Genomic DNA, 144179 nt, shown 5'->3' on the forward strand with positions numbered 1-144179 from the left:
GAATGTCATACAATTGGAATCGTATAATATATAGTACAGTATATAGTCTTTTAAGCTTGGCTTCTGGCAGCTAGTAATATGCATATAAGGTTTCTCTATGGCTTCTCATGGCTTCATAGGTCATTCATTTTGGCACTGAATAATATCCCATTGTCTAGATGTAGCGCAGTTTATTTATTCATTCACCTGCTGAAGGATATTTTCACTGTTTCCAAGTTTTGACAATCCTGAACAAAGCTGCTATAAACACCTGTGTGCAGGTTTTTTGTAGACATAAATCTTCAACTCATTTGAGTAAATACCAAAGCGTGTGGGTTGCATAAGAATATGTTTAGGTTTGTAAGAAAAATAACTCTCCCAAAATGGCTATACCATTTTACATTCTGACCAACAGTGAGTGAGTTCCTGTCGTACCACATCCTTACCAGCATTTGGTGACATCAGTTTTTTTAATTTTGGCCATTTGAATAGGTATGTAATGGCATATTGTTGTTTTAATTTGCAATTCCCTAGTGACATATGGTGTTGAGCATCTTTTCACATGATTATTTGCCATCTGTATATCTTCTTTGCTGAGATCTCTGTTCTGATCTTTTGCTCATTTTTTAATCAGGTTGTTCAATGTGAAGAGCTCTTTGTATGTTTTAGATAACAGTTCTTTATCAGATATGTCTTTTGCAGATATTTCCTCCCAGTCTGTGACTTGTCTTTTCATGTTTTTGACAATGTCTTTGGCAGTGCAGAAGTTTTTAATTTTGATGGAGGCCAGCTTATCAATGATTTCTTTCATGAGTCATGCCTTTGTGTTGTCTTTAAGAAGTTAGTGTGAAAACTGTGGTCTTCTAGATTTTCTCCTATGTTGTCCTCTAGGAATTTTATATTTTTCCATTTTACATTTAGGTCTATGATCCATTTTTAGTTAATGTTTGTGAAGGGTATAAAATCTGTGTTTAGATCCACTTTTGTGCATTTGGGTGTCCAGTTGTTCTGGCACCATTTGTTGAAAAGATAGTCTTCTCTCCATTGTTTTGTCTTTGCTTCTTTGTCAAAGATCAGTTGACTATATTAGTGTGGATTTTTTCTGGACTCTTTATTTTGTTATCTTTATCTCTTTATCTAATCTTTCATCAATATCACATTATCTTGATTACTGTAGCTTTGTAGTAAGTCTTGAAGTTGGATACTGTACATATTTTTTGATAGTGAACAGTGGCCATGTTTTAGAATAATATAGCTAACTTTTTAAAATGACCATGGCACCATTCTATTTTTTCCTATATTGAGAATAATTATAAAACATTATCAGAAGTTTCTCTAGAGATTTTGAGAGGCTTTATTGGCATTCCTATTATATAAACTGATAAAATAAAAATCATCGCAGTTACCAATTTGTGAAAAATCAGAATAATTTTCTAAAAATAAAATCCTAGACCTGATGTAATTTGTCTTTTCTTCTATTTATTCTAAATCTCCACTTTTAAAAAACATTTAAACATTTAAATTTGCATGGGCCCATAATAGAAAGACACAATATTTCCTATCGTTTTATTTATGATAGTCAGTCACTTTTTACAAATCTGATTATTCCAGTACCAATAACCTTTGAGTACATCTTTTTCTTGTTGACTTGAAATGCCAATTTTACCATGTGCTGAATGCCTATGTTTTGTTTTGTTTTGTTTACAACCAACACATCCTTTATTTACTTGATTGAAAGTCTAATGGTACATATGAAGCTTAATAAAGTTGCCCTCCACTTTATTCTGACTCCAGAGTTGTATTCTGATGCTTGAGACTGCTTAACTGCTGCTCTTGTCAGTGGTTGGTTTTCTTTCAGGATCAAGGTGGGTACTTTTGTACAAAATCTTATTTTTTTTTCAAAATCTTATTTTTAATTCCATCTTTGGCAATTCTTTCCTGGATTCTTAGCTTTGCATAATTATACCTACAGTGGAACCAGCATCCTAAAGTCACCAAGATAAATCCTCCTACTCCAACGTCACATGATCTTCTATTCCTACTAATTAGCAAAACATGTCCAAGGCCAGCCACAACCGATCCTAGCGAACCATACAATATCAAATCTCGTGCACAGGGAATGTTTTCAACATCTAAAATTCCTAGTAGCTTAAAGGGCTTTCCCTTGGTGGGCTCCCCGGGCTCTGGCGTGCTGGCCATGGCTTCAGGTGGGTGTGCCTACCTGAATGTCTATGTTTAGCACGGAATTTACCACCTGTTTTTGGGCATAAGGCACATTGTTTTAAATATATAGATTTATATTATTTTATAATATCATGTACATACCACCTCTCTAAATCTTTCTTAGGTGTATCTTCAGTTTTAGACCTTCAGATCCAGCCTTTGGGGAAAGGTATAGAGAGGACTGGTGGGGTGAATAGCCATAGGAAAAGTTTCATTTATTTCCACTGCTATAGATAAAGCCTGATACCTGTATTTCTACTTTCTGAATTCAGGCATAGTAATATCTTGGCTTTCATGTGACTTCTAATGTCAGAAATATAATTGGCCATACTTATTTCTAAGTTTGTTCTATGTACAGTGCCAGGAATGAAACTTGGGACCTCTCAAAACTATACTGACTCTGTTATTTCCTTCCCAATGATACCATGCTACTTCCTCATTTCTAGATCAAGAATGAGAAAATGTCAACTCCTGGAAGTCAATATTTTTTATTGGGATTGAGTTGAAGATGCTAGATAGGAGGCTTGAATCAAACTTCTAAAGCCCACTTCAGTTCATTTCAAATCATCACTAATATATCTATCAGTAATTCCTTGAAAATTTCATCAGACAAATGTCTTGTTCCTGTTTCTCAACATTACCACGTGATTTTCTTTAATCATGTATTTCCTTAGTCATTTATATGGGAACCTGAGCAAGAAGAATACCTGATGCCACTTATATACAGAAAAACAAACAAAAAGATATCAGATAGTGTTTCCCTTAATTACATTTTATTTAATCTACAAATTTATGTATAACTAGATTTATCTTATAATCCTTTTCAACTATTACTATAGAAGATTGCTCTTTTGTTCCATGGAACATCAATACCTTCATATGTCTTAATTATACTATGGATTTTGTCCCTACTGTATTTTCTGGAACATTTCATTGTCAGTTATCCTTTCTCACTCTCAATTATGAGGTGATTCCCATTGTCTTTTAAATACTTTCAAATCCCTTCTGATTTTTTTAAAGATTTTATTTATTCATTTGAGAGAAATAGAGGGACAGAGATAGGTGACAGAGATAATAAGAGAGAGAGCAGGAATGGGGAGGACAGAGAGAAGCATGCTCCCCATTGAGAAGGGAACCTGACTCAGGGCTTGATCCCAGGACCCGGGATCATGACCTGAGCAAAAGACAGATGCTTAGCTGACTGAGCCACACAGGTACCCCCTCAAATCTCTCCTGTTAAAAAAATATATATATATTTGTGTGTGTGTGTATATATATATATATATATATATATATATATATATATATATACCAATATTTCCAGACCTTTCATTTACCTTTGGCTATTTCTTTCTCTTTTCTGTTTTTGAAAAGAGAGTTCTTGAAAAGTTTCTCCTTAGTGCTATCCTTCCTTACTTCTCAATTTCCTCTAATCTGGCTTATAATCACTTTACTTTACCTCAACTAAGATAATCAGTATGCTTCTCTCTCTCAATATGAAGAATATTTCTCAGTCTACTTATTATTAGACTTCTCAGCAGGGTTGAAATCTTGGTACACTCTCTTGCATGCTCTTCTCTTGGCTTCACTCACACACTACTCTCTGATATTACTCCTATCTCTCCACCTGCTCCATTTTCCTATATTTTATAGGTTCCTCTCCATACATGGCCATGAATTTGGGAGTTCTTAATGGCTTGACCCTGAGTCCTTTCTCTGTGCTATAATCTTTCAGTATTCTTTGTATATAACCGGCACATTTTCATCTTTAACCCATTCTTCTCCTCTGAGCAGTGGACTTGTGGAGACTTCCCTGCTCTGGAAGGTAATTGTAATCTGAAAACCTCTTGTGAGTAATTCTTATTTAAATAAACAAAAATAAATAATTCCCATCGAAATTGATAATATAAAATTATTTCAATAATTAGGTAAGTATACATATGATATTCAATGTTTGTGTAATAAAAACATTAATGCAAAATATAGTAATGAATGATTTTTCCAAAAGGCAAATCAGAAATCATCTCTCACCCTCTTTTTAATGAACTTCAATGGTCTCTCATTACTTTTAGCACAAAGACTAAAAATCTTAAACTTGCGACTTACCTCTACATCATCGCTTTTCACAATGCCTCCCTTCCCCTCTGCCACTCCAGGCCCATTGGTCTTCTTTCAGTGACTAGAACATGCTACAGGTCTTTGCATACAGGTCTCTGAGCCTGCACTATATGTCCCTCCATCTTCCTCTTTCTTTTTTTTTTCTTCCTCCTCATTGTAGCCTAAACTAGGGTCTGTCCATTCTCCAGGTTTCCAACTTCAATCATCACTTTCTTAATAAAGCCTCTCATTGCATTCCCATTTGTCTCTGTGTACCTCTCTTTGAGAGTTCTTAAGATATCATAAGGCCTAGAATTTTGTTTGTTGGCAATTTTATCGTTAGACCCTAGTACAATGCCTGGTATGTTAAAGACACTTGGTATTATTCACTTGTGGAATGAATGACAGAAAGGAGGAATAAGTAGAATCTCCCATTTTGCTTTTTTAAATCATGAAACATTTTGGATTATGACTGTAGTTTTGGGGTTAATTCTATGAATGTTGATTTGTTGTTATTTTGTATTATTTCTAAATCATTTATATTTATATTTCCTTTAATTTTATACTTATTTAAAATGCTCTTATAATTTTTTGAATGATTGAGAGTTTATTCTTCAGCTTTATTTAGTTCTAATTTTATTATATTTTCCTGAAACATATTTTTTACTTGTAAACAAATACTAGATATTACTCAAATTAATGTTATTTTCCTTATGCTGCATTAAATTTATTGGAATTGTATAAATATATTTCTGCTTGCTCATGCTTTTAAAAGAGAATATCTATGAAAAATTTGTATTTCCTGACAGCAAGATGTGGGGATTGCCTGACTCTGTTCTTGTTTTCTGATCATGAAGATAATCTGCCTTTTAATTTTATCCTGCTATAATAATATATCCCACTGAACTTTCAGTGTTTTTGCAGACCACTAGACTGAGGGCTAATTTCACCAGCTCTGTTTCACAGTTCTGTAACTATAAGGATGAAAATTTATTTTTATGTGAGTTCATGTAAAATGCTTATTTTGGGGGAGAAACCGTACAAGATAAAGATAATAATAATTATTATTAAGTAATAAGTATTACTTAATAATGTTTTTGATATGCCAGGCTTGATATGCTTTAAACATATGAACTCATTTAATTCTCAAAACAACACTACAAAATAGTTATCATTCTATCATCCTTATTTTTTAAATGTGAAAACCAAAGCACAGGGAGAGAGGTTAAATAAGTTGCTTAAGAACACACAGCGATAATAAGACAATTTGGTTCCAACGAAAGCCCATGCTTTTAACCACTAAGCTGTATTCCTGCTCGAGAACAAAGACTACTTTACATACTTTAGTTCAACTAATAGATCCAGAAAGTCCATATAAGGTAGATAGCATTAACTCCATTTGAAAAAGGGGAAACTGAAGTTCAGAGAGGGGCAATAACCTTCCAAAGGCCCCAGACATTTCAAATGTCCAAGTTCAAAATTGCACTGACATCTACTAATTATCCTTCTGCATAAAGCTGACTCTAAACCTGTAACTTTCATCCTATTACATACAGGCAATGAAAAGTGTAAATCTAAGAATACAATGTTCTCAACAATTTGTACTTATCAACTACTCATCTTAATTCCCAACTTCTTTATGTGTCCTGTTGTTCAGTGTTCTTGTAGAGAGAGGCATGAGAACAAACAAAAGACAAATGTTGATTGCACTGTGCTAGGATTGGTACCTATCTTATGGGAGGCATTCAGTAGATATTGGTTGAATGAATATTCCATAATATTTTTTTTTAGTGATCTTCTTTTTTTGTAAGAGATTTGGTAAACATCTCTCATAGCAGTTGAAAATCAGACACTATTTTCTTTCTTTTCTTTTTCTTTTCTTTTCTTTTTTCTTTTCTTTCTTTTCTTTTCTTTTTTTTCTTTTCTTTTCTTCCTTTCCTTTCCTTTCCTTTCCTTTCCTTTTCTTTTTTTTTTTTTTTGCTTTTGGTTTTTTGATTTTTGCTTTCTCAATGTTTTCATTGGTAAACAAATGGTGAATGTAAATGGATTATCTTGTGATTGCATGTTCATAGCACCAAAGATAGTTTTGGGCAGATGATATGCATTTAATCAATATTTGTTGAAATGATAAATGTTAAGAGAAGGCACATCAGAGACATCAATATCTACCTTCATAGGAAGCAAAGTTTATTTTGATAATAAAGATGATTTGATATTGATATATACAAAAAGCTATATCTTTTTAAAACGTGATTTAGACAAAAGATTTTGGTCTCTCTCAAATAGGTATACTCTTCAGCAAAACTATTAAAAATGCTTTAGTTAACCTCATGACTAGCAATTACCTTATACTTTAAAGCACATTTATAGATATTAACTCTAGGAATCTAAATGTGTACAATATTAATGAATAGTATTGGTAAGTTGTAAGTTATTTACATTAATGAGCTCTTATAGATTTACAAGAAATAATTTTTCCAAGTTTAGGAATCATATAATTAAAATATGCTTTTCATTTTTTGAATATCCATAGCTCAGTCCATTCTTAAGACATTCTGTTCTGAAGAGGACATTTAATGTCACATTGCCAAATACTTCCCTGATTACAAGAGAAAACACTTTTCCTATAGATCAAAAAGCCAAACAAAAATACTCAGGAAGCAAAGTAAAATCTTCTAAATGGTAAGTATGCTATATTTTAACAATTTATAAATTATCTGTCATACAGAATCTCTGAGACAATCTTTTTCTGTCTTCAAAGCAATGCATTTGTATCCTTATTCTAGATATTGGTTATGTTTAGAGTCCCAGGGAATAAGTAACATATTATGGTAGAGGGCAGTCTGTAGGCTTCTAGAAAGAAGTGCTAATCTGGTCAAGAATAGCCAGTATATTTTCATTTTTAGAAGGTCTGCTTTTCATTTGCCTTTAATGCTAAGATAGAAGAGTTACCTTAATGAGGTGAAGTTGACAGCATTTCTTTTAATTAACCTATCTTTTAACACTAAGAAATCTAAAAAATAATGCCATGCTTTAGTCAGTTACTGTGTATTTAGGCTTTTTCAAACAAATTATATAATCAAGTAAGTTTGAACTAAGAATATTCCTAAGCAGATAGTTTATAGGTATGGGTTAAACACTGAGTATATAGTAATGACTAATAGTGGTTTAGACTTTAATTTGGGGAATTTTTTTTTGTAACATAAGATGGGCTTGAATAATTTGATGTTACTGTATTCCAGACAAAGATTGCTTTTCATTTCAGTATCCACACCACAAAATGGCATTGTATTTCAGGAACTGATCAAGATTATATTAGTTGCAAGGGAATTCGATTCTAAACAAAAAAGTAGTTATTAAAATAATAAAATATAGAGTTTAATATCTCATAAATTGTTAGACCACTTATTGGAATAGTAGATCAAATTTGTCTAGATGTCATCAGAGTTTATTCTTGCCACAGCCTGGACCTCTGCCATCCATAATAGTAGCCAGTGGTCACATGAGACTATTGAGCACTTGAAATGTGGCTATTTCAAATTGGTATGTACTGTAAGTCTAAAATGCATACCAGATTTTGAAGACTTAGTTTGACAAAAAAGGATATAAAATATCTGATTAATAATATATTTTTTTAATTTAATACATGTTGAAATGATAGTATTTCAGATATACTGGGTTAAGTTAAATATACTATTATGATTATTATAAGCTGTTTATATTTACATTTTAATATGATCATAGGCTCATATTATATTTCTTTTGGACAGAGCTGGTCTAGAACATCTATGTTTTAGAATAGTGATTTCATCACTATATTACAAAACAATGTCTACAATAATGTTCTATTTTCATTTCAATTTCACACATTATACTTTCACTTCGATTATATATTTTGTTATGACAGGGAACAATAGCCCATTAAATATTCATTATTAATTATTAATATATAGTAAAATTATTTAAAATGCAAATATATGAAGACTATTTAATGTCATTTAAAACTACTGCCCTGACTTGTGTGCTATAAGTGTCATCATTTTTAATTCTATATCTATTTTTGATACCATGAAAAGTTGTTATTGTCATTTCTTAAGTTATATCTATTTAGATTTACCCATATATTTATCTGTTTCATTGCCCCTTGTTCCTTCTTGCATTTTTATGCTTCTCTTTGGGATCATTATTCTTCTTTCTAATGAAATTATTTTTATCTGTGTTCATGAAGGTTTTCTGTTGATGAGTTCTCTCCCTTTTTGTTTGGAATCATTTTTATTTCATCTTCAGTTTTGAAAGATATTTTTCCTGGATAAAGAATTAAGGGTTCCTACATATATTCTTTTAGCACTTTAAAAATGTCACTGCACCGTATAATGCCTTCCATGGTTTCTAAGGAAATGTTTTCCTTTGAAAATGATGTTCCTTTTATTTATCTGGCTGCATTTTCCAAAGTTTCTCTATGCATTTTAAGAAATTATTTTTAATGTCCATAGGTTTCCTGCCCCTACTCGAATCATCCTTGGTGTTTGCTAAATTTCTGAATTGTGTAGGTTGATGCCTTTTTGTCAGTTGTGTAAAATCATCATCTCTTAAAATATGGCCTTTATAACATTCTCCTTTTTATTTTGATAATGTAATTACAGATACTAAATCTCTTTACTGTGTCTCAAATAACTTGTATATTGTTTTATATTACAGATCCTATTTTCTTGCTACACTTCAGTCTATTTTCTAACACTCTGTCTTCTAGTTCACTAATCTTCTCTTCAGTGGTGCAGTCTGCAATTTAACACACCTATTGCATTCTTAATGTTAATTATTATATTTTAAATTCTATAATTTTATTTTAATTATTGTTTATGAATTCCAATTATATGGTAAGATCCTCTATCTTCTCAACAATTTTGTTACACTTTTTACTCTTCATTTATTTTAAAGACCACAAATTCTGATTCACCTTTGGATATGCTTTTATTGTCTCTTTAGTCTCTTAGTTTCTGTCTTTTGATTCTGTCTCCTGGCATGGATAATAAGCTTCATCAAATGTCGGTCATAACTTATGAAAAATTATAGAGGTAATTTGATGCTTTATTTCATATTGCCTTTCTCCAGACAGGACAAACTTTCACTATATCTCAGGCATCTTATAATGGGGCAAACCAACCTTTCCTAGTGTGGGATTTTGCTTGTTCAGGATTGAACAAGGTTTCAATATTTTTTTGTTTTGTTTTGGTTTTGGTTTCAGTGTTTTTGTGAGAGTTGATTTAATGCCCATCATGTATGTTCCTAGGGTGTAACCTTTCTGTGATCTTAACAGGAAGTCAATGATAATCACTAGAGCTCCTACTCCAGGTTTTTTACTTCCATGCTTTGAGGCTACCAAACACTCTGTGTAGCTGCCTAGATCTTTAGCTACCACTTTGACTCTACGTCTTAGTCCTTTGGCCCTGCCCTACATCAAATAAAATCTAACAAATGTCTTGAGGGGAAAAATGATACAATGCAAACTCATCAATGTTCTTCCCTTCCTTTGTTGATTTTGTCCCTTCAAGTCATATTATCCTGGACTTGAGCTCTAAAGTTTGTTTCTATAGACCCCGAGAAAGCCAAAATCTTAATTTAGATTCTTATCCAGTTTGTGATTGTCTTCTGTACTACTTTAAAATTAAAAGAGTCCTCTAAGGGAACGTGAGGCTCACCTCAATGCTATTCCCTCCTTGACTTTCTCACTAGGTTCCTGAGCCTTATAAGACCTGGTTTGAGCAGGGAGCCCAAAGTGAGGCTCAATCTCAGGACCCTAGAATCAGAACCTGAGCCAAAGGCAGACACTCAACTGACTGAGCCACCCAGGCAACCCCTCCATTCTCTTAAATAAACATAAAAGGAAATAAATTCTTTAATTTTTCTCAGACATTTGGTCTGAAATGAGTTACTTTGCCACATCTGAAATTCTACCTTTATTATAGTTTGCCTTATTTTCCTTTTACCTCTAAAATAATTTCTGAAATCCTATATCTTTGGTGAACATTTATAACTAAAAAGAATATCTCCTGGACATGATATAGCCTGACATGTAACTATTTACTCAACATCCTACTAAAAAATATATATATTCTTTTGTAAGGAAATGTATTTTCTTATTAAACTAACTTGCAAATCTATTTCTTTGAAGATTATTATTGTCATATTATAAACTAAAAGAATGTGTTAAGGTTATATATTTAGTTACTTAATTATTTTTACCTGATGTCACACAAAAATAAGTCCTTCAAAAATGTTTTAGTATCTCAGATATGCCCACCCACACCCCAAACCCTTTGTGAAATTGACCTTCAGAAGATGAAACCAGGCTAGCAACTTGTTCAACACTACCATTATGGATGAACAAAAAGATTGTTTCCATCTTCTCTGTTTATGTACTCTCCTAGCATGACCACCAGAGAACTTCACAAAATGGCATTAGATGTCCATTCACAAAAAGGCATTTAGATTTCGTCACAGAAAACCTCACAAAATAGCATTAGATTTCCATTCAGAATTATTCTACATTTCAGTCAGCATAGTGTCATTTGGAGGCTTCCTCCTTTAATTAACTTTCAGGAAAAACAAATTTATTTCACAATTAGAGAGAAATGTAATGCTCGGCTGAGCTGCTACTCTAACTCTAAAGAAAAATGAGTAAGTTAACATGTTCAAAGGGCTGCTATCAGCTCCACTCATGTTTGGATGAAGGGAGAACAAGCTAGATAACAGAAGGGTGTTAGATGATTGAAAGTGGGAAAGAATTGCCATCTGAATAACAAATAACAGAGGTGATGTCACCAGAACAAATTTTTGGACTTCACAGGTTTACCCTGGGTCAATCAAGCCACATTTTGTTCAAATGTTCCTGGTCATAATGGAAATGAACATAAAATATTTTTGTTATGTGTAGTCTCACATACATAAAGCTTAGTGAAAGAACTGATATTTCTTCTGAGATGAAATCTAGTATAGCCTCTTCCGTGTTACAAGTACATTTTATAAATAATTTAATTATAAAAAAGCTGAAGTTCCAGAATATTAACCAATGGAAAAATTAGTATATTAAATTATATTTTGAAAGTTTGAACAGCTTATTTGGTTGCTATTTCTTTTCTGTTCTCTCAATTGGATTAAATATATTAATATTATGATGTACTTTCCAAACAACTGCAGGTATTATATAAATTTAATATACACTTTTAACTACCTTGTGTCTCTAGCAGAGTCATTATCCTAAAAGCTAGGATTATCACATAATATGAACTACTTGATATCAGTGATACTTAGTAAATCCAGTTAGAAAAAAAAAAAGAGCATTCTGTGAAATTTTTGTATCTTTTCTTTTATTTGAGGTAATGAACTGGAGGAGCAATCTGAAAGAATATTTTGGCTTAGGTTGAGAAGTACAATAGAGACAGCACTTACTGAAACAGCTTTTCTTTCCCTGCAGATATATTGTAAAGGTATTATCTATTAATATAAAGATAAGCTGACAGTTCTCTGACAAAGAAGTAATTCCATTTTGATGATGCCCTCCACCAGCTACTCAAAGGAATATAATTGTTCTTCTAACCTTGAGAGATAGAAAAATCTGTTCTTGTAAGACATTTAATTCTCTATTTTTTTCTCAAAAATTTCCTATTAAAAGAGCAGTATATATATTCATTGCATTCTTTCTAAACATGTATTACTAGTGCTTCCGTATAAAATACAATGCTGAATAAAGACATCTGAAAACCTTTTCTTTTTCACTTTTGTATTTCATTCTCTAACCAGATAATACAATTGCTTTCCAAATACTAGGTTTGCTGAAAATAGGTACATGATGTTATTATATGTATGTGTTATCCACTTGACTTATTTTCTTACTCTTCATTTCTCTGAAATTATAAAAGTGGAGAATAAAAATCATACAAAATATTATTTACTTTGTGTATGTTTTATTTTGTGTGAAGTTTATGTACAGTTAAGAGATCAGGGAAAAAGTTATTTAATTATAGCAACACATAGGGCCCTCTGGGTGGCTCAGTTGGTTGCATCTGACTCTTGATTTCAGCTCAGGTCACGATCTCAGGGTTGTGAGATCGAGCCCCCATGAGAGTCTGTTTGAAATTCTCTCTCTTCCTCTCCTTCCCCCTCCCCCTGCTGGTGATTGCTCTCTCTCTCTCTCTCAAAATAAATAGACAAATCTTTTTTAAAAATTGTAGCAAACATTTAATTTTACTTAATAGCCTATATAATTGGGGAAGGTGGAAAAACTTAAATATTAAATCTCAAGACTTTGGGGTTAATGGTATGCTTCTAAAATGGTCTTGAAAAACAAATCAGTCAGAGATAAGAATTTGGGTCAATGATTCTTAATTTGGAAGGGTCCCATAAGGTCCTTTGAAATTTTGATAAAAGCTATGGAAATATCTTTGATAAAAAACCCCTAAATTTTAACATGTAATTTCAAAGGATTCAGGTACCCCTGAAATCTTTTCAGTGTATTCTTGTTTAAGAAAACTTCATCTAAAATGTCTTCATTCACCAATCAAAAATAAAAAATAAATAAATAAAAATAAAATGTCTTCATTAATGTAGCTAAAATCAATCATTCAAGATTAGAATAATAAAACTCAGAACAAATGGTCAACAAGTACTTGCTCTTCCATTGCAATGGATAAATTGAATTGAGAAAACAGCACAGAATTGAGAGCTGATGGAAACTCTGAGTTCATGTCCTAGCTCTGTAACCTTAACTAAAGTTCTTCATCTTTGTTCTATGGCTGCTTTTAAAAGCAAGATGTACTAGGTCAGTAGTTTTCAAACATAGCTGCTGCTTCACCGTCTCTAAATGAATTGATAAAATACCACAGCTTCCCAATATCTAACAACTCCACAGCTACTGTGGTCTGTACTCTGGGACGAAGCCCTGGAACCTGTATTATCTTCTAGGTGTCGATGTGGTGATAAATTCTACCTACATAATTCCCAATGTCTTTGTCATCTCTATAGTATTTTATTCAGCAGTTGCCTTTTCATATGCCATGTGAACCATGGAAAATATAGTTTTGGTCACAGAAAATTCAGAAAACCAAGAACATTTGAAGTATATCCTATATGTTGCAACAAGCTTGCATGCATTCTTTTCAGGTAATATCTTATAGAATGATTTCTATCATCTTCCTCTTGATTGTATTCCTCTATAATATATCACATAATATGAAAATCTGTTCATGAAAGAAAAATAGATGAAAATTCAGAATGTGGGAGAGTTCACTGATCACAACTCTTTTTTAAAAAATAAAATGTAGGGATACCTGGGTGGCGCAGCGGTTTAGTGCCTGCCTTTGGCCCAGGGCGCGATCCTGGAAACCCGGGATTGAATCCCACGTCGGGCTCCTGGTGCATGGAGCCTGCTTCTCCCTCTGCCTATATCTCTGCCTCTCTCTCTTTCTCTCTGTAACTATCATAAATAAATAAAAATTAAAAAAAAATAAAATAAAATGTATTTATTCACGAGAGACAGAGAGAAAGAGAGACAGAGACAGAGACGCAGGCAGAAGGAGAAGCAGGCTCCATACAGGGAGCCCAATATGGGACTCGATCCCAGGACCCCACCCTGAACCAAAGGCAAATGCTAAACCACTGACCCACCCAGGTGTCCCCATCAATCACAACTCTTAAGATAACATATTAAATATTCATTAGAACAATTCTTATGTCTATATTCCTAAAATTGTACAAAGCTTTATAGACCAGAACTAGTTGGAAGAACACAACTAGTTGGAAAAGATATCCACCACCACCAACTGATCCTTTCCAATAATTGTACCCAGTAAGTCTCTTATTTGCTTTTGTTAGTTTTCGTCTCTTTCAATTGAACCATCACTATCACTTAATATTAGTTTTCCTTGAGGAAACTTATCTCTTATTTGATCATTATAGAGCTCTTTTTGTGGAGCCAATTTTTTGTTCAGGGATATTTTTTACTCATCTGTTCTCTAGTGTTACTGACCAATTTAACCTTTGCTTAACATGTTAATGTTCAAGATATTCAGTGCTATTACAAAAGGAATTTCATGGGCAGGAATCCACCATGTGGGCACTCTCAAGATGTATGCTGTTACTGTTACATGGTCAGGGTTTCCCTATGTTGTCTACAGTTATCATTAACTATGGTAACATAGATAAATCCCTACTCTAACCCACACTGCGATATGCTGCCTTGAGTTCCCCATGTGAGAAGCAGCTAAATTGCAAACAGGATCTATGATTTGAATGATCATCCTTGTGACTACTAACTCTATGTCTGATTTTAAAGATATTACTTTTTTTCTTGCTGTCTGGCATATTAATTAATACTATATAGTATATTTTTTTCAATCGGAAGTTATTCAAAGACTAACACTATACCTCATTTTTAGCAGCTCTGCAAAATTATTATCTATCTCTTTATCTCCAAGTTTGCTGACAATGTACTTTATGTGCCCTATTTTCCATTATTTTAAATCAGGACTTACCAGTGATTATCCCCAAATTTGGAGGAAATGCATGAAGCAGTTTTTATGGGATTTAATACTAAACCCTCAGAAATTAAAAATGTATCTCTACCGAGAAATTATACATCATATTTAATGGAGACTATTTATTCAGAAATTATATATATATACTATCTACAAACTATATATGCTATAAAATATAAAACTATAATTTATAAAACTATTTATAGTTTACTTTTGTAGTACATATATAGAGTTTAAAAGCCAAGTCTTACCTAATAAACTCAAGATAACAAACCTTCTATTTGTAATCTTGCACTCATAACTACTGAACATAAATTTGTTTGTGTAGGATCCCTAATATTATTTATACCTAGAATTCTAATAAATGCCGAGCACTAAGAAAATATTGGAGTCTTGCCTGCAGAATTATCTCATGCATGTGTGTGTGTGATTGTGTATGTATAAAGCTTACAGTAAGCTACTTCTCCAAAATTTTTTACCTAACTCTTGAAAAGGTGAGGAATGTTTTCTCTATGCTCCTTTGAAAGTAAGTACTTAGCATAGAAGAAAGGATATAGGATTTTGAGAAGCAGTTTGAGCCAATGGTATTCAGTCAGAGAGAAAACAGAGCGATGTTAATGAACACAATAAAGATAATTTTCGGAACAATAAGAAAGCCATGCAGTGGAAGATAACATCAATCCATGAGTTACCACTTAATTTTTCACAGAACAGCTTCTATATGAGGCAATAGATGATTAAAAAACAAGTTGACATCAAGAAAGAAAATTCAGGACCCATGTCTTGGTCGGGACCCCTTCAGCACAATGAAATAAGTGTTTCATTATACATTTATGTCTAAAATCATATTTTGCTACATTAAGTAACAAATATTATATATTAATGACTAAGATGTCAAGAAAGTTTCATTAAGCATCTACTTAACATGACAGTGAAGTGCATAGCAGACCTAAGAAATGCGTCCTTTAAAAATAATTAAAACTTTTCATTGATAGTATTTAAAAGATTTAGCTCACCTGTCTAGATAATTCAGATATCCAGAATTATATATACTCTGAGGATTATGATTTTATCTTCATGTGAGGTAGATCTTATTGATGAACTGTCTTCAGTTTGCTTTAGTGCCGATCCATATAATTTTCTCTACAGTCAAATAATAAAAGATCTGAAGTGGGTTTTAATATCATTCTTAGTAGATAACATCATAGAGAAGGCATAAATTCATTACTGAAGCTTGTCTTCTCATGGTTACATATGTCTTAAATCTCACTGCAAAACTGATTTATAAAAAGGAAGACACTATTCTAAAAATACAAATTGTCTCATTTTGAATTTCATCTTGTAAATTGCTTCAAAAGTGAAGCAAAAGTGGGGATCCATGTAATCTATAGGATTATGTGGAACATTACACTTAAACCCATCTTCTTAGAAAGTGTTTCATACTTGCATAAATTCTTATTATTTTTGTAAATATTAGATAAGCAGGGACACCTGGCTGGCTTGGTTGGTGGAACATGCAACTCTTGATCTCGGGTTGTGAGTTCAGGACCCACACTGGGTATAGAGATTACTTAAAAACAAAATCTTTAAAAAATAATTTTAGAAAGTGAGACAAGTAAGTTTTTAGGTAAAAATGATAATGTATTGCAAGCTGTTTGCTAAGGGATCACAGAGCAAATTTTTAGGTAAGGAAAATTTACTTTCCCAGATACTGTGTATAAAGCTACTTCAATTAAAGTTATGAAATAATGCTTAAGGATATTTTTCCATGCATGTCAAATAAGTGTAAACTGCTGATCCTAAAACAAAAAGTTTCACTACCAATTGAAAATTTTGTGCAATAGATCATTGTTTTATTCAGCTATAAAAATGCTTTACATTGCCTTTAATAATTGATAAAGCCTTATTCTATTAGACATTTTCAATGCAGTTAGTGATATAAATTTATAGAATTACAAGACTCAGGGACTTTTCATAACTTCCAGCTCACAGAGTATAAACACAATTCTGCAATGAAGAAATGTGTACATAATGGGAGAACTCTATTAACATTTTTCTTAACTGCAGAGAGTAGACTTAAATGTTTTTAATTCTTGCTGTTTTTGTTAATACAATATAAACTTTTCAGAAACAAAGTCTTCAACTTATTTATCTTCATATTACCCAAAAGGCACAGCAAAATATTTTGCATCTAATAGTCAATTTACTAATTAGTCAATAAAACATGTTGATTTATTAAGATAAATTATGTGCATGCCAGATTGATGATAAAATAAGAGATGCAGCAAACAAGGTAAGGTGTTTTTTCTTCTCTTTTTGTTCAGGCTAAATATTATTGCAATGTAGTAAAAAATATTAGACCACTGTACCTATTTTACTAGAACTTGTTGTAACTTACTTGTACAGATGAAAAGGATATTCCATATGTATATGATTGAATTATGTTCTTCAAAAAGATGTTGAAGTTTTGACTCCCAGTATCTGTGAATGTGACTTTATTTGGAAATAGAACATTTGCAGAAAATCAAGTTAAAACGGGATTATTTGAGTGGGTCCTAATTCAATATGATTCTATTTCTGTAAAAGAGAGAAAATTCCTGTCCCTATGGATGCACACAGAGAGAACTCCATGTGTAGGTTAACTCTTTATCTCAAAATTCAAGCCTCCAGGACTTAGTCAATATTCTGTTGTTTAAGCCAATTGGTTTTGTGGTACTTTGTTCCTGCAGCCCTAGCAAAGTAACACAATATGCATGAGTCATAAACAAAAAATTTAGATGTATTTATTTAGGCAATATAAGAATGGGTTTAATGTTTAACCTTTTTGTTATTAGTTAAAATGTGCTTTAGGGGGCAATAATAATTGTGATGCAAAGTCAACAAAAATTTATATGCAATATCAAATTTTAATTTGGTGAAATTTTTAGAAGTCTGTATATATAGACCAGTATTAGAAGTGAAAACTAAAAAAGAATAAAAACAAAACAAATCAAAAACATAGATGAACAAATACTGTAAAGTGATCATAGACTTTCTTTTCCTGTTCTAATTTCCATTCTTTCTACCTTTTTTCAGTTTTATGAATATTCCTTATTTTGCCAATTAACAATAAAGTGTAGAAAATTATGTTTTCTTATGGATGGGAAGAGGGAAGAGAAACATCTTTTTTAACTTCCAGTAATAGTCATTTAAAAAAATAGAAAGGCATACTATTCAGAATATACACCCACATACTCCCTTTAACCACTACATTTATATTAGCTTGAATGTTGATTCTCTACTTCTTACTATTGAAGCTCTTCCTTTTTTTTTTATTTTTTAAATTTTTTATTTTATTTCTTAAGCTCTTCCATTTTTTATAATTTCCCCTCAATTCTCTATTATCTCTGAAAATCTGTATCTAATTCAACAATCTGGATGCATTTTCCTTACAATATGTTTTGTTAATCGGTACATTTTTACAATCTGGATGCATTTTTCTTTACAGGTATGTTTGATAGACTTTGTATACTGGTAGAAGTTGGATCTCTGGGGAAGTAGTCTCTGGTAGGCAGAGGATTTAACATGTAGACTGTTTTTTTAAGGATCCTGAAATCAGCACTTATGGAAGAGAGGTGGGGTAGCAAGCTTGAGCAGAGGAAGAAGTTGGGGTACCATCAAGGCTCATCAGAGGCCCTAGTCAACTCAATGTGGGGCTCTGTAGACAAAGTGGGACTTCCAGAGCTGTGCTAAGTCAGGCTAAAATGGCTGAACTTTATATTCCTGCATAAATCTGTCATTGGTTGGGGGTCCCACTGCAGGAGAGACTGTGACCATGTGCAAGGCAGCTCTCTGTAGCTGAATCGATCCCTGGAAGGGGTGGACAGTTCAAAGCTGTCTGGCAGCAGCACTCCCCAGCAGCTGAGGCAGTAAGTCCTTCACCAGAAAGAACCTGAGTATCACATTTCAGTGTCCAAGACACAGATGAGTGAGCACCTCCATGAATTTATTTTACCTTAATGTAAAAGATACTCTCTTAATACTCTAGGGATTGCTTTTCTTTTTTTTATTTGGACCATTTCTGATATAAGAGATGTCATATTTAGAACTTTTGTAAATGAAGAATTATTTATTTCATAAAGGAAATAAGCACACACTATCTTAGATTTTTTTGCTTTAAGATAACCATATATTCACAGGTTGACCCTTGCTGGAAGCAGGGTTAACCTTTATGTCTGGACACCCTCTAAAACTTTGAATGCTATATGTTTTCCTACACTGATGGGTGCTGACTTGAACTTTCAAACACTGTCTGATCAGCATGATGAAGCTGACTTAGAGCAAATTCTGAAGACTGACTCCTGTTATTTTGTCACTGGTCACCTTTCACTGCTATTGCTTAAGGGAATTTAAGTTGGGACTTTAAAACAAAATTATTTTAAGTGCCATGCCCTTCATGCCATAAACTGTATCCTATGTATTTGCCCTAAAATATTTCCAACCAGTTACTTCATACTTCTGCCTAGAGAGCTCAGCTTCTGTCAGGATCACAGGGAGATATTGCATAGGTTCACAATTCTGCTGCTTAAGCTCCCTGCACATTGCTTACTTCGTTCATTAAGCTCATAATTTGAAATCTGATTCTTCCCCAGGTTTTTTTGTCCTGTATTTGGCCAGGAACTATCAAGCTCCTTCAAGTTTTCTTTGTGATCGCAGTCTCATCCCTGAGACATCCTATTCTGCTTCAGTTCTTTTTCTTTATTGCTAGAGAATTAAGCTCCTCTTCCCACTCTTTTTAATCATACAATTATCTCTTAGATTTTTTTTTTCTGTGGAATTTGGTCACTTCTATATTATCACCACTAAGCTTTTTAATTTAGTATAAATCCTGTCTGTTTACTGATAAAATTTGCTTAACAAGTTTTGTGTATTTATTTTCCTTATAGTGGCAGACTCTCTGTGCTCTGTTTATTTTTTTTTAAGATTTTATTTATTTATGCATGAGAGACACACAGAGAGAGAGAGAGAGAGAGGCAGAGACACAGGCAGAGGGAGAAGCAGGCTCCATGCAGGAAGGCTGATGTGGGACTCAATCCTGGGACTCCAGGATCACACCCTGAGCCAAAGGCAGACGCTCAACTGCTGAGACACCCTGGTGTCCCATGGTGCTATGGTTTAAACTTGTCTGTAAATACCACAAAGTTTCCACCAATATATAGACAGAGAGGACCCACGCCCTCACCCAAACCAAAGTGCTATTTAAAATACAAATTTTCACAAAAAATATGTATGCGAGTACTAAATGTTCAATAGGTTGTTATATATTTCACCATTTCTTTTTGTTAAAAATCTATTTTGCTTAGCTCCTAGGTTCCTTTTTGCTTTTTCTAATGATTTATAGGTTTGGGGCAGGCAGGTTTATTATTTACCCATGAGACAAAAATGTTTTGTAAGCATAAAGAATAGTCATTCTGAAAGCCAGTGTATATTATGATTATTTTGGTCATAGCAAGAAGTGTTTATCTTAAAATCACTATTATTTTATGAAACAGGTATATGATAATAGCCATAACATCAATTATGATTTTAAAAATAGTCCTGTTGATTTCTTTAAAGTGTAATGGTTTGCCTGTAGTAACCCATTGTACCCATTTCCAGATATTCTCTAGTCTATTTTCAACTAGTTTCTATAATATAAAACATAGTTTTATGAGATGAATTCAGCAAAGTTGAATGATACAAGAACAATATGCAAAAAATCAGTAGTATTTCTATATACTGCCAGTGAGCAATCCAAAAGGGAAATCAAGAGAACAATTTCATTTATAATAACATAAAAAGAATAAAATACTAAGGGATAAATTTAACCAAGGAGGCTCAAGACTGGTACATTGAAAGCTATGAAACATTGCTAAAAAGATTAAGGAACTAAATAAATGGAAAAACATTGCATGCTCATGGATTGGAAGACACAACATTGTTAAAAAGGAATTATTCTCTAAAGCAACATTAATGCAATTATTACAAAGTCTTAATGGCCTTTTTTTTTCTTTCTTAAGAAATGGAAGAGCTGATTCTAAAATTCATATGGAATTCCAAGGGACCACAAATAGCCAAAACAATCTTGGAGACAAAGTTGGAGTACTCACATTTCTTAATTCCAGAATTTACTACAAAGCTATAGTAATCAAATGAGTGTAGTACTGACATAAGGAAAAGCATAGATTAATGGAATAATAATAATAATAATCTAGAAATAAACCAATAGGTCTGTGGTCAATTTATTTCGACAAGGATGCCAAAACCATTTAAGGGGAAAGAATATCACCTTTAACAAATGATGCTATAGTTGGGTATCCACATGCAAAAGAATGAAATTGGAATCTTTCCTCATACTATATACAAAAATTATGGAATAAAGAGGTAAATGTCAGAGCTAAAATCACAAAATTCTTAGGAGAAAGCAAAAGTAAATCTCATGACCTTGGAGTTGGCAATGGCTTCTTAGATATAACACCAAAAACACAAGCAACAAAGGGAAAAAAAGCTGAATGGGACTTCATCAAAATTAAAAACATTTGTGCATCAAAGGATGCTATCAAGAAAGTGAAAATGAAACCCACATAATGGGAGAAAGTATTTGCAAAAGGCCACATGTTGTATGATTCCGTTTCTATGAAATATCCAGGGCATATAAATTTGTAGAGACAGAGAGTAGATGAGTGGTTGCCAGGGAACCACTGTGGGTAGGGAAAAAGGGGTAGTGACTGTTCAAGGGTATGGAAGTCCCTTGTGGGATGGTGAAAGTATTCCGGAACTAGACAGAGGTGAGTGTTGCACAGCATTGTGAATACACTAAATGTTACGAAATTGCACAATTAAAATGGTGAATTTAAGTTATGTGAATTTTACAAACAAAAAAATGATTTATAGAAAAAAAGATGCCCCACCAAATGTACATTCTTTTGAAGTTTAATTTCTCATTAAAGTAGAAACTTCTGGAACACCTGGGTGGCTCACGGTTGAGCATCTGCCTTCAGCTCAGGGCATGATCCTGGGGTCTGGGATCAAGTCCCAATTGGACTCCCTGCGAGGAGTCTGCTTCACCCTCTGCCTATATCTCTGCCTCTCTGTGTGTCTCTCATGAATAAATAAATAAAATCTTAAAAAAAAATTTTTTAAAGTAGAAATTTCTTTCCAAACATTTGTATTTGGATAGAATTTTATCTTAAAGTCTAGGTGCAAAAATATCCAAGGATGCTTCCTTATTAGTACACGGAATAGCATATGACAGCAATCAATTTGCTTGGTCTGTTATGAAAGTTATTTAGTTTAGTAGATACTATAGTCTTGCCACCAAACAAGAAATTCTATAATTGTATTAGAGTGTGATTTGGATGGTACAATTAAGTCTAATTATATTTTTGTTTTACTAAGTCGTAAAATCACTAGAAAAGTTTTCGTGTACTCTGACATAGATTTGTGGCAGCTGCTTCCACACTTGTCATCCCCCAAATTATAATTCCCATGTGTAAGCCTTTGTACCAGAAGAGCCCTGGGCCTGCGTGACATCAATATAAATAGGTCACCACACTGATTATTAACTCTTCTGCCTCATTGTGGTAAAATTGATCAAACTCAGAAGGGCCACCTCTATCCAGCCTCTTTTCTTTGAAAGAGCAATCATGCTCTCTAAGCACTGGCAACACAATATTGATTTTGGAATCAATGTTGCCACATTCAGGGCAAAGTTGGATCTCTGATTGGCAGCAGGAAAATGGGTAAGAACGTTTCAAACTTTAAAATAAAAGCAAGTAAACATTAAATTACATAAAATCACATCTGTTCTGGCTGCTTCTCTGAGGATTTACCTTGAGACAGACATGAAATATCCAACCTTCAACTTTAGAAATTCGAAAATCAACCAGCCACCCTGATCTTGTAGATCAAGATTCCAGCTGAGACTTGAATGTTGACTTAAGGGCTCTTTCAGATATTTCATTTTCAAACTTTTATCAGTTTTCAAGAACCGAGATCCTAGGTTTGGATTTAAATATAAAAGTACATCCCCACAACACTCATAACTAAAAGCCCAGCATTGCTTTACAGGCAAAATGCTTCACTGGACAAAAACTAAGTTCATATGCTGCAAATGTAGGTAAGAACAGGTTTGTCAAAAATAAATGCCCAGCCACACTTTGATCTCATAATGAAGTGACAGAGTAGAAATAGTGATTTTTTTTTCAAATTAACATAGATTTTCAGATGAAAAATATGCTAAGTAATGGAGTTTTTGTTCTTTGTATTTTTTTTTTCTAAGCTTTGTGTTTTCTGGCGTGCACACAGCTCCACTGATGCTATTAACTGGATTCATCTGCCAAAATAGTCTCAACTAGTGAGGAGAGTTTGTCCTTAGCCCTCCTGATCCTGTTTCCGAAAGTTGACTTTAAGTTACCGTGTTTCATTTTGATTTTGCAGCCGTCTCTAAACCTGAAACTAACACATTGTACACAATTTGTACTTAACCTCCTTGGTACCTTTTGTTTCTTTGACAGATGGCTGCTGACAAAAATCAGCTTGGGTGGGAGCTCAAGTTCCAAGAAATGTAAGAATTGCACACACAGCTAATATCCCTCAGGTTTATTCCTGCATGCCACATGATGAACAGAGACCTGAGCCAGAGCCCCTGCCTTCTGGGATGGCCCTTACCAATGATGGCTTTGTCTCTTGCTGGAGTCCCAGTTCCCTAGTCTGTAAATCAGACATAATTGTGATTGTCATCCCCTTTACTTCACCAGGGGAATTTGAGGATCGCAAAACCACATAGCACATGACAATATAAAATGCTATGGTAATGGTTAAAATGAAGAATGACCTTGTCCTGCCAATGAGTAATTTCCTCGCAGGGAGTAAGTTAGGCATCTGGGATGTGAATTAACTCTCTGTGACCCTGAGGGTGCCGTTTTCCGCTGAATGCTAGAGGGCATGAAAGAATATGAAAGAATATACTATTTCCACAGAAGGCCGGAGTGCTTCTGCCCTTCCCACTATGCCTACATTTTTAAGGTAACTAAATAGTTGCCAAGGAGATATTAGGCACTCTTGGGAAACACTAAAAATTAAATCTGGAAAATTATCCCAGTCTTACTGAAGTAACCTTAATTGTTCAAGTAACTGCAAATGTCTCTACCTTTCATATAATAAACTAAAATCTTTTCATGCCTTCGGACCCCCCACTCCACCCTCCGCTCTGCCCTGAAGTTAGCCTCAAAGACTAGAAGCCTGAACAGGTCACAGTTGTTCTTCACAGATCATTATAGCTCTATGAATTATGAATTTATACAAGTTTCTTTTATCCTGTTGATAAATTATTATGACATTGTAATGAGCGTATTCTTTAGGTTTACGACTTACTTCCTAAGTTAATGATCACTTTGCAATAGTTTGTTAGGACCACTAGGGTAACAGAGTACCACAAATTGGATTGCTTAGACAACAGAAAGGCATTATCTCTTGTTCCCTGGAGACTAGGAAACCCAGGGCCAGGTTGGCTCCATCTGAAGGCTGTGAGGGAGAAATCTGTTCCATTCTTCTCTCCAAGCTTCTGGTGGTGTGACAGCAATCTTCAGCCATTGTTAGCTTCTCCTTCATCACCTTGATCTGTGCCATTATCTTCACTTGGCATTTTCTGTATGTATATGTCCAAATTTCCCTGTTTTATAAAGATGCCTGTCATGTTGGATTTAGAGACTCTCCTTCCTCCAAAATGACCTCATCTTTTTTTTTTTTATGACCTCATCTTAATTTAACTAATTACATCTGCAACAACTCTATTTCAAAATAATGTCATATTCTGAGGCATTAAGGGTTAAGACATCAACATATGAATTCAACCCATAACACAATTTTATTGAATCTAAATTACATGTATTCAAGCAAAGCAAGAAATAATAACTCATGATGTTTGAAATTTATATCTGAAGCCATATTCATTTTTCCCATATTCTCCATAGCTTTTTAGATTTCCATTGCATCCTTAAGCTTTTATTTTCAATGTCTATATAGTGTGGCAATTGCTTCTATTTGGATGTCTTATAGAGGCTCTTTTTTACCCTTCCTAAAGTAATTTCTACATTTTTAGGATTCTCAATTCTATTACCATTGTTTGGATTACCACTTCATACCTTAGTTTGATATCACGTGTTCACTCTAAAATTCATAAATGCTTGAAAGTCAGGCACTTGAAGCCAGGTTTCATTGAGCCTGCATGGTAGTAGATCTATGACCTTGGGCAAGTGAACTTCCTTGCCAGTAAAGGTATACATTTGTAATAGGGTATTTTTGTTTTTGTTTTTGTTTTTTGTTTTTTAAGATTTTATTTATTTATTCATGATAGTCACACACAGAGAGAGAGAGAGAGAGAGGCAGAGACATAGGCAGAAGGAGAAGCAGGCTCCATGCAGGGAGCCTGACGTGGGATTCGATCCTGGGTCTCCAGGATCGTGCCCTGGGCCAAAGGCAGGTGCTAAACCGCTGCGTCACCCAGGGATCCTGTAATAGGGTTTTAGCAAGAACTATATAGGATACTGGAAATAAAGTTGGTAAAGCTGTGGGCACAATGCTTGAGATTTAGCAAATGCTCAGGTAATTACCTGTTTTCATTTAATTATTCAAAATGGCTCTGTGTTATCTGCAAATTGAAGGGAAAACAATGCAGGCTTTTCTCCAGGTCATTCAACAAAATTTACATAAGACTATGCATAGTTGGTCATTTAACTACTTATATAAGACTACATCAATTTTTTTCTAGGTCACATTACTGTAACAAATGACCCTCCCCTAAGTCTCAAGTAGTTCATAAAAACAAAGGGATGTTTTGTGTGTGGTTTTGTTTTGTTTTGCCCTTGTTCCTGTTTTGTATTAGCTACTTGTCCCAATAGTTCTGCTCCTGCCCCACATTTCTGCCCTATTCCAGAATGCAGGCTACAAATAGAACCTGAAGGCCCTATCTTGAACATAGGATTCTTATAAGAGAGGAAAGGAGATCAAACCAAAGTATGCAATGGCTCTCAAACCGTCTACTCACAATTGCCATATTCTCACTTCTACTCAAATTCCATTGCCCAAAGTAAATCATTTGGACCAGCATGATACCATGAGGTTGGAAAGTATACTCTTTCCACAGAAGGGGATAGCAAGTCACATGGTAAAAGATAGAAATACGTAATCTTCTAACAGGGAAGGAGGGAGAAAATAATTCAGAACATAATACAATCTGTTACAAGGACCAAGCCTAGTTCCGATGCCAGAAAACCACCAGGATTAGTATCATACCCTCTGTAGATGAGCCCTTTTAGTTCTCCCTATTGTTCTGAATCTGCTGGGAAAACACAATAGTTATAACTTTGAAATGACTAATATTAATATCCCTCATCAAAGGCTTTTGGAAAAACATCTAATTGGCATACTTTTGTCCACATGTATGATTAAGCCCTCCAAACTTCCCAAACCAACATGATGTTTCCTCCTCTGCAGATTCATACCAGCTTTCCACAATTTATCCGCAAGTGTTTAGTGGTCTAGGAGACATCTTTTGTTTCTGCCTAGTAAGGAACACTTTCTGGCTTCCTCTGGTCATAATATCCCTCTCTTTTTTTTTCTTATTACCCTTTACCATTTCAGTCTCCTGTCTCAGTTGGGTATTTGGTGCTTTAAAGCAATATGAAATTAAAACCAAAGGATCATTATGCATTACAATTTTCTTAGAGAAATAGTTTAAGAATAAATCCTCCAAAGTATAGGTAGGATTTGGGCAAATGGATGGGAAGAATTCCAGATGAAAGAATTAGGGTGGCAGCCCTGGTGGCTCAGCGGTTTAGCACTGCCTTCGGCCCAGGGCGTGATCCTGGAGTCCCGGGATCAAGTCCCATGTCAGGCTCCCTGCATGGAGCCTGTTTCTCCCTTTGCTTGTGTCTCTGCCTCTCCTCTCTCTATGTCTCTCATGAATAAATAAATAAAAATCTTTAAAAGAAAGAAGAAAGAAAGAAAGAAAGAAAGAAAGAAAGAAAGAAAGAAAGAAGGAAGGAAGGAAGGAAGGAAGGAAGGAAGGAAGGAAGGAAGGAAGGAAGGAAGGAAAGAAAGAAAGAAAGAAAGAAAGAAAGAAAGAAAGAAAGAAAGAAAGAAAGAATGAATCAGGGTTTGACACACCACAGATGAGCAAGTCCAGGAGGAAGCTCAGTGGCACTGGAATCACAGAGTGCTTTAGGGTAGAAACCAACAATAAGAAAGAAGCATGGGAGAAGTTAAACGTGACCTATGGTGACAAGTGAAGGTAACTAGGTTTCATCTTGTCAGCAGACAAGGATGTCTCCTTGTCTCTTTACAAGGAGAGAATAGAAGAGTGAACATACACACACTTTATACCATCATGCTTGAAAGCATGGTCTCAGATAGTTTGCCCTGGATTTGAATCCTAAACAATTACTCACTATCTGTATAAACTTAACAGACATTTAACTATTCTATTTCTAATGTACAGTGGAAATATATTTATCTGTGGAGTTAGTGCTCATCTGTGGTTACCATCATCCACTCTGGCGAGTTTAGTCTCAGTTTGGAGAGAGTTACTACAGAATGTAAAATGGCATTTGGAACCATTGACTGAAGAAGACAGTACTGATACTGAGATTTGAAAGTGATGCCCAAAGCCCCACTGCAGAACTGGACCACAACAGAAGCCACTGCTCGGTTTAGTGCTCAGCAAATGCTGAGTGCTCATGAAAGATTTTAGGATCATAGATTTGAATAAAGAAGAAAACAGAAGCCACGGTCATTTCTGAGATAATTGCTGTAGTTTAGAATAGAGGAAATAATGGAACAAAATGCAAATGCAAATTGTAAATATGAACAAGGGAATATAAACATTTGAGCTATTTCAAAGGCACATGGACAGGATTCAATGATAGAACATAACTGCTAGTTTCTAAGCATATTGTTCAGATCGCTAGGGATTTTCAGTGTAAGACTACTTGTTTTATTCCAACATGCATAACAGAAAGGAAATCACATCATTTTAAGATAGCAGCATTGGTTGTCCTACAGTCTTCTTGTGTTCTCAGACTCACATATGGTTAGGACAGATACCTGAAGAGTTTGTGGTAACTCAGAATTTATTTGAAGAGATAAATATGTCTCAATAAATATGTTTTGATGGCTCTTATGCAATATCTCATAATTTAAATAGGTACTTATCAGAAGTGAAATTAATATGCTTTTTTTATTTGGTAAGTCAAAATATCTCCATTTTGGGATCCCTGGGTGGCTCAGCGGTTTAACGTCTGCCTTCCACCCAGGGCGTGATCCTGGAGACCCAGGATCGAGGCCCGCATCAGGCTCCCTGCATGGAGCCTGCTTCTCCCTCTGCCTGTGTCTCTCCCTCTCTCTGTGTCTCTCATTAATAAATAAATAATCTTTGGGGGAAAAAAAGATAAAAATAAAATATCTCCATTTATAGACAAAAGTCATTAGTGGAGAGATTAGGCCTTTTGTTTGTTTGTTTGTTGTTTGTTTTGGTTTTGGTCAAATGATGCTGTATTGAAATATTTTCCCTGGCAGTTCTTAGCTGGCTGGGCATTCCACCACACACTGCTGACGCTGTCTGTGATGTCATGGAGTCACGGCTGTCAACACTGCAGCCCACAGACTGGGCAGTCCCCAGGATCTCTTTAATGTTTCCGGAGAGTTCTCTGGCTAAAGATCAGTATCACATCTGTCAAGCAATGTTGACAATCTCATTAAAAGTGATATTTCCACTGTGTTTCCCGGTTTTCTGCTTCTTTCTGTCTCTTGGAGGTTTCTTGAGGGCTTTGATAACCAAGACAGAGGAAGAAGGTACCACTTCAGTCAGGGCCTCTCTGTTCAAATGGTCAGTTTCACGGTCATCCTCAGGCCCTTCCAATTGCCTGTTGCCTTGGCAATGTCAACACCAACCTTTTTTGGAGACAGACCCAGAGGGGTGATCTTTGGGGCCAGGGCGGATGTGGCACTGACTTCCCCACCAGGGCACCTCAGGTATACAGCTTTGATTTCATTCATCGAAAAATAAGTCCATGTCATACACATGCACATAGGAAGAGCAATGCGGGTATTCAAACCAGGCAGACTCCATATTCGGGGGAAATAGACATGTACATGCATCATGTGAACTAAGATCTTAATTTCTTAATGCTAATATGAAGTTGATTCACTAAGCAGTTTCTCAGGAAAAGCGAATACTAAATGTCACAACAGATGGAATGCTCGTTTGTTGTCTTATTCCGCCCTTTGGAGGTTTCAAGCTGCTGCTTCTCGCTACAGAACTTCAGTTAGGAAAGTCAAAGTTAGAAAAAGCAAATGAGAAAGAATAGAACCACAAGGGGCAAATCTTCCAGCATGACAAATTCGGGATATATTTCAATAAGGAAAAGAAAAGGGAATATTGCTTATCTCTAAACATTGGGGGGGGGGGTGATATTTGCTCCTTCCCTTCCTTATGCAGAATTCCTGTACTATATGTCATGATATCTACATGTAGCATACATTAGTATGCTTTTATCTGCAGAATCCAGAGATTCAGCTACCATTTCTCTGTTTTTCTCTCATTTTCATTTTAATCACACATAGTAAGAAAGTTTGTGGCCAATGAAATGCCTACTTCAAGACCTGCCCCTAGAAGTCATATGGATATCTCAAGGCAAAAGGGACCCATGAACTACCAGCCTGCATCTTAGGCTCCATCCCACCAAATTATTGTCATAAATTATATAGGAGAAAGTGTCTCTGCAACTTCCCTTTGATTCTTTGACATGTCCAGGTTTTGCAGTAACCTGGCAGCTTAGTGAGCTGAAGGCTTTGTCTGATTAAATCCTAGGCTTCTTTTTGTCTTTCTTTGGTCCACCTCATGACAGTGAAACCAGCTTGAAGGACCCAGCCCAGCATGGTAAATTCCCAATGATTTATGCAATGTCACTTTCTTGATGATTAACCTGAATAAATCATGGTGGTATTTTCAGCAGTGATACAGCTGCCCTTTATATTCTTATCAATTTTCAGGGCGAGAAGAAATTAGCCCAGTCCTCTCATTGATCTTGTGAGGAAAAGTGTACCTCACAGCAGGGGTTCTACTGATAAACAATGAACACTACAAATCACTTATCAGTTTACTTTTAATCAATAAAACTTCTCACGATACATTATTCTAGCAATTGGTCTAAATCACTGTGCCTATAACTGTTGTTTTCAAAACCTTTTAATCTAATTGGAAAATCTTCCTTTGTACTAGTAATAAACACTCACTAAACTGTCTGCACCTAATTGAGCTATAGTAATTTATGGGTGCTCCCTACTGTTTTTTCCCCTCTTTAATCAGAGGACCATTTTATGTCTTTAACTAATGAAATCTAAAAATCCACCCAGTAGTTCTGATCAAATGTCACTAGTGAATAAATCTTCATTAACACTGGCAGGTTCCAAACCTACCTTCAATCTTGATTTAATTATTGTCTCACAACATACTCTTTTGTCAGGTGGAAAACACCTTTTTTCCCCATTTCTTCAAATAGCATGCCTTCATCACCAGAGATCTATAGGGGTAGAGCACGGCCCTCAGGCAGCTAGGGATGGAAGCAGAGTCATCTCCAGTATAATCAGTTCCATGTCCCCTGGTCATGGGCACTGCTTCTGTTTCTGTCTCTTCTGCAACTTTTTATCTTTGCCAGTATAAAAACGCATTTCTAGCAATTTACTCAAAGTGTTCAAGCTCTGATAAATTAATTTACTCAAAGTCAGAGAAGAACAAAAGATAAACCAAAATACTGTTAAGAGGAATAAATTATGCCCACTATAGCTGATTATTACAGTAGGAAAGTTTTCTTGGGAAACTAAAATCAGAGCAAATGGAATTAGATACTAAACTTGGAGGAGTGTCACAAAGCTGGCACCTACAATCGACCAACCAGATCCAGTGGAGTCTTCATTAACTATATTAACATTAAATTGACAAGGCACTTATTTTCCTGAACTGTTCTCAGAAACACTGACTGGTTTATTTTGAAAGTTCCTTTTTGTACCATCTGCTTCATTTTGAAACATGCCCTCATATCATTTATATAATTCTAAAAAAGTATGCCACCCACAAGTGACTTGGATACCTTAAAATTAATAAAAGAGAAATAGATTCTGACAAGCAGGAGCTAGATCAAAAGTGAATGATACTAGCTTTGAGAGCTAGTTTAATTGCTAGTTAACAAATATTTATGTAGTTTTTACCATATGTCAGGTACTCTTCTAAGTCCTTCACAAATTTTAATCTTAGAAACAATTCTAAGAGGTTGGTCTTATTTTTTAAGAATAACATTTTCCAGCTGAGGGCACTGAGGCAAAGTTCAAGCATTTTGCTAGTCGTATAGCTAGTGAGTGGTAGAACTGGGATGTATCCAAATAGATAGGCTTTGGAGTTTGTGCTTTTTTTCTCTACATCATGCTATCATTTTGCACAATTGCATATCTGACTTGATTATGAGTTCTAGAACATAAGGCAAAAAGAGAGCATAACAATGCCTCAAGGAAGATATTTCTTCTGATATTTAATTATAAAAATGTATCCTAGCTCATATTCTACAGAACTCTAGCTTTCCACCATGATTATCAAAAAAAAAAAAAAAAAAAAGGATTCCACGGGTCAATGAACTGAGCTATGTTAACCATTTTTAAAATTTCCTTAGAAATTCACAAACACACTGTCATGCTAAAGCTTCTGAGAAGATGTACAACAATGACATAGGATAACTAGATGTAAGCTAGTATTTATAGGCCTACTCAACAGCAGAACAAGTTTCCTGGGAGGCTCATTAATATCCTGCAGAACCAATGACTCACCACGAATCACCTTTGGAAAAGTCATGTTGTCTTGTTTAATGTGAGTCCTTCAAAGGGCACTGAATAATATGTTAAACATTTTCTAAACATACATTTATTTATTCCAAAAAACAAATACAAACTGGTTTTTACATGCTTCTATCAATTTTTCAATTGAATGTTTAGCACTAAAACACAATGTGTTAAAGATGATCCTCAAGGAAGCTAACCTACATGTAACCTTCCTGGGGTCACTAGATAGGATGAAGATGAAATGCAGGCACCATCTGCCACAATATCCAGGACTATAACTTATATATTATTAATGTTTCAGATTAGTTGCCTCCCAAATGAGATTTTGGAAAACACTTACTAACTTGGTCTTAGATCATATTTTAAAATGGGATACAGATATTTTATTCCACAGTACAGGAGATTTTAGGTCTTTAAGGGAGGCGGTTATTTTTCCCAACACTGGGTCAATTGCTGACTCCCAGAGCCTTGTATTTTTTGAAAAGTTTTCTGTAATTTTTCTATTTGGGGCCTACAGCTGGCTTTTCTAAGTGCCTATGGCATATCTTTGCACAAAATTGGGGTTCTTGTCTTTTCTATTTCTGCTTGGATATTCTTCAGTGGTTAGAAGTATGAGCTTAGACTGGTCAGAATAAAAAAAAAAATATAGCTCCCACTTTTTAGCTTGGGACTTTGGCCATGTTACTTTGTATTGGTAAGCCTTTTATTATTGACCTATAGAAAGAGAGTAATGATAGAACTTGTTTCACATAATTGTGATGACTAGCTGACATAATGCTTTTAAAGTAAATGATATGGTACAGGCCATCACCCACTAACTGGTAACTATTCCTAAGATCATGGCTTAAAACTTTAGTTTGCCTTAGAAATATGGGGGAAGCTTATTAAAACACAGGCTTCTGAGCCCTATCCCCAGAGTTCTGATTCAGTGCCCCTGGGGTGAGGCCTGAGAATCTGCATTACTGCCAACTTTCTAGGTGTTGCTGATGCTGTTGGTATGAAAACCACACATCATTGCCATAGAGTAACTGTTCTATAAAAAGAGAAGCTGTCACAGTGATGATGTTGTATTTATAAGAGGAATTTACAGATACATGAATTGGACACATTTAGGAAAATTCTGCATCTAGGGGTATCTGGGTGGCTCAGTCAGTTAAGTGGCCAACTCTTGATTTTGGCTCAGGCCATGATGTCAGGCTTGGGGATCAAGCCCCACATTGGGCTCTGCACTCAGTGGGGAATCTGCTTGAGGATTCTCTCTCTCACTCTCCCTTTGCCCCTCCCCCTGCTCTCTCTAAAATAAACATTTTTTTTTTTTAAAGAAAACTGCATTTAGGCAGAGTGATTGTCTTAACCTAGGGTCTACTAAGAATAGGATTTGTAAAGAAAAATAATAAACATCTTCAACTGGTCTGCACTGGTCTTGCACTGGCCTGGGATGGTTTCCTTCTTTCAAAACAGTATTGCGTTGGAACTGAGTGCTGGGTAGCAATATTTTGTTTCCATTGTTGTTTTGTATCAAATCCTCTTGTTATGGCATATGGTGGTCTGACATATTAGAGCCCATTTTAGATTCTCTAAGGTCTGTCTCAATGATGTGATTAGGATGATTCTCCCCTAAAACTTACCCAGTGAGAAGTAACACTCATGAGTCATTGGGGACCCCTGAGTGTGCAGCCTGGACAAGAATCATTGAAAAGTTCATCTTTTCACCTTAGAACAGATGGAAGCAGCTAGAGTAAATGATAGACAGAAGGGGAACAGACTTCATTACACCTTCTGAGTTAATATTGACCTGGGAAAAATACAATGATTTCAAAGTTTGTCCTGATAACTGAGAAGCCTTCTTAATTAGAGGTAATGTCAAAAAGGTGGCTATTCCCCAAAATTCCTGCCCACCTACCATCTGCTACTGATAAAGGTTGGCAATTAAGAAATGTTAAGAGTAAGTTCTAATTACCTTCCTACCCTTGTATCTTGTTCCCTTGTTGCTCTTTGATAGCCTTAATTGAAGCCCACATGTGAATCACATCTTCTGCTGCATGCTGGCTCCTTCTGCCTGAATACACAGAAATCATCATAAATCCTAAGTTGCCCTCTGGTAAGCGTACGCTGTTAGAAACATAATCTTATACTTCTCAACTTTTCTGTGTATATTCATCTGATTTTACTGTACTGTTGTGAGTGTGGCAGTGATAGCAGCTCTAAATTTAATTCCCCAAGAATGGCACTTGCCAATTGGCCTAATCCTCTTCTTCGGTAAATTTGATGATGCAGTGGAAGTGGCAGCCTTTCTCACCAAGCCCTCACCATGTGTAATGAGATCCATGTGGTCATATCCTATTGGTGTCACCTCTTCTTTTTATAAGTCATAGGAACAAATTTTAGAATCTCTATTTTCAGTAGAGAGATTTTATTTTCTGTGCTTTGGGTACTGCCAGTAGAGAACAGAAAAAGAAGAACATTATGATTTTGGAAGTAATTTATGGCTGCTGAGTCTCTGGTTATATAGAAATAAGAGCTTGTTTGCCCTCCTACTGCCAGATAAGAATTGACATTCCAACACAATGTTGCTATGGTGTTTTTTGAAGGAGAGATTCACCTCACTGCACTGACCTGGAAAAACACAAAATAATTGTTTCATTGAGGCCATCATAAATATATCTCTACAAGTAGTGCCCAGAATCCACAGATCTTCAAATATCTGAGTTTATGAAATTTATTTATATCTAGCATCTGTTCAATTTTTTCAGTAATTATTTTAGCAAAAACTGAGGAGCCAGATCCTGATAATTTTCTCCTTTATCACACAATTCAAAAATGCAGCAAAATACAGGCAGTTATTCTTTGTGGAGCACTTACAGGAGCAAAACCATATGCTGTTCTTGTTTGGGATAATTATAAATCTTTAAATATTTAAATGCACTTGTCTTTGAAACTAGTATCAACTCCAAAACAAACAATTTAATATGAATAACTCAACACCTAGAATGTCTATGTACCACACAGTTAATTAAGTCTATTCATGTATCCACACAAACAATTGCAAATGGCTTTCATGTGTTTGCATGAATAACCAAAGTAAGTTATAAATTTGTATTTTCTTTTCTTTTAAAATAGTCCATCAGGACTTGAAACCATTGAGTTGTAAAGTTGAGCCTTCAAAATCATCCAGTCCAGAGATTTTCAAGTTTGACTATGCATTATAACAAGCTTTGGATTTAAAACACATAAACCTGAGTCGCAGGTATTTATGAATACGAATAAGAATTTGAGATTCTTACTGTGTCTTCAATGGGAAACTGGCATGTCTATTTTTTAGGTGTTTCACAAATCATTCTGATGGGCATCTGTATCAGTTTCCTAGAACTTCCATAAAAATTACTGTAAACTGGGTAGCTTAATTAAACTGAAATTTATTCTCTCATAGTTCAGGAAGCTAGAAGTGAAAAACCAAGGGGTTGGCAGAGCCAAGCTCCTGAAAGCTCTGAAAGCCTCTTCCAAGCTTCTGTGATTGCTGGCAATCCTTGGCAATCCTTCGCATTCCTTGGCTTGCAGTTGCATCGCTCCATTCTCAGCTTCTGTTGGCATTGTATGGCCTTCTTCCTTGTGTGTCTGTTTCTCCAGGTCTCTCCTTATAAGGACATTCATAGGGATTAGGGATTAGGAATTGACCATATTTGGGGAAATTTAATCACTAAAAAACCTGAAGTGAAAAGTATTGATCTAATTTCTCTGAGGCCCACCGATACTATTGATATAAAATGGAGAAGTTAAGCAACTTGTATTAGTTATCTATTACATCATAAGAAATTTCTTCCTAAATTAAAATAACAAATCTTTATTATTTAACAGTCTCTGAGGGTCAGGGATTCAGCTTAATTGGGTGGTTCTAACTCAGAATCTCTTAGGAGGTTGTAGTCAACCTGGCCTCTGAGGATATAGTCATCTGATGGCTTAAATAGGGTTAGGTCCACTTAAAATCTCACTTAGTTCACCACTCTAAGTTGACTTTAGGCCATAGTTCCTCACTAGGTCAGCCTCTCCATAGAGATGTTCAATCGCAGGGAAGACTCTATTTACATGGAAGATATGGCAGTGAACGTTCACTGAAGTCAATGATCTGAGATGGAGAGAAAGGACATGAACCAAGACAGAAGCCATAATGACTTTGGTAACCCAATCTTGGAAGTGACATACCATGATTTCTGCCATATTTAATTGATCACACAGATAAATCCTAACACAGTGTGGGAGGGGACTTATACAAGGGTTAATATCAGCAGGTGAAGATCATTAAGAACCATCCTGGAAGCTAGCTACCATTAGTGAGGAGTCAGGCATCTTGATTTCAGGCCTAGAAGATTAAACAGTAGCTGTCAAGGTGAATCCAAGGGTTAGCATCACTTGGGAGCTGATTTAAAAATGCTCACTCTTAGGGGTCTGGGTGGCTCAGCTGGTTATGCATCTGACTCTGATCTCAGCTCAGGTATTGACCTCAGGGTGGTGAGTTCAAGCCCCATGTTGGGCTCCACTCTGGGCATGGAGCCTTTTTTTTTTTTTTTTTTTTTTTTTTAAAGTTTATATACCATTTATACAGATGGCTTTTATTTTTTTATGATAGTCACACAGAGAGAGAGAGGCAGAGACATAGGCAGAGGGAGAAGCAGGCTCCATGCACCGGGAGCCCGACATGGGATTCGATCCCGGGTCTCCAGGATCACGCCCTGGGCCAAAGGCAGGCGCCAAACCACTGCACCACCCAGGGATCCCTGGGCATGGAGCCTTAAGAAAAATGCTAAATCTCAGATCTCACCTTCAATCTACTGAAGTAGAACTTAAATCTTAATAAGATCTCCAAGTGATTTGTATGCACCCTATATTCTGACTCTGCAGAAGCAAATTACTGATTCAGAGACACTGCCCTTTTCAAAGTAATTCCCTTGGTAGTACAGCTAGTCAAAAGAAACTGTCATTGCTTGAAATCTGCTAGGAATTTTGCATTGGACCAGATCATAAGACACCCTAAGAAACTGAGAGCCCTGAGAGCCAACATAGGACAATTCTCCTACGTGCACCCTTCTCTTGCTGCAATGAAAGGCTGCTGTCCCCTCCCCATAGAGGACAGACATAGCAGTGGGGTTGACCAGGTAGCCTGTAACACACACACTTAAGCAGAACAATTTGGGTTCAATGAGCCTGAAACAGGGAAAGATATTCCCACACAAGAAGATAAACCTGGCACAGGTTGTATGGGCTATTTTTTTTTTTTAATTTTTATTTATTTATGATAGTCACAGAGAGAGAGAGAGAGAGAGAGAGAGGGGCAGAGACACAGGCAGAGGGAGAAGCAGGCTCCATGCACCGGGAGCCGGACGTGGGATTCGATCCCGGGTCTTCAGGATCGCGCCCTGGGCCAAAGGCAGGCACCAAACCGCTGCGCCACCCAGGGATCCCTGTATGGGCTCTTTATCTCTTAGTAAGAAAGTGTTCGATGCCTAAAGTCCATTCCCATGAGGCCAAGCAGGGGTTGGAAGACTGTGAGCATGAGATTGCCTTACACAACGCAGATTTTTCTAGGTAGTATAAAATATTTATTTAACGTCATATTGTTTTTTTCTTTTTTTACACATAGTAACTGTAATGTGATCTTTAAAAGCTTCTAAGACATGAAGAAGTAAACAAAAAATGCATATAGTTTAAAGAGGAAAGAGTCAATAAGATCAGACACAGAGATGGTCCAGATGTTGGAATTTTCAGACAGAGTTTTTAAATAAGTATGAGGGATATGTTAAATATTCTAGAGAAAGGTTAGCAACTTAAAGGAAAATAGGAGAGAAAAACTAGAAAAGAATCAAATGGGATTCCTAGGGATAAAAAATATGTGAAATAATAAAAGGGGGCCTGGTTTGTTTAATCAATTAAGCATCTGCCTTCACCTCAGGTCATGATCTCTGGGTCCTCAGATTGAGCCCCGTGTTAGGCTCTTTGCTCAGCAGGGAGTCAGCTTCTCCCTTTCCCTCTGTGCTCACTCTCTCTCTCTCTCTCTCAAATGAATATGTAAAATCTTTAAATTTCTTTTTAAATCATAAAGAATTTATTTGATAAGCTAATGTGGTCTGGGCGCAGATGGGAAAAGATTCAGTGAACTTGAATAAATGTCAATAGAACTTATCAAATCTGAAACCTATGAACATAGATAAAAATATTAATGAATGAAATCAAGCAATACATGAAAAAGATAATGCAGTTTAATCAAACAGAGTTTATCTCAGAAATGCAAATTTGTTCAGCACTAACGTTTTTACCAATTTAATTACCATATTAAGAAGAAAATAGCATGAAATAACCACCGTAGGATCAGAACAGGCATTTGATAAATTTCATGAAATAGTCGTCACTTTGCCTTTGAGATTAGAAGAAACACAAGGATGTCAACTCTGACCATTATGTTATAATGTGATGTATTTTATATATTGAAATCACAGATCCTTACCAAGTAAGCTGAGTCATTCTTATCTAGGAAAATGTCCTCTATTTGTAGGCTTTTTAATTTTTGTTTTCTTCTAGCAATTTGCAGATAAATATACCGTAGTGATAGTCTTGAACTTTCGTGTCCTTCAAAGTCTCAGGACTTCCTTTATTAATTCAAAGTCCTATATATCAGATACTGTACTAGGTGATAGTATTATTTACAGGCCTTGTCATTAAAGAACATACAAATAGGTGGAGAAGGCAAAATAATAAATGGGAATTTATAATCAATAGAGGTTGACACATGCTACTCCAGAGATAAGCAAAGACTATTAGAGGCACATAAGAGGGGATTAACCTAATATGGGAAGGTGAGGCCAGACAGAAGTAAGGGAAGTCTTCTAGGAGCAGGGGAATGTTAATCCTCAAGTTTGACTGCTGTTTAGTAGTTTCATTCTATCAGATTCCAAGTCACAAGCACCAAATTCAAAGTAGTCAGAAGAATTCCCTAGTGATCCCACATACATTTGGCCTTCTTTATGAGATAAGTAAGCCAGAGACAACACACATTCATTTATTTCCACATGAGCAAGGGCGTGTGAATCCAGCTGCAGCCTTGCCAAGGGTTAACGGTCCAGTGTGACATTCTGCTGGACCTTCGTTTAATGGATACTGTATGTGGCCACTCATGCTGACCAGTCCTTCCTGATCTGGGTACTATTCCTACTTTGCCTGGAACCATCTGATTTATTCATAATTTTCTGTACTAGCTATTCCCAATTCATGTGTATAGAGAGAAGGAAACAATGGGCAGTATTAACATCTTTATGTATTCCCACAGAGGAAAGGACAGTGAAGAGGTGTTTTGACAGAAGGAATTACAAGTGCAAAGACTCGAAGTAAGAAAGAGATGGCTCTTTTAGGGAACTGCAAGTGCTTCAAAATGAGTAGGTTTTGAATGCAAGTGTGGGAGGGAGGGCCAGAGGGTGGAGTTGAAGAAGGAAGCAAGGGCCAGGCCATAAGAGGACCTAGATATCACACTGGGGAGTTTCAACTTTCCTTTTCCTTAGGCCAAGGAAAAGCTCTCTCTCACTGTGAGAGCTATTGAAAGGTTTTAAGAAAGAAATTGTGTCATTGCCTGATTGAGTTTTGTTTTAAGAAATATTACCCTAGTGACAATGTGAAAAGTGAACTTAAGGGGGCAAGATAGGAGTCTTGGAAACCATTTAGAAAATTGTTACCTGGGTGGACTGCAGAAAGATGACGCCATAATTCAAGGTGCTGGTGCTAGGGTGGAAAGGAAAGGACAGATTCAAGAGATTGAGTAGATAGCACTTAGTGGTTAATTAGACACAAGGAGTGACATGGGATAATTATGCTTTAGCCCTTCCTCCTACAGCATTCATCAAAGGACATTTCTGTACTATTGTGTGTTCTTCTGCTGTGTTTTATACTTCTTCACCAAAGCTTGCATTTCTCAATCATCTTGTTAAAAGCCTGAAAATGTTCATCCATTTATAGTGCTTTATATTGCCAGTTTGTAAGACAGCAAAAATAAAATGTATCTTTGAATAAACTATCACATCACTTCTCGAGAAAAAACCGTGAACATAATACTCAAGTATACATAAGATAAATGTGGGATGCAATTTTTATCTATTGTGATCTAACTTCACATGTTTATTTGCATGGAACCTTGAACTAAAAGAAATCTAAGGAAAGAAGTATTTCAAATCACTTTCTGGCTAATTCTAAATTAACCAGAATTCTCTCTTTATATCAATATTCATTATTGAAAATCTTATTAAAATGAAATTGTTAAAACCCTGTTTTACTATATCTTGCCAAACATAATTTTTTGATGAGTCAAGGTTATTTTTGTATTCATAAGTAATCATTATAAGTATCACTGCTTAATCACCCTTCATCTACTCTGTATTCAGTAATAACTTCATTCATTAAGCATACCAGAGGAAGAGGAAGATACTTTTTTTTTTTTTTTAAGAAATGAACAACCTAGTATAGAAAGTTACATAGTTTCAAGGGGAATTTTAGATTTGACTTTTAGGAATGCTATTGAACTTAGTGTGTGTGTGTGGGGGGGGGGGGGTTGGAGACATCAGGTGGTTTCATTTGTGGACATAGGGGGCCCACTATTGCAAAGGGGTCCACCTGGTATGTTCAAGGACAGCAAAGGAAGTGAGTATGACTAGAAATGAGTGACCAAGAAGAGGTATACAAGATAAGGTCTGACATTTAATGAGATGAGCACTGGATGTTATACTTCATGTTGGCAAATTGAATTGAAATAAAATATTTAAAATAAACCAAGATAAGGTCTGAGGAGTTACCAGCTATGACTGATTTAAAACAACTGCCAAATTCTTTGACATTCTTCTCATCAAAGGTGGAGCCTAGGTTCTGTTTCCTTAAATCTATGCCTGGAGACTGGTTGGCCAATATCATAGAGTTGAAGTTATGCTGTGCCAGTTTCTAGCTCCAAACCTTAAGAAATCAACACCATCTACCTTCTTTCCCTTGAGATACTTGCTCTTGGAGCACAACTATGAGGCCTCAAAAAGAGCAAACCACTTGGAGAGGTTACTTGTAGGTTCCAGCTAACAGACCTCTGACAGCATCAGTTTTCAGACTTGTAATCGAAAAGGCCTGTTGGATGATTCCAGGCCAGCCACCATCAGACTCCAAGTGCATGAGAGAGCCTGAGAAAGAATCATTAGCTGAACTTAATCAATCCCAGATATGATAATAAAATGTAACTTTATATAATATGATAATAATGAGATATAATATACAACATAATCTGTGTTTCTTCATCCACTAACTTTTGGGGCGATCTGTTACAAAGAAATAGGTAAATGATCAGAACACCAGGTTCTATATCCAGGAAGTCTTTTTTGGTCATTGTGAGGCTTCCATCCTGAGTTAAAGAGGCCACCAAATTTGAGCTGAAGATTAATATGATTTGCCTAATATATATTTTTAAAGATTTTATTTATTCATGAGAGACACAGAGAGAGAGAGAGGCAGAGACGACGCAGGCAGAGGGAGAAGCAGGCTCCCACAGGAAGCCTGATGTGGGATTCAATCCTGGGACTCTGGGATCATGCCCTGAGCTGAAGGCAGACACTCAACCACTCAGCCACCCAGGCGTCCCTGCATTATATTTTTAAAGGATCACTGTGAGTGCTGATTTGATAAAACACCGTAAAGGGTAAGGGGTGGAAGGAAGAAAATTAGGCCAGTGATGTAACTAAGGTATGAGCCCATGGTGTTTGGGATAGAGGTGGTAGTAGTGAAGTACGTAAGAACTGCTCGCAATCAGGATACGCTTAAAGGAAGATTGAATAAGATTTCTTGAAAATACTGATGTTGGCAGGGTCAATTGGGTGGATCAGTTGGTTAAGGGTATACCTTTGGGTCAGATTATGATCCTGGGGTCCTGGGATTGAGCCCCACATGGGGCTCCCTGCTTGGTGGGGAGCCTGCTTGTCCCTCTCCCTCTGCCTGCCACTCCCCTTGTGTTTTCTCTCTCTCTCTCTCTGTGTCAAATAAATAAATAAAGTCTTTAAAAAAATTAAAAAAGCAAATATTGATGTGGGCATAGTCTACTTTCATATACACATTCTCCCAAGAGTCATCCTTATTTATAAACATTTCCCTCTTAGTATAGAGCAGAGTATATTAATAATTTTTACCTTATTTCAGTCTATTTTATTAGCATATTTGAAGGGAATGTTGGAGCATCAGGTACTTGCTGTTTCTCTATATACTGTTTCATTCTATGGAAGATACTTTACCTGGTCACTGGTGGCCACTTCTGCAGCTCTCATTAAACTTACCCCAAATAAGTATTCCCTCTGCCCTCTTTGCTTAAAGTAAGATAAATGAAGGTTAAAGAAAGAGTGAACTAGATGTTACCTGGAGCCCATCTAGTTATTTTTATCTGATTTCTCTCACCCAGGGAATGACTTAATTAGACAGCCGCTGTTCTCACTATTACGCTGTGGAAATTTTTACTTTGGTGAATCACCTTGTCTGATAAAAAGAAATATATAATTAAGACCTATGGGAAACCATGACACTTTGTAGCAGCTTCCACATTGGCTACACACATGTAAAAATACAGTACGCCAAGTCAACTGTGCATTAAAACAAAGTTTGCTTCCTGTGAAAACTTTGTTCAAGATGATGAAAAGAATGAATTTAGGATGAATTTAAAAATTGAAAGGAAATGATCCAAACATCATACAAAATAACAGAGAAATGAAGAATTCTAGGGATTCTGGATATGAATGTGTTCAGGAGAGAAAAGCTGATGGAATATGAGTTGTCATCAAAAGTATAAATACTAAACCCCATGAGACCAAATGCTCTAACCACCCTCTAACACTGCAGGGTGAGCATTTGTCACATGAAATCCAAGTGTAGTTTGTCTCATCCAATGTGTAAGTCTGAACCAGTAATCATACAACTTTAAAGCACAATTTTCCAATGAAGAGAACCACCAGTCTATAGGTAATGCTTAATTTTTGCTGGATAAGATCTCATAATTCAACCCATAAGATGCCAAATGCTAGCCAAATGGAAAGTGCCCTTCACAACTTGACTCTGAAAGCATTTGTTTTGGGAGATAAAGTAATATTTTGACTTTGACTTTGCATCTGAAGAAAAGAGTGACCATGTCCAAGATTCCTACAAAATTATAAATAAAAGGAAAATTTGATGCCTGGTTACAACAGCTGCTGGGCCATGTGCAACACCATTTCAGGGGCAGGTAAGAAATGAAGCATGAAAATACAGTAGTGGCACCATCAGAGAGCCACATGAGGAATCCTTTGAAATTATAACCTAATTGGGCCTCTGGGAAGAGACTGCCTTAGCAAATGCAAGTATTCATTCATCACATTCTGAAATATCATTTCTTCTCTTTTATTTAAATCTCAATAAATATTAAGAAAAAGCTTTGTAATACTTATTGCCAATTAAGGAAAAAAATGAAGCATCATATTAATGGAAATAATTATCAGAATTCTAGATCTATCATTAACAGGTACACCTGGGCAATTAATGTCCTGTTTGGTGACAGTTTTCCCAACAGTAAAACTTCAGTTAAAATAGCTTTTCTCACACTCCTCCTCAAGTCCTTGCTTTGTTTGTTTTTTTAGATTGGTTCACCCTAGACTATGGTGTGGAAATGCAGGTGTTGGTCCTTGGGCACAGCCTGCCGTGTACATGAGCCAGTGGAGAAGTGGAGGTCCTCCTTTTCATCATCTAGACACAGATAACACCAAGACTATAACAACAATACAGAAGAGCCAAAGGACTGATTTATGGAAAGACTGGGATACATAAAAAAGAGAAATTATGGTGGAGGAGGCAAAAGTCAACACAACAAATATTAGCTTGTCCAGAGTAAGCACTGCACAGGGAAAGAGTATGTAAGTCCTGGAGTGTACCTTCCTTCTTAGTCTGCCTTCCCAGGTTCTACAGGGAAATGGAGATGGCAACTAGAGAAGAGGCTTGAGGCTCAGGTCCCTCAACAGGAGTGGAGATGAGTCTTGCCCTGTTGTTTGTGTAGTAGTATAAACTGCAGTAAGGTTCATCCCTAGAGCTTTTACTTCTAAATTTTTAATGATTACGTATGGTGAATAATCACATATGCTCATATCTCCCGAAAGCATTTCATTCATTCATTCGCTCATATATACATTCATTTTTCAAGTATTAAATGAATGCTAACTCTCTGTCAAGTTAATGGTAAAATAGTAAACAGGTCATTTAAGCAAGAAAGTTTTATACTGTGACTAGTGCTCTTAAGCTATTAAACAGGGAGGTGAGTGAGAATTGCAACAGAATAAGGACTGCTCTAGGTAAGATGATCAGGATGGTCTCTGAGGAAATAATATCTGAGCTAAGATTTTTGTCTATAAAATTGAGATATAATTATATCAAGCTTGGAGGTTTTTGGTAAAGATTAAAAGATACGACGTGTGCAAAGTGATTACCACTGTATGGTTCCTACTTAGCACTCATACATATTAGAAAACAGTCATTGTTCCATGTTATTTTCATGCTTATTCTTCATGATATCCTGCCAAGATGTGCAAAGAAGTTATTATTGATTCTATTTAATAGATGAGGAAACTGTAAACCAGAAAGGTTGAAAGATTTTCTGCGACCGACACAACTAGTAAGTGGTTGAGCCAGGACTCAAACCCCAGTCTTTGACTCTAATTCCAATGTACTTTCAGCACACACTCTCAAATCACTTGGAAGCAGCACTTATTTATCTGTCTGTCTCTCCATCTCTCCATTCATACCCACGTAACTACCTATGTATCCATTTATATTAGTCAGGGTTCTCCAGAGAGGGAAAAAAAAAGAAATGTATATTTGTATCTCTGCTAATACTTTTCCTACCTAGCTATTCTATGTAATATATGTCATAATATATATGATATATCATATATATGATATATATGTGTGTATATGTATATATGTGTGTGTATATATGTATATGGAAAAATAGGTATTTATTTTATATATACATTCTTTTATATATACACCATATATATATATATATATATATATGGAGATAGAGAGGTATTTATTTATTTATTTTTGAGAGATATTTATTTTAAGGAACTGGCTCATGTTATTATGATTGTAGGTCTGACAAGTCTGAAATTTGTAGGGCAGGTGAGAAGGTTGGAAATTCCAGTAAAAGTTGCACTCTTGAGTCTTCAGGTAGTCTGGAGGCAGAATGCCTTCCTTTTCAGGGACCTCAGTGTTTTCTCTTGGGGTCTTCAACTGACTGGATGAGGCCTACTCACAAAGTGGAGAAGGAATCTGCTACTCAAAGTCTACCCATTTAAATGTTAATCACATCTAAAACTATATCTTCATAGTTGTATCTACACTGGTACTTCCAAACAACTGGGCATTCTAGTCTAGTAAAATTGACATATGAACTTATCTACCTACCTATCTACCTGCCTACCTATCTGTCTAGGAGTTCATACTACCTTTTGTCATAGGATTTACATTAATCTATTGAATAAAAGGAAGCTCTCTATTAGTTTCAGCTGTGGGTTTGGGAGTTATGGACAATTCAGATTCTAGCAAGCATTCTTTTCCATGAGTGCTCCTTGATATAATGTACTTCTTGTTTTAAATACCATTATAAATCATGTTTTATTTGCATGCATTACAGTGGATGTTCACCACTGTTCAGGTATATGATACAACTATTTTATTTTTTTTCCTTCAGCTTAACTAAACAAACCAAGTGCTTACACAAAATAACTTCCCACAAACTCATTCTGACATTACAATGTGAAAGACTCCAAGAGGAGAAAACTACCCTTTCCTTTGTGTATGAGGGTATGGGTTTGATTCTTGGTCATTCATAAAATCACATAAAACAAATATTTTGTGAGTTTGACAAAAATATCAGTTGAAGAAATAGGATATCTCAGTTCTATCCATTATTTTTGTAATATAATGTCTAATATTTATTATGATAACCTGTAATGTATACATTTTATGCACATAAATATTATTTATAATTGTCAAAATGAACACAAACTAAATACTTAATAACAAACAAATGGCTAAATATAGGGTATGTTTTGCAGCCCTACAGAATGTTTTACAAGACTTTTTTTTTAAGACATGGGATACTGCTTATAAATTTATGCAATTGAAGATATATTCCCTCTTTATAATATCTCAAATATGTAAAAAATGCATAGACCAGAAGGGTATTTACTTGAAAACATATAGTTATTATCTATAATGACTATAATCTTTGGACAGAAGTCTATGGATGATTTTACTTGGCTTCATTATATTATCTTTATTAAGATTAGCTTTTATGCCACACTTGCACACTTTTGGAATAGTAAAAATAAATAAATCTTGCCTACAAGGAAAAATAAATGAAAAGGAAAAAAGAAACTTAGGTATTCTGGTTCCATAAAGTGAACTTGAGTGGTTTATTTTGTGGTATATGATCTCTTTTGGTTTTCATCCTTTTATACTAAAATAAGAAAAACAGGGTTATAAGCCTTCTGATTATCAAACTTTTATAGCTTTAGGAAAGAAATTCTAGAAAAAAATTCATTTCTCAGTTTCAATTTGTAGCTCTAGATGCTCACCCCAAGAAGCTTCTCTTAAATTAATGATGAGTGTAACAACCAGCTTGTGTGACTATGCTGACATTGTTTCTCTACCCAGAGTGCACACATCTCTCCCACTAACTTGGGTCAACCTTCAAGGCCCACACTAGCCCTGGCTCTCCAAAAAGTCTCTCAGATACCTCAAGCCCAGAGTAATCTTTCTTTCTCATATTCAGCACATCATGTGTTCGCATTAATTGTAAGGCTAAATCCTTCCCCTGAACTCCACCTCCTTTCTCTCCCATTAGTTGTCCTTTTTAAAATGTTTTTCAGATTTACCAAAGCCCTATTCTTTCCTGTATATACATGTGCAAACTTCTGACTGAACATCTTGCAGCAAGCTCTCCCACTCTCCTGCCTTCACAGCACAGCTGACCCTCTGTTCTCTCCACTCCCTCCTGTGGATCGGGGAAAGCAAGCTCTAGGCTCAGATGGGACTGACTGCATTACAATTACCTGTAACCTTCTAATTCTCAAATCCAATTGGCTATTCTTTCTTTCTTTCTTTTTTTTTTTAGAATAACAGGTTTTATTTTTGTGATTTTTTATTTATTCATGAGAGACACAGAGAGAGAGAGGAAGGGACATAGACAGAGGGAGAAGGAGGCTCCTCATAGGGAGCCTGATGTGGGACTCAATCTCTGGACCTGGGATCATGCCCTGAGCCAAAGGCAGACGCTCAACCACTGAGCCACCCAGGCATCTCTCGAATTAGCTATTCTTAATATTGTTCTCCTGTGCTCTTTGTATGGTAACTGAAATTATTGGCCGCTACCCCCTCATGAAAAGCTTTTCCTTTGGCTGCCACCTCACTCTCTTCTTATTTTTCTTCCACTTTTCAGATCGCTCTATATAATTCTTCTTTACTGGATTCTCTGTCTTTTCTATCTCACTTGGGGCTGGCACTCCCCAGGATTATGGTTTATTATTTCTTTTCTTGTCTTCTTTTGTTGCATCTACTTACTCTGAGTGATTTCATCTACTCCCAGGGCTTCAACTAGAATCAACTCAATAATAACTCTCAATGATGTTAATTGAATGCATTTTTTCTCCTGAGTTTCAGACTTACATCTCTATCTATCCTTGACTTTTCTGCAGATACCTAAAACACTACATATTAAAACTGAACTAATTCAAGACCACTCTTACCTCTCACTGCTCACCCCCACCCCCCCGCTCCAACCAATGATGATTGGTGGCATCACCTGCTCCTGGGGAAAGAATCTTTGTATATCTTTAATTTCTCTCCTTTTCTCTCACTATCCTCAACCTACTCACAATATAGTATTAAGTATTTATCATTATTTAGCAAGATTATTGCAATAACTCCTTAACCTTTTTCCTTTTCTCTATTCCACTCCCATGTAATCCCCTTCCATACTAAAGCCAGAGTTCTATTTTATTTTTCACAGTAATCATTATTCCTGATAACCCTTTACTTGTGTTCCACTACCTAATAAAGCCCAGGCTCCTTAGGAGAACACAGGAGAACTTTCTTGATTGAACCTCTCCATTCCTCCACAAAGTTCTTTGGGTTTAGCTGTTAGTTTATGGCTAGATACTGTCCTATTTTCTATATTTATTTTACTTTCTCTTTTAATCTGTGCTTCTACTTTCTATTCTTTATACATACCATATTTTGTCTATCTACCCAAAATACATATCCTGCAATTGCTATTTATTTGTAAATTCCTTCTCAGAAATAGCCTTATGTAAATTTTTTCCTAGAACACCCACCTAGAAATAACCAGTGACTTTCGTGTGTTTCTATACTATTTATCTTTCTTAGAATGAATTTTTTTACCACATTTATCTGTATCACTAAAATGTGAAATGTTTTCCCAACATAATTATAAGACCTCTGAAGATAATATGATTCAGATTTTTCTTTTGAATTCCCTATAAAACTTACAACAAGGATGAACTATGGTACTACTCAACAAATATTTAATACATATATTTTACAATTTAGAAGTCTCTTTGATGAATCACATGAGTCTGCTTCATAGTTTTTCAGTTCACTTGGCTATAATTCCACAAATACCTACAACAACAAATAAAGGTCATTGGGTTTCATTGTTTGTTTATGGCTTAGGACTGCCCTGCTATTTTCTTGTTATCTGTCTTAAGGAGAATGAGCTTAGGAAGGTTTTTTACAAAAGGGAAACAAATATGCATTGCATCTTCTGAGAATTTTGAGAATGAGTAATTTTTATTTTAAAATGTATAGTTAGCCTCAGGGAAAATAATGAAGTTGATGGTTTGTGTTGGTGACACTCCCAACTGTTCTTACAGTATCTTGTCCCTTCTCTTTACAATCTCATTTTTCTACGAGGACATGGTGCTCTTTGGGGCTCCTCATGAAAACCCAACCTTGAAAAGGTTACTATCCTTTCTTAAAATTCTTATTCCTTCATACTTCATTACAGATTGTTTTTTATTGCTCTAATGAATTAAGTGGCTTAGATATGAGTGATTAAAAACATTTTAATATGTTACCAATCACAGATACATTTGAATTTTAAAAGATATCTCTGAAGATACATGGTTTTTAATTGTATCTTCTTAAATGTGAAATTTCAGTTGCTTGAGAGCAAGGGAGATGGTGGCACTAAGGTATGCTGACACAAAGATACTTGGCTACTCCCTTTGTTATATTTATTTGAATAGGTACTGGGAGTCGGCAATGTGCACACTCCTTTATAAGACTGCCCTCACTTCCAATACCAGCTGCAAGATTGGATGTCACCAAAGCCACCCTCATTTCTGACCAGCTGGCCACAAATTCAGGGGTTCCATGACAACCCAATAATTTTCAGGAAGGCTCAAAGGACTTACTGAAAGCATCATACTTATAATTAATTTTATTATAGTAACAGGATATAAACTAGAACCAGCCAAGAGGAGAGGTACCCAGGGCAAAGTTTGGGAGAGCTCCAAATGCAGAGTTTTGGGGGGATGTATGACTGACCCTTTCAGAATCAAAGAGTGAAATAGTTTACCCAAGCTGTGGTTTCCAAAGTTTTATTGAAGCTTCATTATGTGGGCATAACTGAATAAAACATTGGCCATATGGTTGAACTCAATCTCCAGCCTCCTCAGAGGTAAAGTCAATATCACCTGGTTAAAAGTCCAAACTCTGTAAACACATGATTGGTCTTTCAGGCATAAAGAGTCCCCTTTCTGAGTTTTTTCATTAGCATAAACTATCTAGGGGCCCACCATAAGTCACCCCATTAACATAAACTAGCAAATGTGGTCCAGGGGTCCACACTTGATAACAAAGATAGCTCTATTGCTTGGGACATTCCAAGGGTTAAGAGGTTGTTTCCTAAGAACTGGGGACAAGAGCCAGCCAGATCCTTTATTACACAATAATAAATACACAAATTTAACAACTTGCTTACCAAGCAGAGAAAATTGAGTTCTTTAGATTTCCACATGTGCATTTGGTGAGAAAAAGGTTGGTGGTCATAGTTCATCTACACTTTCATTCTCTATTACACTTATAAAATAAATAAGACACAATACCAAGCAATCAGTACTATTCATTTTAGCTTTCTAGTTGAAATTGAAGGGAAAATCATTGTTGCTAACAATGTAAAAAAAAAGATAAGAAATTGTACTCTTTTGCTATCTGAATTGAAATCTTGAAAATGGAAGAATAAACTAGAAGTTTGAGTCAGTAAGAACTCAAAATGGATCAAAGAGCTAAATAGAAGAGCTAAAACCATAAAGCTCTTAGAAAAAAACAGAAGAAAATCTTCATGACCTTAAATTTGACAATGATGTTTTTCAACTATGATACCAAAAGCACAAGCAACAACAACAAAATAGATACAGTGGACTTCATCAAAATTAAAACTTTCTGTGCATCAAAGGATACTATCAAGAGAGTGAAAAGACAACCCCAAAGAATGGGAGAAAAAGTTTGCATATTGTATATCTATATGAGTTATCTTTGATATGAGCTTATATTGAGAATAAAGAACTCCTACCACTTAACAACAAAACAACAACAACAACAACAAACAAATTATAAGTTGGGCAAAGGACTTGAATACACACTTCTCCAAAGGAGATACACAAATGGTCAATAAACACATGAAAAGATGCTCAACATCACTGATAATTAGGAAAATTCAAATCAAAACCACAATGAAATACAGCCTCACATCCAATAGTATATTTGCTATAGAAGAACACACAAAACAACAACCAGAAAGAAAGCAAGTATTGGCAAGGGTGTGAAGAAGTCGGAAACCTTGTACACTGTCGGTGGGAATGGAGAATGATACATCTGCTATGGAAAATAGTATGGCAGTTCCTCAAAAAGTAAAATATAGAATCATCACATGATCCAGCAATTTCACTTATGGATATATACCTGGAAAAAAATCGAAGCAGGGTCTCCAAGAGATATTTATACACCCATGTTCATAGGAGCATTATTCACAAAAGCCAAAAGGTAGAAGCAACCCTAGTGTCTATTGACATATGCCTGGATAAACAAAATATAGCATGTATGCACAGTGGAATATTGATCAGCAATCAAAATGACTAATGCTCTGATGCATGCTACAACATAGATGGAGCTTGAAAACATTAAGCTAACTGAAATAAGCCAGACACAAAAGGAAAATAATTATATGATTCCAACTTATGTGAGGTACCTAGACTAGACAAAGTTTTAGGGATAGATAGTAGAATAGATCTTACCAGGAGCTGGGAAGAGGGAATTGATGAGGAGTTATTGCTTAATGGGTACAGAATTTCTATTTGAGATGACCACTGGAAATAGTGGTCATGGTTACACAACATTGTGGATGTACTTTAGACAGTGAATTATACACTTAAACATGGTTAAAATTTTTAATTGTGTTAAGTAAATTTTATCATGATTAAAAACATTGAAGTAAACTCAGAGTAAAGAATGAAAAATAGAAGAACATTTAATTGTTAGACAACTAGATGTAAAAACATAAAAGTTAATGAAGTTTGGTAGCTATATACAGACTTTCAAATGAGCTTCTGTACATGGAAGAAAAGAAAATATTACAAGTTATATGCTTTTCTGCTTTAAACTTTTGCTTTTGTATATAATCAACATTGTGTGTCCCATTCTTTTTGTTTTAAAGATTTTGTTTATTCATAAAAAAAAAAACACGGAGGGAAAAGGGCAGAGACATAGGCAGAGGGAGAAGCAGGCATGCAGGGTGCCTGATGTGGGACTCAATCCCGGGACTCCAAAATCAATGCCCTGGACCAAAGGCAGGCACTAAACCACTGAGCCACCCAGGCGTCCCTGTGTGCCCCATTCTAGTCTGATCGGATTAATTATATTTTTTCCCAAATATTTATTTATTTATTTATTTATTTATTTGAGAAAGAGAGAGAACATGAAAAAGAGAGCACAAACCTGAGAGGGAGAGGGTGGTGGGCAGAGGGAGGAGAAGCAGGCTCCCCATGGCGCAGGGAGTCCTACACAACTTCTGCTGGATCCCAAGGGTCTGGGATCGCTACCTGAGCCAAAGGCAGACACTTATCCAACTGAGCCACCCAGGCACCCCAGATTGGGTTAATTCTTAATGAAGATCACAAAAATGGCACAACCAAAAACTCTGTTGGACACTATTTCCCCCAACTTGAAGATGTTAGTGGCTCCATATAGCTGTCTGCTACTAAATTATAACTTAATTCATCTGAAGAACAGTGTGGTAGACAGAATAATGTTCCTCCACCAAGATGCCCACTCCCTGATTCCCAGAACTTATGGATATATTGTAGTTCTATATTAAAAGGGACTCTGCAGATATTAAGATTACAGCATTTGAGATGAGGAAATCAGCTTGGTTTATCCAGATATGCTAAATTCAACCATACAAATCCTTGAACAGAGAGAAATTTCTCTGCCTACAGTTGAAGAGATGCAGAAGGAGAGAGATGAGGCAAAAAATAAATTGAAACATGAGAAGGGCTTGAACCCCTAATGCTGACTTTGAAGATAAAGGAAGTTGGCCATGAGCCAAGGCCGTGAGCCAACTTCATCTCAAGAATCTGAAAACAGTTCTCTGCCAACATCCAGCAAGGAAGCATGTCCTCAGGAGCCCACCCCCCTGGAATTGAATTCTGCCTATGGATGGATTCTAAAAGAATCTGGAAATAGATTCTTCCCCAGAACCTCTGGAAAATGCACAGCCCTGAGAATACCTTGTTTTGGTTTTGTGGGACCTAGGATAAAGAAACCTGCTAAGCCTACTAGATTTCTGACCTATTAAACTGTGAGATAGTAAATTTATGCTGTCAAACTGCAAAGTTCATGGTAATTTGTATAATAGTAATGGAAACTATACAAATAATAAATCAAGAAACACCACAATGCTTGTAAATACACCAAAATTTCTTCCAAACACTATTCACAATTTAATAATAATCAAAACTATCATTTTCAAACATTTTCACCTTTCTTCACATGGTATTCTGACATTTAATAGTCTTTGAAATTAAGAAACATTATTCCATAGTTGCTAAAATTCAGTTCTTTTCCCTGGGTATGCCTTGACTTTTTATAAAGGGCACTCAAGAAAATCAAGGGACAACAAGAAAAATAAAAGAATATTGTTATTTTTTTTTGCTTGGTGCATTAGCAAAATCTCAATTCAAATATTGCATATTTGATGTTGAATAATAATGACTCAGGGGATGATTTCTCACTTGCAGAATAAAAATACTTTGAAAAAAAGCAGAACTTCTGTCCACTTTACATGTTTTGGTATTTGCTCCAAGCCTCAAGGTCAAGACCACTGAGGTAACTTCAGAAGTCTACAGTGGATGTCTTAAGGATGGAGACTGCACACAGATATGATTCAGATGTAACTGCCTTGAATAGAAATGTCCTTTCTTTCCTTTCTGAAGTATGCCTGCCAATCCTGCTTCATTTCGAGCATTAGTTTTACACTGCTCCATGAAAAGTTACCATAAACTTAGTGGTTAAAACAACGTATGTTTATTACCTCACAGTCTCTGTCGTTCAGGAGTCCTGGCACAGCCTGACTGGATGCTCTGTTCAAGATTAACCAGGGGTACCATCAAGGTGTTGGCTCAGCTGTGTTTTCAGTTGGTTCAGCTGGGAGTGTATTGGCTTTTAAACTCATCTGGGGTGTAGTGGAATTCACTTCTTTGTGGCTGTGTGATGGAAGGCCCTGACTTTTACTGGCTGTCAGCATTCACCTGAGACTGCCCTCCGGGCCTACAGACCATCAATGATCCCCTGCCAAGTGGGCTTTCTCAAAATAACTGTGTACTTCATCAAGCCGGCAAGGAGAAGCTCTTAAGCAAACTGGCTGGTGAGATTTATATAACCCAATGTAATCACAGGAGGGACATCCCATCACCTTTTACCTATTCTGTTAGTTAGAAACTACTCACAGGTCCCACCCACACTCCAGGAAAGGAGATTAGGCAAGGTTACAAATGCCACAAGGCAGCGATACTTGTAGTTACCTTTGGGTTTGCCTGTCAATACCCAGTTAAAGATTTCATGAACTTAGTTGTTTTTCTATGCTTAGCAAATGAAAAGATAACCAGATTTGGGTTGATTTTTTTTTTTAATTCCTGCACTCATTTAGAGGCAAATATGGCATTAGTTAAAAGCACCAACTTTGGTGCTTTTGGAATAGTTACATAGACCTGGTATCAAATACAGTTTTTTTTTTTTTTAATTTTAATTCCAGTGTAGTTAACATACAGCGTTATATTAGTTTCAGGTGTACAATATAGTGATTCAACATAGTGCTCATCATGATAAGTGTACTCTTAATCTCCTTTACCTATCACATTCCAGTTTTCATAGGTGATTTAGAGATAGTTGTCATTAATCCGGAACACTGATTTTTAGAAACTTGAATTTCACAAGTTTCTATCTAAGAAATTCCAAACATAAAACTCACATTTTAAATAATTCCTTCTCTAAAATTAGATTGGACTGGATTTACTTATTTATTTAGGTATTTGGTAGACATACAAAATAATTAAACTTATTAACAATTTTTTTCTTTTGGTTTCTTTGTTGATCCCCCTTTAGGTAAGGACTTTGTTAACATGAAGTACAAAACCATGGGAGTACTTAAATATGCAAATCAAGTGGCCGTGGAGGGGGTCATTTTTCTAACAACCGTTGTTTTGTTATGCCATGTGGGCCCCATTCAGTTTCACATAAATGGTTGGAATATAAAACGTGGTTCATGGTATGAGTTCATGTACCAGCTGAATTTATTTTTGTCAATTAACAGCTGCATATGCTGCTGAGATCCTTTGACTAATATACTACATTTAGTTCATATTACAGCATCCAATACAGATCACACCAGGCCACGGCTGTCATGCAGAGAACAATTTTATTGTAGTCATTATTGTGGTCAGGGAATATTTCCTTTTAGATTTTTATTTTTTGCATTTAACTCAGCACAGACATGTTTAGATAACTGAGTAGGTAAGTAGCTAGCTAGCTAGATACTTCTTATGGGTGATTCATGCTAGATCATTTTGGAAATTGAGCCATGCTAAAACTGCTGTACCGATGAAATGTATTGAATAGAATTTTTATAAATCAGAGGAAGTATGTATTAGAATTGGAGAAGAAAGTCCATTCCTGATTTGATGGTTTAGGTCTAGTCTTATTCATATTTTAACTACCTTTTTCTTTATAGTTCTTTGTCCTTTACCATTGTTATTAAAATGGGCATGAAATTCAGGAAGGAGATTTAGACTTACTTAGTTCAGAGACCCGGTACAGGGTTTCACACTTAATAATTCATCATTTTGGCTAATCATGGCATTCTTCTTAGCCTCAGAGTCTTTGTCTATAAAATGGGATTGTTAAAGTTCTGCTCTATCTTATACAGTTGTTAAAATGATTAAAATAATATAAATGATGTATTTGGCGTGTCTCACAGTTTCTATGTATGTATGTCTCAAGGTCCTCGGGGTGTAGATATGTAATTCTGGGGTTATATAAAATTTCTCTGATTTACTAGGTGTTTTATAAAAAGATGCATATAACTGGGGTGACTGGCTGGCTCAGTAGAGTGTGAGATTCTTGATCTCAAGATCATGAGCTCAAGCCTTATGTTGGGTGCAGAGTTTACTTTAAAAAAATAAATAAACATACTTATTCTCTCAATCCAAAAAATACACGTAATTGTCTAATTCTACTTCTTAATAAAGTACATTTTATGCATACTGCATAAAATTTTGTTATATTTATTCCTGAATAAAACTGGTGCCATGCAAAGTTTTACTTTGGCTTTAAGAATTTCATGGCATATGGCTGCTCTGTAAATACATGTGCTTTATAAATTGTAAGCATTTTACACATCTGAATTATTATTATAAATAAAGGAAAGACTTTCTCATCAAAATAATCTAAAGATATGTTTTACTTCTCTAATAAAAGAATATGCTTGGATGAGATTAAAGAAGGCCAAAAGTATGTGACAGAAGGATAAATATGAATATTCTAATTCAAAGTATACTTAAAGTAATTATTAGTGACAGAGAATATCTTGATAATTATATATCAGAACCTTATAAAATCAGTGTCTTTTAAGTAATATAATAACTAAATGCTTCAGCCATCACATCACAAACAACAGCTTTAGATACCACCTTACAAAATGTAGTGAGCCTTTTACTGATCATGGCAAAGTTATTGAAGGTGGCAATTTAGTGGCAATTTAAATAAACCAGTCTTATCAACAGTTATTAAGCTCTTTCTAAGACCAATGGATATATTAACCACTTTAACACTCAAGATGAAGGATTGGTTTGAGGGACAACATGATTTGCTTTTGCGTTGGAGCTCACCAAATTATTCATGGCTCATCCCAGCTATTTCACAGGGCTGCATGGCAGAAACTAGGACTCCATTGCTTTCCAAATGTGCACATTTATCCAGATGCCCTCTTCATCCAAGAAAACCTTAGATTAGTAGACATTTAAATGCCACCGTTTGACTGATGTCCACAGAGCTTCTCTGCATTTCAAAACGAATGAAGGAATCATACAAGGCCATCTGGAGCGTAGAGGAGGTCATGTATTCTTAGGTTCTAATTCCAGATTGACCATGCCTGTATCACTGGGGCTATTCTCATAGAAATAGGTTTCCTAGAAAGTAGAATTACTTGATATATGATACAATAAATAGAGGAGAGAGCATAAATATGAAATGGAGAAAATTTACAAGGTGACTATACTCTTTCAATTTTTATGCTTCTACATTATATCATTACAATTCCATTCAGCTGTTCATTCTTTTAAAGTTGGTTAAACTGCTCCATTTAAGGATTTATGTACTAGATTCCTTACAAATATGGAACATAATTATCTGTGAGTTATGTTCTGAATATGGCACCTCTGAATCATTGTCACTTGGGCCTCAGCAATAGAAGTAGGTCATATTTTTGTTTGCTTGAGCTCACTGCAACTCATGGAGGATTTTTTTAAATAAAACATGGTAAAAAATAATTCTACCGAGTAATCTTATTGAAATATAAAACTAAGTGTAACTTCCATTATCTAATTCTCTAATTGTTTCCATATGTAGTCAATTAGATCCCTCAATACTGAATACACTGTCTTTTCCAAAAGCATTTCTAGTTCATTTAAAGTAACTGCAATTATAAATGGTTCCAATGGTTGCATCTACCCTGTTCAGCAACTTAACTCTCTCTTATGTAAATTCAAAGACCCTGAAAAATGCACCAGGCCTGTGCAGGTGTAGTAGAGGAGCTCCCTCTCTGACTTAGCTGGGAGTTTCCACTGTGAGAGCAATCTGGTTGTGGCATAACTGCCAAAAACTGACCAGGCTAAAGCCATTCAGTCTTTGAAGATAGGAGCCAACTTTTACAATGAGGCTGGTTGGTAGACAAAGTGAAACAACAAGAATTAGCCAATACTGATTTACTTTCACCATCTACTAATCTGTTAGATGAGAGAAACAACTTAGCTGTATTCCCTAGGTGTTCTTAAACAAGCACGTTTCTTATTTTAGTCCCTTTTACTCTACTCATATTTCTCCCCAAGTTATCACCCTCAGCCCACAGGTCATTCATTCATTCATCAAACAAATATGTGCTGTGTATCAATTACATGCAAAATGTCTCTATTAGGCACTGGAGGAAATATAGCAATGGATAAACTGGACAAAAATTACTGCCCTCATGAAGCTTACATTGGGGAGGGGAGAGTGGAAGATAATTGAAGAGATAAGTAAAAGTGCTAGGTAGGAAAATAAAGCAGGGAGCAGTTAGGGAATCTCTGTGTGGGAGGCGGGCTTGCATTTTTGGCCAGGGTAGCCAGGGTATTGTCAGTTGGATGGGGGAGACCCCTGGGCCTTGAGGCCTTGGCCCAGCCATCCCTGGAATGTCATCAGAAGCTCTTAATCTCGTAGCAAGAAAAGAAGTCAATGATGGACCGGATAGTGGTTGAGTGGAGCAAGTGAAGTTTATTAATGATAGAGCATACTCTTGAGAATTGAGCACAAGCAAGTTCAAGGAAGAACTATGCCCAGGTTTGGCTCTCTAGCTTATTGACCGTTGTTAATAACTAAGGGGTGGAATATTTATTTGAGGAGGGGATTTCTTTGGGAGTAGGGTTTCTTGCCTTTTCTCCCTTACTTGGTCAGGCTCCCCAGCCTTCATTGTCTTGGGTCTGTCTGTGGCTTTGTTTTTGGAATGCTGCCAGGACAGGTCCCTACCTTTCCTGATAACAAGGCATGACTCCCCTTTTGCTGGCCTTCAGGCCTCCTGCTGAGGCCTAACTAACTGCCTGCTTTAACAAGGGAGAGTATCCTTGAGAACGGGGCATTTGAGGAGAGATCAAAAAGGGAGAGGAGGGACCATCCTTGTGGCTATTAAGAGAAAAATGTCCAGGCACGGATGCAAATGCTCTGAAGGGACAGCTTACTGTTTAGGGAATAACAGTTACCTTAGCATGTTAGAGCAAAGTGAACTAGTATGAAGTGAATAAGTGGATGAAATCAGAGAGGCCAGGGGAGTGAGGCCAATCACAGTGCTCCTTGGAGGGCCTTATAAGGACTTCAGCTTTTACTCAGAAATGGGAATTCAGTGGACAGTCATGAGACACTTGACTTAGATTTTGACAAGATCCCTCTGGTGTCTGTTTTGAGAAGAGAATGAGGAGATATTAAAGACCGAAATAGAGATCATGATTTCAGGTGAGAGATGGGTGGTAGTAGTGGAGGTAGAAAGAATTGGCTCGATTCTGGAAATATTTTGGCGGAGCCAACAGTATTTGCTGACAGATGAGATGTGAGTGTGAAAGAAAAGAAAAGAAAAGATAAAGGAGACTTGAGATTTTGGTCTGAGCCTCTGAGAAAATAAAACTAAAAACTGTAAGAGAGACCGATTTTGGGGAAAGTCTCAGAAGTCCAGTTTTTAACATGAGATGTCCGTTAGATAGCCAAGAGAATAGAATTACGAGCTAGTTGGGTATATGTCTTGAAGCTCAAGGGAGTAATCTAGACAAGATATATGAGATCTGGAGACATGAACCTGAACATGGTATGTAATGTGCTGAACTGAGATCACCCGAGGAGTGAGTGTAAGACAATGAAAGTAGCCTGTGGATGGTTCTCCCTGGTTGACTTTGTTGTCTTTTTGTTTCTTCAATTACTTATGTCTTTTAATTTGATTCTTTTTTGGGGGTGTTGAGAGAGTGGTACAAGCACGTTTTTTATTACTTATTTTTAGGCTGATTTACTTCTAAAATGTCACTTGGAACTTAACTGTAGCTAATATATTTCACTGATTTTTTGGGGTGAGTTTTTTACACACGTTTAATTCCCAACATATGCAAAAAGACAATACACATTTTAACACCCTAGTAAAAATTCCCATGATGCATATGTTTATCGTATCTTATGGCAAGTCAGTTTTCATCATTTCAAAAGTAACAAAGGAAAGATTCCCGATTCAAAGTTTGACACTTTGTGTCCTCAGCATCTAATATACTGTCTCATATATAGAATGTGTTTAATATATGTTGATTGAATGAGTAGATGTGCATGTTAATTTATTGGGCATGCGAGAAATCTGAAGAAGGAATTTTATGGATCAAATTGAAGAAATAATATTCTAATTATTTTTAATAAGATTTTTAAAGTTATTTTTAATTTTGAAAGTTATAGAATTATAGAAAGGCAGTTAATACAGAAATGTAAAAGGAAATAAAAATAACTGGATTAAAGGACATTAAAAAACACTGTTGTAATAAATATTAATAAATAAATAAATAAATAAATAAATAAATACACTATGTGTGGCACTCAAAATCCCTTTATTGGCAAGTGATGTAGGGTGGCAGGGTAATAGGTACCTGAGTTTCAGGGTTTGAATACTGGAGTTCTTACAAGGGGCTTCCTATCCCTGGAGGCCTTGGTTAGTTAAAAAAAAAAAAAAAAAAAAAGTGTAGCCTTCCTTGGTGTGGATTTGGGATTTGCCACATGCCTAGCCCAGGCAGCAGACATGTTTTCTAAGCCACTCTGCTTCAGGGAACCAAGTAAGCAGGCAAAGCTGTCAATGACTGTCTCTAAGAACCTCCCATTGGAATTACTTTTCTTGCTTTGCACCACCCATGGATACCTCACATAAGAATCTTGAACTTCTGTCTTTCTTGCTTCTTGTACTGAAGAGTTTATCTGACAAGACTGTATACACACTGCTTAAGTTCTAGATGGTTAGACTTTGTTCCTATTAAAATGGAAGAATTTTTAGAACAGATTTAAGAGGCTAGTGAACAGAGGCAGAGGGGTGTGAAATATTTCAGAATAATCTGTGAGAAATGTAAAGGAAATTCAGTAATAAAAAAAATAGAAATTGGCAGCTAAATAGTAGGCTTAATGAATTTTGGCCATATGAAGAGAAATGAAGTGGCTTGCTACAGAATTCAATAAGTATTACTTTACTGAATAAATTAATCTCCTGTCACAGCTTAAAACACACACACATACACACTCTTCTACTGGAGTTTTGCATGAATAGAATAGCCAAACACACACACACTCTTCTACTGGAGTTTTGCATGAATAGAATAGCCAAACTATAAAAGGTTTTAATATAGTTGCATGAATAGAATAGCCAAACACACACACACTCTTCTACTGGAGTTTTGCATGAATAGAATAGCCAAACTATAAAAGGTTTAATATAGTTTTATTGAGAAGATAAAAAAAAAAGACACTCATCTTTTTTTTTTAAGACACTCATCTTTAAGTCTCATTTAGCCTCATAATTTTATGTATTACTTTATCTTTTTTATTTATTAGCATGTCTTGAGTAACTTTCTAGGAGCAGATGTTGATTTGTCAGGATTTTTGTAAAATCTCAAAATAATTTGCAAACTTGATTTTCATTTACATTTATTACAAAGTTTGAATGTTCCATATTTGTTTTTAAAGTGCAATTTTCTAACAAATAGATTGTTATAAAAGAAATGATAGTTGTAAGTACAGAGAATAACATTTATTTTTCTGCATGATTCCTTTAGAAATTTACCGGATTTTAATATGTTAATTATCTCAGAACTCTGCCCAACCACACATATAATAATGAAAATATTGCAAATGCTGTTAATAACTATCCAAACCATTATGAATCAATTACTCCAGCTCCAAGATCTGACACCCAGTGGGTGTTCAATAAACATTTGTTGAATTTAAATGAGTTGATTCAAGAAACTTGAATTGAGCCTCCTGTGGTTATTCATTTCTCTTCACTATCTGCATTTTATAAAGAAAGCAATAAATTCACTTAGAAAAGTCAATGTCATTGAATTCACAAATTCTAGCTCAGCCAGCCATGATTAGAGAAGATGATACTTGCTTGTCTTATTGAAATCATACATAAACCCCTTAGAAAGGGATTCTGATGTATGTGAAGTATTTCATCTGGAATTGCCAAGTACTATGATTTTTCCATCCTTTCTCTATCTTCTTTCTATCTGCTCTGTATGTGAATAATGAAAATACTAACATTGTAAACTTCCTAAAAATATTCAAATCAAATATAGTAGTCAGAGGTCTACAGTTGGAAGTAAAGGCCAACATAGGGGAAAAAAAACATCAAATGATTTTAGAGCTATATCAATCCTTGGATAAAATTATTACTTTTTTTTCTTTGAGTTGCTTCTGGCATATTACTGTCTAGCACTGACTGGGGAGAAAAGGAATGCAACTAGTCTTTCTTTCATTACTAGGTTCTTCTAAGTTTTAGTAACACTTTTGTTTTAGATATCAACTGATACAGCTAGCCATCTTTTTTTTTTAAACTATTTTTTTTGAGATTTTATTTATTCCTGAGAGACACAAAGAGAGAGGCAGAGACAGAGAGAGACGGAAAAGCAGGCTCCATGCAGGGAGCCTGATGTGGAACTCCATCCCTGGACCCCAAGATCATGCCCTGAGCCGTAGGCAGATGCTCCACTGCTGAGCCACCCAGGCGACCCGCTAGCCATCTTTTACACATAGGCTTCCACTCCAAGTCTATACCTGGGACACAGTAGATAGTCCATAAATATTTCTTGGACCAATAAATGAAAGAGTAACAGCATTGATATGTTTTTTGAGTAAAAAATAAGTTAGAAAACCTTAGGAAAATTACTCTTTCTAACTTGACCAATGTTATTTTCACACTTCAAAATACAAGAAATGCCCAGATTGTTTTCACAACAAGAAAAGTGGATCTAAGATAGCAGCTCAGATTTAAACAACAAGAACAAAATGTCTCCATTTTTTTGCAATAGTTTTGCCCTACTAGGGCCAGCAGAATAGAACTTAAGGACTTATTCAGAAATAGTAGCTCAAAAAGTTTTCATTTACCTGCTCTTGTCAATGAATGATGTGATCTATGAATATAGGTATTTATATGTACTGCTTTATATGGCTAAGTGTGCTGTGATTGTAATCAGAAACTATATAATATACGTCTTCCATCTGTACTTCTTATACTATTCAAAAATATATAAATCAAATGCATTGATTATTGAACAGTTAGAAAATGTAAGAAAATAATGTATCAACTTAAATTTCACTAGAAATAACATAAAATTTTTATAACATATTCTTCATGTTTAAAAATGTATATATTTAAAAACTTCTTAGAAAATGGGACTATTTTATGTGAATTAGTCTTTTGTTGTATTGGATAATATGGTATAAATATCGTTTCATGTAATTATATCAATCCACCATATTATTTTTTAATTCATCAGATTATTTTTAATGGCTGTTATAGACCATTATATGCATGTAAGAGATTTATCCCTGAATTTTATACTCTTAGAATTAATTTTTTGCTACAATTAGCAAATTTGTATCAAAGAATACTGCACATATAGTTATGATTTTTTTTATTTATTATGGGCTATACATATAGGATTACTTCCCTTGTTGATTCATATTGCGAAGTCTCTTTCCAATATGGCAAGATGATTCAGTTTGGATTTCTACATATAATCTGGTATGTTTATTTCTCAAAATCATGCAAACAGCAAACAGCATCATTTAATTCTTTGACTAAATAATAAAGAAAGCAATCTCCTTATTAGCTGCCAATTCATTCTCTTTCTTAATTCTCACAGAACTCTATGAGGTAAGAACTAATACTATTTTCCTTTTATAAATAAAGATACTGAGATTCAGAATGCATTAAGGATCTAACCATAGGTTTCAAAGCTAGAATCCTAAATCCTTTTTATCCATGAGTGGGTACTCCAACACTATCTCATTCAACCTTTCCTACTGAGAAAAGGAACATTTTAAAATTCCATGTCCTGACAACTGGCATTACATAAAATCTATTCCCTACTTGTATTTTCTGCTCACTATTTTTTTCTTGGGATCACGATTTTCTTCATTACTGATTTGCAAGAAATCTTTAAATATAAGGCAACAACTTTGCTACAATACATTTTTGCTTTGCATTTGGATCTTATTCAACTCTGTGCAATAGCTCAATATAGCCACAAGATTCTGAAAAGTTTGCATAGGTTGGAAATCATTAGATTTCCAAAATTTGTGACTTCCAAATAAGTAAAATGCTGCTTAAGTGGACAGGATTAATCCTTTCAGGAATAATAAAGTTCCTTACTGGCCTCCCAAGTCTTTTCAGATAAAGAAAAGTTACTCTTTATCTAAAGTGCTTTTTAACACACACACACACACACACACACGCACACACACACACACACACACACAGTAAGAGTAACATTTTATTTTGAAAAAGTAATTTCAAGGCATTCATTTTTAGATCCAGGAATAATGATCTTTAAACACTGTTACATGAAACTGAAAAATAGATAATTGGTATATATTTTGAATAAGCAAAGAGATCTGCATCATTACCTGGTTAGAAGTTGCTTTAATGAAATGGTCCAAATGAAGGGAAAATGAAGAATTTTAAAGGTCATAAAAACAGCTTAGCCTTTTCATGAGCTCTTGAAAGCAATTTCTAAGTAGAAATAAATTTTTCCGTTATTGAGTACTACCTTAAATTTATTGAAAAGCTTCTTGAAGTTGTTCACCAGGAGTTCTATAAAATGTGTCTTTAAACCCATTTTTCCTTCTTTTCTCTCATCAAAAAGCAGCTTGAGGATACTTGCCCGGTTGGTTGTCACTTTGAGAGGGTCTTTTAGTAAACGTGTTCTGAGCAGGAACTCTTTGGATCTGTAAGAGACAGCTGGCTCTTATTAACAAACTTTACATTACAAATAGAGGCATGCATATCACACGTGGGGGCTTTTGCAACTCTTTTCCTTGCAATTCCAGGCAGGTGTTCTTCCCACAGAGGCCAATGCTCAGGCACTCTTATTTTAACTATAGATGAGTTAGAGGGAACATATGCTTGCCTTGGAGAGCAATGAGTAGAGTAGAAACATAGTTACCCAACTCCAACGACAAATGTGGAACAATGGTCCCCCAGAGCAGAGGTAAACTCAGGATCAAACATTCTTGGAAAAACAAACAAACAAACAAACAAACAAACCCAAGACCAGATAGCTAATAAATGGGTGTTATGCTAAATGTTGGCAAATTGAACTCCAATAAAAAAATAAAAAATAAAAAATAAAAATAAAAATAAATTTTATGAAAAATTGCATACTCTCATTTATAATAAAAGAAACACAACTTGTTTTGTGTTTTGTAAAGATTATTGGTAAGGACATGTGTGAAGAAATATACACTTTGATAAAAATTTCATATATATATGAATTTATACATACATTTATATGTGTATATAGATGAAATTTATATGTAAAATATGTAAAGTAAATTTATAAATTTATATTGTATAATAAATAAATATAATATGCTTAAATATAAAATGTTATGCATTACATATGAATTTCACGTATACATACATATATACACATACATGAGACATATGCACAAGATACATACAATGTTTACATTATATACATAGGGTATGTGTGTATATAAAATCTATTTGCAAGAATATACACACATATGTATAACATATCTACATATATGAAATTTATTTTTGAAGTATAGATTTCTCCATACATACTGTTACCAATAATCTTTCAAAAAACAAAAACTACTTCTATTTATTATGTAGATACATGTATATATATATAAATATATATACATGCATACATATGTTCCTCTTTTTCTCTCTCTCTCATCTAGAGCCCAGCTAGTCTATTTATCCTAGGAAATTATCCCATGGAAATAATTGGATAACAATACAAAAATATGTGTATAAGAATTAAAACTATAATAGAAGTAGCTTAAATGTTAACCACATGGAATTAATTAAATGAACCACGGTACAGCTATACTTTGACCTACTAGGCAACTGTCAAAGAGGATAAATTCTCTGTTATTCTGCTCCTAGTGATGTAACATTGGACAATTTCTTAATTTCTTTGCACTTCATTTTTCTCAACTGTAAATGAGGATAATTATTGTATCTAACATACTGGTTGTTATAAAGATAAAATGAGTTATGTCAAGTACTGAGAAAGATGTCTGGCATATAGCTATTTTAAATGCTGGATTTTATTATCCTTGGTAGATTATGAAATATAGCTGCATTGCCTAGCTAGCTACATGAATATATCAGATTAGAGGATAATATGTATTATATATATTTATAATTATATGAACATTTAATAAATGTTTTATACACACATATATACATATATCTCTCCAATTTGTGGGTACAAAAGCAAGTCTGAATGGATAGTTACTGACTATTAAACAGTGATATTCTCTAGGGTGATTTAAGGGACAGCTTCATGTTTCCCTTTATACATTTCTTCAGTTTAGACATTTCTGTTTATGATATATTTAATAATATACATACATTACTTTTATAAACTAGAACAGGAAGGTAACATTGATTGTAGAAACAATCTGAAGAGCAAAAACATCTTCCAAACAAGGGACAGAAATTTAATTACATATGCAAAATAGGTTCAATACTTACTAGTAATTTAACAGAAAATATTTGTGAAGTATTTTTACGCACATTCGTTACTGCAGCTGCATATATTTATTGCGCAATGGTTATGGCATTTATGTTCTATTTTTGCATAATATTCCATTATTTACATTTGTTTTCCTTGCTTGATTATAAGATATTTAATTAATATGAGAGAACTTACTTTTTAATTATGCCAACATTTCATTATTTAAATAACAACTGTGATTATGAGTTGACTACATTGATAACATTCATTCCTGGATTCTAACCTTTCCTAAATCTTTTTGTTGGAATAACTTTAGCATTATAGGCTCCTGGGGAAACTAAATATATTTATCACCTCTGACTCTTGCACTATTCTGGTAATCTATAAAGTTTGTTTTACTGAGGATGTAAGAATAAAATGGGGACTTGGGGAGAAATTGTAAAAGAATATTCCAGATATTTCAGACAGAAATGAATGACAGAGTTGATCAAGGCTCCAAGGAGCAGGAATTAGCTATCAGTGATCATGAAAAACATAAAGACATTTCATTATCACATTAGAACAACTAATCATCTAATTATGCTGTGAAAGGAAGTCCACTCAGTCATAAGCTATCTACTCACAATATTGTTTCCTGATAGCATCTGAAAGTTTGCCAGACTGACCCAGTTCTGCATCTTTATAATTGGCCACTTAAAAGGCATTGTTATTCTCAAATATTTTCTGATGTTCCTGATATCTTATTGTTAATTTGTAAAAAAAAAAATTGTAGTCAGAAATACTATTCTCTATTCTTTTGATCTTTTGAAATTTATTGAGACTCATTTTATGCCCCCACCATATTGTCCTTCCCAGCAAATATTCCTTGTATGCTCACAAAAAGAAGTGTGTATTGATAGCTGTTGGGTACAGTTCTATAAATACCAATCAGGCTAACTAAATTGATGTGATTGTCCAAATCTTCTATAATGATCCTGATATTTTGTCCCTTCAGTTCCTGAGAAAACATTCTTGAAATGTTTAACTATATGTGAATTCTATTTGTTCTGTTAGTATTTAAGTTGTTCTTCATGTACCTAAAAGCTTTGTTTTTATATACTTAAAATTTAAAACTGTTAAGTGGTCTAAATGAATTCCATTATGAGATATCTTATCTCTAGTAAAGACCATTCCCTTGAAATTTACTCCAATGCAAGACCCATCCATGCTTAGTGTTTGCATATATATCCTTCCATGCTTTTATTTTCAGCATCTTTGTTAATATTTAAACCGTGTTTCTTGGAAATAGCATATAATCAAATCCTCTTTTTAAAAATCTAGTTTAAAAATCCCTGCCTTTTATTAGTCCATTTTGATGAAATACATTGTAATTGAGTTTGTCTATCATCTTCATATTCGTTCCTATTTAGGTCATTAACAATGTTAAAATAGTACAATATAATTCCATGTTCTTACTGTAATTATCTTCTATTGTGTTAAAAGCATATTGCTTTAATAAGTTATTCTTTTTTTTAAGATTTTATTTATTTATTCATGAGAGACAGAGAGAGAGAGAGAGAGAGAGAAGTAGAGACACAGGCAGAGAGAGAAGCAGGCTCCATGCAGGGAACCCAATGTGGGACTCGATCCCGGGTCTCCAGGATAACGCCCTGGGTGGAAGGCAGTGCTAAACTGCTGAGCCACCTGGACTGCCCAATAAGTTATTCTTTTTAAAACATTTACAGATAAATTTGTGTGTGTATATATAAGGTAAAAAGATATTTTATATCTACCCATATTTTTATCCTATCTGGTCCCCTTATTGGTTTCTGCATATCTGACTTCCATATGATATCAGTTCCTGGAGAACATCATTAGCATTCCATCCAATACAGATCTACTAGTGATGGATTTGCCTAGTTTCTACCTTTCTGAAAGTGTCTTTCTTTTGCCTTTATTTTTGAAGAATAATTTCCCTCAACATGAAATTCCACTTGGCCATTCTTTTTTGTATTTTCTTTCAACACTTTAAAGATGTCATTCAATTGTATTTGGTCCTCATTGTTTTTGATAAATTAGTTACCAAAATATCTCCATGTAATAGTTGTTTTTTTCTTTAGCTTTTCTTTATATTTGGTTTTCATCAGTTTAACTATGATGAGATCAGTGGTAGTTTTCTTTGCAGTTACATAGTTTGGGGGTTGTTGAACTTTTTAGTCTATGGGTTGACATGGTTTATCAGTCAGGAAAAAAATCTCAGCCATAGTGTCTTCAAATAGTTCTTCTGGACCATTTTCTCTTTTCTTTTGAGACCTCAATTATACATAAATTACACCCTTTGATATTGTTTCACAGATCTCAGGTGTTCTCTGCCTTTTTACTCCTCTTTGGATTACACGTTGAATACTTTCTATTAATAGATCTTCAACTGATATTTCTGCTGTCTGGTCTTCTGCTAATCTCACAGGAAAAAAACCTGATAATGTATTTTTCATTTTTGCCATTTTTATAGTGTCTACCTCTCTGCTAAAATTCCTTGTCTATACATGTATATTGTCCGCATCTTTGAGTAGGAGCATTTCCCCTAGTTATTTTAAAGTCTATGATAATTCCAGCACTGAAGCCAATTTTAGCTCTATTTCCTTTGATTATTTTCTCCCTACATTAAAGTTCATATTGTTTCTTTTGTTGTGTCTTTTATTATTATCGTTGTTATTGTTGCTTTTTATGGCAGACTTTATACATAACAGACCAAAGTAAATAATATTTATCTCTGTAAAAAGGCTGATTTAGCACACAAGTGCTCACAACTCGTGGAATTTTAGTTCATTTTAGTTTCTTTGCATATTCAATTCTCCGATTTTTTATAAACTCCATTTTGTTGCTTACACAGGTTGTTCTAGTAGTTTGGGTCGAGTGCTACTCACTTGTAGCTTTCTACATAGTAACTCCAGTTTGTGATTAAAAATTAGCACCTCTAATTTGATCTCATGGTCTGGTACTATGAAATTTTCAGCCAACCTCAGAAAATTATAAGGAAAAAATCAAACATGAAAATCTATTTCTTATCTCCTCCTTTGTTTCATACCATGTTCTTCTTTTTTTAAAAAGAATTTTTATTTATTTATTCATGAAAGACCGAGAGAGAGAGAGAGAGAGAGAGAGAGAGAGAGAGAGAGAACAGGCAGAGGGAGAAGCAGGCTCCATGCAGGGAGCCGGATGTGGGACTTGATCCCCGGTCTTCAGGATCACACCCTGGGCTGAAGGCGGCGCTCAACCGTTGAGCCACCCGGGCTGCCCATATACCATGTTCTTCTTTCAGACTCAGTGTTTGCTTTGAAATTCCAATTTGTTTCTTTAGTACTTTCCTCGTGCTGATATCCTCATTTGATTTGAATGTACCATTTCTCTCTTTAGGCCAGTTTTACTTTTTATAGGGACATGTGACTTTTCCTGATCTTAAATCTTGGTCTATGGTAATTCTCTCCTCTTTTTAAACCCTTCCCATTTTTTGGCAACTTCACGCAATTAGATACTCATCACAGTTTCTACTGATGATTTTTTGTAAATTATGTTTCAAATAATGTATGGCCCCATAGATCTGTCACATAAGTATGTTGCTATGATTAATCAATAAATACTTTATCAATTGTTTTTACTTGATTGAATTTCCTCAAATCTATTTACTGAGAATAACATAAAACTCTAGGGAGTTTTTATAAATCTGGTCATTATATTTTTATATTACTCTTATTTTTATAAACATGTTACATATATTAACACTGGTTATTTGATAACTTATAGATTAAGAATATTTTATTCTCAGTATTATTGAGATGATTCAATATTTGATGCAACACTTAGATATAGACATTCAATTCAATCATTACATATATTTTAAGTGTGGAATTATCAAAATGAATACAAAGATGAAGTCTTCTCATTAAAGCTAAAATGTAGCTATGCCGAAAAATTCCCTCACTTTTTTTTGTTGTTGTTGAAAATTTTATTAACATTTAGTTTAAAAAGCTTTACACCCGTGCCAAGCCAATTCATAGAAGGTTCTCAAATAAGTTACCCATTATAGTTTGGTCCTTTGTTTAGAAGTCGTGGGGCCTTGGTATTTTTTTGTTAAGCAGTTTAAGAATTCATTATCTTGGTCCAGGGCTGGTAATATTGCACCACTTTCTTCTCCCTCACAAAAATGGTTCTCGATAATGTTCAAAGCAGTCAGGGCAACCTGAGGATTCTCATGAAGTTGCAAAGCCTCAATTTTATCAATGCCACCAATTTCTTCTATCAGAAGACACAGATTTTCCTTCTTTGAAAGCTTCTCTGCTGCCTGGAGGATAAAAGAGATAACATCAGGGATGATGATAACAATTTTGGTGTCTTGGATGGTAAGCAGATTCACCGGGGGCTCCAGGACTCCAGAGTGGACAAGGTGGATCAACTGGTCTATGGTGCCTCCAGTTCTGAAGTTAGCCACGGTCCAAACAGCCTCTTTCTGGACTTTAAATTCTCCATTTTTTAGCAGAGCCACCAAGGGAGGCAGCATGCCGCAAGCGATCAGCCACTGGATGTGTTCACAGGGCCCTGCAGCCACATTGCTCAAGGCCCAAGCTGCCTCCTTCTGGATATAAAGTCCATATTCTAAAATATAGTAACAAGAATTGGAGATTAAATTGCACAAAATCAATAGTGGTGCCTAAATATGTGATGTACTTATACATATTTTGGAATGATATAAAAAAGGGGGGTTGGATTAGGAGAGAAATACCATATTCAATAAAATACTGCTTAGCTAATTTTTAATCTAATTAAATACTGAAATTTAAATATTCAGTTCTCCCATACAGCCCATTATTACTCATTTTCAGGGAGCAAATGGTCCAGAAATATTTAAGATATGAAAAATATGTGATAAAAATGTGAAATCTGTCTGAATTCTACATGTCTGAGCCTCACTGATTCTGTTCAATGAGTATTTGAATGTGTGTATGTGTATGTTTTTTTTTCTTTTTTTTATGTGTATGTTTTAATCACAATGTAGTTCTGAGTCAATCAGAGTAGATGTCTAATTTGTCACTATAGTATTTTTTAGTTTTCAGAAGAGGAGAGAAAAATCCCATCCCCTTACAGCACATGGAATATGTTGAGATGAACAGCTCCTTAATGAAGAGTAGAATGAGAATTATGATAGGCTATTATCTAGGGAAATGTCCTAGCAAGGAAAACAGGAATTGTGGAAACATCTGGGTTGGATTTTCATCCTAGGCAACCAAACGTTGTACTCAAGAGAAGCAAACCTTCCCAAAGAAAACACACTGAATCTGTCTGCTTTTATTAATGTGCCTCACTGGTGAATCTCCAGTGGTGATGGATCACCCTCATTTAAGGAATGATGTGCTGGAAAAATGCATTATTTTCAAGAGTAACAGAGTGGATTAATGCAAGTGTGTACTGAAAAAAAAACTCAAAACTCTCTTATGATATATGCTGATTTTCGGGTGTTCCCCATTTGCACGGCTATTTAAGCAAGCACTCTAAATGGAAATGCATTTGACATTTTTGTAACTGAATGTGATCGAACAACATTAGAATTTAGCTGATTTCTCAGAAAATTATTAAACCAATTTCTTCCTCATTTCCAATACTTGCATGGAGAAAAGGAGGAATAAAAGACCTTTAGTAAAAATTGACACTCAGATAGAAAGCTGCCTGGGAACAACGTAAGGAGGTTGATATCTTTTTTTTTCTTTCCTTTCTCTCCCTTCCTTCTTCTGTCACAATAGTCCCAGGCTGCATACATCATCAGAGGAGAATTTGGATCACCTGTTTCCAGGCCTTGGTAAAGCAATTCAGGATAAATGTTCCATAAGGTACCTTGAGACTGAGTTATGCTTTCCATTAATGTTTATGTGACAAGGACTTGTTAATACAGAAATATTCTTAAATGCTCTGTAATAAATGATTTTGGCCTTGTGGTGCCTGATGGTAGACAACTGAGCTTTAAATTCTGCCAAGGAGGTAAGAGATATCACAGTAAGATGACGATGTCTGCTGTACAAGATCACCAGGCACCGGTGGTTATTATATTAGCTGGTACAAGTTAGGGTAGCCTATGAACCAGGCTGATGACAGGAAACATAATTGTTAGGCTATTTGTAGCTTATATCTGCAAGAAGATTCCTGTTGTTTTATTGAAAACCACTTTAGTTATCTATTGCTGCATAATAAATTACCACAAACTTAGCCACTTAAAGTAATACATAATTATTACCTAACAGTTTTCAAGGTCAGGAATCAGGGCCTGGCTTAGCTGGGGCCTCTGCTTTAGGGTCTCAAAAGGCTGCAACCAAGTATCCACCAGGGATGGGGTCTCATCTGACACTTGACTAGGGAAGGCTCTACTCCCAAACTCACATTGTTGTTGGCAGGACCCAGTTCCTTGCTCTGGATGTTGGCTGAGGTCTCCCTCTGTTCTTGCCATGTTCATATGGCAGTTTGTTGCATCAAAGCCAGCAAGAGACAGAGCTAAAATGAGACTCTTCTGGCAGACAGAAACTACGATCCTACATATCCTAATGATAGAAGTGATATCCATCACCTTTGCCAGATTCTGTTGGCAAGAAGCAAGTCACAGGTCCTGTTCACACTCAAAAGGGAATGACTACACACAGGCATGAATACCAGGAGTCAGGGATCACTGAGGGCACATCCCATTCACCAGGTATTTCCCTACTTTTGAATCCAGTTACATCTAAATAACTTTGTACTCCTGCAAAATTCTGTACAAACATTTCTGGGAAGGAGAATTTGTAGACTTAAGGAATTCTAAGTGATGTATTATGAAGTCAGTCTAGAAGTTAGAGAACATATATTATCTGATCCTTCTCTACTCTTTGCTAACTTTAAAGCATAGGATCATGTCTAGCCTTCCACGCCTCCATTTCCCACATGTGAAATAGGAACAGTGTACTTACCCTGCCTATCTCATGAACATATTCTTATAATTAACTGACATTTTTAAAAAAGTGCTTTGAACAAATCAGTTGCTTAAAACCATAAGATTTATGTGCAGGTGGCCTAGCTTTCCTCAAATTTCATTAGTCTGAGATCCCATATATAATAATGACTTGACATGTTTTGATTCCATAATTTACAACAAGTGATTTCAAGTTCACTGTACCTCCTTGGAAATCCTGCCTCCCTGTCCCGAGTGGTTTTGTGAACTTTTAAAGAATATCTCACATTCCTATAAATACTCTCTAGTCAGCAGCCAGATGCCATCCACAATTTCCTACTTTTTTTCCTTCCCTGGGCTGCCTGTGTAGGCTCCTGAGAATCTGCCAAGGCCATTGTCTTCTCTGGGAACAGTGCCCTCGAGCTTCAGAGGTGGTAGATCTATGAACTGAGGGTTTCAATAGGACCATATAGTACATCTTCCTCCTTCACCTCAAGTTTAGAGCCAGTGGAAAAGCAGACACAGGAGCTTGATAAATACAGACTAAAATATTAGCTTTATTACCGGTGGAGGTGAATTAGAAAACACACCATGGGATTTTGACTACATGGATCACCTACTAGCTATTGCCTGAGTTCTGATCTTGGAAAACTCTTTTTAGGAACACAGGATATGCAGTTTGTTGACACAGATAAGCTGCAAGAGGAAATCTCATATCCACTGAGCCCTGATAATAGGACAAATAGCAAGGCCCCCAAGGCATGAGCTGCTTGCTCACCCACTGAAGAACAGGAAACAGTAGGCACCAGCTTTCCACATCTCACCAATCATGGCAGCCAATCCTTCTTCCATGGAGAGGAGGGACTAAGGAAAGGACAGAGAGGCTGGAGGAAGAAATTCACATAAACACAAGAAAAATGAAATAGGATACCCCCTACCATTGTGTACCGCATTAAGGGAAAGTTGGAGACCAGTGGGTCTCTCACTGAGAAAGGTTTCTCTGAGATGAAAGGTATTGAGCAGAGCTCATTTTGTTCTGGTGAAGAATCTGAAAAAGAGTGGATCAGCGAGGGTGTAGCTCTGCTATCCATATGTAATAAAAATGAAACATTACTGGTATACTGTGATGTTTACTCCCTGTGAAATGGACTGGGCCACAGGATGGAAGCTGATAAAACTAAACCAAATGCAACCACAATACGGTAACGGCATCAAGTCCTCACTAACAGTTATATTTCTGTCAATTCTTGCAAGGTCACATGCTTTGATTAGTTGAAAGTCAGTGATCACAGATAATTGAAAACTTGAAAATAATAATACTTGGCATAGTGCTATTTACTGAGACTGATTTTCTTTTTTTATTATCTTTGTAAATAGCTCACTGTGCCTCCCAAATAGTTTTAGAAAATCACAAGAAGGCTAAAGAAGAATAAGCACCAAAGAAAAGTGAGATGGTCTGCAAACTATTTTCAGAATACCAGGTCTGATTCAGACAATGAAAATGAAATAGTAAGTGAATTTGGTTTTTAAACAATATTAAAGAAAAAAATCAATTTCTCCTTGACTTAATGTGCACTGAATACAAAAATATTTCCTACCTATTTGAAGATGTAACACATAAAGCCAACCAGTCCAAGGAATTCTTATGTCCCCCTCTGGTTTACTGTGACTTACCAAGATCTTTGGAAAGTCAAGTTTTTGTTGTTATTTATGGGGCACTCCCCTTGGTCACATATCCATTGGGAAAATCTTAACGACAGACTCTCTTGGCTCTTGCCCCCTTCAAAAAGTATGAGTGAGTTAGAGTCTCTAAGCCTGAGTATTTCCCAGGATATTTTTACTGTCTCATAAAATTAGGCTTCTCTACTCTTCACGTTTCCCAGTTATGTCCCAGAGTACCAGCAGCTTAAGTTCAAGTCAGGACTTCTCTTACTCCCACCACTCTTCTCCACTTCTCATCAATAATATCTTAGAAACACATTGGTGGAAACTGAAATTACGTGACAGGAATAAATTATGCTCACTCAACACTTTTTCTATATTTGCTGTTGAGAGAGAAGTCAACTTCTGTCATTTTGATGAGGTCATTTAATCCCTATAGGTAAAAAGTTGGGATTACCAGATGCTAAGAATTTGTCGTAAATTGGCTGATTTTCTTCTTGCAATGCCCAGCCACCCCTGTGTTTGTTAGGTAGTTACACAATCACAAGAGTTCCACAGAGCTGAAGGTGGAATTGGATAGAACATTTTCCTCTGGAGCAGGGTGAGCTCACATTTGAGTTTTAAAATGCATTATATTGCAGGTGTTGACCCAATCCTGGCTAATGCAGAGGAAAGTGCACCCCCATGACAGGAAAGGGAGCTAAAAATGTTTCCTGCTGTGCTTATAGCTCTGTCATCACTGTCCATTATTCTTTGTAGATGGTTTTATTGGCTGCTTTGGTCCATAACTCTTCCGCTAAGCAGTTCTTATCTCAAAAACAACTCAATCATCCACCTGTCCATCACTCATCATGAGTCCCGTTGTGTCACTAGATGGAAAATTGCTGAATAAAATATCTCACTTTTAATATAGAGCCAAAGCGAGACAATAAAGACTGCACTTTGAGTTTTCTCCAAAACTAATAGTGCTTATTCTAACCAGTGTCTACAACAGATGTTGCAGCAGCTAAGGATATTTATACCAATAGGATAATTCTTTGGAGTGTAGTCCTAATTTGCACCTTTCTTCTCCTAATGCTGGGGACAGTCAGGACAGGGGAAATTCATACATAGGGTAAACAAGATGGTTTGGCTTGGGATTTCAGAGTTTTCACTTGTTTCTGATCTCCTAAAACAATATCTTCAAAATGTTATATGGGTCAGGATAGCATGAGGGACTGGACCAAGGATCATTTTTATAAAGTCACTAATGCTGTGTCTTTTCGATCAGATAAATGGAAATTGGACATTTAGAGGAGATTGCTGAGAAAGTAGATTACCAATAATGCTAGCAAGCTTTATTTCTAAAACACAAGCAAAAGAAAAAAAAAACATTCTTCTTAGTTTTAGTCTAGATTACAAGTTCCATAATTATATTTATGTATTATATACTCTCTTTTGGCAAAGCCCAATTTTTTGAAAAGGACTCAAATGAAGACTGCAGTCATCAGAGTTTTAGAACTTGTGACAATAGTCAAGATCTCCACACTTACCCTCAAGTAGTTCTTAACTTTTTTAGTCACTGCTTTCCTATTTCAATGGTAGTCATAGAAACTTGCTGAATATGCTGGACAATGCAATCAGAGCACAACTCTGATTAGTCACAAGCTCTGTGAGATTGTTTATTTATTTGTTCCAAATAGAGTTAATACCTCAATTGAAATAGATTTTCAAGTTCTGGGCCACTATAAATCTTATAACTGCTCATCTTTCTTTTGTTGTCATTAGGTGTCATTTGAGAGCCATATTTAATATGTGAAAAATCTTTACAATGAGTGTTTTTTAGATTCACCTTGATATGGCTCTACTGTGTTCGACCTTGTGTTTGCCCCACTTTTACAGAGTGTATATATTCACACAAAAATGAATATACACAGATGTGCACACATGCACATTATATTTTGTATATTTTGCATGTAAGAAGTGTGTTTTGAGTTTGAACTGGACAACAGTTAGCGAATTAACTAAAGACCGTTAGGCATACTGACAGGTTTTAACTCAGATCTTTCCATTTGGATCAAGTATGTGCTACTGCCATTGTTTGAAATCTCCTGATAGGTGGTGCTGGTGGTTTATTTTAGCATGCTAAAAATGGGTCAGATATTTCTTTCTTTCTTTCTTTTTGCCCCCCAGATCTCATGGGTTTTGTTTTGTTTAATAGATTCTTTCAAAAAGGTGGGATTGAAGCCTTTTGTTAAGTTCAAGCCCAGTAATCACAAACAATGTAGAAGGTAATGGTGTGTGATAGACAGAGTTTGCTCTTCTAAGGATTTCAGTTGCACTTCAGTTTTTACATTCAGCAAATGAGAGTGCCTTTAAAATCTCTCATCTGTATATAAAAGTGAGTAAAAAAAATGGAAAAGAATAGAAGCTATAGCCGCAGAATTTATGATGGAAAACTAGAGAACAACAGGGCATTATGGGTCCACGGAAAAAAGAGAAATATATTTTTAATATGAAAAAAAAAAAAAAAAGAAGCCTAAATAAACCTCTAAAAAAAAGCCCTTAGGGTCACATTTTATATCACATGTGTTTAGTACAGATAATTTACAAGCGTGTTTGATCGTAGTGGTGTCAGAATGAGCCTGCGAGGAGGGAATGTAGTGACTGGAAGTGTCTGGGCACCTTCGCCGCCGTCCGCGGGCCCAGCAGGCTCTAGAGCCACGGGCCGGAGGCTCCTTCGGGGAGCGCTGGGCGTCCAGGCAGCCCCCCCCCCCCCCCGCCAGGCAGCCCTCTCCGCCGCAGCCCTCCCCCCCCCCCGCAGCCCTCCCCCGCAGCCCACCCCGCCGCAGCCCTCCTCTTCCGCAGCCCTCCCCGCAGCCCCCCCCCTGCAGCCCTCCTCCCCGAAGCCCTCCCCGGCAGCCCTCCCCGCCGCAGCCCTCCTCCCCCAGCAGTCCTCCCCCGCACCCCCCCAGTCCTCCCCCGCAGCCCACCCCGCCGCAGCCCTCCTCCTCCGCAGCCCTCCCCGCAGCCCCCCCCTGCAGCCCTCCACCCCGTAGCCCTCCCCGCAGCCCCCCCCTGCAGCCCTCCTCCCCCGCAGCCCTCCCCGGCAGCCCTCCACCCCGTAGCCCTCCCCGCAGCACCCCCCCGCAGCCCTCCTCCCCCACAGCCCTCCCCCACGCAACCCTCCCCCGCCGCCCTCCCTCGCAGACCCCCCCAGAGACCTCCCCCCCGCAGACCTCCTCCCCCGCAGCCCTCCTCCCCCCGCAGCCCCCTCCCCCGCAGCCCTCCCCAGGGGAGCCCTTGGGGCCCCCCCGCCCTCAGGTCCGGGGCTCCCTGCCCACGCTCTGGACGCTCCGAGCCTCCTTAGTTACTCAGCGCACACACGGCTGTATCCTGCCTTCGGATTTCAAAGTCCTAATTAAAATTCTTTTACTATCAGGACTGGATTTTTTTTTTTTTTAAACTATAAATCTAGTTAGAAAATAACTGAGACAGAGAAGACTTGGACTGATTTAAGCTATTTATTATTCCTCCCTGTAAAAAGCAAAGGGTAATAAAAGAGGAGAGGGATAAGAACAAAAGCCAGGAGCTCGTCATTCCCGGGTTAAAACTTGGAGGTGAAACCTGTGTATCCCGAAACCCTCCACTGGCCCTGTTAGCTGCCCCGTCACAAAGTGAGAGCACGGGAGAAATGAGATGATTCTTTTTTTTTTTTGTTTTTATGATAGTCACAGAGAGAGAGAGAGAGTCAGAGACACAGGCAGAGGGGAGAAGCAGGCTCCATGCACCGGGAGACCTGACGTGGGATTCGACCCCGGGTCTCCAGGATCGCGCCCTGGGCCACAGGCAGGCGCCAAACCGCTGCGCCACCCAGGGATCCCGAAATGAGATGATTCTTCTTCACCTTAGGTGCTTACAACCGAGCGAGGCTCCTATTGTCTCCACTTGTCTGTCGAGGCCCGTACCTGTACCCATCCTTCTGTTCTCATGAAGGGATCTCAAACACGCCACTGTGGCATAACAATTATTTTAAGCACTTGAGTTTCTGAAATCTCTTATCTGCCTAAAAGCAGAGCCTCCCAAAAGAATCCAATTGTCATAAATCCCCTCCCGGAGAGCAACCAGGAAAGACTGATTCTTATCACCAGAGACAAAAAGACAAAAAAAAAAAAAAAAAAGTTGCAGCACTCGGAAAAGACCTACCTTGTCACAAAACTATCACCTTGCCCATCTGTTCTCCTAAGGGCTTATTTATTTTACCAAAATGTCATTTGTTTTCCCTTAAGTGTCTTTCTCTCTACACCCCCTTCTAAGAATTTATTTTACTTCCGTAAGTTTTCTTCTCCCTATCCCCTTAGTCTATGAGCCCTAAATTCTAAGCACCACACTGAGTCGTATTTCTCGTTGAACTCTCTTATGCTCTACTTTATGTATTAAAATCGTTTTTTTTTGTCTTCCTAACCCATCTTCTGTCAGTTGCATTCACAGGTCCCCAAGAATTAACTAAGAGGGTAGAAGTTTTTCCTTGAAAATAGTACTTTATGCTTACACTTAACAGTTTTAGAAGTTCTGTCATTTTTCTTTAGGTGGCTTCCAGAGACCAGTGTATTATACAACTTCATCTACGTGCATTTAAAAAGATGAAACCGTAACACGTATACTCATATTTATATATATATACACATAAATCAATTCCTTGTAATTTTCACATGTCTAATTATATAAAACTCTTATTTATGAGATACCTTTAAAAAAGGGAATCATGAAGAGTTTAGTAAAAACTCTGGAGTCTGGTTAATGAAGATTTTTCCCAAATCCATTCTTACTGCAAAATCCAGTGATTCAAAGGAGATTACATTTTTAATAATGCTCAGAAAACTTTAACTTCATATTACCAAAGACTTATTGATTTGGTACTTTCCTTCCCTTTCCATTTGTTCATAGCTTGAAGTCCTAGAGAAAGACAGAAATTTGGCTCTCAATTTTTATTCCTTTCTTATTATCTGTTTGTTTTAGGCCCTGGCTGGCTAATTTATGGATGATGATTAAAAAACACAGCATCCAAGCAACACCTAGCAAAGGGCATGTGGGTATGGATGTATGAAAATCTGAACTTAAAATGAAATAAAAACAAGACACTGGACAGTGTGAAGAATCCTTCATTCTGCAATAGGAAGCTTGATAAGAGTCTTTTTTTTTTTCATTTAGCAAATTGTCTAATCATGTGACTCCCCTATATAATAGTCTTCATGATATTGCCGAATCATTTAACATGGCATTCAAACCTAATTATCTTTCTTCCCATCCTCCTTTATAGCCCTGTCATAGTGCTTATCACATTCTATTATGCTTTTCTGTTTACTTTTTGTCTTCCCCACTAAATTAATATTCCATCAAGACAGGAGCATTTAATGCCTCTATCCCCAAAACGAATACAAATTATATCTGTATGCCAGCATCTAACTTCTTATATGTTTAGCACACAGCAGGTGCTCAATATATGTGCATTGAATGGACTCATATCTAAAATGCCTCCTCTGATCTTTCTGCCTGCTTAGCTCTTATACTTCCATTAATATTAACTTCAAAAAATTATCTTTGTAATTGCTAGCCTGGTCTCACAGGCAGAATTAATCACATACTCATCTTTGCCTCCATGGCACTGTGGTCATAGCACCAGTATTGCACCTAAAGATCATATTTTAATTGTTTATTTCTGTATCTCCTTTCAGATAAGAACTAGGTCTAATTTATTTTTATTGCCTGAATCTAGCATTGTGTGTAAGAAAAAAATGACTGAATAAATGTCTGTAAAATGAATAAAGGAACAGTCTCCATGGCAGGAGATATATGAGGTTTTGTTTCCTTAGTGCTGTGGGGTGGAATCGTGTCCCACAAAATAATATGTTGGTGTCTTGACTCTTAGTACCTCAGAATGTGATTTTATTTGGAAATAGGGTTATTGCAGAAGTAACTAGTTAAAATAAGATCATGCTGGAGTAGGGTAGGCCCTTAATCTAATATGGCTAGAATCCTTATATGAAGAAGAGACAGACTCAGAGGCAAGATGGCCACGAAGACAGTAGCAAAGACTGAAGTTGTGCTATAACAAGCCAAGGAATACCTGGGGCCACCAGAAACTGAAAGATCCAAACAAAGATCCTCCTCTAGGGCCTTTGAAGGGCATATGACATTGTTGACACCTTGGTTTTAGACTTTGAACCCCCAGAACTGTGAGATAACAAATTTTTCTGGTTTTAAACTATGCAGTTTGTGATACTTTGGTAGAGCAGTGCTAGGAAATTAATAAGACACCTGGTATATTTAAACTGTCATATTTCCCCCCCCCCCCCCAAAAAAAAATAAGATTTGGAGCTATACCTAAAATGGAATTGGTTTAGGCAAGCAAATGTGGTATTTAATGATTGTTTCTGTTCTGTAAGGTACTGTATGGTGTTGATGCGTCCCCAACACAGCATCCACCTGAATTGTAAGCTCCTTGAAATGAACAAATGGATGAACATGTATTTATAAGCTACTGGGTACTAGTAACATAGAAATGTAATGCCCTTTGTTTCAAATGTTTCAAAATTTGGAAGAAACTGCCTTGAGAATCATAAAAAAAGTGATAGTATATTTTAACTTGGAATCTTCAGTGACTGGAGGACACAAAATAGAAGACCATAGATTCATCTATCATCCATTCATTCATTATCACCTGTTTCAGGGGTATAGCAGTGAACGATACAGTGAAGATCCCCTCTCCTGGGGACTGCCTTCTATAGGGGTACAACAGAAGAAAAGCTCCAAATATAGGATATATATTTGGATGATGCTTTGAAAGAAAATGAAGTGGGTTAAGAAGATGGAGATTATTGGAGTAAGGATGCTCTTTTAGTTGGAGTTGTCAGATGAAGTGTCTTTCATAAGGTAGCATTTGAATGGAATGAAGAAATGAGTCATTTATATGGATCTATATGTGGGTATATATGTATATATTCATGTATATATTATGTTGCATATATATATTCCTTTGAATGAGTTCATTGATGGGTTGGTTGTAAACAGAGGAGTAATATAATCTGACATAGGATTTCAGTGTCTTTCTGGCAGTGTAGGGGAGAATCATGGGGTGAGCAAGGGTAGAAGTCAGTGGAAATTGCAGCAATCTCTTTAAAGAGCAGGTCATGGTGATTTGAACTAGTGTGAGAAGTGGTTGGCATTGGGATGTATTAGGAAAATGGAATCCAAGATTTGCAGATGAGGTATGATGTAGCCATGAACTGAGTTTTGTCAGACAAGTAAACATTATGATGAAGGGAATGGTGAAGGTGAAGTCTAGGCTGCTTCCTAGGAATTGAAACCAGGAGGAGACTAAATAATTTAAATACCCCTGCAGCCACACAAAAGCAGGAGCCTAAGAGAGAAAATGAAAATGTGACACAAAGTGAGTATTTCATTAATGCTGAATCCCTTCTATTTTGAATATTCTGAAAAAATATATAAACAAATGAGACCCTCAAAATTAGAGAGCTCATTACCAGCTCTACGAAACTTGTGTTGAGAATACTGAAGAAGCTGGGCAGAAAAGTCTTAACAAAAGCAAATCAATAATTCAGAGTCTCTTCATGCACTTTAGTTAATAAAGGAAGGGGTTTTGAGAAAATCCATGGCACATTGGCACTATCAAGAGCCTATGAAATGCACTTCTGAGTTCTCTTCAAATAGATTCTATAGATACTGGACTCTTAGGAGGAAAAGAAGTGCTAGAAATATATCTAGTTATCTCTGAGACAAACGGAGCAGACCAACTCTATAACTAATTTCACCTTTACTCCTATTTCAAGCCAAATGCTCCTAAATATGGGCCCATCCAGTCAATAATGAATTCCTATGATCCTGTATGTATTTGAAGCTATGCTTTAGTTTTTCTCCGTTGTCTTTACTTTTCATACTTCCATTTTTTTTCCCTTTGTACTTTTTTCACAACACTTTGAAGAACCAGCCTTGTTGAAAATAATCTCGATCTCAAATAATCTCTCTCTATCCTCCTTCAGTTTGGTATTACTTTCCTTTTGGGGGCTGTCTTGTCTCAGCCCTATAGATGACTTATTTCAGGCCATGAGTCTTGCCCTTTGCACCTTTCAGGCCATTATTAATCATTTCAAAGATTTTACAGAGGAATGCTAAAGGAAAATGTTATTTGAAGGACTTGGGCTGTGCATTACTATTTTGGCCTTGACAAATACCCATCGGTAATGAAGACTTCAAAGGGCCTTCATTAGGGCCTCAGAAAGGAACAGCGGGGAAAGTTAATTACCTGGAGCCAAAAATTCTATTTTCCTTTTAACAACCCAGGGCTGCACTTTAAAGGCAATCAAATGGAGTGCTGTTTGGCAAATAGTCAGCCTTTCTTGAAATGCTGTGTGTAATTAGATGCTCTCCTGTCTGTCATTAAAGACAAATTGTTTGTAAATGGTTAACATTTGAGTGCTGCACGGTGTCTTCAACCTTTATCATAATTATATTGCCAATATTGACCGAGATATTCTAAACTGAGAAATGGGAGCTTATGGCAAGCCTAATTGCTTGATAATGAATTACTGCTGCTCTTTAAAAACAAAAAACAAAAACCTCACTATTTATTTATTTATTTTGCCCTTGTTTTCTTTAGGGGTTTTGACATTTGCAATTCAAATTTACTAAGAAGAAGTCTTCTGTGGAAAGAATCATCCATCCCCTGACAGTGGCTAATTTTGTTCCTAATTGGGGCTGTGAACCATTGAAAGAAAAAGGAAAAAACTTTCAACCCTGTCCAAAATCCACTGGTTTGAAAGAAACCCAGATGTCATTAGTGTGTCAGTGCTCCCTGATGAGAGATAAGGATGAATAAAGCATTTTTGACTTTAGAGGAGGTGATATCATCAGCTTCTCCTATGCTTGATAGTGATTTATTTCATCATATTATAATTTAATGCACTACTCTTATTCAGTTACTAGTCACCCTGCATAAAATTAGGCAGTCCAGAAAAAAAGGGCACAAGAACCATGCTCTGACCTTACGGTGATAACTGATGTAGCCTCTTCCTCTTTCAAATGCTCAGTTTTCAAACTGCCGCTTGTGCCTATTTCATTAGTATTTTCTTTTATCTTAACTACTAAGGGGCTCTAGGACAAGTTTTTTGTTCAGAATTCTGAACAAAATAATATGGGATGTTCCTGGTTTTAAAATATAGGCCATGTTGTTTTTCGGTGGTAATTATCATCATTAAAACTGAATGATTCAAGGTGCAGATATCAAATCTATTACAGGGATAATAGCATAGCCCAAATGCTCATTTCTCCATCATCCCTCTGATGAAACTTCTATTTACTAATACATAATAAACTATAAACAATAACTTAGCCATGAGTTATTTAAAGGTCACCGCATGCTAAGGAGCATGCTAATCACTTTTATGTATTTTCGTTTTAATATTCACAATAACCCTAAGAAATAGATATTATTCTTACTCTTTTATAAATGAAGAAACTAAGGCTTGCAGACATTATTTTCCCTGGACCTACAACTAGTAAATGGCAGAGCCAGAAATCTGAGCGGTTTGTGTGTTTCCAAAGTCATGTTCTTCCACATAGACAATTATTACCTAATTCTCTAAACATTATGTTCTATTATTTTCCATTTTTACAAAAACAGCATTATAAAAACTGTGGAAACACAATATTGGAGGCTCTTGACAAACCATGTACATTAATCTTCACTACCGTTACTAATCAAAGTTGACTGCTTAACCATTGTCTATATTTAATGTGTATGTCCTGAAATTACAGGCAAAATCTAGAGTTGGAGATCCACAAGCCATGGCTCCCTGGCTGATGCCTGTATTTGCAAGTAAAGGTATATTGAAACATGGCCATCCCCATTCACTTATATATTGTCTATGACTGCTTTCATATAACATTGTGAAGGACTCCAGAATATACTACTGTGACATAAGGATTATGTTGAGCTGAAGACATTTGAGAGTTAAGAGATGTAAAAAAGGCTTTGTTTAAACTCCCCTTCCAAAAAGCAAAGCGTCCCCAAAGAATTCAATTGTCATAAATCCCTTCCTCAGAATTTCATAACCTGGGAAGATGACTTCTATCAAGGAGATAAGAAGTCAGCACTGGGATAAGAAATTGTCTAAAAGGAAATTGTTACAAAACTCTCATATCTCCTATCCATTTTCCTGAGTGTCCATTTGTCTTTCCTAAGAGAGATTTGTTTTCCCATAAATGCCCTTTGTCCTCCAACTTTTCCCACTTTAAAATGGTATATAAGCCCCAAATTCTAACCTTTTCTTTAAGCCACAGTTTTCTGTGAGTTGTCCTGTGAACAAACAAGAATTAACCTTGTCTTTTCTCTTGCTAATCTGCCTTTTGTCAGTTTAATTTGCTGGCCCTAAGTACAAACTTAAGAGGGTTGAGGAGAGTTTTTCCTCCCTGACAAATGTGATGTCAAATTGTTGCAACAGAGATCCTGTGGCCTATGAAGCCTAAGATGTTTTGCTTTATCTGGCATTTCAGAGAAAGTTTGCTGACCTCTCAGGAGGCTGAAAGATCATTCAGAAAGGGGATATATAGATCTTCACTATCTTTTAGCTTACTTCACAATGAATATGAAGTTTATATGAAAGCGCAGAACCACGTTATTTATTTGCAAATAATCATGTAGATGCTGAAGGAAATACATAAGCTTGTTTACTGCCATGTTGGCAATGTGATCATTGGCAGTAAGAACCTAGATGGCTATTTCTTGTCTTGAAGGAAGTTACTGTATCATTGTTATAAAATTTCTTTCTATCAAATGTGCCTGATTTAAGTTACAATCAGATATCTAGTGTGTAGTATATATGTGACACAATAAATATTCAAAGACACATCATCTAGAAAATCGTTAACTTCTGTTTTTAAACTGTTATAAAGCGTGATTATTTAATAATTACCTATGCATGCTTCCTCTTCTGCGAATTGTCTCTTCAAATCTTACTGGCCTCTTCATAAATATTTATAGACACTCTCTATATATGACTATGTACTTTTAATGCTACATAGCTATATACTTCTTTTGTAGAAAGATTTCTTTTTTTTTAAGATTTTACTTATTTATTCATAGAGACAGAGAGAGAGAGAGAGAGAGAAAGAGAGGCAGAGACACAGGCAGAGGGAGAAGCAGGCATCATACAGAGAGCCTGACGTGGGACTCTATCCAGGGTCTCCAGGATCACGCCCTGGGCTGCAGGCGATGCCAAACCGCTGTGCCACCGGGGCTGCCCTGTAGAAAGATTTCTTATAATGCTAGTAATACTTATCTGTGTTTCTGTTTCTGATTTTTTCAGTCATTTATACTTCTAGAAGGTTTTTTTTTTTAAGATTTTGTTTATTTATTCATGACAGACATAGAGAGAGAGGTAGTGACATAGGCAGAGGGAGAAGCAGGTTCCATGCAGGAAGCCTGATGAGGGACTTGATGCCCTGAACCAAAGGGCAGACGCTCAACAGCTGAGCCACCCAGGCATCCCAACTTCTAGAAGTTCTTAATCTATCCTGTAATTTTCTGTTAAATTATATTTTCTTATAAGATGCTATTGTTTGATTATTTTCCTATTAGTTCTTTATTCACACATATAGATCTATGTAGAAATTTTTTAAGTGGTATGACCCAACACAAACACACACACATATATTTTACTTTCTCCATATGCTACCAGCCACCATTTCTACCACTGCCACAATGAAATAGTTAACCAAATGCCTTGATAAAACAAGGCTTCACTTTCCTCTTCTGGAAGAAAGTAGACTGGCTAGGGATTGAGAACCTGAAGAAGAACACAGTGGTGAGTGTTTCTGGTTTTCTTTTTATCTCTTGAATCCCAGACTTGGAGCAGAAGATACCAGCAACCCAGAAACAAACTTCATCAGAGTTAAAAGAATTGAATTATACAGAATGTGTTCCTTGACCATGATGGAATCAAAGCAGAAATGAGTAATGGAAAGGTAATAGAAAAATCTCTAAACACTTGGAAACTAAACATACTTGTTAATAACCCATGGGTCAAAGAAGTTGACTCAAAAAATACATGGAACTGAAAATAAAAATATAACATATTAAAATTTGTGTGACAGAGCTAAAGCAGCAGAGCTCTATAAACAATAAGAAAACATAATTCATTATTTTAAAATAACCCAAATAGAAATCTTCATGCCCAGATGGTTTCACTGGAAAATCCTACCAGAGTTTAAAGAAGTAATAACACCAACTTTGCACAGTCCTGCCTAAAAAATAGAAATGGAATTCATTTTATGAAGCTAGTATTTCCCTCATACCGATACCAGATGACAATATAAAAAGAACTACAGTCCAATGTTCCTCACAAAAATCAATGCAAAAATCCTCAGAAATACCTGCAAAAATGTCAGCAATATATAAAAAGAATTCTACATCACGACCAAGTGAGGTGTATTCCAGAGATGCAATGATGGTTCAAATGCAAAAATCAAATATCATTTACCATAATAAGGCTAAAGAAGAAAAATTATATGATCAATTAATACAAAAAATAGTTAGGAAAAAGATTAATACCAATTCCTGATAAAAATCTTAGAAAAGTAAGTATATAGAGAAACTCCCACAACTTGATGATGACCACCTATATAAAACAACAAGAAAACAAACCTGCCGTGGTTAACCTTATGCTTAATGGTACAGGACTGAATGTTTTTCCTCTAAGATTAAGAAGAAAGCAAGGATGTTCACGCTCACCACACTTAGTCAACACAATGTTGGATATTCTAGCTAGTGTAAGAAAGTTTGGTTCTGTATTATTTTTATTTTCCTCTTTAAATTTCTTATATTTGTCAGTGAACATGTGGGCTCTTTCCATAGTTTGGCTGCTGTGGACATTGCTGCTATAAACACTGGAGTTCAGGCGCCCCTTCAGATCACTGCATTTGTATCTTTGGGGTTAATGCCTAGTAGCACAATTGCTGGGTCATAGCTTAGCTCTATTTTTAACTTCTTGAGGAATTTCCATACTGTTTTCCAGAGAGGCTGCACCAGTTTGCAATACAACCAACAGTGCAAGAGGGTTCCTTTCTCTCCACATCCTTGTCAACACTTGTTTCTTGTATTTTTTGTTTTAGCCACTCTGACAGGTGTGAGGTGATATCTCAATGTAGTTTTGATTTGTATTTCTTTGATGGTGAGTGATGTTGAGCATCTTTTTATATGCCTGTTAGCCATCTGTATGTCTTCTTAGGAAAAACGTCTATTCATGTCTTCTGCCCATTTTTTAGTGGGATTATTTTTTTGGGGGGGTGTTGAGTTTGATAAATTCTTTATATATCTTAGATGCTAGCCCTTTATCTGATATGTCATTTACAAATATCTTCTCCCATTCTGTAAGATGCCTTTAGTTTTGACTTTGTCTTTTTGACAATGCTGCATGCCAATCACCAAGGATGCTGCTACTTTGCAGTATTTATCAGTAAATGTTTCTTGAATAACACATTAGCTCTCTTAATAGTTACAGCAAGGAGAGAAGATCAAATGTGTAACTTTCTAAGTTTATAGGGGCCAGGTTTTGTGTCCTCAATTTTAGTTTCTAGTCGCTTGCTATTGGATCAGAAAAGTGGCAATGATATTTGTAGTATAGTTTTGTATTTAGCAAGCTCTCTTTTAGCTTTGGTTCTATTGGGCTTTCTTTTAGATAACCATATCATCTGAAAATAAAATTTAGTTTTAAGTTCACAGAAATAATTATGGATTCTAGAAATAAATCCAAATATGGGTCTCCAAACTGGTATTGTACAGGTGCCATGGTAAAGGATATTGTGTTGCTTCTGATCTTGAAAAATGTTTCTAGTCTGGTGTTTGCTTAAAATGTTTTTAGTAAATACTCTTTGTCAGGTGAAAGGTCCCTTTAGTTCATAATTTTCTGATCCTTACTGTTATAAAATTGGCTTTGAGCTTTATCATCCGTCTATTGAGCTAATCATGTGATTTTAATAGTTTAGGCCACTTATTGCCAAATTGCATTAATAAATTTTCTGATGATGAACCATCTATGCATTCCAGAATTAAATCCTACTTGCTCTGATGTATCCATTTTTAATATAACGTTGTGGTCATTTTCCTCATAATTCACTTAGAAATTAACTGCTTATAAGGTGAGAGTAGTCCTATAATTTTGTTTTCTTCAATAGATTGATCAGACTTCATTAGCTTTCTACTCAGTGCTAAACCCTACATCTTCTCTGTCTCTGGTGTTCATTGTATAAACTTTGCTGTTATGTTTTGGCTGCTATATCTTTCAGGCCAGTCATCTTCACAGTGTCTCCTTGCTTGCTATGAACAGCATTTGGTCCTTGGCCTGAATGTGTTGAGTTTTAACTAGGTGTGCTCTGGTCTGCTTGCAAGGTCAGTCCTGATACCAACTCCACCAGAACTGAGGCCCTGCAGTATTGGTGTGGCCAGGAGATGTGATGTAGGCAAGGTTTGTGCTGGTGCTCTGGGGGATAGCCCTGCTGTTCTGGAACTGAGGCAAGCTTGACTGAGAAGAGCAGTCCTGCCAGAACACAGAGGGGTGGGGCTTGGTGTAAGCAAGTTAAGCAGCCACTGTCCATGCCTAGCTACTTCCCTCGGGTGACTCTGTGTTTATGCTGGAGGGTGGGAGAAGGAAATGGAGTGAGGCAGTTCTTTTGTTCCTGGAGCAGCTTCTTCTTGAACATTGCCTCTCAGGGACTCCCTTGGGAAGAGCAAATAATCTCTTCATGTGTGTTCCAGGCATTCTTCAGATTGCTATTTCCACATTGTCTGCCCCTGGGTTGTTTACCTGCCTTCCTTCCAGGCGTAGGGCAGTGCCTTCATGGCTTCATCCCAACCAAGCCTAATAACCTTTAAAACTTAGGTTTTAAGCCTGGCTGGTTGCAAGAACTCACAAAAATCAGCCCCTGTTGTTTTCCAAGCCAATGGCTTTGGGGAAAGGCTCTCCTTTTGTGTTCCCCTGTGCATTCCCCTCTCTCTCACCTTACTCTGAAAGCATAGCTGCTTCCCCTCCACAGCATCCATGATCCATTTCTTCCCTGGACCCCATCTCTGCACTTCAACCTTCTTTGATGTGGTCTCTTCTCTCTCTTTAGTTGTGGAGTTTGTTCTGTGAGTCTTCAGTTTGATTTCTGGTGTATTTAGGATGATTTGAAAGTATCTAGCTGTGTTCAGGGATGAGATGAACCTCGGGTCCTCTTATGCCACTGTCATTTTCTGATTCTGGAATAGAACAATTTTGAAAAAGAAAACTAAAGTAGGAAGAATCACTCTACCCAATTTCAAGACTTATTACAGAGCTGTAGTAATCAAGACTGCATTATATTGGCAGAACAATAGACACATAGATCAATGCAAAAAAAAAAAAAAAACCCAGAAAATCTAGGAGTAGCCCCATACAAATATGCTCAGCTGAATTTTGACAATGATGGAAAAACTATTCATTAGAGAAAAGATGGGCTTTTAAAATATGGAGCAATTGGAAATTCATAGGTTAAATATATACATAAATAAATAAGGACATTTTGACCAACATCTCAGACCTTATGTAAAAAATTAACTCAAAATGTATTGCGGACTTAACTGTAGAACATAAAATTATAAAACATAAACAAATTGAAGAAAGATTTTAGTATCTAGGGCTAGACCAAATAATCTTAAGAGTAGGCACCAAAAGCACAATCCATAATAGGAAAAAAATGATAAAATATATTTCAAAACTAAAATATCTTACTCTTGAGAAGATCTTGCTAGAACAATGAAAGGACAGGCTACAGACTGGGAAAACTGGGAGAAAACATTTGCAAATCACACATTCAATAAAGGACTATTATCTAGAATATACAAGGAACTTTCAAATCTCAACAGTAACAAACAAACAAAAACAATTCCATTAGAAAATTGGCAAAAGACATGATAAGATATTTTGTCATTGAGGATACACAAATGGCAAATAAGTATATGAAAAGATGTATGATGTCATTAGCAATTAGGGAAGGGAAATTGGAATTAAAACCACAACTAAAGGGATGCCTGGGTGGCTCAGCGGTTGAGCATCTGCCTTTGGCTCAGGGCGTGATCCTGGAGTCGTGGGATCGAGTCCCACATCAGGCTCTCTGAATGGAGCCTGCTTCTCCCTCTGCCTATGTCTCTGCCTCTCTCTGTGTGTCTCATGAATAAATAAATAAAATCTTAAAAAGAAAAAAAAAGCTCCTACTGAAAAGAAATGCTAATTAAAAAAAAAGTAAAATAAAAATAAATAAAATAAAACCACAATGAGATATCACTAACACCTACCAAAATGGATAAAGTTAAAAATAAATATCAATGATACCAAGGTCAAGGATATGAAGGAATTGGATGACATATACATTGCTGGTGGGAATATAAAGTAGGAATAATCTGGATGCCTTTCTTTTTTTTTTAAGATTTTTAATTTACTTACCTACCAAAATGGATAAAGTTAAAAATAAATATCAATGATACCAAGGTCAAGGATATGGAGGAATTGGATGACATATACATTGCTGGTGGGAATATAAAGTAGGAATAATCTGGATGCCTTTTTTTTTTTAAGATTTTTAATTTACTTATTTTAAAGAGAAAATGAGAGAGCAAAAGTATGGGGAGCAGCAGAGGGAGAGGGAGAAGCAGGCTCTCTGTGGAGCAGGGAGCCTGATGTGGGGCTCCATCTCAGGGCTCTGGGATTGTGACCTGAGCCAAAGGCAGGTGCTTAACTGACTGAGCCACCCAGGTGCCCCCGGATATCTTTTAGTAGATGAATGGTTAAAGAATTCTACTCAGCAATAAAAAAGAGCAAACTCCTGAAATACATAACAACCTGGATGGATCTCCATAGAAGTGTACTGACTGACAAAAAACTTCAAAGATATGCTTTCATTTATATAACATTTTTAAGATGACATACTTATGGAAATGGATTACAGATTACTGGTTGTCAGAAGAAGGAGACAGTGGAAGTGGGAAGGTAGTAGGGGTGAACATAAAAGAGCAACAAGAAGAATTCTGGCAATTACACTGTTTTATACCTTGATATTATAGATCTTGAGATCCTGGTTAGGATGTTGTATTATAGTTTTGCAAGTGGTACTACTGGGGGACCCTGGATTAAGGGTACATAAGATACTACTGTATTATTTCTTACAATTACATATCAATACACCTCACAGTAAAAATATCTCAAAATAAAAAATATCATTCTAAAAAATGGCCTTAACTGGCTATTCCACCAAAAGAACTTCCTGGATGAGGCTTACTCTTTAAAACTACATAATGAATTTCTCTTACAACTTCCAAATCCAAATTAATAATTCAGCCTAAAAAATGTTTTTTTTAATGCTTATTACAATCAAAATAGTGTTAAATAAAATGGTTTGGCTGTGATACTGGATGTGAGGTGGTATGCTAGGAGCTTACAATATATGGAGGGAGACAGAGATATGCACAAATAACTATTCTAAGGAAAGTAATAGCAAAGCAAATGCGATGGTTGAAATCTGAGGAAAATATAATAAAATGAAATGAGAAGGATAGATTATCTATACCTATGAGCTAGAAATGTCTTAAGAATTGGTGTAGAGGAGAGTAGATTGTATGACCTGGGCAGGGCTTAAGAAGATCAGAAGTATTTCCTTAATTATACAAATGTTTTCATCTTATTGTGCTGTTGGCTAATAGATGCTTCTGAGAAAATCTGGATTTTGTGGAAGTGCTCCTATGATGTCTCATATTTGCTAATTTCCATTCAGAGCCACAAGTTACATGTGCCATGATGGCAATGTTAATAATTCCCCTTATAATTCTTGTAGAAGGGATGCTGGCCTTCTCTTTTCATGCACAACTTTCAAGGTAGACTTAGTGTCCAAAAACCACTTAGCGATTGCCATGTAATGAGGTGTCAGTGTGGTCAAGTAGGACAATGAACCAAAGTGAAAGTAACTACCAAGCCTTTTTTCACTTACTGTGACAGTGCAAACAAAAGGCAGAAAAACAGGTACCACTCTCAGCCCCCTGGTGGTCCATTTCCCCGCTAGAACAGCACAGGGTGAGGGTCAGGTGGATGAAACAAAAATGGGAGGAATCATCTCACTGATGAGAAGCCCCCAAGGAAAAACTCCTCCCTTTTATGGACCTGTGGGCCAGGGGAGAGAAAGGGGAGAGGCTAGAAGTGAGAAAATGCTGAATCAAGGTGAATAAAAGTGCCTCAGCTGAGACCCCCAATAGGAAGGCCTCCAAATGGAGAAGACTGGGTGAGGAATGCAGATATGCATATGAGAATATGAACATGATTGGGCCATGGAGAGGGTGGGGCTGAGTCATACCCCCACATCCCCACCCTTATGTGGCCTGTTGGGTCCAAAAGTGCAAGGTCACACATAGGATTGGGGCCTGGAGCTAGACTCCTTAGTGTCCAAACAGCATTTTGACTTCGGAAAGATCTCTTTGAGTCCTACAGCCACATCTGAAATTTTTACTGAACAATTCAGGTAGTAGAATTAGTAGAATGGTTTTTCCTACTTATTTTTTTCTATTTATTTTTGCTATAGTGTCAAGAAATGTGCTAGGTTTGGGCATGATTAAGAATTTAGCAACATTATGTGTAAGCAAGCATGAATAGCTCAGTAATTTTATTTTTCCAGAAACGTATTAAGTAATTTAGAATTTAATTTAGTTAAATAAGTAAGCCTTGAATCCTGTCAAAAACTCCAATTTTTTGAACCATCCTGGTTAAGAAACAATGGCGATTAGAAAGTGCCATACCCAGGAACACTCAGGGTACCCCCTGACCTTTCTTTAACGTGTTTCATTCCTGGTGTATTGTTGACACTTTAAAAACAGATGCTTCTAGTGTGGACAATACAACAATTCCAGGTGATGTGCATTATTTCAGTGTTCTGCTTTCGAGACAGTAAATTTATAGTAGGAAGCTTATATTAAATTGGTCATAAAAATATATACTTCTCTACCACCCACAGCCTAAAAATTATGGCTAGTACCAGATGTTTATTAGTGGGAATAAAGAGCTTAATTTTGGAAATAAGAATTAGATAACACTCAAATGTGAGAATATTAACTTTTACAAATTCTTGATATTGAAGGTGAAATGCAGGCTTATTCTTGCTACTCATTCCTAGAAGTTTTGGCTTAGGTCTCTTGATCCTTATTTTCCCTTCCAAGACAATACACAATCCATCTAATCCTTTTCCCCTAAGTAGCCTTTCATGTAGTTCAAGATGTTTTTAATTTCCTATGGAAGACCTTCTTAATTTTTTAAGATGCAAACTCTGGGGGAATAGTATTGAATTTACTAAGCACAATAGCTAAAACATCTGATATATAAGAAATGCTGAACAATTTAAAGGATGAATTTTAGATACTCCTTATATTTCCAATATACTATGTACTGTAATTTTACTATGTTAAATCCTATATTTAAAAAATTCTGTGCAAGTATATTTTTCCTGTATATTCACACTCCTCTTTAAGTGTAGTATTTTATATATATCATATAATATTTTACATATTTATTATAGCTACATAACAATGCTTTAAAAATATGTGTATCTATTATCTATATCTATCTATCTATCTATCTATCTATCTATCTATCTATCTATCATCATCATCTATCTATCTATATCACAGTCCTTTTCTCAAAACAGAAAGTTAAAAGAGCTTGAAAATTGAAAAGAATTGAAAGAATGCCCCTTTGGCACATTTATGCTAACAAATATTCTACTTTTTAAACTCTCTCGGTCTGGGGTATCTGTGGTGGCAGCCTTCAAACTGACTTCATATCATGAAGGAATTTCCTGTGTATAGATTGTAGAAAACTGGGAAATAAACCCATGGATGAGCACACATGAAGGAACATGGTAAAAGTCTAATCAATCACCCTTATTTGCATAGTCCTACTTCCCAAGTACATTACAAAGACTAACAGGAAAATAATGACAATGAAAGAAACCTATTAATAGAAGGCATCTTTTCAATTTTGTTTTATGTAGTTTTGTTTTTGTTCTTTGCAGCTGTAGAATACATAGCTAGATAATTATCAGAGGAGAGTATGAGGATGATAGAAAAAGGTAGATAAAATGGATTGCTCTCATTTCAAAGAATTTTCTTAAAACAATAGATTGTAATGAGTGAAAACAATTTTCTGAGTTCTGAATGTAATAAATACAGTAAAATTAATATTCAAAATTTCTAATAGTGCCTTATGAATGGCTACAAGTATCCCAGATTTATAGTCAGAATGACTGCATCATTTCTTCTTGAAACCAGAACATTTCAAGAGTGAAGAAGTGAGCTATGGGTAACTATGCCTGGGCAATAGACATACACAGATTGTTCCAGCCAAACACACTCATGTGGTCATGACTTGACAGTATTCTGTTAACTAAGATAACTACTGAATTCCATCAAGTTTCAAGTTTTTGTTTCTTTGTTTGCTTTATTTGATTTCTTTCTCTTTTGTTTCTGTCTTTCATGCTGCCTGAAATGTCATTCCCCAAGATCTTCACATGGCTGACTCCTTATCATTAAAATGTTAGCTGTAATATCTCGTTTTCAGAGAGCTCTTTCCTAGAATGCCTTATCTAATGCCATCCACCCCACTGCCCACCCACACTAACGTATCACTTTTTTTTTGTTTTCCTCTCTTCATAGTTAAGATCATGATCTGAATTTATCTCAGTTACTTATTTACTTGCTAATTGCCTGTCTCTCCGAATCAAATGTAAGACCCCTGAGAAAGGAACCTTCTAATTGTGTTGTATATTGCAAGATCTTTAGAATGTAGAAGACTTTTTGGCTCAATAAAAATGTGTTGGGTTTATGAACAAATAACTAACACACCATCATTACCATCTTATACTGGTGTTTAAATTTGCCACTATAAGGAATGGGAACTATTTTGAATTTAATGTGTATGTTATTTGACATTTCTGTTTTTATAATTTCATGGTTTTGGAAAATGTAAAGATTTGGTTCTATGTTAACTAGACTGAAGAAGTTTGGGTCATTTGAATAAAAGACAAAGATTGTGTTTTAGGATAGAATATCCTAATGGTTTCCACTTTTAATCTGTTCAGATGATAATTTAGTTTTTTAGTTCACTTTATGGCATCTGAAAATAATCACATAAATAACATGTGAGGGATTCCAAAGATGAATCCTCACATTTGCAGGTTTTACAATGAACAGCAGCCAATCTGCCTCGTTAGAGAGATGTAGAAATAGCCACGTACCCTTTGTACCAAGGGGGAGATTTAACTGTTTTGTAGACCCTGGGATGTTTCTACGTCAGTTTTATCAATATGCAATTACAACTCTGAAACTCATCTATCATCTATTGTAGTGGGAGACAACTTTAAATTCCAAATAGCAGATCCTTCTCCTTTCTTGCTGAACATAGCCCATAAATAACTACAGAACTGTCCCTGTTATTTCAATTTTAGTCGCATCAAAATTCTTTGACAAGCACATTATATGCCACTGAAAGGAATGGGGAAAAAGCCCTCTCTGATGTGGATTGATTTTTCTGGAGACTTTAAATCTTTTTCAAATTAAAAAACATATTAAAAAGAATAAACTCTTAAGATACTACTTATAACTAGACTGAGGGGGCACCTGGATGGCTCACTGGTTGAACGTCTGCCTTTGGCTCAGGTGGTGATCCCGGGGTCCTGGGATTGAGTCCCTCATCGGGTTCCCCAAGGGAAGCTTGCTTCTCCTTCTGCCTATGTCTCTGCCTCTCTCTGTGTGACTCTCACGAGTAAATAAATAAAATCTTAAAAAAAAAAAAAACCTAGACTGAGAAATGGCTATTCTGCAAATGAAACTTTTTGTTTTACAGGCTGTAGATTTCTTAAAACAGCTGTAAAAGAAAAATTATTTAATATAAGCTTCATTTTTTATATGACATAATTGTATAGCTTGGCCTAAATGCAGTAACAGAGCTAAAGCTCTGCATAAACAAGGTAGGGAAAATTAATATTTGAGGGATATTTTGAAAGGGCAACCTGTCTAAAATTCTCTTATGCCTTATTATCCTTACTTCCCCAATTTTTCTTTGTTCCCAAAATATTACCTTTAGTTAGAATTTTATCCATAATACATCTTTGAAAAAAGATTATTCTTTCTACGTTTTGTTCTTAAGCCCTTCCATTCCATGCTTACTCTCTTTCCTATGTTATTAATAAAAGTATTTTAAGTTGCAAGTGTTCAGCAATTCCCTGGTGACATCTTTATAAACAGTATGTTAAAGGTTATTTCTAGATCTTAGTTAAATGTTATTAAGCCTTTAGGGAAAGTGGTAAGGATACTCAGAGATACAGAGTTAAAATATTTTAAATGTGAGGATTTCCCAGTTACAAATAATTAACAAGAAAAAAAAATGTTTCTGATTCCTGAAAAGATGATCTAGCATGGCTGCTGGCTTACCGCTTAAACTTAAAACCAAAAATGGAAACGAGAATGACACTAAGGATTCAATAACTTAAGACAAATGGTAAGAAACCCCTGGGGAAAGAGGATATTTGGGGTCACATCTGCAATGTGGACACTGAGAGTACAGGTCAGGGCAAAAATAGATGCTTCAAACTGGGTGAGAGCTTTACGGTTGTGCATTTCTTTCTTCCCTTCTTAGTCAAGGAGTATGGAGGGAGAGATAATTGTCTGTACCTGCACTACTGTGGAACAGAAAAAAACAGTGGTACCACAGTAGAACTAGCCATAAGTGATAGGGAAATATCAGCATGATGTTGGGGTACAGCTGAGGTGAAGAACGTGTAGTATCTTTAGCAAATCAGTGGGTGATCTCCAAAGTATTTTCTTCTCCCACTTTGTTTAAGTGATTTTAAGTGAGAGAAGTAGATCAGGGCAAAGAATCATGCCAGAGACCAAAAAAGATATACTGGAAAATATCAGTTCAAAGAAGAGCTGCAATACTGATTTTACATTTAGCCAAAATAAAATCTAAAAGAACATCATGTTGCTCAAAGTATGGGAATTTTTGCTCCAGACAGGGTAACCTTGGGAGGGTAGCATGTGTGTGTGTGTGGGGGGGTGGGGGGGAGTGGGTCAGAGGTGGTCAAGCAGATTGTAATAGTAGAAACTCTCTTCCCTGAGATGGATCCTGCGTATCCACACCCTATATCACCATAGGGACAAAATCTCTGTGCCGTGTTTGGCTTCTCCTTTATGTGACTAATAACCAGTCAATGAAGCTGATATATCCAGAGGAATATAAGCCCACAAGAAAGTAGTAGCTTATAAATGAAGAATGTATCAATTGAAATGAAGAAATAATTAGATGACTCATATAACTCAATAGCAAAGAAAGAAACAATCCTATTAAAAATGGACAGAGGAACTGAACTGACATTTTTTCTAAGGCACACAAATGGCCAACAAGTCCATGAAAAAGTGATCAATATCACTAAACATCAGGGAATACAAATGAAGACCATATAAGTTAATACTTCACACCTGTTAGACGAGCTGTCATCAGGATGCCTGGGTGGCTCAGTGGTTGAGCATCTGCCTTCAACTTGGGTCATGATTCCAGGGTCCTGGGATCGAGTCCTCCATCGGGCTCCCTGCAGGAAGCCAGCTTCTACCTCTGCCTGTCTCTGCTTTTCTCTGTCTCTCATGAACAAATAGATAACATCTTTTTTTTTTTTTTTAAAAAGAATAACTATCACTAAGAAGACAAGAGATAGCAAGTTTTGATCAAGTTGTGGAGAAAAAGGAACACTTTTGCAGTTTTAGTGGAATGTACATTGGTTCGGCCGCTATGGAAAACAGTATGGAGTTCTTAAAAAAAAAAAAAAAAGAACTACGATTTGATCTGGCAGTCCCACTACTGAGTGATCTTGCATGGCTGTTGGAAATGAAAGAGGATATTGAAAAGTTAATGTTTATTGCAGCGTAATTCATGATAACCAAGATATGGAAACAACCCAAGCACCTGTCAGAAAATTATATATATATATATATATATATATATATATAATTTTTATTTATATATATATATACATAAACACACACACAGGAATATTATTCAGCCATAAGAAAGAAGGAAATCCTTCCATTTGTACTATGAATGGACCTTAACGGGCATGGCATTAAGTTAAGTGAGATAAGTCACACAGAGAAAGACAAATGCTGTATGATGTCACTTGTATGTGGAATTGAAAAAAGCTGAACTCATAAAAATACAGGGTACAATGATGGTACTAAGGCTGAGAGGTGGGGGAATTGGGGAGATATTGTTTAAAAGTACAAACTTGCAACTAATAGATAGGTAAGTTCTAATGCATAGCATAGCAATAATTTTCAGCAATACTGTATTATAAACTTCAAAGTTGCTAAGAGACTAGATCTTAATTGTTCTTACCACAAAAAGAAATGATACTTATCTGACATGGGAGAGGTGTTAGCTAATGCTACAGTGGTAATCATATTGTAATATATAAATGCACCAAGTCAACATATTGTACACCTTAAATTTATATGATGTTATATGCAAATTATATTTCAGTTAAAAAAACGAATTGAACTATTAAAATACGATTTTGTTTAATACAGTGGGAAATAATTTCTAAATTTGGAATCATAACTCCTATATCCTTATTCTAGCTCTCTCAGTTATAAAATTTAAACAAGTTATATTTAAATGCTCTGAGTCTCATTTTTCTTGTCTATATATGGGTGATACTCAAATTAAAACCTTATACGTTTGGCACATAATTTAACTTAGTATGTAATTTTCCTTGTACTTTAAGTATAGAATTGTGTCTTATATGTGTAAGGACCCAAATAATAGTTTGTGAGCAAAATGAGATGGAAAATTTTGAAACATAGCCTGAACTTTTGGCTTGTAATGTCTAGATTTAAGCACTCAATTAAGCCATCTTTTAGAGGAAATCATACATTGTTTAATGTTAAAAAAGAAATAATTAGCTGGATTTAAGCATTAATGCATTTAACCAATAAATATTTATTCATTTTTCTCATGTTAAAGTACAACACCAAAAAAAAAAAAAAAGTGAGAAGATAACCTACAGGATGGGGGGAAATTTCTGCAATAACTACATCTTTTTATTAAATAATACATGTGACAGAATATATTTTAAAAACTTAAAACTCAATATCCAAAGACAAATACAATTTAAAAACAGTCAAAGGATCTAAATAGACATTTCTTCAAAGAGATATACAAATGGCTAACAAGTATTTGAAGAATGCTTGACATCATTAGACATCAGGAAAAGGCAAATGAAATCACAAGATACCACTTCATAGACACTAGCATGGTTATAATCAAAAAGGCAGAAAATTGAAAGTTTTGGTAAGGATGTGGAGAAATTGGAATCATACATAGCTGGTGGGAATGTAAAGGACTCAGTTACATGGGAAAACAGTGGCAGACTAAACAGAGTTGGCAGAAAAAAAACAAAAAACAAAAAAACCAACAACAACCAGAAATTCTACTCCTAGGTATATATCCAAAAAAATAAAAACACATGTCCACAAGAATAGTTGTACATGAATATTCATAGCAGCACTATTCATAATAGCCAAAAAGTGGAAGCAACACAATGCTTATCAGCTGGCAAATGGAGAAATAAAATGCAGTGTACTCACACGATGGGATATTATTCAGCACTGAAAAGATATGGAATACTGAGACAGATTACAACATGGATAAGCCTTGCAAATATTATACCATGTAAAAGATGCCAGTCATAAAAGACCACTTGTCATAGGTTTTGTTTTATATGAAATGCCAGAATAGGCAAATCGATAGGGGCAGAAGGTGTATCAGTGGTTTCCTACGGGAACTCGGAGTGACTGTTAATAGAAGTAAAAAATAATCATGAAGAAAATATATATGTGGAAAGTGGAAAAATGCTAATAACTTTGGGGTTAAAGAACATGGGAAAATAAAAATATTGAAATTGAATAATGTTGAAAGCACCATCTGTCAAATGTTTGACACAGGTAAAACAGTATGTAGCTTTAGCTTTAGAAAGACTAAAAACAAAAAGAGCCAAGTGTTTGACCCTAGGAATAAGAAAAAAGCAATCAAACAAACAAACAAACTTAATTAGAGAAAAATGTGGAATGGATAGAAAACTGAAACTTTGTTTTTTGGAAAGAGCCATATGGGCTCCTGGATGGCTCAGTCAGGTAAGCATCCAATTCTTTTTTTTTTTTTTTAAGATTGTATTTATTTATTCATGAGAGACACAGAGAGAGAGAGGCACAGACACAGGCAGAGGGAGAAGCAGGCTCCATGCAGGGAGCCCGACGTGGGACTCAATCCCGGGTCTCCAGGATCACACCCTGGGCTGAAGGAGGCGGTAAACCGCTGAGCCACCTGGGCTGCCCAAGCATCCAATTCTTAATTTCAGCTCTGGTCATGATCTCAGGGTCGTGAGGCTGAGCCCCTCATTGCTCTAAGCTGAACAGGGAGCTTGCTTGAGATTTTCTCTCTCTCTCTCCCTCTGCCCCTCCCCTTGCTAACTCTTGCTCACTTTCTCTCTCTCAAAATAAATAAATCTTAAAAAAAAAAAGTCATATTTAACCCCATGGCAAGACAGATAAAGAAAAAAGAAAAGAAAGATTCAAGTAAACAAAATCCAGAATATTAAGAGAAGAGAACATAAAGAAAGAGGTTAAAAGAAACATGATAAAATATTGAGAATGGCAACAAACTTAAAAACTAGATAAAATGAAAATATTCCTTCCCAAATACATGTTAAAATTAGTCTGAGAAGAAATAAAATCTTGAATACATCAAAACCACTGATGAAGCTAAAATAGTAAGAATATAATTTAAGGGCCAAATCTTATGAGAGACACCAAAGAGACAGCACATCCTGATGGTTTTATATGTCATATCTAATGTGCAATATCAACCAAACATTTTAGCAAAATATTATTCCTATCTTCTACAAGTTGCTCCACAAAAGAGATGTGAGGGTGCTCTGAACTAACTTGATAATGCAGTAAAACATGGACTCCCAGACTGAATAAAGATAATGGATTAAATAAGTCTGTTCAGCTTCAAATAACAGAAAAACCAACCTCCTTTCTGTGGAAACAAAGCTCAGGCTGTTTTTATCTCTCTACTCTTGTCAGTGCATCAGGCTGGCTTTGATCCTCATCCTTGTGGTTTCATGGCTGGAAGTGGACTGTTGCCAACTCCATGTTTCATAACCCCCTTCAGGTCAATGAACGGGGAGAAATGGAGAGCCAGGTACATTCCTCTTCTTTATCACTCACACAAGAGTAACCTCCTCACGTGACTTCTGCTCCAATGTCTTTGGCCACAATCCGATCATGGGGCACAGTTACCCAGAAGGAGGTTAGGGACCTGAAGAACATGACGATTTTGATTTACTCTGATCAGAGGTCTTCAAAGGATAATATGGGAACGTGCCCTTTTTAGGGAATCTGAAAGGTCAACACTTTTCATAACAATACTAAGATGTTATTTGCCTCCTTTGCTCTCAATTTTTCCACAAGTGTACAGTGGACTTTCCCAGAGACTACGTATGTGATAATTATAATGTTAATGATCTGGTGGCTATGGGATGTATGCTTATGCATTTGTATGTCTTAAATATCTCAGTTTTAATTTCTAATACAGTGAATATCAACCGTTTAACCAATATAAAAGTTCTTTGGTGTCCTTAAAACTTATGAAAAGTGTAATAGGGCTTGCGAAAAAAGATTTCAAAACTTCTGGCATAGACTAATCAAGATCTTTAAACTGCTAGGAAGATAGCTGCACTGAACAAACTGGAGTTTTATTAGCAAAGATGTAGGGTTTAGCACTGAGTAGGAAGCTAATGAAGTCTGATCAATCTATTGAAGAAAACAAAATTATAGGACTACTCTCACCTTATAAGCAGTTAATTTCTAAGTGAATTATGAGGAAAATGACCACAACGTTATATTAAAAATGGATACATCAGAGCAAGTAGGATTTAATTCTGGAATGCATAGATGGTTCATCATCAGAAAATTTATTAATGCAATTTGGCAATAAGTGGCCTAAACTATTAAAATCACATGATTAGCTCAATAGACGGATGATAAAGCTCAAAGCCAATTTTATAACAGTAAGGATCAGAAAATTATGAACTAAAGGGACCTTTCACCTGACAAAGAGTATTTACTAAAAACATTTTAAGCAAACACCAGACTAGAAACATTTTTCAAGATCAGAAGCAACACAATATCCTTTACCATGGCACCTGTACAATACCAGTTTGGAGACCCATATTTGGATTTATTTCTAGGATCCATAATTATTTCTGTGAACTTAAAACTAAATTTTATTTTCAGATGATATGGTTATCTAAAAGAAAGCCCAATAGAACCAAAGCTAAAAAAGAGAGCTTGCTAAATACAAAACTATATACTACAAATATCATTGCCACTTTTCTGATCCAATAGCAAGCGACTAGAAACTAAAATTGAGGACACAAAACCTGGCCCCTATAAACTTAGAAAGTTAGACATTTGATCTTCTCTCCTTGCTGTAACTATTAAGAGAGCTAATGTGTCATTTAAGAAACATTTATTGATAAATACTGCAAAGTAGCAGCATCCTTGGTGATTGGCATGCAGCATTGTCAAAAAGACAAAGTCAAAACTAAAGGCATCTTACAGAATGGGAGAAGATATTTGCAAATGACATATCAGATAAAGGGCTAGCATCTAAGATATATAAAGAACTTATCAAACTCAACACTCAAAAAACAAACAATCCAGTGAAGAAATGGGCCAAAGACATGAACATATATTTCTCCAAAGAAGACCTACAAGTGTCCAACAGACACATGAAAAAAAAAATGCTCCACATCACTTGGCATCAGGGAAATACAATTCAAAACCACATCACTCAGAATAGCTAAAATGAACAAGTCAGGGAAAGATAGATATTGGCAAGAATGTGGAAAAAGGAGGACCCTCTTACAGTGTTGGTGGGAATACAAGTTGGTACAGCCTCTCTGGAAAACAGTATGGAGATTCCTCAAGAAGTTAAAAATAGAGCTAAGCTATGACCCAGCAATTGCACTAGTAGGTATTATCCCAAAGATAAGAATGTAGTGGTGCAAAGGGGCACCTGCACCCCAATGTTTATATCAGCAATGTCCACAATAGCCAAACTATGGAAAGAACCCATATCTCCATTGACGGATTAATCCATAAAGAAGCTGTGGTATATATATATATATATATATATATATATATATATATATATATATATATATAATGGAATATTACTTAGCCATCAGAAAGGATGAATACTTATCACTTACATTGACTTGGATGGAACTGGAGGGTATTATGCTGAGAGAAATAAGTCAATCAGAGAAAGATAGTTAGCATACGGTTTCACTCATATGTGGAATAGAAGAAGCAGTGCAGTGAGGGAGACTCTTAACTACAGGAAACCAACTGAGGGCTACTGGAGGGGAGGGAGGCGATGGGATTACTGGATCACAGGCATTAAGGAGGGCACCTTATAATGAGCACTGGGTGTTATACACAACTGATGAATCACTGAACTCTACATTTGAAGCTACTGATATACTATATGTTGGCTAGTTGAAATTTAAATTAAAGAATGAAAAGAAAAAAAAAAACAACCAAAAGACAAACTATCAGCCTTGTTTTAAGGGAACAGCTTAATAAAATGAGGATGTTATGTACCAAAGAAGGTAAATTTGTATGATTATATCTAATACAATAATAAAGCACATTTTTCTTAACATTATTGCTTTTGAAACTGTTTGCTTCAAGTAAAGGGACACAAAACTATTATATTTTATTATATTATATTATATTCTCAAGAGGAATCTTGAGAGTTAGTTAAGTGTTTTTCAAAAATATGTAACTAATTACCTGACATCACTTAAATATTCATTGTAATCTTATAGGTAGTACCATACTCCGGTCTTTTAGACAGAAACAGAAAACAGAAAATTCAGTTCTTGACAATGAGAACTTTAGGAACTAGCTAAGGAGATAAAACATAGGTTCACACAACAATGTGAGAGCAATTACAAAATAAGCACGCAAAATAACCCACAGAAGCTAAATATTGCTTCATAAATTAATGTGTGCAAAATAATTATTTATAAATAATTTCCATGTTTGTAAACATCTCCACTGTGGACAGTTTCCAGCTACCAATGGTTTAACGGAATTCCTTATACTGACATAATTTCCTTAATACTCACAAATTGGTGTGAGCTGGCTCCAGCATACAGTCTATATTTTATTTTATTTTAATTTAACAAACCTTCGTGTAATGGGCTTTCAACAGATGACGATGAGAGAGCTGCTCTGCTATATATGAAACCCTGATAAGTCTATATTTTATTTTATTATTTTTGAAGATTTTATTTATTTATTCATGAGAGACACAGAGAGGGAGGTGGAGACATAGGCAGAGGGAGAAGCAGGCTTCTCTCAGGGAGCCCGATTCAGGACTCCATCTGCGGACTGTGGGATCACGCCCTGAGCTGAAGACAGACCCTCAACCACTGAGCCACCCAGGTGTCCCTACATTCTAAATTTTAAAAACATCTTCTCTTTCATTATATCTAGAAGTTACTCTGATCACTGGAGAGAGATGTGGAGGTGTTTTCTTGTTAGACAATTCAAGTCTCAACATACCGTATTTCTCATGTTTTATTAGAAACTCTACAAATGTCATCTGAAATATGTGAATCCTTTTAATCTGTGAAACCATACCCTTAATCATTGTGTGTATTTAAAACATGTTTTGTAACCTATATATATATATATAGGTTTTATATTTGTTAGTGATCTCTCCTTTGCATTTCATTGAGACCATTTTTCTTTCTTCAGAGAGTAGCTTCATCTCAGAGAAAACTTTTTCTTTTCATCCATGTCCTCCAGTCAAATTCATTTTTCTCCAATATTCTTTTCATGTTTGCTTTACAAACTTCTTTACTGTTCCCTAAAAACTTAGCAGCTACTTGTGAAACATCATGGACTCGGTTTATCCAAGATGCTGCCATGTAGATTATTTGTGATAGAAATGTGAGAGTCAAGCTAGATACTGTTCTTTGTGACAGTTGTTCTGTTGATGTTTCTGCATTAGACCCTGGAAAAGCTGCAGTTCCCTGGGGTCATTTGGTATAATTACGTTAGTGGCACCCGAGGTAGTGGTGTTACTGGCTTTGAGCTTGGGGTGTCTTGAAAGCAGGGGGAGATGCAGACAATTTGTCTGAAATTCTAGCTGTCTGCCTCCTTTGTACATGGAGACATAAGGTTGATGCCCAGATTATTTTAGTGTCCAGGAAGGACTGTGGGAGACATACTCTTAAATTGCAAAGGCAGTTTCACATCAAATCTTTTATTAAAGTCATTACCACTTAGTCTCCATAAATCTCAATAGGTCACTTAACTGGAGAAAATAAGGATGTGACATGCATTAATATAATGTGGGCAGAGGTAAGGTGAGGATCAAGAGAGATAAAAAGGAGGAAGGAAAATGTTTTGAAAAAGTATGAAAATGCATTTACATCAAAAAGACTCATTTAAACTGTTCAGTTTTGATAAGGGGACGAAAAAAAATAACTCATTTATAGCTAGGGTCATGAACAAGTGCATGTAATATATATTGAAATCTCAAAGAATCAGTTTCCTGTAGGAAATTTCTTCATTTGATGTATTATAGTATAAAATAAGTAAAGGTAATGAGGTAAAGGTATGATCTTACATGTACATGTTTTAAAGCCTAGGTAAAGACATTTGACATTCTCATACCTTTACAAACATGAATTGATAGGAGTGAAATGGGTAATGATGAGATGGTACTTTCAACTTAAATTGAACAACGATTTATGATCATGTAACATATGAAAATTATTCTGTACGTTCTCTGGTGAGCGCAGTTATGAATAAACTGTATGCCCTTAACCATTAAGAGCTTATAACTCAGCAGAGGAAATCAAATCGTATATAATTAGATTTAATAGGTGGCAGGCCGTGACAAGAGCTTCACAGTGGTACAAATGGGCCATGATAACTTTGGGAAGAAGGAATTTGGTTCTGGGTGGAGAGTGTCTAGTAAAATTTTGGTTAACTTATGGTTTTGAAGAAGAATATTAATAGAGAAATGGGAATTATAGAGGAAATACCTGGAGAGTAGGGACCTCCTCTTTTTATCATTCATTTATTAGTCAAATCTTGATTGTTCTATTGTATGCCAGACACTGAGTTAGATGGTGGGAAGAAGATGAATGCAGTGTGGTCCCTGCCCTCAAAGAAATTACAGTGATTGTTCATGTCATGGAAGCAATTGATCTTTTTCCCTTTCTTCTGCAGTATAAACATATTGATACAAATTTTTAAACAACTGTTTAACCAGTCAGTTAGAGTTATAAAGGTTGAAAATTAAATCAGACCAGATATCATATAAAGATGATAGAGTGGGGAAGAGCCAACAGAATTCGTGAACTGTAGCATTAGCGCTGTGACGTACCTGGCATACTTGACATCTTTTTTTTTTTTTTTTAACATTCCTCTCTTCTCTGTGACAAGATTATTTTGAGTAATAATTATGTAATAAGTAACAATAATCACAATCAATTTTATTGATTGCTCTTTATTAATAAAACAATTTAAACAGAGAATTGCTTTCAATTTTAAAGCTACTAAAATCTATTAAAGTATTTCACATGGGGCACCTGGGTGGCTCCATCAGTTGTGTGTCTGACTCTTGGTTTTGGCTCAGGTCATTATCTCAGCAGCATGTGATCAAGCTCCACACCGGACTCTGCACTGAGTGAGGAAGTCTGCTGGAGATTCTCTTTCTGCCTCTCCCTCTACACTCCCCTGCCCCTGCTCTCTCTCTTTCAAATAAATAAATACATCTAAAAAAAATTTCACTTGTGCACTAAAATCGCACTTCAATAATTGTATTAGTTTCCCGTAGCTACTGTAACATGGTACCACAAACTCAATGAGTTAAGACAACACAAATTTATCACCTTACAATCCTGGAGGTCAGAGGTATGACATGGGTCTCAAGATATTAAAATCAAGCCACAGGCAGGGACTGTTTTTTCTGGAGGCTCAAGAGGGGCCACTCTCTTTCCTTCCCTGTTTCTAAAGATTGCCCCTCTTCCTTCTTCAATCCAACAATCATATCATTCCAACCTCTCCTTCCTTGTTTCATCTCTTCACTCTCCTGCCTCCCTCTTTCATTTATACTGACGTTGTGATCACATTGAGCCCACCCTAATAATCCACTATGATCTCACCATCCCAGTATCCTTAAGTTTATCACCTCTGTAATTTCTTTCTGCTGAGTAAGGTAACAGGTTCACAGATTCAGGGACACCTTTGGGTGGGTGGGTATCATTATTTGCTTAACATGCCAATCCAAAGTATTGTGTATTATGGTTTGCCCTTTGTTTCAGTTTTACATTTCAAACACCCACACCACACACACACACACATACACACACACAATGCTCACATAGACTTACAGAATTGAAGGAACTCAAGTTCTGTTTATTTGTTTTTTTTTTTTTAATTTTTGGTCTTTATAATCACTGTGTTCTATTCATTTATTTCTAACAAATTAAACACAAGAATATGTTTATTCCTAATCTAATTTATTAGACACAGGGATTTTCACAGGCATTAGAGAAATGAACTACCCCAAAAGTGAGCTTGAAAAATTCTGCATTGCTAGGAATTTATTCTTGTTATCAATCCATATAGTTGAGCTCACATAGGTCAGGGCCAATTGCATATTGGGAGTTGCCTGAAATCACTTTAATATAAAAAACAATATTCAAAAAAAAAACAATATTCATTAAAGTTCATGCCATAAAAATGTGCTAATGTTAAACTTCTTTGTAAGTTAATGGAATTCAACAGTAACTGCAGCGATTGTTTAGAATTTAGACCATCAAAAGTTTTTTTCACAGAGGAGTAATTTACCACTAGCATCATTTAGGATCCTTGGAGCACAGTGATAAGAAAAAGTAGAGTGATTTGCATCCCTGCATTGCCCATCTGCAGGGGAGTCTGTTCCTGCTTCCCTACCTTTGGTTTGCCACTGAATCAATTAGATTCTTCCCAGGTGTGTTTTTTTAATGCCTGTTTATCAAAGTCTAATCTGAGTATTTCAGGTACAGTAAGTGCTGCTAAAATGAGACATACATGTTCCTAAAAATCACTATACAAATTCACTCTGTTGCGACTTTGTTAAAATAGCATTGTTAAGTAGAGCTCAGAGTATCTGAGGGTGAGCTGTGGTTTAACAAAAGAGCACAGAGGAATCAAAATTGAGAAATTGATTAGAGGAGGTTTCATAGCACACCTTGAGAGGCTGCTTGGGGAAGTCAAGGCAGGGTGTAGGCAGGGAAAGTAGCCGAATCTGGAGCACATGCCTTTACTAGGGTTGCGGGCAGGGGGCTTTGGGGTTCTGGGCTAAGGCCAGTTTGGTCAATTCAAATCAAAAGGAGTGGGGTTTTAGTAAATTTTTCAGGGATCTTAATCTATGGGGTGCACAAGGGGAAGCCCTGGAAGGGCTGGGGAGAGTGCTTATCACAGGGGCAGTTGGGGAAGTTATATCAAAAACTTACTTTCATGTATGTGTGGGCTTTTATTTAGGGCTTGAGCTTGCATGAGGGGCTAGGGTCAGTTAAAGTCCCCTGCGGGCCACTTGACCACACAAAACAGATCCCAAGGCAGCAATACCATAGAGTGGTTTAACCAATCTCTTATATACAGTTAAGATCACAGATTTATGGGGAAAAATGGGGTTAGAGGCACAAACACGTAAACACTTCAATGACAAATTAGAAAAAGATAGGAAGCTCATACAAATGGTAGCATAGTTCTATACTTTCTAAGTGGTTGGGAAAATAGATAAATAATTCAATATGAAACTTTACCTTGACAGAGAGATCTGATGTTTACTTGGGAGGGGGCCTCAGAATTATGGCCTGAGAGTCAGTGAAGTGGCGAAGCGAGAATGATCTGAAATCTGCCAGAGTTGTAATGCCAGCTATGTAATGGTGCGGCTCGCAGCTCAGCTGAGATAACCGGTAGATATCTGAGGAGTGCGCATGTGTGCATTTTGTACATTCCTTTGCATCTTGGTTCAGAACGGGGCAGTTTTTCTATTGTCATGTAGTTTTTCCTCACTTATGAAATTGCACATAAGCAAAAGTGAAATGTGCATCATGCTTAAACTGTTCCTTAACTATCAATCTCATTGCAACAGATTTCTGTTTCCAAAGGAAGCATCATAGCAGGGCCCCGCCTGATGTCACTTCAACTCCGAGTGCCAACATGAAAACACGCAAAAGCCTGTTTTCCAACTTGTAGATCAGAAAACAGGCCTGATACTGGGAGACATGTTTTCATATCAAGTACGCAGCATTCTGACAAAGCTCCTCCGTCCCCACCTTTCTCAGGTAAGACGAACAGACACCAGTCTTGACTTCAGAATCTTTCTAAGGACAAAATTTCCAGAGAGACTGCCAATCAATTGGAATTGGCATAAAGAGATGAAAAACTGCTTTGCCATCAGTGATAGTGGGAAAAAGCATGGGTTCTGAAGTCATGTGGACCTGGGTTCAAATCTTGACTCTTTGCTCTCACTTGTAAATTGTGAGTCTTGAAGAGTTAAATGAACTCCCTCAGCCTCTGTTCTCTGAACTATAAAACTGCGTCGATAATGCCTACTTCAAATGGTTGTTGTGGGAATGAAATAAGGCCATATAGACAGGGCACCTGATATAGTGTCTGCACCCGTCTGCCTTGAGTAGTATTCTTAACTTCCCTTTGGGGGAAAAAAAAGCAAAGAAATAAATCTTGATTAAGAATAGAGGATAAGGTGGAGGTGTTTGAGTTAACTCATAAAACAAAACGATCATCTTTCTTTCAGGGGTGCATACCTTCTCTGCCCTGTGCATGCAGACAGGCAAATTTGAGTGGGATATTACCAAACGGCAAATACATGGCACATGTTGCCTGGATTCACAAAGTAATCCTCGGTTAAATACAGATCCACTGAAATTTTGCTTTATCTTCACTTTTTGTCATCTGCCCTAGCCACTAGGTAATGCTCTATAGAACTGAGCTTTGAACAAAATATTTTGGCTGCTCCTCATGGGAAGCAGGTGTATGTGAGATGGATTTTAAAGCTAAACCCACAAAGATGTCAACAGAGAATGCCTCGATCTTTAAAAAAAAAAAATGTTGACTATTTGCAATACAAACTTAAGCATGCTGGACTGAAGATAATAAGCCCCAATTCAAAATAATTTCTTAATAATATATCAAAAAGATTAAGCATAGAAAACAGGGAAATTCTTGCTTATTTTCTTCAAAAATAATAAAATAGGCATTAAACTAATTTTAAAAGATGCTGTTGAAAGGCAATCTACATATTTCTTTCAGCTGGTGAAATAGAGACTGTCTTAAAACTGATTACAATCTGGCAAAAAGGTGGGTAGTATTGCTCTAAGATGTAAATTGCCCAACTACAATTCTTGCTATCAAAGGCACCACACTCTAAAGCTTTAGTCATTTCAGAGGCAGAGATCTGTTTCCTTTGTATTGTAATCTTTAGACAAGAAGATTCATGCTCATAAACATGCACAACAATAAAGCTACCCAGGGCAGATGAAATAGGTACGTTGGCAGAGCACAATGTTGTTTCTGCCGTAGCTATGCCAGTTACATGATCCCTACTGGAAGCTGCTCGTTAGCTGAGACATTATTTCAATTCAGAGGAATTGAACACCAGTGAGGGTTCATGTTCTGGTATAAAAATGGAAGTGCTGAGCTAAAGTCAAATAGAAGTCAGAGCTCCAGGAAAGTAGGAGAGGAAATTATTTCTGCTCCAAGCTCATGCTAAGGATGTACAAATTCATGCCAGCTTTAACCTGGGTTTAGACTAAATAGGGTGTCAGATATTTTCATTTAATAAGAATATAATAATGAGGAAGGATTTTATACATTATTAGTATTTTTATTAATTTCCTGTGAAAGTGCTGTTTTTCAATTATTCTAGGCAACTATATTGCAGGGCATAAAGAGAATAGAATATCATTGTTTTTTTTTTCAGCCAGACAAAAAGTTGTGGATTGTGTGTTTGATATGACAGAGAAGGTGCATTCTAATCCGTTAAACCAGTAGTTCTTTCTGAATGTGGACTAGAACCACACCCTTCTCTTTCTCAACAGTTAAAGGGCAGAAATTCACCTGGACGCTGGGTGTTTTTGTAATAGATCTCCAGGAATGCACGTTTTAAATATCTCAATGACGGCCCAAGATTCTCAATTTTCATGTGACAGTGGCAACAGGTCTGATGGAAAGCAGCAGATAGCCTTGTGATGTGTCAAAGTGGCACCAGTGTCCAATGAAACTGATTCCTGCTGGAAGATGTCACTTAATATGGCATTATCTAGACTACCCACGTAAACCCAGTTGACTTGCCATCTGTTCCACAGTGAAACTGGCACAGTCTCTAAGAGGAAACATACTGCCATCCTATATAATGGCCATTGGGATGGAAAGCCAATTGACCATGATAAGTTCTGTTGATTAATTGTTGATGTTGAAATAAAGATTGTAAGCCAAAAAAAATGTATAAGACTCCTTCATCCTGAATTTTGTTTTTTTCATTGTGAATTTTTATGCTAAAAATGATTTCATGTTGTCTACTAAATTGTTGTATTTTATACTTATAGTAAACATGATACTTATAGACATTTGAGACTAATAAATCAGGTTTATGAAATCATTAATTATGTGCTGCCAAGTCTTAGGATGGAATGTTAATTTTGTTGTTTTCTACACACTATACACCCATACAGACACGTGCACACGGTAAGTGTGTTTGCACTTACCATACTATGACTCATATGAGCATTCTAAGATGTTGTTCTGATAGGCAATTATTTCTCTACTAAGAGAAAATGATCTCTGTACCTATGCCCACTAACTCACATCAGTGAATTCCTCTCATAATAGTTCCCTTGCAAAGGGGTTGCCATATCTGAACTAGCTTAGCACCAGGAACACAGAATGAGCTTATCAGTATCAAAAAAGATATTGCAAAAATCATCTTCATGAACTTCTAAGACTGTAAATGGATGGCCCTTGGATTCTGCAGCTACTGGAGCTGTAATTTTTCTGTGTGTTTTCTTTAACTGCCTCTCCACGATGGGCTGTTGCATCTAAGTCAATGCCTGTCTTACAGTTTATGGCTAGTTTGCAGTTATTCCCATCTTATTGTTAAATCATACACCCATTTTACAGCTTTAGTCTATGTCTATCTTACAGTTCATATACAAAGATCAGTTTTTCTTTTGCCTATATTGTGTTTAAAATTAGTTATATTGATTCATTGATGAATTTAGTCATGAATCCATGTTTCATTTAAATGATAGGTAAATCCATGTTCAGGGTAGGAAGGAGCTTACTCTGTAAGAGCAGAAGAGAGAGAGAAAAAAATCTGACTGGCCCTTGGTCAGACATGGGCAGGTGCACCAATCAGCCCCACAGTGAGAAAGCTATAATGATGAGATATGTTATGGACTTGTTGGCTTCAACTCCATCAATCATGGAAAACACTGAGAACAATTAGATTTGACATTGATAGACCCCCACACTCAAAACTCTAGGGAAAGGGATCCCCTCTGCCAACTGCTTGCCAAACAAGACTCTTAACTGTTTGTATAAAATATCTGGCTCCTTAAGAATGAAGGTATCCAAATTAAACCTAAGCAAGGGGGCTATGTTAATTTGAACTGAAGCTTTATTCTAGACAAGAAAGCAAATGACATTTGGAAAGGATTTTAAGATGATCCTTGAAAACTCCCTGTACTTTATCTTTCCAGATATGCAGAAAGGAATTTGTAAAACTCAAGGGAGACAAACCATTTTGGCAATTTATCAAATTGCTTTTCTGGTTTTATCGGTGCCTTTGAACTTTGTTTTCTGCCATTTGTGGAGTATGTACAATTATATTTTATTCCTTTTTGTCACAAAAGATTTTGCAAACACATACTTGTGATATTTATATATGCATAATATAAATGTGTTACGGAATGAAGGCAAAACAAAGCAGGAAAAAAACAAAGCAGGAAAACATTTTTGGCAATTGCTGAAGCTATCTATGCATAGTATTTGAACTTAAGCGTTACTGTGAAGATACTGGAAAATATTTCACATATATAGTTTGGTAATTCTGGTTCTTAAACATTTAAGCAACATGTATTGTAAGAAACAAATTCAAAAAAATAAAATAGGGGAGCCTGGGTGGCTCAACATTTGAGTGTCTGTCTTCAGCTAGGGCATGATCCCCAGAGTCTGGGGATCGAGTCCCATATTGGGCTCCTTGTGAGTATAAAAGTATAAAGTATAAAGTATAAAAAAAATAAAAAAGAAAATAAGCTAACCCTGAGAATTACTAAATTTTCTTGTTTGTTAAAATCCCCTAAGTGGCTAAAAGATTATTCTAATTGTTTTTAAAATGTGCTTTTGCCTTATTAATCTTCTAAAAATTATTTTGCCATTTCTATTGTCAAATGCTTTGAATATGTGAATTTTTTCCCTAAATGTTTCTATTTTCTTTTTTTAAATATTTTATTTATTTATTCATGAGAGACAGAGAGAGAGAGAGAGCCAGAGGGAGAAGCATGCTCCCCGCAGGGAGCCCCTGATGTAGGACTCGATCCCGGGATCCCAGGATCACGCCCGGGGCCAAAGGCAGATGCTCAACCGCTGAGCCACTGAGGCGCCCCTGTTTCTATTTTCTACATGCCTCTCTTTTAAAGTAAAATCCAATGCAAAGGTATTTGTTAACTTTTTTTGGAACATGCTTGGGACAAAGTACATCATGATGAAAATTCTTTCAGACCACATGATGGCTGCTTTAGAGCAAAACTGACATATATGAAACTGGTCTCTAGCTTGTCATTCAAAAAAGAATCCGAGTCAACATAAGTTATTGCACCTTCAAGATCAATTTAGGAAAAGATATCAAGACAAGAAGTAATATTTTTGCTCAGCATATTTCTCTTCTTTAGGGTAAAATCTCTGAGAGCAGATATGGTCTCTTTAATATGTTCTCCAAGGCAGCCAATACAAAGAAAACCTCTTATTCGTGTCCCAGGCAGAGACACCTACCTTCCCTATCTATCATATTAGTTGGTTTAGATTTGACTGCATACTTTAAAAAATGACAGTAATACAAACAAGTTGGGACTTCGCTTTTTTTCTAATACAAAAGAATCTTCCTTTGATTCTAACTTTCTGTTTCTAGAGTGACGACACAGTCTCAGTATCATCACCTTTGGATTTCAGGCCCAAAGATGGAGAAAACCAAAGGCAACAAGGGAGTGTCTTCCAGAAATATTATGCCTTTATAAAGCAACCTTCATGGAAGTTATATAAGCTCCAACTTCATCTTATATCTGATTGGCCAGAACCTAGTCACTAGCATGACCACATCTTGCTGAAGCAGAGGCTGGGGAATGTATTCTTTTATTTAGAGTGGTAACATGCTCTGAGAATTTGTGTAATGCTACTGAGGAGTAAAGGAAAAAAAGTGGCAGGAACCTTATAGTCTGTATCACAGCTATAAGTCTTAAATAATTCTACCTCATTAAGAAAAGCTTTCCAGGGCAGCCCAGGTGGCTCAGAGATTTAGCGCTGCCTTCGGCCTGGGGTGTGATCCTGGAGACCTGGGATCGAGTCCCATGTCGGGCTCCCTGCATGGAGCCTGCTTCTCCCTCTGCCTGTGTCTCTGCCTCTCTCTCTGTGTCTCTCATGAATAAATAAATAAAATATTTTTTTAAAAAAGAGAGAAAAGCTTTCCAGTTTTTCTCACATTGACATTATTCTCTTTGACTTTCTAGTCATATCTACACTTGTAATCAGTTATTTTGCATGTAATCAAATACTAACAAACATTACTGTTTGTATGTTTCATTTATGAATACCTTCATGCCTTCTCTCCTCACAAGTGACCTATTCAATTCTTTGAAAGGAACGTCATATCTTAAGCTCCTTGTTACAATCCACAGAGTCCTCTTTTTTAAGAAACACTGCTTACTTTAAATTAGGCACCCATTAATATTGTTTGTTTCAATTCGTTTCACATCTCTATTCTTTTTTTTTAAGATTCTATTTATTTATTCATGACAGACACACAGAGAGAGGCAGAGACCTAGGCAGAGGGAGCTCCCCGTGAGGAGTCTGATGTGGGACTTGATCCCCAGATGCTCAACTACTGAGCCACCCAGGTGCCCCCACATTTCTATCCTTAATTGTGTAATTGAATGACGTTCTTTGCCTTATGACTCCATACAGATAATGGGAACTATTGGAAAAAACCTGAACTAATATGGAGGAAAGAAATGTAGTTAGTTCACTGAGATTAACTTTATGCCTAAGATACATTGTATACTATATTAACTCCTTTCACTAGAATATTACTGAAAATGTTTATTTCTATATATTAAAGTAATTTCCTAGAACTTAACAGGGCCTATTTATTCTTTTTCTTGTCTAGATTCATTAAAATTATGTGGAAAGTATGGATGTAACAGTTGTAGTTTTCTCTATATATTTATGCCTTTGTAACATAAGATGAAAATCAGCTCATTGCAAAATAATAGACCAATCCTTAAGTTTGTTGTTTTTGTTTCATTCCTCATGCAACTAAGTTGAGAGAAGCCCTTCATGTAAGGGTAAGAAGAGGCACTGTGGCTGGCTCACTACCCTCATGATCTGATTAGACTGAGCAAGTAAACAGCACTCCTCAATGATACCTAAATTCCTTTGCATTAGGTGCCCTCATAAATCAAAGCATTCCCTCTTTTTTTTTTTTCCTGCTAATGCTAAAGTGTGAGGTAGAGACAGATTCAGAATATAGTTATCTGTTACTTGAAAGACCTAGAGAGAGTTATATGCTCTGAGAGCAAATCTAAATCTAAGGGGCTGCTGTAACAGGTTCCTTGAGAAATCTGTTGAGAATCTGAGTTCACAGGGAGAAACTCCTGAGGACAGGGGCAAAATTAATATTTACCTTTTTTTTCTTTCTACATCAGTTGTAAGAAAACCCAAGATGTGTTGAGCTCGCTAGAATCAAAGTTGACTTTGGCAATAGTACTCCTTCATTTGATCCAAATTTACAAGTGGAGAAGGTAATGACTATTCATATCAACAGTCAAGTTCTCAATGACAGAAAGAACTTAGAACTATTACATCACACAAATAATTAATCTAACCACCCCCAGAAGCAACTATTCAAATGTTATAAAAAGAGCCATATTTATGCATATGTTTCAACCCAATGTATATGTTCAGGAACCAATGTTATTAAATATACAGGAAACCCGTAACTGTATAGTATACTAGAATACAGAAGTAGAATACTGCTTGGACTTCTGGTGTTCTCCGCATGTTTAATTCCTGAGGTTTTTAACGTGTAGCTGCACTGTGAATGCACTGTAAATACTATCATTTGTCCATTGTATTAATTTTGTAAAGTCAGACTTTCTGTCCTTTGTGGATTAGGGACAAGTGGACCAAGCTTATAATCTTTGCAGAAGCATCAATTTTATCATGTGCAGCTGTGAAAGTAGGTTCAATGCATTTAATTAATTTGTACCATGTTGGTGAACCAAATGGATGCTCCTTTCAATATTCTACTTTATTATTTCTGTAGATTTGCATAGATATCTAGGCTGAATTAAATGTGTAACATACAGAGCAGATCTGTATACTTGAAAATGTGATTTTTTATTGTTTACCCAGAATGAGTTTGTTAATCTAAGAATATATAAAGCTTATATTTATCACTTAGATGAGATTAAAATTTGTATTTTCTCTTAATATATAAATTATGAAAAGTCAAAATGTGTATAAGGACTCATGACTATGCTTGATTAGATATTTTATCATATTTTACTTATTTCTTTCTTTCCGTCAGTCTATCTGTCTTTTCTTTCACAGATTATAATATGTGCCAATAAAGAGAGATACAGTTTTCAGTTGCCTCTCTAGCATCTATCTCTCACCTCTTTCTTTTCAGTTACAGCACTCCATTTTTGTTCACGTATCTACTTCTCTACCATGTGACTGAGAGAAAGCTGATCTGGACACTGGAACCTGCTTCATCTGAGCCAGTAAATGTGCAACATTGTCCGGGTGACATTATGCATTCAGAGCTGTACATGAGGAACTAAGTCTGCCCAATTATAGTCCATGATTGAAGGAGAGGTTTCTTTAGCTCTTCCACAAGATCTAACAAAAGACAATGATTCACTTGATATGTCAACAAACTGGGGGCATTGAGGACCCAAATCAAGGAGAAGCTGACAGATCAAAGGATAACAGATTTTAAAAACTTGAATTCTTGATGACAGTACTGAGCTACTGAAAAAAAAAAAATCAGCCTGGGAACCTTACTGACTTCTAAATTGCTTCTTATGTGGGATGAAAAATATCTGAAGATCCACTGTTGATGTGAATGATTTTTATATGATTACTCTTCAAAATGTGATTATTATTTGTATATTTGCACTGTAAGAATATATCTTAAATTTTTACTTTATTTAGCCACGGTCACTATATCTTTGAGCATTGAACATATTTAAGCAACAATATTTCAACACTTCTTTCAAGTGGATTTTTGAAGTTACTGGGTCCAGAGGAGTTTTACGTGTCCCGAATAAAATGCTAATTTGTATATCTATAAGTATGTATTTTTATATTTTTCCTTTTCAAAATTAAAGTCATGCACACTATGTAGTGTTTTATATATAAATAAAATGTTACTTTAAATATGATGGAAGCTGTTGATCTATGTCAATTGTTCTCGATGATAATAGGAATACGTAGTTATGGGATCCCTGGGTGGCTCAGCGGTTTGATGCCTGCCTTTGGCCCAGGGCGCGATCCTGGAGTCCCGGGATCGAATCCCGCATCGGGCTCCCTGCATGGAGCCTGCTTCTCCCTCTGCCTGTGTCTCTGCCTCCGCCTCTGTCTCTCTCTGTGTCTATCATAAATAAATAAATCTTTAAAAAAAAAAAGAATACATAGTTATATTCATCATGGGGCATATAGAGTTTAAATTACATTTATTGGACATCTAGCATGTGCTATGCATTGTTCCAATAGAACAGATAAATAATACATAAATATATGGTTTCCTACGGATACATGACATAAAGACAATAAGGCAAGATTAGGGAGTATCTTGATACAGGGACAAAGAAAGAAAACTATCTCCCACAGGAAGTTTTCTCTAAAGAGTGTTACTCCAGCAAAATTTGAATGAAGTGAGGAGGCAAAATATAATGAAAAGTGTTTTCAGTAGAAAAACTTCAATTATAAAGGCCCTGAGGTAGCTGGAGGTATATTGGTTCTTAGAAGCAGATGGAAGAGAATAAGATGAAAAATGCCTAAGAGATGAAATTAGGGGGATGATTGTGGCCAGATCATATAAAACCTTTCAGGACACTGTAAGAACTTTGAAATTTTTTCAAAGAGTGTGAGAAACCACTGAAGAATTTTGAACAAAGGAATGCTATAATAGGCTTTGTTTTAAAAGGATATATTTGGCTGCTGTGTAGGGCAGGGATAAATGGTATATGTTTGAAAACTGCCTTTCTACTGTCTATGAGCATGAATTTTTCTTTTTGTTTAATTTAATAATTTATTAATTGCACTGATGTATGTCATGATATTAAACCATCTGTGCATTCCTGGAATAAACTCCACTTAATTACATACAGTATTACATACAGTTGACTTTAAGTTGTAATTTTTTTCTCTGGGGTATTTATATTAATAAAGGAGATTGCTTTTCCAACCTTTATTAGGACGTTTGGAGAAACTGAGGCAGATGGCTCAATCTGTTTTCATTATTTGTATGGGAAACATAAAATGGTCAGAAGAGAGCTGGCAAATGTAAAATTACCTTTAGATTAGCAAAAAGTAATTTAAAAAAGAATAGGCTTAATCAATGTTATTGACCCTTTGTTCCTGGATAGGAAGGGAGAAGTCAATCCAGCATTTGAAACAATACAACATTTCAAGGACTTTGATGCTTTCATTGCTTAGCAGAACAAAACAGTCAATGAATTGAGGATGGATGGATGAATAAATCACCACCATTTGCATGGTACTTTTCACAAGACAAAACTCTGCAACAACATTACTCACAACGATTTTTTGCAATAAAAATCATAAGAAGTGAGCTCTTCCAAGGTTTTAAGAGAGGCAGTACATTACAACGGTGAAGAACACCCAGAATGTTGAGGTACAAGTCTTAGATGTGTCTCTTATTCCATGTGCAGTAGCTGGTAAACAACGTTTTTCTCCCAGGTTTCTTCATCTGTAAGATGGTAATAATAATATTTCACGGGTTAACTGTGAACCTTAAATGGATAATGCATTTAGAATAACATATTGAGTAAATATTTGCTTACAAAGATGGTGGGGGTAGAATAAATTGTATGGAATAGAATTAGCCTTAAACATAAAAGTTGTCTCATAGTAGGACTCTTTCCATTAAATAAATCTAATAAACACACAATTAGAAGCTCTATCATCTCAGTGTTTTCATACAAAAGAGAGATAATGAATGTTTAGCATTTTGCGACAGTAACTGGCACAGAAATGTCATGGTTATTATGAAGGCATGTAGCTAACGTGAGGACCTAATTACTTTAAGGCTAAAGCATTTATATAAATAAAGTATGTTGTTAGAAGGACAACAGCAAGCGATACACTAGTCAGAGATTTGCTAATTGTACCTACTGGCTGTCAATGGTTCTTTTTAAAGCATGGCTTGCTATATCACCTTAAAAACCATTCAATCCAGTTTTACTCTATGTGTCCATATGGATGATGGTATTTTGCAATGTTAGTCATCTATTGGGAAACAATGTCATTTTCAGAGATTGGAGATTACTATATTATCTGGCCAAGATTGTTTGTCACTCCCCTGTATTCATCAGTAAGCATGGCAACGGAGAATTCTGCACACAGTGGTACTTGTGTTTCAAAGGCTTTTACTCGATTTTGCTCTGAGTTTGCTCAGTTTGGAAGCATGACCAAGCTCTAAAAGTCATATACCAGCTGGATGGGAGGAGAAGATAAAAACTGGGCCAGAAAAATTCATCCCAGACCACCTGAAGATGTATTTCTAAATGTATCATCTGACCAGAAAATGTCCTACTTAAAAAGAAAATATGTACTATCCAACATGAATGAATATCTAATACCACATAATTTTTTTTATGAGTATAATAAAATAAAATACAAGAGTGTGAGTTTTTGGTCCTGTTTATGCTATCATCTCAAATATTTGGCAGTGGTAATTACAAAATCTGATATTTGGCAAGTGTTTGCCATAATACTCATACAGTACCTTTGTGTGTGTGGTCATATCATAGATGGCCATTTCAGGTGAACGTGTGGTCCCCAGAAATTTGCCTCTTGTGTGTGTGTGTGTGTGTGTGTGCGCGCGCACGTGTATGTGTTTGTGTTGAAGTATATTGTCTTTTATGATACATGCTTTACGATGTACTCCTGGAACTGGGAGGCAGTGGCTACAAATGTCTCCTTGGTGAGGGCTTGGGCCATTTCACTGCCATCTATTAACCTTATTACTATATACTCTGTTAATAATTTAACTTAGAAGGAACATATTTTATTTAATTTAATGAAAATGCAAGCTCAAATAGGGAAAGTATTACAGTTTTTTTGGAAATACACAAGCTAACATTTCTTGGAATTCATAATCTCATGAAGTACCTCTGTAATATAGTTCCATTACTCTATACTATGGAGTAATGATTTATCCAATAAATTCTTCTGCAAGCATAAAGTCAGCCTCAACTACTTAGTGAGTTGGCTTTTAAATTTAGTTACTCCTCATGTTCTTTTAAATGTCTTTTGTTAAAATAGTTTTAATCATAAGAAAATTGGATGAATTCCTGACTAAAATTCTTTGGAGAATAGTCTTAAGTGTCTGGCATCACATTTCCCAAGCAGTCTTTCTGCCTCAGAAAATGATTTATTAACCGGAGTTCAGCTGCCTTTTGCTTTTGTTGTCGATGACAAAAGGTATGTTTAAGCATGTTAAATTGGCTTAACGTAGTGGACAGAAATGATGGTTTACCATAGCTGAATTTGCTGCCAATGCATATTTCCTCTTTGTTACATATAAGGAATAGTTAATCTGACCTCAAAGAAAAGAAACATATGCTCCCCTAGATAAGGTTCTAGAGATGAATGAGTCTGTCTGCTATATAGCATTTGTTGGTCAGAGAGAAAGGAGAAAAAAAGAAGGTGGAAAATAAGCGGAAAATGAGACTCACCGAAAACCTGATTCTAAAGGGAAAAGGTCAAGTAAAACAGAGAAATGACAGATAAAACGGCATAGAAGCGGGGTGTGTGGATAAAGAATTTAAAATAAGCACAGGTATATTGGCAATCAGCAGTCTCTCTGGGGTCAGATTTGTTATTTGTCCCTTAGCAAATGATTCTGGAATGTTAAACAGTCAATGTGCCTGTTCTAATGAATTAGGCTGTCAAAAATAAATAAATAAGCTCAATTTGGGGACTACAGTCCATCAATTATATAATTCCAACAGGCACTGCCACCATCCAAATTTTATTTTGGGCTATGTCTATATGCCCTCCATGAATTAAGATTGCGGAGTTCTTGGCCCAGTTTGGTGTGGTTCATATAACTGTAGGACGAAAGTGGTAGCCTCACCTCATTCATATTATTAGGACAATTGGAGAGGGTTGCATTTGAGTTCCACTTTTGCCCTCTGTGAGACTCTTGTTTTGTGCCTGCATCTCTTACTCACTAGCCTTTTCTCATTTTCTTCAACTCTACCCTATTATATAATTATTTTGTTACATTTATTTTGTTGGAAATACTTATGCCAGACAAATCCTTTTTGATCCTCCAAATCACTCAATTTATTAAGCACCATTTTATTCTTGAAACTGATCCTTTTATTTTCAAGACATTTAATTTACTTGTCTCTCTTTCTACTTTTCTGATCACTTCTTGTTTCCTTTCTCTCTCTCTTTCGAAATGTTTATAAGCCAATGATAGTCACTGAGAAAAATGCTCTTGTCAAATAAATGTGGAAAGTATTACATATTATACTCTCTTCTTGATGATTTACCATACCATATTAGATTCTTTTTCAAGTTCTAGAATAAAGAAATTTGTTTGTGTTATACTTAATATCTAGCACTATTTAAACTCTTTTGGTTTCTTGTTTGTTGCTATGCTTTAAAGGGTCATGTGCCTGTAGACAACTCTGCATGATGGACCCCAGTTTCCATATCAAGCATTAACCTAATATTTTCCAATTACCTGTTGGATTTATAGGTCTGAATATTATGCTAGCACATTAAATTCAATATTAAAAGGCACATAATTTTTCCCTTTAATGAAAATAAGTATCATTTGGCTTCAATACGTCAGATACTGGTAGGTGCTATGGATAGTGTGATCAGCAGCATACTATTTCTGTGGTGGAGATAAGTAAACAGTAAATGGGGTGGGGGTTGGGAGAGATGAGGACAAGATGGGGCACAGATTGCTACACTGAGACCAAATCATCAAAAGTACTGAAATGTCAACCTATAGAGTTTGAAGTTTTTTTGACAGCAAAAGATAGTCATTGAAAGTTTTGAGGTAAGCAATGATCTGTCTTTTTAAGACCAATATGACTCCAGAATGAAGTATACAATAAAGCAATGCAAGTTTGGACACTGTAAGATCAGTTATCATAAGCCAATGAGGTGATAACTTGATGGAACTAATCATAATCTGCCTTATGTTATTCTTTGCTGTGAGTACTATTTTTATTTTTTCAACTAAATGTGAGATCCTTAAGGAAGTAAATTTATCTTGTTTATCCTTATATACTTGTCCATCCTTAGCACATTTCTTTGCACATACTAGATGCTTTCTTAATGACTGCTTGGTGAGTAAATAAATGAGAACTTGCCACTGTTTAAAACATTGCAGAGCACATTTCCTCGAAGTACTGATAAACAAAAAGATATAAAGAAAGCAGTTAATGAGAACCAAGAGAAATAGAAAATTAGTGATGGGTGAAATATAATCATAAAGAAAGAAAATAAAATTTGATGATAGGAATTGCCCATTTAGAAGACATATTAGTTCAAAGGCCTGGTAATTTAATGCAAAGACTTTCACTGCTAAGTCACAGAACTCCAGTCTTTCCATCACCATTTTTTTTTTTTCTTTAACAAACTGTTGAGCAAGACTGCTTACTACCTCTCTGGGATTGCCCAGTGTCCTGGGCTTGGAACATTTTCCTATATGAAGATGGTTGCTGAATTATCACTCGAACCCAAATTCTCCTGTGTTATTAGGAGGAAACTCCCCCATGTTCTGGGTACACAGTGAACTTCCTTCTATTGCTTAGGTATATATCATATGACACCTGGAAAGCTCCACCAGTAAATCTGCCCTACCCCCAAGGTAAAAGGGTCTTCACCTGTAGCATGAGAAGGATGTTGTAGTCCACTGCCCTGTGTCAGCTCTTGTGAGGGACCTGCTGGACATGTGACGCATGGGAGCTTGCTGCATCTCTTCTTTCTGTGTGGCTTGTTCCAATCAGTGTGTTTGTTGTATGTTGAGTTCTCTTTGGTGACTCTGAACCTATGAAGATACAATGAGCTGAGTCTGTGGGTTCCTACTTCTAGAGGTTGGCATTGTTAATATCTCTGCCATCTTCCACGTGGTAGGAATCCTCATTTGGATTAGCAGCATCTTCCTGCTTGACATAAACACCATCATTTTTAAGAAACAGAATATGCTGAAAATCAGTGGGCAGTCTCATTTTGGCTACTGTTCAGTAACCACATCTGAAGTGAAGCTCAGTCCAGGGTGTGGGAAATGGGTAAAAGGGAAGGTTAAAATGCTGATGCTTCCCTTTTATGTCTATAAAAAACAAAAGGTTAAAGGAATGTTTTGAATGTCCATTCGTTATTGTGCTTTTGAATGATTAGCTTTAGGCTAAGATTTGAGAACTATTACCCAATTTCAGTCATACTTGGAGAAACACTTGTATGTTCTTGACAAATATTAAGAAAATACAAGTTAGTATTTTATAATACTATATAACACAATGTAATAACTTGTACTGAGTATTTTAAATGCTCAATAGTTTATTGAGAATTTATTATGTGCCAGTTTATGTTATATGAGTTATCTCCACTTACCCTTTGTTATCCCCACTAGAGAGTGGAAAATTGTGGATCATGGACATTAAAAAACAGTTAATAACTGGCAAAGCTTGACTGACTTCAAAGTTTGTGCTCTTAAATTCTGTATTTCATGCTTTGTGATTTTACTTTAAAGAAGAGAAAATGATTAGCTTTCTCCTGAGTTCAACGGTGCCTGTGAACTCTTCTGGCTTATTTGGATTAAAACTGCTAAAAATAAATAAATAAAAAAAAAAATAAATAAAACTGCTAAAAAGCCATTTACTTCAACCATGTTTATTAAAATTCTGCTATGCTGGTCAACACATTAGTAATAGTGGAAACTATAAGCTACCATTAGAAAATACTTTTTCCTTTGGTTATGTGTTCACTTAGATAAAAGATGTCATCTTCCTGGTACCAGAAAGAATGACTCAGATTTGTCCAACAAAAACCTGGGTATCCTATAAATTCACGTTCTGGTAGTAAAGATTTACAAATTTGAGTGTGAGCATACAAAAAAAAAGTAAGAATATTCCGATTAGCCAGATCACCAAAATAAATTAGAATCAAGGTGCAAAATCTTTAATGATGATAACATCAAATAGCCAATATTTTTCCCCATGTTGGATGAGTATCCTAAGCAAAGCCAGAGTTAATGATTCACATCTTCTAACATATCTTTTTAAAATTCTTCTATTTAAAAATAAATAAATTAAATAAAATTCTTCTATTTTCAGCTTTTGAAATACTGTCTGGGCTTCTGGATGGATAAAACTACTATTGCACTTGGCTTTGTGTGCTATGCTTAAAGGAAACATATACATAATTCAAGTGTCAGCAGGGATATATGTAAAGACAGGAAGTGAATTACACCTACAAAAATTAGAAGAATTAGTGACCTCAAATTGACTCATTAAAGCCAACCTCATGTGTATCACAACCAGTAACCTGGGAAAATCTATGATACCTACTCTCTGGGCAAGAAATAGCTATGTCATATTTCAAAGGAAAACCATTGCTCTGTATTTTTCAAACTTCAAACACATAATAAAATGTAGAAAGGAGAAAAGGAAGCTGTTCTGATTATTTTCCTCAAGACATGGGGTAGGAAGACCTGGACCTACTCAGTGGATTGTTTTGGAAAACTAGGACTGTATCAATTTCAAAGTAGTATGAATAGATGCTCAAACTTAAGCAGCTTGAAGGAAACACTGCAGAACTTCTAGATGCCCAGGGAGCACATACAGAAGATCCAATGAACAAGGCCTTTTAACAGAGGTAGCTCATACATTTCTCTTAGGCTTTTGCTGAAGCTAAAGGCTGAAGTAGAAAAGAAAAAGACAATTTTCACCCTGGTGACATTTACTGATAGCAAAAATGATAACATGAATAGAGCTCATTCGGAAACTATGAGAAACTAAGACTTTTAAACTGGGAAACATTTGCACAGGTAGAGGTTATGTCAAATTAATACATAGAACAAGGACTAACTCCTTTTCTAATAAAATTCTGGTCAGAATTATACTTCTGTACTTTAGGGGACTTTGCTACCCCCCTCCCCTACACTCCCCTTCCTGCTATTCAATTTTCCACTTTGACTGCATTCAGTGAAGTTTATGTTCCTTCTAATGGGGTATCAGAAATTTTTGTTTCCATGATTAGGGAAATGGCCTAAGTATCTATGGAAGCATAATATATCAGCAAAACTCATTTATCTTAACCTAAAGCTGATTCTTTTTTTTTTTTAATTGATTGAGGGAGATAAAGTAATAGGTGAGGTAACATCTTAGGGTTCAGATGTTGAATAGAAGATGATGATAAGGAGTAGGAAAAAGCATGTGGAGAAGTTCAGCTACTTAAAGCTGGGGCAATATGTACTACTTTAATGCTTGCAGAGGCATTTTACCTAAAAGTCATATTTCAGGGCTGATTATAGGGGCTATTGGAACAGATGAGTTGATGGAATAGCCAAAATTCAAACTCATCTCCCCTGATGTTGACAAAGGTAAGACTTTCTTCTTTTTTTTAATATATATATTTTTTATTTATTCATGAGAGACACAGAGAGAGAGAGGCAGAGACATAGACAGAGGGAGAAGCAGGCTCCATGCAGGGAGCTCGATGTGAGACTCAATCCTGAGACTCCGGGATCACACCCTGAGCCGAAGGCAGACGCTCAACCGCTGAGCCACCCAGATGTCCTAGTAAGGCTTTCTTCTTAAAATGAAGACATATCTTAATAATGTCAAGATAGGAATATAGTCATGTCAGCTTAATCCCTAGGCAGAGTGTTTCTCATGGCAACATCACCAGGTACTCCCTAAAAGAAGTAAGCTAGGGCAGCTCAAAAAAAAAAAAAAAATATATATATATATATATATTCTAGTATTATTATATATATATTCTAAATATATATATATATTTATATATATATATATATATATATTTAGTCTAGAATCTTGTTATATTCAAAAGTGAAATGGACCCAGTTCTAAATCATTTGCTTGGCTTGGATTTGAAAAAGGTTCTCTGTAATTCAAGTCAACTGGTCCTCAAAAAAAAAAAAAAAAAAAAAAAAACGAAAAAGGAAAAAGAGAAGCCAAGTTTTTAACTTCCAAGTTGCCTTTTGCTGAAGCTTGTTGCTCAATAGGCTTCCCAGCTGGTGCATCTGGCTCGATGACAGGGTGTGTCAGGTTCTATCGGTCATGATGCTCTACATGACATCATGGATCAGAGAAGAGTACAGACCATAGAGTCACCTTGTGATATGAAGTCTAAACTGGGGAAAGCCTCAGATACCCTCCGACCCACTATTAAAAGTAATACAAATTAGAGATGAAAAGTTCAGCTTGCTTGGCAATTTGAATTTTATTTGGCTCAAAATTTTATCTCCGAAAACGTTAAGAGTACATGGCAGTAAAGAAAGATTATAAAGTTGGTCTCAGTGATCTTCTTTAGTTTGAGATAGATATTAGAATTCTCTCACCAACTCAGCTCAGGTTTCATCTCATGGGACACTTGATAAATTTGTTGATTTATTTGAACATTATTTTAAAAATACACTTAAGTTAGGAAAGTGCATCTCAGTTTTCCCACTGATGATACAATCTATTCTGATATTACTTAAATGTATATGGTACTTATTACTTTTTAGAAACAAATGCTTTTTGTTTTATATTATTTTATTTTTGGCACCCACTGACACCTATAACCTTTGCACAACTCTCTGTCTTTATGTGGTATCATTTCACATGGAGGAAATTGAGACTGCTTATGGTTAAAAAGCAATCCAGACAGGGAAGAGAAGAGAGATCCAATTAGTAAAGTTAGGATTAAAGCTACAGGATATTAGAACAGGAAGTTTTCTTAGAGATCATCTAATTCTTGAAGAGTATGGACTTAGAATACTATTTCCACAAGATGTTCAGGGGAAAAAAACGGTTCCATTCTCAAAAAAATGTGAGTAATGATGTATTCTACACCCTTAACTGGAGACACTCCATGCATTAGTACATTAAAGACCTGTGGATATTTAAAAAATAATTCGACAAAAAAAGCTGTGTTTAACTTGTTTCTTCATTTCCCTAAGGTATTGTGGTGTGGCAGTGACAACTCAAATAGACTTGGCTCAGAATCCTAACAATTCATTAATTGTGTGTACCTGGCAAATCAATTAGCAACCCTAAACCTCAATTTCCTCATCTAGTAAATGAGGAATAATACTATTTACCACCTAAGGTTCAGAGCAGGATGAAATGGGAAGATGACAGTAAAACTGCTAGCTTTGCAGGGCCTCACAGCTAGTGTGTCCTCTTCAAACGGTAGCTTAACTATCTAAAAGATAACACCTGTGATAAAAATATAACTGTCACAGGTAAACAGTTCTCATGAGAGTGAAACCAGTGCATAATTTGGAAACAGAAATTATAATCAATTATTAGTAAATGACATTTGCAATACATAGAGTCACTAGTAAGACAGTAATACTGTCATCTTTCCAGTATAGTTTAGTCATCTTTCGTGTGTTATGGAGTAGGTGATTACATAGAGTAATAATAACATTAATTACACAGTTTGCTATTGTTTCGTCTAGATTTGAACTCTAACCTGTCAATTGCTAGTAGGTATGCTTACACAAGACATTTGACCTTTTGAGCCAGTTTTCCTATATGTTAACCAAGAATTAAAATATCAGTCTTCTTTGTAAGATTTGTTGAAGAGAAACTATAGAAAATTTACCATTTAGTAAGGGCCAACCATATCCTAGACACAACTTTTAGGTAATAAGGTAGTAAATGTTTTACATAGATTAAGTGAGCAATTGTTCATGAAAATGCTACACAAACTATAACACCATATGCAAGTATTAGTAGGTAGTAACAGGTAATGCTGCTTGGCACCCTGAGGTTTCTGAGTAGTTAACTATTTGTATGACTTCAATTCTAGCAATTACATGGAGGAAGAAAAGAGGATATACTCAGTCTCCAAGTAATTATGAATTCTTAAAGAGATTTTAAAAATCTGTTCTAATATCAAATTCCAAACTGTGCAAATATGAGTTGAATTTGCCATGTGCTTCTCTTGGATCTCTCTTTTCTTAGCTTAAAAGTTCAAGGTATCTGCCCCTAGCCAACCGTGGATATGAACTTGTCAGGACTACATGAAACTTTTGTGGATGGACCTAGTAGAAAACCAGTACATATTATTATTCTGATTTTTTATAAGAGGAAACTGAGACTCAGTCAAGCCAACCAACACACTGGGAGAACCAGGACACGAATCTAATTTTTAATTTCAAAGTCTAAGCTACCTTCTACTGTGTTGGATGTATAACAAAGGAAAGATAATTTAACAGATGATTTCTAGAGCTCAAACTCTATCAGATCAATTTTATTAAAGGATTAATCTAATTTACTCTAAAAATAGTCTCTGAGCATATATTATGGATTAATAAAATACATTTATTCCAAAGAAACTTTTACATAATTTAATCACCTTATATTCATAAGTGGTAGCCAAAACTTTTGAAGATTTCTCAATCTATATATATTTTGAGGACAAAAATTATAATCTCCAGTAGTCCTTCTATGGAGATAGAAAGTAAGCTGGATAATCGTTGTTAACTCTAATGCTATATTTGTTTTTTGTTTGTTTTTGGTTTTCCTCATTTAAATTATATATAGATTTATATATAAATTTTATAAATATAAATATAGATATAAATAAATAAATAAATAAATAAATAAATAAATAAATAAATACACTCTGAAATAAGCCATGTATTGGGCAGGTAGATAATATCATTTCCTAATCAATATTTATCATTCAAGATAAAAAATCCCTTTGGGGTGAAGAACTTTTTGGGAAATGGCTTAACACAGATAAGGGCTTATCTGTATAGAGCTCTAAAGCAATAAACATTTTTCAATGTGTATTTATTGAACATTTCTGTAGTCAAGATGTCATGTGAGGTAGTAGTCTTCCTGCCATGAAGAAAGTTAATCTAATGAGTGAGGTGGACAGAGAGTATATTTAACTCATAGGGAACATAAGGTGCTACCACAGATAATGGCTCCTTTGCCCTGCATGGATGTGACAGCTAAGCTTCTCCTAGCCCTTTATCCATTCATTTGTTCAAGGCATAGTCACTGTGAGTCTACCAGATACCAGGAATTTTACTAGTCTCTAGCAAAACTACCATAAACAAAATTAACATAAAATTAACATAAACTGTCTCAAGAAGTTTGAATCTAACTGACATTAGGGACTAAGTGATTAAAATATAGATTGACATCATGATGTGGGCAGTAGAAGAAGCTATTGGAACATATGGGATGAACGTTTTGCCTAGATTTGGGCACTCAGGGAAGGCTTTTTGAAAGAAGTGACAGCTGAACTGCTAATTGAAGGAAGAGAAAGAGTACTTTAGCAAAATGGGGGGAATGGAGGAAACATTTCAGCTTAGACAAGAGTACATAGGAAGGGCACTTTCAGCCTTATCTTGTAGAGCAAAGGGAATTGAGCCAGTTGAATACAGTTTTGAGAGAAGGAAAACTACATGTGAAGTTAAAAAGGAATTAAATCATATCAGGTAGATGAGGAAGCATTAGGATTTTGGTATAATCATCAAAACGCTGCAGTCATGTGGCAGGACATGAGCCCTGAGGAGAGAGAAGGGTCAAGATTAAAATGAACCCTGATGTTATTAGGTAATAAGGGAGTACTGACAGGCAACATACAGAGTAATTGCTTGGACTGACTTCCTCAGATTTAGAGATAATGAAATGGGGGTCCAGAGAGGTTCTATGGCTTGCCCAAAGGCACACAGCTCCTTAGAAAAAGAACTAGAAATATAATGATGGTCTGTGGAGACCTGTACATGCCTCACCTTCGGGCTTTTAAAATATTCAGGAAGTTTAAAATAATGACAAATTGATTGTCTATCAAGTAACTGATAGAAGTGGGTCCTTGTCTCAGGAATACTCTTTAAAGTATGATCTTTTCAGAGCAAATCCTAGGATGATGTCTAGATAAACACAAAAATAAGGCAATGCTTATTTGATTTGTGATCTATTTTGGTCTCTTCTTTTGTATCAACCTTTCACACCTCACTTATTTTTGATTATTCATTGTCTCTCATCCTGAATATGAGTTTCAGAAGGGTCATTGTCATCTCGTCACAGACTGAGAGCTGTCTCCCCTGTGTTCCCTGGCACCTGCAGCACAGAGTTAACACTGATTCAGATTAGCTCTGGGTCAGCTGTGCTGCGAGGAGAGGGTTTTAACCCCTTGTAGACCTGGCTTCTTTCTTGCAGTGGGTCTGAGGAAAACACATTGGCAGGATTCCTCTTTCCTGGTCTTTCCGCCTCACTCCCTGCCCTCTCTCTAGAGCAGGCTGCATTTTCTCCCTCAGCCTGCAAGCTTCGGTTTTCTGCCTGGCTGCGCTCACCGCCTTCCTATGGCACCTCAGGGAATTGCCCTCTTATTACCACAATTACAATCTGTACACATTTCATTAAACTAATATCGCTTCGCACAGGCTTTCTCCACAGAACTGCACAGCTGGAGGCCCATTTCTTTTCCTCAGCTTAAACACTTTGACAGGTTAAGAAAGCTATTATGGCTGAATAACAGGTGTTGCAAAACAATGTGCATTTGATGTTTAAATGAGAGAGCTTCTTTATTGACTGCCTTTATTGCAGTGAAGGCTCTCCTTTTTCACAATGACTGGATTTTTATTGTTTTTACTGCTTTTTAAAGTGTATTCTGTTGTTTCAGAATAGGTCTGAAGTGACTGTGTGTGGTTATTTGTTATTCTGCTGTCCTTTCCTTTTTTTATGATGATTATTATTTGCGTTTCTCGCTTTCCTTTCCAGGTGAAGAATAGTTGCAGAAATAGAAGTGTTGCATTGGGTCTCCCTCTCTCTCTCTCCACTAGAAGCACACCCACTTCATGAACAACTCCCAGAGGGCCTCTAAGGGGATCCTTCTCCATTATTTTGCCTGTTTATATTGCCTACCTCAGTCCACTCACCTCCCTTCCAGTGACCCAGTGAATTGGATCCCATATAAGAAGGTATAAAATACAAATGGAGGAATGGTTTACTGTTATACCTCCTTACCTGAGTATCACTCCCACATTCTTTTCTCAGGACCTATCTGCGTAGAACACACACACACACACACACACACACACACACGTGTATTTCTGGCATTTATCCTATGTCTTTTGACATTTTGTTTATTTTTCCTTACATTTGTCATTTGTCAATGTTAAGCAATTCTTTATTCCTTTTCTCTATTTGCTCACACAATATCATGCTCAGCAGGATATAGTCTGTTTTATCATTTCAATAAGATGACTTTTGCTAAAGACACAGTCAAGTGTTAAAATACCATTTTTCAGAGGCAAGTGCTCAGTGAGAAAGAACACATGATTATGAAAGCATAGAAATGGATGGAAATAAAAGAAAGCTCTAAAATATTTGGATTTGTAATTTACAGTATCTAGGTAGTGCTTTTCATATTGTAGGCACTCAAAACTGCTTATTAACTCGACGATAAGCCATAACACACTTTTTGTTTTTATTTATTTTATTTATTTATTTATTTATTTATTTATTTATTTATTTATTTATTTATTCATAAGAGAGAGGCAGAGACATAGGCAGAGGGAGAGGCAGGCTTCCTGTGAGAGCCTATTGCAGAACTTGATCCTGGGACCCCAGGATCACGACCTGACCCAAAGGCAGATGCTCAACCACTGAGCCACCCAGGTGTCCCAGTAACATATTTTTTTAAAGCAAAACTTAGATTTCATTATTACCTGTATTTTCTGGCAGTAAAAAGCAGAAAGCAAAAGGAAGGGGAAAGAAAAAGCTCATTGTTTCCTTTAACTGAATATTTTCACTTCTGTTACCATACTCACAATTGGAATCATAATTACTTCCTATTCGTTTTTTGTGAATCCAAATGAAGTCATTAGTGTGATTCAGCAAGGTAGAAGTAGATGGTTTACACAAAATATGTATATTGCTTTCTAGGATTGGGACAGCACCTATTTCCCTGTATGTCTTCAATACCTTGGACATTTCTAAGGAAAAAGCCAGCGCTCAATAAGTGAGTGTTAAATGAATTGACCTCAGTCCCCTTGGGGTTGAGGAATTCCTCATCTGGATTTCAGCTGGCTAGAAGACCTTCTGACATTCTAAGTACAATTTTGTGTATACGCACAGGAGTAGGGCAGCGAAAGTTCTTGGTTTTCACTTGATTCTCAAAGGAATGTGACCCCCTCACAATTTATGAGCCCCTTCTTTAGAAAGAAATGTTTTGAATGATAATTTAATAAACATTAGGCAAATAAAGAAACTACTTATTGAGCCAGTAGCTCCAGTAAATTTTTTCTATTATAAAGTTCTGCCTAATTGAACATGGAATTTAGGAAACTGAGTAAGCTTTACTTGATCTTATAAGATACACTTAAATTACCTAATGGGTGCTCCCCACAGCCAGAGACTGACTGTGATCCTCAACCTATAATTGTGACACAGATGAGTATTTTTTTTTTCAGATGAGTATTTTTAATGATGCCTAAACTCGCACTCTCTGTAAGCTCTTTATTGTTTTAAAAGTGCTTTCTCATTTAAAAGACAACAAAAATCCATTTTACTAGAGTATTGATTCACCACTATCTCTGGGAATGGTAAGGCCAGTTCTAATTTTGGGGACTTCCAAGTACAGCATGTGTCTAAAACTCTATGATGTCTAACTCAGTTTTTTTTTTTAAAAAGCTGGTAACCCTACATTAACGAGGCACATTTCTCTTAAGAATTTTAATGGGCTCCATAATGTTCCTATATATATTTTTTTAGAGAAGGACTTAACAGGTAAGGAATCTAAAATGCAGATATTATTCAATGATTTTTCTCATTGGTTGCTTGCTTCTAAAATCATAAATATGGAAAAAGTTAAAATAGATATTTATAGCTTTAGAAATATTTTTACAATCTCTTAACATATATTTCTCTCCCTGGTTTAAAACTGAGAAAAAAATTTTACTTCAGAAAATTGGTTTTAAAATGAAAGAAAAAGTATTTTTTATATAATTGAGCCAACAAACTTAAATAAAATGTTACAAGTACTTAACAATATATTAAGATCTAGTAAGATAACATATGTTGCAGCAGTTTATGGAAATCGGTTGTAAACATTTTTTAAAATATGTGCTTTCAGATAATTTTGTACATGTGAGTGATGAATGAATTTTAAGGAAGTGGTGTTGTTTGGAAGATTAATGAATGAAAGACGGCTAGCAGATTGAGAAGATTTTGCTTTTGATTTTTCCTTTAAGTGTCAATGATGTTAACTAAATTAATTAACATTACACGGATTCTATTATTCAGGTTTATACTTTGGGTCATTTTGAAACTTTGCATCTTTTGATATTTATGTGAAAGAATATGAAAAAGTTAAATTCAGGCTTTTTTCTATACATTTCTCTCTTTTGAATATTATAACAAGGTATGACTATGTTTGTACAGATTCTCTGATTCAGCCTATTGAAAATAATAGAATCAGTTGTCCATAACAGTTCTGTCAATTAGATTGTATCTGTTCTGTCGCTTGTCCTAGAAATTCATCTTCTTGAAAGCATCTGTGTTATTGAAAGCAACGGAGCCTGGTAATGCTGGCCATTACCTTTACTTCATTTGCATTTTTGTCCAATATTTTATCTCCACGTTCCGTTCTCTCTCCTGAAGGTCCCAACACTCCACTGCATCTCATCAGGCACCCTCTGAGCCACACAGAGGCTGCCTGCTGTGTGAGAGGGAACAGGTACAAACCAGAGGTCCTAAATGCCTGGGTTTCTTGCGCCTGTTTCTTAAGCCAGCAGCAGCTGGGATGACCCAGATATAAGAACTGTTTTCCTCGCTCTCGGTTTCCCCATTTCCAGGAATGACCATTGTTGCATTACCTCTAGGATTTGAAAACACAGCATGATCCCTGTGGGTGGTACAATTTCCTCTGTTGGAAGAATGAGGGCACAATGTGAAATTTAAAGCCCCAAGAGCAAGGGGGTGAGTGTAGCAAAGCAGAAACTATTAGCACTGTGTTCCATTGTGCCAGCAAATATTCCTTCCTCTGTGTGTGGAAACACTAAGAGAAAACACACTCACCTGCCTGGTTACGGGCAACAGGCACCTAGAATAAATGCAGTTTTCAGACACAACAGGAAAACCAGAGAAGTTAGTTGGTTTGGGAATTCAGTCTAAGCAGAAAAAAAAAATATCAGAAAGAAAATTCTATCATTAATTTAACGAGATTCATTTTCTACTCAGTAAATGCTAAATAACTTATATTTTAAAACAGTCCCTAGTCATAGAATGAATATAAGTAAATCTCTCATTTATTTTTTGGCTTTTGCTGAAAAAAGACTTTAGCTGTTAGTAAATATCCTGAAAACATTATCTTTATCTAAAGCAGTGGTTCTTAAACTCAAGCATGAGAAACTTGGCAAAATACAGAGGCTCAGGTTTATACTGCATCAGTATGCTGGCCTCTGCATTCTCTGCTAGCTTTCTAGATAATTCTGCTAAACACCCAAGTTTGAGAACCACTGATCTAAACCAAAGAGGGAAGAAACAAAACACTTCAGGGTTGTACATTTACCTATTTTTCCATTTTTTTTGTACTATTTAAAAAATGTAGGGATGCCTGGGCAGCTCAGCAGTTGAGCATCTGCCTTTGGCTCAGGGCATGATCCTGGGGTCTAGGCATCCAGTCCTGCATCAGGCACCTTGCAGGGAGCCTGATTCTCCCTTTGCCTGTGTCTCTGCCTCTCTCTCTCCATGTTTCGTGAATAAATAAATAAAACCTTTAAAAAAATGTAATGATAACTTTCGAGCCATCTTTGACTCCTCTATATTCCATATTCAATCCATCAACAAGTCCTGTTCGCTCTCTAAAACAGAACCCAAGCTAACTGACCCCTTTTCACCATTTTCACCATCACCATCCTATTCACGCTCACCCTGATAATTCACCCAGGTTATTACAATAGGACAGGTTCCTCAATTCCACCCATGCCATTCCAACCCCAGGTTACTCCTCAATACAGCTGCCTGAGTGATCCTGCTAACACTTAAATAAGACCACACTCCTCTCCTTCTAAGACTCTCCCATGGTTTGCAGTGTAACTCAGAGTAAGAGCCTATGAGTTCTGGACAACGTTATTTCTCTTTCTTCTTCCTCTTACTCACTTCTTTCAACCATGCTATCTTCTTTGGTGTCCTTTGCATATGCCATTCTCACTTTCAGTCTTGGAACACTTGTCCTGGTATGTTGCTTTGCCTAAATTACTCTCTCCCAAGGTAACCAGCTCAGTCACTAGCTTGCCTCCTTCACATCCACATCCCTACTCAGATGGCTCCTTGCAGAGATGACTTCATGACCACTTTTGGTAGAACAGAACCCTAGACTATAATACCACACTGATTTAGTTTTCATGTGTGTGTGTTTTAAACACTTATTGTCATCTGGAGTAAATATTATATATTTATTTTCTGTTCACCCTTAATAGAATGTGAGCTTTATGAAAGCCGCCAAGATTTTATCCTTCGTATTCCAAGTGGTGGTATATTACAAGCATTCAAAAAGGCCCTGATGAATGAATGAATATATGATTTCCTCTCAAAACATCCCAAATCACCAACTTAACAGTCTTCCTGAAAAATGGGTAAAATTGATGAGTGTAATTTTATTAGAGGAGAAAACTAAGGCCCAGACTCATATATTTATTAGAGTGTGTTTATCTAACTAGTATTTACCCAACTAGTATAGAAATACATTTACTTCCTTTCCCCACACCTAGACTTGTGTCTGGAATTAGGCCTCTCATGACTTCTAAAATCTTATTACCTATCTCTTTTTGGACTTCAAATTTTATTCCTAAAGATAAATTTTTGAAATATTATTATACAAGTTAACAATAAGAAAATATATTCAATTGCTTAAAAGAAAATTGATGAGTATGATACTCAGGATACATTTTATTTTGCTTAGAGTTCATATAGAATCCGTCCTCAGACAACATGAGTATGAGTGTATTTCCTTGCATCATTCTTGCATACATTCTCCATCCCAGCCTCTCCATTTATGAACGTATTCACAGTGACTTCACATCCCTCACCATGCTTGTCCATATTTCATGTCTCATTTCCATAAGGTCTTTGTCTCATAGTCATAAACATCTAATTCAACATAAGACATTCATAACAGAAAGGTGTTGACATGACCTAGGACCTCCTTAAATTGTGAATCAAATGCTAGATCTGTTTGATAAATGATTTTTGTATTACCTCTATTTAGGAGGTGTTTTGTGAGCTTGATTTCAGGGTAGGTTTGTTACTTTTTGAGAATAATAGGACAGGCTAAAATATGGGCAATTTTAGATAGTGTATGATCATGATATCCCTGAATTATTATTATCTTTTTACAATAATTTTTGAATTTAATAGTAGGATTTTAGGTTCTTATCACTGGAAACTATATTTTCAGGTAGAACCAGGGGTGCCTTCAAAATATCTCTCAAATCCTACAAAGTAAACAGCTGTATAGTCCACTGGTATTTTTAATACTACTTGAGGAATCAATATACAAGTATAGAATATTTAACTAGAGGCTTTGCTTATTTGGGAATATTCAATATAATCCCTAGATAAAATGCCATAGATATTTATGATAGTAAATATGAGCAATCAAAGAAAAATACTAAACAAATATGTCATCAAGCATTTACACCTATTAAATTTAGGAGTGAGTGGATTAAAAAGCAATTTATTAATGGCAATTACCTAAGTGGGTAATGATTGATTTTTTCTCTCAAAAAGAGGTTTTCCACATAATGAGTCTTTGCTTTATAAGAGCTATTCGTAACCCTTAATGTTATCCTACTGAATGCATTTAGAATGGCTCACTGGAGTGTGAGCCTCTAGTCGTGGCCATGCTTTGAGTAATGCAAGTGAGGGCCAAGGAGATGGCCTGGAGACTGTACCACCAAACTAAGCACTGAGTATAAGAACTCTAGAACAGAACGTCCACTCTCTACCAAGAAAGTCAGAATTGGTTCCAACAATCCTTACATCCCCACTTTTCTTTTCCAGAAGTCCACATAGTCCTTGTGCAACTGAACCTAGAGAGAAATCACAGATATATTCTTAGAAGTAACAAAAGGGTTCAGTAAGTTACCTTAATGTAAATTAGTATATAAAAGCACATTCCTACATAGCAAAACAATTATAAAATAAAATTTATATTAAAATTACCTGTAGCAACAAAAACTATAATGCACTTAAGAAAAATCTAGTAGAAGACATATTTTAATGATAATGGTTTATTACTGTATGGCCTAATACTAGTTTTCATAAGTCTTCTATCTAACTTATAATACATTTCTCAAATAATTAGAAAAAAATAGACATGTACATTTAGTGGAAACTTGTTAATTGTATTGTTCCAAACTTCTGTATCCTTATTATTTTTTTCATGTTTCATTTTCCAGTATGAGCTTTTAGTAAATTATTGTGATCATTTTTAAGCTCATATGGAGTACTCAAAAGGAGTACACTCCAATGGATGTCATGGAGGAAACTCAAAAGTCAATATAGAGCTGCTATCATTGGGATTATGATCTGAAACGAATCAAAATACAGGGGCTATCACCTACAGATGTTATCCCTTGGAGAAAGGCAAGTAAAGTGAAAACATATGAAGAAACAAAAAACTAGTTTTTCTGGGCCCATAGTTAATAGAATCTCAGTATGATTGTATATTAACATTTTTCCCATTTACTAAGAAAAATGTGATTTTGAAAATAAGTAATAACTTATTCCCTCATTGAACTTCAAATGTATAAGTGTTTTGTAGAGAATATTAGGATCTGACCCAACTTGTATACTAGTCTGGGGTTTTTAACAGCTAGAGCAAACTCCATGCAAAGCAATTATAAAACAGGCCTCATTTGTTTCCTAGTCCAATTGCAATTTTTCAACTTCTTCCACCTATCAATGAAGACAGTATTGCTTCTGATAATAGGTAATTACTTTAGATAATAAGTTTTAGGTGGCCTAACAAGTCTTACAGTTCTAAACTTGATTTATGTTTTAAAAGAGAACTGGGTATAGATGGCAATGAAACCTCTGGTTAGCCAAAATACTTATTTTAAAGTAAGATAGGTAGATAGAGTAGATAAGTAATTATTTGTCAAATTGATAAGATGCTTTTTCCCTTTGTATTTCTAGTGCAAGAGTATGGCATATATTGCAGTTTTTAAAAAAGAGGGCGCAGCAAAATTTCCAGTTCTATATTCTCTTCTCGAACCTAGCCACTTAATCAAGAGGTAGAGTTTGTTTGCTTTCACTTAAATTTAGGCAGGTCTTTGTGACTGTCTTGCAGAATGCAGTGGAAGTGATGCTGTATAACTTTCAAGGCCAGATCATAAAGGTGATATAGCTTCTACCTGGCCCTCTCCCCACGCCAACTCTTTCTCTAAATGTTCACCCTTGGAACCCAACAATCACGTCAAGAAGAATTTTAGGCCACATTTAGTGGCCACAAATATGTGTTTTGACAAAACTGCAGTCTTAGTTGAGTGACCATCAGCTGCCAGACAACATCAGCTGTCAAGCCTTCAGGTGATCTCCAGCCTTTGAGCCATTTCACATGAGGTTAAGTAGAGCAGTGACAACTGTCCCTACTAAGTCTGCTCAATTAGTAGATTCAAGAGAAAAATAAACATTGTTGCTTGAAGTTGCTAAGATTCAAGGTGTTTTCTTATACAACATTAGGTAAATAGAAATAAAAATAATTTAACAGAAAAAATCAAAACCACAAATTCTTCACTATTTTTCATATATTACATAAGATGATATGTTGATTTCTCATAATTCTGTTAATTTTTGTTTCTGTTTTTTTTGGTGATGTTATTAGATGCATTATGTTTTTAATTTATATAAGTATTATATATGATGATTGAGTTCATTATTATATATTACATATGGCGGATCAATATTTAGTATGTCAAAGCACTGCATATCTTTTTTAAAATATCTTTTTACAATTTATTTGAGAGAGAGAGAGGGAGAGAGCACAAGCAGGGGCTAAGGGCAGAGAGAGAGAGGAAAAAGCAGACTCCCCTCTGAGCAGGCAGCCTGACACAGGGCTGGATCCCTCAGATCATGACCTGTGTTGAAGGCAGACACTTAACCAACTAAGCCACCTAGGTGCCCCCAAAAGCAATGTATTTCTAATATTTTTTTTAAATCTTAGAGTGTCATTTATTTGATGTTTATATAGCCACACCAGCTACATAGTGCACAGCATATGCCGAGTGTATTTTATTCATTCTCGTTTTTCAAACTTTGTCATTGTGCTATAGGCATTTTCTTTTTAAGATTTTATTTATTTATTCATGAGAGACACAGAAAGAGAGAGGCAGAGACGGAGGCAGAGGGAGAAGCAGGCTTCATGCCCGGAGCTTGATATGGGACTCAATCCCGGGACCCTGGGATCATACCATGAGCTGGAGGCAGATGCTCAACCGCTAAGCCACCCAGGCACCTCACATGTTTCTTATTTTAAAAAGCATTCAGCTGGATTGTGTAAAAATGTCAATCTTTGAATTTCAAATGGCAAATTTAATCCACTTACACTTAATGTGATTATAAAGGTATTTGTATTTATCATACCATTATTTTGTTTTGAGTATCATGACACACCATGTTACATTAGTTTCACGTGTGCAACATAGTGATTCAGCTTCTCTGTACATCACCCTATGCTCACCACAGTGTAGCTACCATCTGTTAACATACACTATTACAATATCATTGACTATATTCCCTATGCTGTGTCTTTTATTCTTGTGACTTATTCATTCCATCACTGGAATCCTCTATCTCCCACTTCTTTTCACCCATTTTGCCCATTCCTCCTCCTCCCTTCCCTCTGGCATTTTATTTTGTGCTTTCTCTTTACCCAACTGTATCTATGCTTTTTTTTCTCCCCTTCTTCCTTGCTATCAGTTTTTTTCTTTCATTTATTGATTTTTTTTTCTTTGGATTGGAAGTTACATATTCTCTTTCTATTTTTTTTTAGTATAAACTCACATTTTTAATTTGCATGTATAACAAAGTCTGAAATGAATCCACATCTCAACCCTCCTCTCAAACAATACAAGGATTTAGAATGCTCTAACCCTGTTCAGCCCTTGACATTTTCACATCGTTATTTTTCTTTATTTGAATTCTATCATTTAAAAAAAATCTATAGACATCAGTTTGTCATTGTTTTATGCAGTAAAGGTTTATCATATGCTAGCAAAACTATTATTATTCTTTGCAGTCATTTAGTTCAGTGTTTGACGTTTCATTTTAATTTTCCCAAGATGGAGCTTTCAGAATATCCTCAGTAAATCTGATGATATCCAATACTCACTGTTTGTTAATTGGAAAATATCTTTACTTTGTCTTCATTCTTGCATAATAGTGTGGCAGAGATGGTCTGTACTCTCCAAATATCAAAGTATTTATGGCCCCAAATCCAGTTCAGCAATTAAATCTAGCAATCCATCTGAAACATTTATCTCAAATCTGTCCATTCTGTTTCATCAAATTCCACCCTCTAGTCTAAAGAAATCCTTTCTCTTTATTATCTGGATTACTGCAGTACTCTTCTAACTATTTGTCCTTGCTTGCCTCTAATTCTTGAAAGTGATCTCTTTAAAAACAATGGTGTGTAATCCTTTGTTTAAAAAAATTCAATACCTTAGGAAAAAATGCATTTAGAGTAAAATCCAAATCCTTGACTCTGACTGATAAGGACACTTAAGGTTTATTTCCTGCTCACCATTTCCAACATACTGTTATGAGCCTCAAAATGAAACTGAAGTGTTTAAAATACCCTAAGAAAACACTGCTAGAAAAGTGAATATGAATGATTCTTTAATGCTTTTTAGCCGGGTGTAAAAATGTACAATCTGATGCCTTTTTATATATTTCTTTTTGTTTCAAACTTGGTTTCCAATACGTATCATTAAGAGTAGTACTGTAACAATTCAGGTCTTAGACTGGACACAATTATATTTGGGGGAGCAAACATTCCTATTGTTGATGAGCCCACACTTTAAAGCCTAGAGAGTATCAGTGTGATCTCCCAAATATAGCTACTCATCATGAATACTGAAGGAGGAGGGTACAGTCCATATTAGGAGGAACCTAACTTCGTTACTTCCTTCAATTTAATTACTTTTGCCTTAAAACATCTTTCTATTTAAAGTACATTGAAAAACTCCCAAGAAATTAAGTGCCTAGTAGATAGTAGGCTAAAAATATGTTATCAATTTTAATATAACTTTTAACATAGCTTTTTAAACTCACTTAAACAAATAATACTGCATTTTTTAAATAGGCAGGGCCCTTCACATTCCATTTATACTAAGATTACCTGGAAGTTCATCATCTAAGTGCTATCTGATTAGGTAGCTATTGAATTCCTTTGATTGCTTGATTGTGTTCACTCATATCACTTGGCCCTTCCAACCTTGTGACTACTTACTTCCCAATGGAAGTAATATCTTTGTAGTGGCCATTTCTAACATGTGCATAGCTCTCTATTAGCTTGAACTACCTAATGATCACACTAAAAATATTAATTCCATGCTCCTCTTCCTAGAAGTTTTTTTTGGCAGACGCTATCAGTGCCCCATCCTTATCTACTCTGGACTCACTATTCTAGCACATCCACTATAAGCACTTGCAACTTTCCTCATGGGGGCTCTTTCTTGATCACACAGAACAGATAAGAAGTGATAAAGTATTCATGCTCCTGGAAACAGGTCTCAGCATGAGTAAGGGGGGCTTGAAATTCCTTGCCTTTTGGGTGGAATAACTATTTGTAACTATTTACGTAGCCCCAGAATTCTCCAATAATATTGAGCACTAGCTATCCTCAATGATAATCTGCTCAATGATTACAACTTTTGGCTTCCCTTCCTTTCCTGTTTCCTTTCCCTACTCCCTTACCATTGCTTCTTGAGATCCTCTTCTAAATTGTTATTGATACTCAACACTTTTCTCAAGGTTTTCTTTTGGGGTCACCCAACTTATGACAATCTGATGTGTTTGGACTAGGACCAGAAATCTGTGTTTGTAATCAAGCATTCCAACATGATTCTTGTGATAAATTAGAAGTGGTATTCTACTGCAGGATGACAATCTCTCTCTTCTCTCTCTCTCTCTCTCTCTCTTTTGTAACCTGCAGCTTTATTCTTGAAACCTCTGTGTGGTACATAATGCAACTGTGAACTATTCTCCTATTTACATATTTTCTTTGATCTCTTCCTATATTGCTTTCTAAAAGATTTTTTAATTTTTGAGCTCTAATCAACTTTCAACCTGGTTATTACAACTTCTTTACTATTTTTGCTTATTTTCATGGTGATCTATATAATTATGAGTTTATCATACATTAACAAATTTGCTCTGTAAACTTTTAACTTCATGTAACCTGTGAAACGTTGCTAAGCAATCAACACAAATGGGATTGTGTTCTCACAATTTCACTAAATTCTCTGTTCTTTTATGTAATAGCTCAGATTAATAAATTTGTCATTATACAAAGTAAAGAGTGGTAGGGAAATAAACTTTCTATAAGATGAATATATAAAATATTCATTTTTTCAGATCTCC

The 144179-nt window shown here is 35.8% G+C and overlaps 1 protein-coding gene, 2 long non-coding RNA genes and 2 pseudogenes across 22 annotated transcripts in view; 2 read left to right on the top strand and 3 right to left on the bottom strand.

The window, feature by feature from the left end:
* The window catches only part of STPG2 (sperm tail PG-rich repeat containing 2), a 531806-nt gene extending 519742 nt beyond the window's left edge, over positions 1 to 12064 (top strand). For 5 of the 18 annotated variants that reach the window (XR_005382818.1, XR_005382817.1, XR_005382825.1 and 2 more), the window contains 2 exons: positions 6833 to 6981; positions 11676 to 12064. Coding sequence is in view for 4 of the 18 variants with exons in the window: in XM_038582080.1 (XP_038438008.1) it covers positions 6833 to 6981; positions 11676 to 11679 (153 nt within the window). In the remaining 14 variants the exon portion in view is untranslated. Of the gene's footprint in view, positions 1 to 6832; positions 6982 to 11675 lie in introns of those variants that run through there. The other 13 variants (XR_005382824.1, XM_038582081.1, XM_038582084.1 and 10 more) reach the window with 9 other exon arrangements.
* Positions 1989 to 2178, bottom strand: LOC102154375 (annotated as a pseudogene).
* A 16363-nt stretch (positions 12065 to 28427) lies between the features above and the next one.
* On the bottom strand, positions 28428 to 28904 carry LOC119877809 (annotated as a pseudogene).
* A 4806-nt stretch (positions 28905 to 33710) lies between these two features.
* On the top strand, positions 33711 to 118451 carry LOC111093667. Of its 3 annotated transcripts, XR_005382830.1 has the most exons (7): positions 33738 to 33837; positions 34857 to 34983; positions 71695 to 71781; positions 74244 to 74375; positions 109922 to 110114; positions 116766 to 116861; positions 117752 to 118451. It is a non-coding gene; the product is annotated as an uncharacterized LOC111093667 (long non-coding RNA). The 3 variants fall into 3 exon arrangements; XR_005382832.1 differs by lacking the exon at positions 34857 to 34983 and having other exon boundaries at positions 33711 to 33837; XR_005382831.1 differs by lacking the exons at positions 116766 to 116861; positions 117752 to 118451 and adding an exon at positions 111891 to 112268.
* On the bottom strand, positions 63827 to 72725 carry LOC119867189. The gene is made up of 2 exons (XR_005382829.1): positions 72326 to 72725; positions 63827 to 64151 (listed from the first exon to the last, which is right to left on the bottom strand). It is a non-coding gene; the product is annotated as an uncharacterized LOC119867189 (long non-coding RNA).
* Positions 118452 to 144179: the final 25728 nt, after the last annotated feature.

This window comes from Canis lupus, chromosome 32 (assembly GCF_011100685.1).
Source record: "Canis lupus familiaris isolate Mischka breed German Shepherd chromosome 32, alternate assembly UU_Cfam_GSD_1.0, whole genome shotgun sequence".
In the NCBI taxonomy this organism is placed as follows: Eukaryota; Metazoa; Chordata; class Mammalia; order Carnivora; family Canidae; genus Canis; species Canis lupus.